This window comes from Medicago sativa, chromosome 4, assembly GCF_051527215.1.
Source record: "Medicago sativa cultivar Bolivia chromosome 4, Bolivia_mono, whole genome shotgun sequence".
NCBI classification, from domain to species: domain Eukaryota; kingdom Viridiplantae; phylum Streptophyta; class Magnoliopsida; order Fabales; family Fabaceae; genus Medicago; species Medicago sativa.
The window spans coordinates 71,946,156-72,085,871 of NC_140752.1; the positions used below are offsets into that span (position 1 = coordinate 71,946,156).

A 139,716-nucleotide genomic window follows, 5' to 3' on the forward strand; every position below is an offset into this window, starting at 1 on the left:
GTTCAAAATTTCTTGAAAAAATCTATAAAAAATTTGTGTATGTTTCTTGACAATTTTGTAATGTTTTTATGCAATTTGTTTACTGAAAATCTTAATAAAAAATATTAGTACATTTTCTTGCTTTATTTCTTGATTTTATGTGAAAAATCTTATAAAAATTGTCTAATTCCTTTTCAAATTCTTGATAATTGTTTGAGGTACATGTTATGTGATTCTTGGAATTTTTAGCTACTATTTGTATATAATTTTGCTGCATGAGTGTGAATCTTGATTAGTTACTTGCTTTGCAAGTTATGTCTATAAATAAATAATGCAAATGTGTCTAAGTTCACTTGAAAATGTAGGGTTCATCATGTGGCTTTAATTCTCATTTTAAAAAAACTGAGTATATACCTTTGAAAAATGCATTGAACTATGAGAGTTATAAGCCATGTGTTTCTTGCATTCCATGGGTGAATTTTAGTCATATTTTGCACTTGTTTTGGTTTTATTTTGTGTTAGTTTCCATGCTTTTGCTATAGTATTTTTCTTGCCTTATTTCTCTTTATATTATCATGTGCTACTAACCATTTTCTTGTGTTTCATGTCTCATAAGCATATTCCATCATTCAATCTTAGCTCCATTTCTTGCACTTTAATTCTCATGCTAAAACTTAGAGATTTTGTAATTTCCTTTATGTTTTAAATTCTCGCAAGACCATAGCATGTATCTAGGCCAATGATGTAAAAGGACAATGGACTCTAATGATGTACACCGACACAAGCACCGACACATGCACACACATCACATAGATATCTTTAGATATATGCTTAGGTTATGCATGTTTAGATGTATGTTTAGGATTGAATGTTTAGATGAATGCCTAGGATTTACACTTAGAAAAAATCATTTTCCAAATAAATATGAACAATATCACTCAAATCATTTTCTAAATAAACCTTGGGATTAAAATCCCATTGTATTTTCCTTTTATTTTCTTAATCAAATTTCAATGAAAATTAATCATACTTGACTTTTTCCGAAAATAACTAATCAAACCCCACTTTTTTCTTAAATCTCATGCCTTTAAGGCCTCTCAATCTCCATTCTTCAAAATTCCAATTTTCAAACTTAAAATCAACCAACAAAAACAAAAAACATTTTTTGGAAGAGAACTACGGTGGATTTGATCCCTTAACAGGGTACGTAGGCAAGGAATCAAAATTCCTTCAATTCAAATAAAATGAAAATTCAAACATCTTCTTCTCCCTCCAATTCTTCACTTAGTAAGCCTTTAGGTGTAAATATCATTTTTCAAATAGCATTTAAAAATAAAGCGCGCGCGTAGAAAGTAAAGACGGTTCCTATAGGTTACTATAGTCGTTATGGGTGCCTAACACCTTCCCGTAGCGAAAACAACTCCCGGACCTCGATTCTCAAGGGTTTTGCTTATTTTTTCCCTTCCCAAGAAAAAATGAGATATCAAAGGTTGAAAAGGTTCAAACGTAATCAATGTTTGACACCCGAAAACCAAGATAAAACACCTGTCAGTAGCAAAACATCAACATAGACTAGCAAGAAGGCATGGACTCCTTGTTTATTATAAATAAACAATGAAGGGTCACTTAAGCTTGTGGAGAAACCAATAGAAATCACAAATTTCTTGAGTGAATCATGCCATGCACGAGGTGCCTGCCTCAAACCATAGATTGCTTTCTTGAGTTTACAAACATGATGAGGAAATTCAGAATGGATGAAACCTAGGGGCTGCTGCATATATACATCTTCAGATAATTTTCCTTGCAAAAAGGCATTGTTAACATCCATTTGATGTAAAGTCCACCCATGTCCGAGTGCTATAGTGAGGACAACTTTAATTGTTTGAGGTTTTACAACCGGAGCAAATGTTTCCTTGAAATCAAGACCCGGAGTTTGGGTGAATCCTTTTGCAACCAACCTAGCTTTATATCGTGCTACACTTCCATCTGGGTTTCTTTTAATTCGGAACAACCATTTGCAGCCTACTAAATTGGTATGTGTTTGTCGTGGTACCAAGGTCCAAGTACCATTATTCATCAGTGCATTAAATTCAGCCGAGCAAGCATCTCTCCAATGTGCAATTTTAAGAGCTTGAGTGATAGTAGATGGTTCAAGATTTTCTTGCAAATCATGTTTAGTGGCTGAAAATATTTTCTTCGGTTTGAAAATATTATGATGAGACCTCGTCACAATAGGATCACGAGAGGCAGGCTTGTTGCACTAAGAATTTGGAACATGATCAGATGTATTGTTGGTAATAGAACCTGCAAGTAAATTAGACATTGGTACTGGTAACTCACTGACTGATGCTGACACAGGAGATGAATCTGAACCAGATGGCTGAACGGGTAGGACAGACTCGTGAATATGTGCCTCAGGTGGAGATGACTGATTTGGTGCATTTACCATAGATGACTCAGAATGTTGATTGGACTCAGAACGGTTTTGCATAGGTTGATCATGAAGAGGTGCCACTGGTACAGAATTTTGAAATTCATTTATGTTGGAATTTTGTCCATGTTGAACATGAATGATGCTATGAATTTCAGAATCAGTAGTTGGAATTAAAGAACTAGGTGATGGTTTGATTATAGATTCATATGGAAACAAATTTTCCACAAAGTTAACATGCCTAGAAACATATATCCTATTTGACAATGGTTCTAGACAAAAATAGGCATGTTGGGACATAGAGTATCCTAGAAATATACATGGTTTAGATCTAGGTTGAAGTTTATTTTTCGTGTATGGTTTTAACCAGGGGAAGCACAAGCATCCAAATGAGAGGAGTTTATGATAGTCTGGTTTAATATTAAACAAGACTTCAAAAGACGATTGCATATGAAGGATTGGTTTTGGCATTCTATTGATGAGGTAAGTTGCAGTAGTGAATGCAAAAGACCATAACTGAGGAGGTAGATTAGCATGGTGCAAGAGAGCACGACCTGTTTCAACAACATGCCTGTGCCTCCTCTCAGCAGTCCCATTTACCTCGGGTGTATGTGGTGGTGTGGTTAAATGAGAAATGCCATTGTTAGCAAGAAAAGATTTTAATTTTATAAATTCTCCACCATTATCAGAGAAAAGCGAGACAATCGGCAAATTGAATTTTTTTTCAACAATGGATTTAAATTGAACAAAGATGGAAAATACATCTGATTTACATTTCATTGGATACAACCATACATATTTGGAAAAATGATCTACAATGATTAAATAATACAAATAACCATCTAAAGATCTAACAGGAGCTGGCCCCCAAACATCAGAATACAAAAGTTCCAAAGGTTTACTACTTGTGAGATGATGATTGGAAAAAGGAAGTTTGTGGCTTTTGGCACAATGACATGAACTGCACTCATGAGATGTTGGAAGCTTTATTGGTAGATGATGACTGTCAATCAGATGCTTTATTATTTTAGACGAAGGATGACCTAACTTATGATGCCATGTAGATGCAGACTGGATGCTTGTATGCAATGCTTGAGGTGAGCTTGATGGAGTGGATGCAATGGACAGATGATATAGATCTTGTTTAAGTGGACCTTGGAGCAGTGCTTGACCCGAATTTAAGTCCTTAACAACAAAACGATTTGGAAAAAATTCAACAGAACAACCGTTAGATTGACATAGTTTTGAAACAGACAACAAGTTGGATTGAATTTTAGGTACACATAAGACTTGTTTACGGTGAAGAGGTTTAACAGATGTTTGAATAATAGAGTTACCAGTATGAGTAATTTTCAAACCTGTTCCATCACCAACAATAACTTGATCTGCTCCAGGATATGAATTAGCTAGAGTGAGCTGCTGCAGATCTTGTGAGATATGATGAGATGCTCCAGTATCCATTATCCAATTAGCATTTTGTGCCGCAGCCTGGTTTTGAGCAATGTTTGCAGTTGGTTTAGTGCCATTTCTTTTTGGAAAGCCCCTGATCCTGTAGCAAATCTTAGCACTATGTCCTGCTTTGTCACAAAACTGACAAACAATTTTGTTTTCACCATTCTGCAGATTAGTAAGAGAGGAGTTGCGATTGTTGTTGTTTCTGTATTGCTGCCCCTTATTCCTTGTGACATCATTAGCAGTTGCTACCACATCAGCAACTTGTTGATCTGCACGATGATGAATGGTTTCGAAATCCATAAGCTTCTCATGCAGTTCAGCAAAGGCAATAGGAGATTCTCTGCTTCTAAGTCCCGCAGATATTTCACGATACTCAACAGGCAAGCCATTGAGAGTGTGAATCACAAGGTCAGTTTCATCAAGGGGATGATCAATGATTGATAGTTCATCCGAGATGGCTTTAATTCCTTGAAGGTATGTAGCCATGGATTGATTTCCTTTTGTGAAATTGGAAATTCGTTGTTTGAGTGCCATTATACGCACACGAGAGCGACTAGCATACATGGTTTTTAGAATCTCCCATGCTTGATTGGAACTTTTGACAGTTCCAAGATGTGTGACCACGGTTGCAGCCACAAATGAGATGATACCATGCAGAATGAGTTGATCTTGTCTAACCCAGTGAGTAAAGGCTGGATTGACAGCTGCAGAATTGGCCTCCAAAATCTTCGAAGGACACGGTTTAGTCCCATCGACATAGCTCATAAGATCATAGCCTGTTAAGAGAGCCATGAACTGAATTCTCCAAGCAGGATAATTGTCTCCATCAAGTTTTATGGAGAGTTGGGAACCAACATTCAAGACGATCAATTTGTCAGCTGGTGATGACACAGTGGGTGTCACTTGGGAATTTTCAACTTCAGAGTTTGATGAAGACATGTTTAGGGATCGTGAAAAAAAAATGCTTTTAAGCTAATTAGCTCTGAATACCATAAAGGAATGATAATAGCTTGATTATTGTTGCCAAAGAGATGGCTATATATAGTTACAAGTTACAACTGAAGCTCCAACTCTTAATGGAGCTGATTCTCTGAGTTTTAGGAACTCATAACAGTGAATGGAGCGTACAGCTGATGTGCTATCAGTAAGGATGCCTATCAGTTGCTGTTAGTAAGGAAACATGTGATACAAATGTTCCTTAATTCTATAACAACCTATATACAAATGTAATTTAATTCTAGAACAACCTATATTATCTATTAATATACATATTAAACACATCTCAAACATGAAAACAAACAGTGTTTCAGTGGTTTGGAGATATTTATTTAATGGGAGGGTTGCGAGTTCAACTTCCCCCTCTCCCGTGCCACTTTTTATTACATAGATAAAGCGGCGGCGGAGGAGGGTGAGTTGGGTGAGGTAACATAGAATAGAAAGGGGAAGGCGGCTCCAATTTATTGACGGAAGGCGCTGAACTTCCCCCTCTCCCGTGCCACTTTTTATTACATAGATACAGCGGCGGCGGAGGAGGGTGAGTTGGGTGAGGTAACATAGAATAGAAAGGGGAAGGCGGCTCCAATTTATTGACGGAAGGGGCTGGCAGCGCCGGCGATGAGGCAGAAAAGAAGGAGTGTGCATGAGGCAGAAAATAAACGTGCATGTTCTATGATAATGATATATTGTTGATGTAATTAAAAAATAAATTTTATTCGTGTAATTTAAAAAGATAAGCATGTTGGTACAATTTGAAATCACAAACGTCTATACATATGATCTTAATCAAAATAAAAAAAAAATTATAAAAAAATATTGTTCATAATTTATACACCTTAGTATAGGATAAACTGCTTGTCATCGGTAATATATTTGATTTTAATTAAAAAAAACTACTGATATTATCAGTTGGGAAAGAAACTATTGATATACAAAAAATTTATAAACAAGTGTACACACAAAACTCATTTAGACACCAAAATAGGAAATACTTCATATTGGGTTTTTTTTTTTTTGACAGAAAATACTTCATCTTGGTGATTACTACTACTTGTATTTATCATTTTAAAAGTTATTTATTTTCGTGCATTTGGAAAATCAATAAATTTAGTTATATTTGATAAAATTATTTATCTTTTCTCTTATCATACTCTTAATTTTTTTTGTCAGTACTTACCATACTCTTAATTGTTTACTCTCACTCTCTCTCTGGCCGTTCCTGAGTGTATAAAATTTTTGTAGCTTAGGGGGGAACTTATAATTTATGATCTATCTAATAAGTATATAGGTTTTTTGAATTCTTAAAATGTGAAAATAATTTGTTTGAAGAAGATAATTTTTATTACGTTAAGAAATAATCTAATAAAAATATGAGACTTTATAAAAAAAAAACTTTGATTTTTTTATTTAATATTAAATTACTCATACAAAATAATTCTTACAAGCATTTCTAGATGCAAAGTCATTAATAATTGGGTCTACATTAATAATATGTTCTATCATATTTGTCTCAATCAATAAAATTACTAGATCATTCAATCTTTTTCGAGACATTAACGATTTCGACTAGATTATCAATATTAGTGATATACTCAACACTATTATCATATTCTGAGTTTCTCACTTAAATGCTTTCAATCATTCACTTCGTTATTTTCTAAAAGACTCTCGTGGCTGCTATTTTGAGACGTGATTAATTTACAACATTATAATACTTTATCCACATATTTAGAGTTAACCAACCATTTTCTTACAAAAGTCTATGCATTACTCAACTTTATGGAAAAATAAGAATATGAGAAATGCCTAGAAAGTCTCTCTATATAAAATGTGAGATTCAATTCTCTAATAGGTCATTTTTCAATTAAAATGTCTCGGGTTTTAACATAAAAAATACCTCAATTTTTATGGATCACATACATCTAAAGGAGGGATGATGTGGTCATCGATGCCTACATCAACATTTGATGCATCAAGAACATTATCGTAGCCATTGATGGGATTGTCATCATTCAAATTTTCATTAGATTGTTTAAGATTGTCTTTTTCTACGGTCAATCCATCATTAGTAGAAGGCTCTTCTACTCGTTTACAAACAAATTAATCTATTTCTCCCTTTTGTGATTATGTTAATTCTAACACTCGTTTTTTCCTTTTCTTTTTTCACTACGAGATGCATGTTTTCGCGGAAGCATTTTATGATCAAATAATGAATCAAAACAAATAGAATAATGGCACCTAGAGCTATCGGTGGAACCCTTCTCTTTTATTTTTAAATTCCAGAAGAAACAAGGGTGTTCATAAATTAAGGGGTGTGCACATCATCTGACATGTCAACATGTGAGTTGGCATTACATGGAGAATCATAACTCAAATATGTTTTTTCATCTGCACTTATTAAATCCAACATATTGCATTCTTAGGAGATAATATAGCTCTATCTTAAAAACATAATGGATCATTCATGTTGTGCAATAGATTTGGATACGTGCTCTGAACAATAGTTGAAAGTGGATCGCCAAAGCTAGGAATCAACAAATCTTGTGGTATCTAGACTGTGATATCCACATCATTAGCTTCTCCAATACTTCCATCACAAATTCTCAAAATCCACTCTGAAAAATTCATTCTTTCTTCAACGTCAAAATATGTGCTTTCAATTAAAAGTCTCATGTTTGTAATCAATGTAAGCACTTCATAGTAACTTGAAAAACAAGAAATTATATTAGAATAAACAACTTATTGTCTTGTTCCTTTAGGTATAACAGGACGAATCTGAAGAAAATCTACACCAAAAATCTACACCAAAATCTACATCAACAACTTTAAAACAATTAATGTTTGTGCAACATAAGTGCTTTTCCCCATATGATTAGCCTTGCATGACGTATTAAATCAACTAATAGGTCTTTTAGAAATATATTACACATCGAGCGCATTCATCAACATTTATAGGAATGACAAACCTTGAGTGTGTAGTTCTTCCACCATGAATTAGCAATGCAGCTATCTCACTTGATGCTACAAATAGAACAATATCACCCATTGACCTTAGTTCTGTAGACATTGCCCTCCAAATGTAAGTCTTGTCAGCTCCTCCATAACCATAAAGAAAAAATAGACCCCGTCTTTTTTCTTCAACCCTTTTCATAATCCGATCATTTACACTACGTTCAATGATCACTGTTGACATCAATTTCCGATGCTCCTCAGCCAAAGTTGACTGTATGCATGCCATAGTTCAACTCATCGTAAATCAATCTATTGTGTGTCTTGGGTAACAATTTCCAATCTATTGTGGGATTTATGAGAAACCACCCACAACACATTAGTTATAGTTGGAGTGATACCTATTTTAAAGGATCAATCAATGTAAGTGTTAACTGCATATAATAAAAACTTGCTCCGCTGGTACGGTACTTATTTTCAAGGATCGAACACAAGTTAATGCGCAGATGATGAAAACAACTGATGTACTTATTTTTAAGGCTATAGTAAACTTCTTAGGACTGTTAATTTATCTATTTTGAAGGCTATAATGACTTTTTAGTGAGTGCTAATTTCTCTATTTTAAGGTCAATCAAATAGAAAAGCATTCAACACCATGGCATGATAGATTCAATATTTCAATATCGTTTTTAAAAATAAATGAAAACAATTAATAAAATTGCACAACATGGCATTATAGATTCAACATTTCAATATTATTTTAAAAAATAAGTGAAAACAATTGATAAAAAATTGCTACTTAAGAGAAAATGTATCTTTATTTTAGAGGAGAGAATGTATCTGTAAGAGAGAAACAATGGTATGCACAATGCAAGTTTAATTGTAGAACCAAATTTGCAATTTGGGGTGAATAATATTAATGCTGATTGTTACAAAGTGGCACACGAGATGCAAGAAATGAATTGATACTAACATACAATAATTTCTTTAGCACCAAAACTTTTTACGTTTGGATTCATTGGGTTTATTAGACCTTCCCAGTTGTTCTTTCCTTCTAATTCGTTCAGCATTTGAGGAATAATATTGGTGAATTAGTAGGTTATTTGGAAAGGAAGAAGATTTTGGTTTTGTGGTTGGTATATATTTTGAAAAGAGAGGTTGGGAATATGAAAGAGAGATGGCTCGTTCGTTGGACATGGAGATATATATATATATATATATATATATATATATATATGAGTTTTCCTAGAAGCCACCCATGAATGTGTCTTTTAGCAACCTACACCTGAAGGTGTGATTTCCACTTTTTAGTTATAATTTTTCTAAAAGACATCTTCATAAAATGTGTCTTCTAGCAAAACCTTATATATATATATATGGGTAATGCTACAACACACCCACCAATTTTGATGAAGGTGTGTTTTAGCATTGAACACCTTCTTGTTTGGACTAAAAAACCACAACCTTCCTTTTTGAAAACAAGTTCAGTTGAAGGACAAATATGTAATTAACAATTCATTATTAATATTTTTTTATTCTTGCTCTTATCTCCCTTTTTGTAAAACAAAAAAGTTCTTCTTCCACAATCAAAGACATACGCAGGTACAGAGAAAGAAAAATTGGGGATTCTCACCAATACCCTTCATCACTATATTTTTGTTGTTTTAATTATCACCAAATTATCTCCATGGATGTTTGTAAGCTTTCCTTAAACATTTTTCTTGAAACAAAAATGAAGCTTAATTTCTTTTATGGAAGAAACTCCAATCGAACATTAAAATAAATATAAAAATATTGAAGAAAAGAACATCAAATTATTATAAGATTTTAATAAGAACTGCATCCACTACAGACAAAAATAAAACATCAGCACTTCACAGGAGTTTGGATTCCGGAATGGAAGAACGGTTGTCATGTTTTCCGAAACAAACACATCTTAAATTTTGTTGTTGACCGAGGTTGATGAAGGACAAAGTTTAAGGATTCTGACGTAGGAGGATGCGAAAGTGGTGATGGCAGCGGCGGTGCGGCGTTGAAGAGCTGGGATGGAACCATTGAGCCAAGAAAGAGATGCTGCGTGATTCTAAGTTGAGTTGGGGAGAGAGCAAGATTAACAAAATATTAATTAATAATGAAGTGTGAATTACATATTTGTCCTTCAACTTTACTTGTTTTTAAAAAGGAAGGTTGTGGTTTTTTGGTCCAAACAAGAAGGTGTTCAATGCTAAAACACACCTTCATCTAAATTGGTGGGTGTGTTGTAGCATTACCATATATATATATAAATGAGAGGACTTTTTTAATGAAAGGGTGAGAGGATGAAATATTGGCCATTGGATTAGTTAGATGGCTGAGATTAAAAACACACTCAAAAGGTCACGTGGCTTTCTCTTTCTTTTTTTTTTTTTTTTTTTGAAACGGCAAATATTATTCACGTCGAGATAATGCAAGGCGCACAACTACTCGCGGATAAAAGGAATAAGTAACATACAAGGGTGCCGCATATATACGGAACACCCAATAGCCCAAAGCTTCAGACAATGAGGCTAAAGTATACTCTCATGAAGAACATATTCTTACATCAAAATACATTTTTTTTAGGGATCTTACATCAAAATACCTATTGGTCCCGTTTGTTTAAGATTATTATTATTTTTTTGATAATTTTTTAGAGGTATTTTTTTAATATTTTAAAAATATTTTATTATAGATTAAAACAAAAGTGATTTTGATATAAAAAATGATGATTTTTTCTTTAGAGATTTTTAAGAAAAGAATGTTGTGTTTGTTTAAAATTATAAAATTAAAGTTTGTATTTTTGTCTCTTTTATTTTATTTGAAACAACTAATGTTTATAAAAAAGATATTATGCTAGCTGTTAATAAATCTCAATTATTAACCATCTCTATGAATGGCTCAAAAAATAATAATAAGTATCTATATGAAAACAAGGAATTTTTACATGCTTACTTCCCTCTATATGTATCAGAACAATAGCGTTCCAGTTTCAAGTCCGTTTATATCACTTTTTGAGATATTATCTGTTTTGAATGTAAATTCTTTAAAGTTTTGTAAAATGTGAATGTTGTTTATAAATTACCTTTGACCATTATTTTTAAAGAACATGACATTTTTTAAGTAGTGGTTCTAACATTTTTGGTTAAGAAAACAACAAAATTGTTGTCTAGAAAATTTTGAAATGGTTTAGAAATTGGGTTCACATCTCCTATAAGAGAAATAAAGTCTCACAACAATACACATATAGTGCAATTCCATTACCATGTGTAGTTGAACTGGCCAACAAAGATTATATTTTCCACTTTTCCAAGATATATATGTCTCCTCCAACTAACTAGCATACAAATATTTCAAAAGCTAATTTCTCACACTGATGCTTATAAATCTCCTCATGACATTCAGAAAGGATCCAAAGATAAATGTTTCTCTAATTTTAAGACAGTGCATAACTTCAATTTTAAAATTTATTCCTTTAAAATAATCGATAAATTGAGTTGGAGTGAGGTTATGCATGGACCATGGTTGTGTAGAATCTGTAGATATATAATGGTTCCATTTACAGAATCACAGCCGGCCACTAAGGACAAATGGAAGTGAGGACCAGTGATTGTTGTGTTTTGAAACCTCGTTATGGCGTGCCTTGGAGTGTCATCATCGTATGGAGACTTGGACCACCATGAACAAAACAGATTCACCGGGACCGCATTCAGTCACAATCCTGCATCCACGCGGTCTCCACTTCAACTACGGTTGGATCAAGATCGGACAATTCATCATTTTTGGTTTGATGTTTGGTGCGTAAAATAGGATTAAGGGAAGCACATTTCGTCCGGAAAAACTTGAAACAATGGACTTTTATCCTCACATAAGTTGATCTTGCTTACAATAATCAAACTAATCAATCTTGTAAAAAAAAATCAAACTAATCAAGCTTTAGAAAAGTATAAAGAAGCTGCATGAATACACTAGTACATATATATGATTCTAAACCGATTTTCAAAATCTTTCTAAGCTGGTTTTTGACACGCGCTCGCAAGTGCACGAGTTTATCATCTTAATAAAAAATTATCTTTTCTCATGGACCTAAGTGCTTAGCTAAATTTGTTTTGAATGTTTGATTTTGTTTTGAAAGTATGCAATTTATAAAATATTGACTTGAAATCATTTGAGTTCATCACAACAAATGAACAATTCCAAATCCCAATCCTTTCCGATGTTGCGGGAAATTATTGCCTAACGATGATGTAGCTCTAAAATACACCCTCCGGTCACTATTATAAGCAAAAATCTACATTTTAGATTCATTCATTTATTGATGCACATGGTCTTTATTATAGACCACATACATCATTCATTTATTGATTCATACATTTTGCTTATATTAGTGACCGGAGGGTGTATCATTTGCTCTCTTTTAGGATATTCATACAGAGGCGGCAACACTGCAAACTCCAACAACACCCTCCTCCTCTCATCCATTGGAAACTACATCTCCATCAACAACCTTCGTAAATTTGATGTATATGAATAACATAGTTTTTTTTTGGCTAAAATATGGTATTAGTCCCTGCAAAATAGGCCAGTTTTGGTTTTAGTCCCTGCAATTTTTTTTTATAGTTTTTGGTCCCTGCAAAAATAGGTCAGTTTTGGTTTTAGTCCCTGCAATTTTTTTTTTATAGTTTTTGGTCCCTGCAAAAATAGGCCAGTTTTGGTTTTAGTCCCTGCAAATTTTTTTTTTTACTTTTTGGTCCCTGCAAATTTTTATTTTTTTTGGAAATAGTCCCTGACCCCAATTATGTGATGATTTGTCACTTTTGTGCATATGTGGCATATGTGCTTACTTAATAAAAAGAATATTATTTTTTATAATTTATATAACAATAATTATTTTTTAATTAAAAAATAATAATAAAACAGATACAATAATTATTTTTTAATTTATAAAAGTGACAAATCATCACATAACTGGGGTCTGAGACTATTTCCAAAAACAAAATTTTTTGCAGGGACCAAAACCTATAAAAAAAATTTGCAGGGACTAAAACCAAAACTGACCTATTTTTGCAGGGACCAAAAACTATAAAAAAAATTTGCAGGGACTAAAACCAAAACTGACCTATTTTGCAGGGACCAATACCATATTTTAGCCTTTTTTTTTTTATTTCATTCATGGTGGTGGCTTAAGGTTTATAAGCCTCATACTTTTTTCAATTTTCATGCTTGGTGGACCAAACCATTAGTTTGTCCAGGTTACTTCGGTGGGATTTAGTATGGGAAAGGAGAGTTGTTTCCCACCATGGGAAAGTTAATTTCATCCATTAGATTAAATGAAGAACACACTCTTATCATACTCCCTCTATACTAGATTATTTTTTTGCACTACCTTCCACCCTCTCTTTCATGTCCCCATTCACCTACAGCCACCACCACCACCACCAAACTAAGGCATTTGCTTCCATCCTTCTTTGTTCTTACGCAGCCATCATCACCGTAAACATTACAAACTCATAAAACACCAACATCAACAACTTGTTAACTCAACTAAAATTATTCATTCCTTGAAACCCCAATATTTTTTTTAAACCCATGACCATTTGTTCACCCAATCCCTCTATTCCTCATTTTATATTAAACCATGATTGATGTGTTCATCTTTAATCCTTCACTGTTATCATCACGCTAATTCCAAACCTATTAATACAATTTTTTTTCTTCCAATTTCCATAATTTTTTACAGAAATGGGTTAAAGTTCAAGATGATTGGAAAAGGTATCCATAGAGAAAGATATAGTTTAATACAACGGTGATGCTAAAATTTACATGATATTACAGTATGATTCCTATCTAATACAGTAATTGATAGAAAGCATTTAGTGTTTTGTGTTCAATCATCTCGACAAGAAATAAAGAAACAAGAACAAAAGTGGTTGTTGTGGTAATTACTTGTTCCAGCAATTACAATGAAGAGTTAATATCAAAATCAGTGGTGCTGTGGTGGTTTATTGGTGTCTGGTTGATGATGGCAAGGTTGAAGACAAAGGGGAAAAAATTTAGTGGAGAGAGACTATGATAAAATCAGTGTCCCTCTTTGATCTAATGGTTAAGATTTAATTTCCCATGATGGGAAACAACTATGCTTTCCCATACTAAATTCCACCGGTTACTTCACCTTGTAATGCAGTAATTTGGTTGCAGCTATTTTTTTGTTTTGCTTTTTGTCTTTTGAAACTTTGTACAATTTCCTGGTTAGGCACATCATGTGCTTGACTTGGTCGTTTTTTTCTCCGATATTTATTTAATTATCTCTTTGGCTTCTTCAATAAAAAAAAGTCACAATTTAATGATATATACTATTTACATAACTTACTTTAACCATATTTTTTAGCTAATATATAAGTATAAATATTACTCTCTCCGTCCCGGAATAACTGACCCATTTTCTAAAAAAAAGTGTCCCAAAATAACTGACTCATTTCAATTTTCAATACAACTTTCATCATTCCCAATACAATATAACACTAAATAATACTACTTTTATCATTCCCAATACAATATATTCCACTTTCCCCTTTATTTATACATTTTTCTTAATATGTGTGAAAAACAAAATTGTGTCAATTAAATTGGGACGGAGGTAGTAACAAATAAGATGTTCGTTTTATATCGATGAATATTTTCAAAATATCAAATTTTATAATTTTTTATCATAAATAATTAAAGATATTAATATTTAATAGTCAAACACCCCTCAAATACATCCTATATGATGGTCCTTCAATCTTCTCGAGCCGTCGCTGCACAACAAAAAACTTGTTTGTTAAAACTTTCTTTTTAAAGGTTGCTGCCTCTATTTTTTTGACTATTGACAATTCAAAGCAAATTATTTCAAATTTAACAAAAGGAGTTATTAAAAAAAAAACTAGCCGCCACTCCTTATCCTTCTAAGAGAAGGCATTACTCTAAATTGTTTTTGTTCTTTTTCTTGTATTTAAATGAAATGGTTTCACATCTATTTATCCTGTTATCTGGTAGTTTCGTCATGTAAGTGTGACGATATTGTTTTTGTTTCTTGTCTTGTTGTAACATAATTTATTTGATTTTTCATATTTGTACGGTGTTAGTTTAACTCAACTCAGATTGACGGACTTGATTGTTTATTGTCAATTACAAATACAAGCAATGACTTTGACTTCGTTACATATCATTAGTATTCCCAACCCTATTTTATTGTCATGTTTGTATGTATTTTGCCATTTTTTCTATAAATATGGTATTGTGAGTTTGTTTACAAATTCATTCACTGAAATTTTAACAACTTTAAAATTTGCATTGATGTAATTTTTATTAATTTGAATGAATAAATATTGTCCGTTTAGTAAAAAAACAGAAAGGTGTTATGGACTATTAAATATTCCATTTTTAAGAAATAAAAAAATTATATTCATTCAGTGAAGATAGAAATTAAATATTCATCAAACATCGTCATCTGGCTACCGAGATTAATAAGTAAACCTACTCCTTCTTTTTAGGATAATTTGTTGGTTGGTGAGGTTAACAAGTAAACCTACTACTTCTTCTAACAATTTGGCATTATGTTATTGTCTGGTTAATTTAATATTGTGTTCATATACATATAACTCTGGCCTATCATAGACCATGCAGTACGCGTGGTGGTGTATGTGCATTAAATTAATGGGTCGTGCTAACCAGTGCCCTCGGGGCACGGGTTAAGCATACCAAAAAAGGAAATTATTACCATAAAAGGAAATTATTTTTGACTTTTTATACATTAATTACACAATTTCAATACATTACTTACTATATAATTTAGGAAACATTTTTCTGACAAAAAAAATATTAATTTAGGAAAAATGACATCCCATATTTCAGTTGTATTTAAACAAACAATCTTTAGATTAATTATGTGCTAGCATAGAATAATAAACCATCTCTCAGAGTATGACTATGAAGAGTGGTGAAGGTAAGGTTGTGTGTGTAACAGGTGCTTCAGGTTACATTGCTTCATGGGTTGTTAAGTTTCTTCTCCAACGTGGTTATACTGTTAGAGCCACTGTTCGTGACCCTAGTCAGTACCTCTTTCTCCTTGTCTAAATTTAAATTTGTTTCATTAATTTTTTGGTGTTTTATTCATTATGAATGAGTGATTTTTTTTTTCCTCCATATATATAGGTAATTCCAATAGGGTTGATCACTTGCTTAAACTTGATGGTGCTAAGGAAAGGTTACTACTCTTTAAGGCAGATTTACTAGAAGAAGGTTCCTTTGATTCTGTTATTCAAGGATGCCATGGTGTCTTTCATACTGCTTCACCCGTTCATTTTGTCGTCACCGACCCTCAGGTCAAGCATTATATGTGTGTGTTAGAGAGAATTTTTGTTAACGTATTTTGGCCATGTCGTATTTTGTAACATGCAAATGAGCTTCTTAGAGTAAAAATATCAAAAAGGAAATTATTAATGTAAAGCTTTTAATTTCTTTGCAAAATAGAGCAGTATAATCATGTTTATTGATTTTTTAATGTTGTGTTTTACTTATTTCAGACGCAATTAATCGATCCTGCGGTGAAGGGAACTCTTAATATTGTGAAGTCATGTGCAAAATCACCGTCTGTAAAACGAGTTGTTTTAACTTCCTCTATTGCCACAGCTTTATATAGTGGAAAACCTCGAACTCCAGAAGTTGAGGTTGATGAGACGTGGTTTTCGAATCAAGATTTCTTATGGCAAAATAAGGTACTGTGTAATGTGCTCTTTTCCATTCACTAGACAATTATTGAGCAATAATTAATGTTGATGTAGTTGTTATAATATTAATAATGCTAATACGAACTTGTATATTTCAGATGTGGTATCAATTTGCAAAGACTTCAGCTGAGGAAGCTGCAACAAAATTTCTAACAGAAAACAACATCGACTACATTGTTATGAATCCAGCCGTGGCAATAGGGCCTCTCTTACAATCAGAGATTAACGAAAGTTCCACTTTAATTCTTGACTTAATAAATGGTACTAACTTCTATTTGCTACTGAAAATTTTACACTAATTTTTTCATCTTTCAAGAGTAAAAAATCCAATAAAAAATGAGTCAATTGCTTGATGCACAGGTTCGGAAACATATATGAATGCTGCTTTTGGATGGATTAATGTGAAGGATATTGCAAATGCACATATTCAAGCATATGAGAATGCTTCAGCTAGTGGAAGATATTGTTTGGTTGAAAGAGTGATACATTTCTCTGAACTTGCTAAGATTTTGCGTGACATGTACCCAACATTACAAATTCCAGACAAGTAAGTTTGATTATTTAATTAATTACCATGCTCTATTTAAAAAAAAGTTTTTTCTTCTAACTTTTCCAACTAATAGTAATAATGTATTATTTTCATTTTGTGAACTATGTTATCAGGTGTGCAGACGATAAGCCTTTGATGCAAACATTTCAAGTTTCCAAAGAAAAGGCAAAGACCTTGGGAGTTGAATTTATTCCCCTGGAAGTGAGCCTGAGAGAGATAGTTGAAAGTTTCAAAGATAAAAAGTTTGCTAACTTCTAATTTGTGATATACATTGATGAAAAAATTAATGATTTCTTTGTAATCACGTTTTGGTTTCACAAACTCTGCATAAGGATGAGTTATTTGTTAATGTCAAATAAGGCTAGGTACTGTGTCAAACCAAGCCGTCTTAAATTTTCTTTTTACACCTCACTTTGCTTTGCAACTACAATTAGGAATGTTTTGTGATCATATTATATTATTGTTTTTTGAATTCATTTGTTTTTTATGATCCATTTCATAGTGGCTAGAATTTAAATAGAGCAACTAATGAAATATTTGAAAGAGAATTTTTCTTTTCCCACCTTCCTCACTTCTCACTCTCGCACTTCAAATTTTTCAAAATATCACCGTTCGAACTGTATAATCGAAAGTACATTTAAATTGGAGAACCAAAATTCTGATGAAGAAAAAAGTTAAATTGGAGGACCAAAAAATGAATTTTTAAAATAAGGGTTCAAATTTTCATTTTTTTTATATTAAAAGTTAAGGAATCAAAAGTGTATTTAAAAGTAAAAAAATAATTATAGCAACACAAAGCTAACTATTTGAATTTTAGTAAAAAAAAAAATTATATTATCGCCGGTTGAGGGTTGGCACAAAAAGATTCCAACAATGATTTTTCTTTTGATGAATGATTGAAACAATCATTTATTTATTTTTCTATACTTATTCATTGTGCTATTTTCTCACTATCTCTCCTCCTATAGCATCTTCAAACTATCACATAACTTTTTTTATACACAATATTTCCCAACAAATTCAATATTCAAATTTTTGTTTTAAGGTCAACGGATAGGCCTAAAAAGTTAGAGACAGAGGATTCGTACCGAAATTTACCCGCTACCTGTTTGTTTAATAATAAAAAGCAAATTAGTTGGTGAGGTCTATTTAACCAAAGTCTTGTTTAGAATAATAAACCATCTATGAGTCTATTATTGATAAGATCATAAGAAATTGAGAAGATGAATAGCAGTGAAGGAAAGGTAGTTTGTGTAACAGGTGCTTCAGGTTATATTGCTTCATGGCTTGTCAAGTTTCTCCTTCAACGTGGTTACACTGTTAGAGCCACTGTTCGTGATCCAAGTTAGTATTTACCAACCAATATTACTTACTTCTTGTCTAATGTTTTGTTTCATGTTTATTTTGTGTTTCATTATGAATGAGTGACTGATTTTACTTGTCCAAAAAAAATGAATTAGTGATTTTATTTTATTATGTATAGGTAATCCTAATAAGGTTGACCATTTACTTAAACTTGATGGTGCTAAAGAAAGGTTGCAACTCTTTAAGGCAGATCTATTAGAAGAAGGTTCATTTGACTATGTTGTTCAGGGTTGTCATGGTGTCTTTCATACTGCTTCACCAGCGCATTTTGTTGTCGACGATCCTCAGGTCACTTTCATAGTGTTTTTATATATACGATTTTTTGTTAACGTACCTTAGCCGTGTATTTTGATTTTTATGAATTTTCTATATATATCGGTGCCGTATCCGTATTGTACTATAGGGCTTATTAGAGTAATAGTGACATTATTAATGAAAAGCTTTTCAATCCCACAGGAAGAACAATTGCATTGTTAAAATTAATTGAAATTTTGCTTATTGTAACATGCATTTCCACATTTGGGTGCTTCTTATTGATGATATGTATTGTTCAATGACACTTTAAATAATGAGATTATTAGTTTTGAGTTTAGACATTATCACAAAAATATGTTTGTCAAGTCTCAAGAAGATAGTATGTATAAATATAGGGTAAAAGTAAGCAAATGATCCCCGCAATATCAAGCGTTTTGATTTCAGTCCCTGTAATTTGTTTTACTTTGATATATATATATATTTCAAATGTTGTAAATATGCAAATTATCTCTTTTTGTTTTTGGTCCTTGTTATTTTGTTTTAGTCCTTGCAAAATTGATTTATATTGGATTTAGTCCTTCTAATACATAGAACATTTTGAGTTTAGTCCCTCAAAATAAGGACTAAAGTGAATTATAAGGACTAATTTCAATATGAACAAAGCACCAAAAACCAAAACAAAAGATTTTATATGTGCAAGGACTAAAACTAAAAGAATATTTTTAGAGGGACTAAAACCGCTTGATATTTATTGGAACCATTTGCATATTTAAGCCATAAATATATTAGCACACATTATATATCTTTGCAATTTGCAAAACAGAGCAGTTCATGTGTTATTGACTTTTGAGTGTTTGGTTTTCATTACTTCAGACACAATTAATTGATCCTGCTGTGAAGGGAAGTCTTAATGTTTTGAAGTCATGTGCAAAATCGCCGTCTGTGAAACGGGTTGTTTTTACTTCTTCTATTGCTACAGCTTTGTATAATGGAACACCTCGAACCCCAGACACCGTAGTTGATGAGACGTGGTTTTCAAATCTAGATCTCTTATGGGAACAAAAGGTGCTCCCCTTTTCCTTGAACTTATTCTCGGTAATGAAATTTGAAGATAGTGCAAGTAGAACATGTTATAGAAAACCGGCACACCACTGTTAGTCTTTCTGTTAGTTATAATAATGCTCATGTGATGCGTATTTTTCTTACTTTGATATTCAGATGTGGTATCAATTTGCAAAGGTTTCAGCTGAGGAAGCCGCAACAAAATTTCTAACAGAAAACGACATTGACTACGTTGTTATGAATCCAGCGGTGACGATAGGGCCTCTCTTGCAACCAGAGCTTAACGGAAGTTCCTCCTTAATTTTTGACTTAATAAATGGTAACTTTTGTTTACTGATAATTAAAATGTAGTTATTTGAAATATTTACACGAATTTTTTCATCAAATTTGTTTTCCGAGTAAAAACATCCAAAAATAATAGACTTCACTTTTAATTCAGCGACTCAATCTCTTGATGCAGGTTCACAAACATTTCTGAATGCTACTTTTGGATGGATCAATGTGAAGGATGTTGCGAACGCGCATATTCATGCATATGAGGATGCTTCAGCTAGTGGAAGATATTGTTTGGCTGAAAGAGTTGCACACATATCTGAACTTGCTATTATTTTGCGTGATATGTACCAGACATTACAAATCCCAGACAAGTAATTTTAATTATTGAATTAATTGCCATGATATATTTAAAAACTTAATTTTTTTTTTTTCTAACTTAATTGTCTAATATTTACATTTTGTGAACTATGTAATCAGGTGTGCAGGCGATAAGCCTTTGATGCAAACATTTCAGATTTCCAAAGAAAAGGCAAAGACCTTGGGAGTTGAATTTATTCCCCTGGAAGTGAGCCTTAGAGAGATAGTAGAAAGTTTCAAAGAAAAAGAATTTGCTAACTTTAATGAGGAAAAATGTTGATAATTGTAATCACGGTTTTGTTGTAACTTTGACTATGCGTTTGTATCATTTTTGAATGTTCTTACCCTCCTCTGACTTAAGCTTGCATGTTTGTAATCACTGAATTATTTATCCAAACACGCCATAAATATCATCCAGCATACACATTAGTATTACACTTTCATCTTCCTTTGGATGAATGTGGCACCTGAGTAATGTATAAAACTTTTTTATGAAATAAAATATCCAATTACATAAACTTGTGACTTTGAGAATTCTGACCTTATTGCATGACAGATCCCAAACCACCAATTTTAAAACACGAAACAATTGAATCATCGTGCGCCTTCTTCGCCCAATTATGTTAGGATATATGTAACTTTTATGTTAGAACTGATTAGCATTCATTCAAGTGCTAAGTTTTCTCAGCATTTGAAGAAATATGGCAATGCAAAGAGAAAACTGCTTTGCCTTTCTGTGCCTCATCAACAATGACGTGTTATTTACAATGTAGGGGGTTGACCTCCAGTGCAGGAGGTGTCCTTCCTTCGCTGGTGACTGGATATTAAGAAGACAGTACATGGATAATAGACGAAATCAATTCAGGATCCAAGAACATCGTTATGCCAAAATGCCACCAGTACGTATATTATTTAATGTATAGTATTGGTCGCTACTGCAAAATGTCCATGGTAATAACACTTCTGGGCCAAACTATCTTTTCTTGGTGGATTTAGAATCCACAGAATCATCTATTCATCAAGTAAAACAGGCTCAAAAAACACTTGAACTCTACATATAAATTATAGTTGCCAATCTATGGTACCAATCCCCTTTTGTTCCAGAAGTTGGTTAGTTCTAGAGAAGTGCCTATTCAGAGAAAATCAAATAAACACAGTAAAGAGTAAGAATGAAAAATTGCTTAGATTGATAAAAGGAAAACTGATCAGGTGATTTTTACATTTAGATCTTATAATGTTGAAGGTCTGAGTTTCAACTTGCGTCAAGAGTCTTTAACAAAGCTTCAGTGCAAGATATAATTCAATAAACTAGTGGAAGTGACAGCTCTGACTCAAGGGCGAGGCTTCAACCGTCTTTGCTTTGAGTCTCCTCCGAAACAAAATATAAGCAAAAACGTACTCGTATTAATTTGACCTAAATTTTGAACGTTCCACAGATTGTATCACAGTTGTTTTCTTCTCTCTCTCATTCTCCAAATCATGCTGCACATATTTTTTTTTCTGATTTAGTATTTCTTCATAACAAATGTCTCATGTGCCGTTCTTTTTCAGACAAACTTAAGCCTCGTCGTGAATGCCTATTTCATATATACACAAAGCAGAAAGTTTGAACATACTTTACAACACTGTTATATTAACACAATAAATATAATGCAAAAACAACCTTACTTGCAGCCAAAGAAACCTCTTTTCACAGTCAACACGGAGGGATGTTCAGCTTTCAGAATGTGATGCTTGGTTTGATCAATTAAGATTGCATGCAAGACACCAAAGTAAGCAGAATAATTTGCTTGTCACCAATGCAACAAATAAACATTCAACAGAATGTGATGCTTGCTTGTCGAACAAGCTGGACTATTATAAGACTACATCACTGATTCCATGTTTTGTTTTTATAGAATCATCCAACGGTAGCACCGAAGTTTCCCCTGAGCAGACTCTACCCACAGCAGAAACACGGTGCCTTCTTTCTTCTCTGAGATAGTCTTGAAGAATCCGTAAATTGTATATTTGGATGTGCATTTGCATTATCTTTATTCTTCCTACCTGAATTGAAAGCTAGTTACAAAATACTAGTATACAAAAAAAATAATGACATGTCCCCAACAGTTGTTTTCAACTTATTTTCAAAAGCTCTCTAAGCTAACTTATACATTAGCATTTATATTAATTAAGCTTTTTATCCAAATGGGACTTAAAGTTGTAAGACATATATTTAAAGATAAATTTAGAAACACCTGTCAAAATACAATTTTTAAACACAAAGAAAACAGCAACAAACAAAAACCATATAACAATTAAATTAATAAAAAAACTCAACTTCTAATCATGTTTAGATGAAAGATAGATGAATCTTGTACTATCTAATCTATCTATCTGTTGATAAGAAAGAAATTCAGAGGGATGATGAATATTAGTGATGAAGGAAAGGTGGTGTGTGTAACAGGTGGTTCAGGTTATATTGCTTCATGGCTTGTTAAGTTTCTTCTCCAACGTGGCTATACTGTTAGAGCCACTATTCGTGATCCAAGTCAGTGCTTCGTTCTCCTTGTCTAAATTTTTTGTTTCAGTTATTTATTTGGTGTTTCAATGCTTATGAATGAGTGATTTTTTTTCATATTTATAGGTAATCCTAATAAGGTTGATCACTTGCTTAAACTTGATGGTGCAAAGGAAAGATTGCAACTATTTAATGCAGATCTATTAGAAGAAGGTTCCTTTGACTCTGCTATTCAGGGTTGTCATGGTGTCTTTCATATCGCTTCTCCGTGTCTTTTCGTTGTCACCGACCCTCAGGTCACCTTCTTTTACATTTGATTAGATGTGGTTTGAACATGTGTTTATAAGTTGAGGTAATCTTTGACTTATAAGTCGGTTTTGTAAATCCTTTAAAAAAAAGGTCGGTTTTGTAAAGTTGAGTCAGGTTCAACCAAAAATTCTAAGACTATGCATTTGAGTTTCTTACTGCTAACAAAAATGACATTATTAATGTTATTTTCCTTATTTCAGACACAGTTAATCGATCCTGCAGTGAAGGGAACTCTAAATGTTCTTAAGTCATGTGCGAAATCACCATCTGTGAAACGCGTTGTTATAACTCTAGATTTCTTGCGGGAACAAAAGGTACTATATATATGTGATATCGAGTTTCCTTCAATCGGGTCTTCTTATGCCTTAGACGCTAATCAAATGAAAAAAGAGACAATATGTATTATGTTCGGTATATCGAAGGTCATAGCAGCCTGTATATAGGATGATAACCAATTAATGTTCTCGTTATTCTGAAAGGGGTCTTCAATAACCTCTATTCGTATTTGAGTCCTTATCAATCCAAATTCTTAATAGATGATTACTGAGCAATGTAGATGTTAATAATGCTTATGTTAATGCTTTATTTTGATAATATATATTCCAGATGTGGTATCAATTTGCAAAGACTGCAGCTGAGGAAGCTGCCACAAAATTTTTAACAGAAAACAACATCGACTACGTTGTTATAAATCCAACAGCGACGATAGGGCCTCTCTTGCAACCAGAGCTCAATGAAAGTTCCGCTTTCATTTTTCACTTAATAAATGGTACTAAACTTTTATTTGCTGCTGAATTTTTATTTCTTACAAATATTTATGTCATCTCTTATTTTCAACACTGGTACTTCATATGTGTTTGGTTCCACGGTGAATTGTTCTACAATTGATCTTACCTACCGCAAAAGGTGACTTTAGTTCAATGCATGCAACTGTTTTGTTTCTTATAATGTGTAACTTACTCTTGCAATAGTTGACTGTAAAGGGAGGAACACCCTTTACAAGTTCTTTTCATACCATATCTCTTTTTAATGTAGGACTTGAGTTTTTTCCAATATAATATCAATCGTGAACTAACATGTTGTTTGGTTGATATATATAGAAGAACTCGTTGTGTTAATCGCCTTTTTTATGAAACTGTGTTTTTTATTTTTCGGTTACAAATCTCAACGGCTTGATGCAGGTTCAAAAACATATAGAAATGCTGCTTTCGGATGGATCAACGTGAAGGATGTTGCAAACGCCCATATTAATGCATATGAAGATGCTTCAGCATGTGGAAGATATTGTTTGGCCGAAAGAGTGATGCATTTCTCTGAACTTGTAAACATTTTGCGTCGTTTGTATCCGACATTAAAAATTCCAGACAAGTAAGTTCTTTTTTTTTGTCAAATAGTCTAGTAGCTAGAATTCACCTTTTAAGGTGAATAAATGGGGTGTCCGAGGTTCGAACCCTCGTCCCCTCCATATAACAATGCATTGTCGGTAACACCTGAGCTATGCTCATGGGGACAGTTTTATACGATTAATTAACAAAATTATTCTCCACATACAATTTAATTATGTTTGCAAATTAGGCTTTCGATCTACAAAACTGTTACGTATTTGGTAAAAAAAAAACTGTTGTTCATTTTACATCTCACCTTTCCTTTCAATGAATAGGTAATAACTCACACATACAAAGTGCTTAGAAAATAGGTAATATGTGTAATAGGGTCCTTTTAGTTTGGACCAGCTATTGTTTTGGTCCAACTTACACCACTAGAATGACCTGTCATAGTAGGTTACAATCCTTTGGAAAGTTTTTCAATACACTAAAGCAAAATACAGTGGAGCAATACCTTTTCCGGTCTGTGTTTTATAATTTCCACTCTAATATTAGTTATCTAATTTTTTAGTAAAAAAAGAAAATCCAGTTACAAAACATGACATTTTTTTATACAATGAAACACGACATTAATATCTAATAAAAATAATAATTAAAAAAATCTAATAAAATTAAAATTTATATTTAACATGAATAAACATGATAAAATTAAGATAATATTATTTTTTCTCTCGGTGTTGACCTGAATAATCTATATCTTGTATAACAATATATTAAGGCAGTACATCTTTTTTTTTTTAGCTGTATTTTTTCTTTCATTTATATCCTTCATTAAAATTATTTATTTATTTTCATAAAATTATTCCAAATTATCAATTAAAAAATTAGTTAAATCTCATTAAAATAAGAACAACCCACAACACCAATAAGAGGAACTATTCGTAATAAAAGGAACAATATTGGACACTGTAAAAAACTTATTTGACTTTATATAAAAAAATGTGTTTTTGTGTGACATTTTCTCTTTTAATTTTACGTTTCACTTAAAAAAAGTTCTTTTATCGTTTTTTATCAATTAAAATGAACACGAAAGTGTCCGGCTTAACGCTAATTAAGATGGTAAAATTACAATTTAAATTTTTCAAGTCTTGAAAGCATGGATTAATTTTAATAAAAGAAATTAAACTAGCAAGAACACAGTTACTGCAAACAGAGAATTCTGAGCCACAATTACAAAGCAAATGTTCTTTCATATGTATAATTATTATCTTTAGATTCATTATGCACTAATATTATCGATTTAAATATAACTCGCGAAAATTTTTTGATTTAAATACAGACAAATGAGTTAACAATGAAGGACAAGAAATATGATTCGGTGCAACCAAGTAGAAGTAGGCAGAGAGAGGAAGCAACTTGCTGGACAAGTTCTCTAGATTATATCTAGACCGTTGGACAGAATTATTTTCAAATCTATGGCTTACATTTAACGGGTTCAAGTTGAACCAATATTTTTAGTGGTCCAAACTAAAAAGATCCTGTGTAATAACTTGAACCTTAATGTCGGTACAACATTTTTAGTTGTACTTACTAGGCTTTATGTACCTTACAACATAGTTAAAATTAATGCGTATTCAGATCCGTATTTACTGAATCTTTGTTTAAACAATGGGTAAATTTATTGGAACGTTGTTCGAATTATGTATTTAAAGATGTTGTTATTCCTTCCATCTTTTCTAACTAATTTTCCATTTTGTGAACTATGTTATCAGGTGTGCAGACGATAAATCTTTTATGCAAACATTTCAAGTTTCCAAAGAAAAGGCAAAGACCTTGGTAACTGATTTTATTCCCCTGGAAATGAGCCTCAAAGAGATCATAGAAAGCTTCAAAGAAAAAAAGGTTGCTAGTATGATATTTCATTGAGGAAAAAATGTTGATAATCTTAATCATGTTTTGGTTTCAGAAACTCTGCAGAAGGATGAGTTATTTATTAATGTGAAATAATGCTTGGTATTGTGTTAAACCAAGCCGTTTTCATTTTGTGAAATAAGGTCTAGCTTATTGCATAAATATTTATGCAAGTGTTCTAAAGAGTTTATAAAAATAGTTTATGATATGTTTATAGGTTGTTTTGATTCTATTTTCGTAAGTCGCTCTAAATGACCTATAGAAACAATTAATTCCCAACTTATTCATAAGAACTTATATGATGAGAGCTTATCATTAAACTCTTAAATAAGTTATTTATCCAAACACACCCTAAATATCGAGCCAGCATACACAATACACTTTTATCTTCCTTTGAGAATGCTGGCCTTATTTCTCTAAGCATAGTACATATTACATGACAGATCCCAAACCATCAATCTTAAAGCATGAAACACCTAAATCATTGCGTGCCTCCTTCACCTGATAATGTTAGGACGTGTAATTTTTATGTTAGAACTGATCAGCATTCATTCATGCGATAAGTTTTCTCAGCAGTTGAAGAAAGATGGCAATGCAAAGGGAAAACTGCTTTGCCATTTTGCTGCCTCGTCAACAATGACGAGTTGTTTCCAATGTCTTGGAACGGCATTCGCTTTGGAACTAGTAATCCACCTCTAGCAGCATGTGTTTTTCTTTCTCCGTTCCTTAAAACCTCACTGTGTTTTCTGTTTTCTGTAACATTACTACTTTTTTCCTTTGAGCTGCAAACTACTATTCGCTTCTCAAACTCTTTCTGTGTATCCAATGGAACCGATGGACATTTCGTCCCCTTAACTACATTTTGTTCATTCTGGAACTTTTTAAAATCAACACAGAGCATGGAAAGTTTTGCTTCAATCTCGTTTTTCTTACTTTCTGATGAAAGAGCTCTTTGTTTCCACTCTTGCACCTGTGTGAAAGAAAATACAAAGTTAATGCAAACAGGAAGCGCCAGAAATAAATGACTCCAACATATAATCCTTAGAAATGGAAACATGAAACACTAGAAGTAAACACAGTCCTAAGAGGTTGTTGAATTTAACAATAAACTTTATCTTACATTATTTTGTAGAGATTGGATTTGAGAATCAGAATGCAAGGCGCAATCTTTCCAGAAATCTCGTGAAGCATGCAGTTCTTCCATCTCTTCCCTCACCTGACCTAGCATCTCCTGCATTTGGGACCATTGTTCTGTCTCAACTCTAACTTGCTCCACTATTCTTCTTACAATAGTCTTGCAATGTCCTGAACACAGGTTCACTTCACATGACAAGTTTTCCTGCATGATTTGTCAATACACAATTTGATTAAGAATTGAATTCGTTCTTTTAATTCGGTTAGCCAAGAAGATTGTGTTTTCATGTGAACAAGGATGACCATCCTGCAATTTTATTTGCTATACAATGACGGTATAAATATTTTTTAAATTGTCAATCAATCATAATCGTATCTGACTTTAATCATATAAACCTTATACAAATGATGATTTGTGATTGGTTGACTGTTCTTAGGCTCATCTTGGGTCATAGCCGACCCCCACATAGTGGAATAAGGCTTGATTGTTGTTGTTGTCATCATCTTGGGTCATGACATTGTCGGTGTAAAATTTATAGTAACACTGCATTAAAATTAATCTCTTGAAAGATACACTAAGAAATTCAAATCAATTCACGTCCATAATTTTTTATTAATGGTGGGATTATTATAGTTGTATTTCATTGGATTATTGTAGTTTATATGATAAAAGACTAATTATTAACAATAATCTACAATCAACTAGTGGAAATGAAATCAAGAATATACCTGATGAGGTACTTGAAATTCAACTCTCTTGGAAGTTGAAGCAGAACTACTAGCAGTGGACAGAAGCAGTGAATTGTACTCTTCCTCCATTCTCTCTAATAATATCCCCTTTGACAATCCCTCCATTTTCCTTCTCAGAATCTCCACCTGCAAAGTTCAATAAAATTCATGAGAAACCAACACTAAAAAGGACAAAATAGCAAAAAGCATTTGTATGGCATGTTCGGACAAAATCAACAACTAGTCTTTGAAGTTCATCACATTCACTTTATCTAAATTACATAGCTCATTGGAGTTGAACTTTCACTCTATAAAATATAACTTATAAACATGGTTTGAATTTACATTATCTTAACAATCAAACAGATAAAAATTTCTAAAGATGGTGGTAAATTTTTTCACTTACATTCAGTTTTCCACTTGCAAGAACACTATTATCAAATCTGCTACTTTTTTTAACTGAAAAGCTAACATTTTCCATCTCTTCAAACTCCCTCAAATATATCCCTTCTGATGGTCCTCCGATCTTCTCGAGCCGTCTCTGCAGAACCGAAACTTGTTTGTCAAAATTTCTGTTATTCCTCCTTCCCTCAAAATCATTAACTGTTGATCTCTTTTGCAACTTCTTAAGCTTCTCTGTCAACTCATGAATTTCTTCATCCAAAACCCTATCAACATTCTTCCCTTCACAAATCTTTATTCTTCCCTGCATTCCACTTTCTAAGTTAAAGATCAAATCATGCAAACCAAACCATCATGTTAAAAACATGCATATAAATGAATCATACATAATTATAGTCTTACACCAGCTACTTGAAACTGAATTAGGCCAACTCATGATACATCAGCTACGACAATAACTTCTGTACTTTCAAAATTTCAACTGACATAAGTACTTATGAGATTGTTTGGAAGAGCTTATAGAAACACCTTATGATATGTCTAGTTTTAAACTTATTTCTGGTTGGACCGGTATATTTGAGCTTGTGCACTGACATAAGCACTGGTGTGACTGTTTGGGAGAACTTATGTAAACAGATGTATCAAATGTCTATGAGTTATTTTTAACTTATTTCCACAAGCTCTCAAGAATAGCTTCTGAAAGCAGCTAGTGCATGACAGAGTTTGCGTTCATTTTATCTTTTGTTATACGCACTTATAACTAACACATCTTTAAAGATAAACTTACACATCTCAAAATGCAATTTTTAAAGCCCAAACAAAAAATGAAAGTTTGAAAAAGAAAAATAAAGAGGAAAGTGAAACTAACAGAAACAAGGGTATGAACTGCAGATCTTAGAGTCCGTTCCATCTTTGAACGAGTCCTTTCCAACTTCTTAACTGCTATCTCTTTCTCCATCCTCAACAAGTTACACTCAGCTCTCAACATTTCCGCTTGAAACTTCCACTTCTCTTCCTCCAACAACGATCCATCACCTCTCTCAATAACAACTCTCTCCCTCCTCTCTTCACAACGATCCAACATCACCATTGGAACATTTATTGGAGCTTCAGCAGGTGCACGTTTCTCTCTGCCAAACAATGTCCCTAACATGTTACTGTTGAGGTCCCTCCGGGGAGCGGAGGAAGATGGGACTCTCCGACGAGGAGGACGGCGAGGAAAGTGTAGGATTCTTGGAGTTGGAGGAGGAGGTGGATGGTGGTGCCATTTGGATTTTCTTGATGATAATGCTGTGGACATTTTCTCATGCAGTGTAAGAAAAAACGAAGAGTGTTTGTAATTATAAGAAGGAAGGGAGGGGTATGAAAGGTATAAGAAGGAGGGTGTATGTAGTAGTAATAAATGGAAGAAGCGGTACTAGGCGTGCAACCTCGTGAAGAGGAAGAACAGAGATTTTGAAATGACAATAATAATAACAACGTTAGACTGTGTGCTTTTTGTGTGACTGTTATTTATTTCCCACCGTCGGGCACTGCCTCTTCATGGGAATTTGAAAAAGACTTCTCTTCTCTGGTTTTTTTTACCTAAAATGCCCTCCTTCCTTTCCCTCACTTTGGCTTACTCATTTGCCATTCATTAATCAAACCATAAATTATGTTTTTAATTTCATTATTATCATGATCATTTGCGAAATCATAAATTTAATTAATCATTTTCACTTTATTTCATTCTATTTTGGTTTACACTACATTACTGTTAGTTTTTAATTATTACTCCCTCTGTCTCGCATTTCCAATTTTACCCTTGATAGTGCTTTGTAATGTGTTGAAAACTTCCAATTTTACCCTTGATAGTGCTTTGTAATGTGTTGAAAACATTGAAATATGTATAGTTATAGTAGATTTAAGAGTAAATTTGAAACAGCAGTATTAAATATAATAATTATAGTAAACTTTGGTTTATATTATCAACAGCGTAGCTTAGACACATGTTAAGTAACTCAATCTAGAATAAATGTATTGTATCAAAAGTTGTGTATCTAATTTCTTAAAAATTTAAAAATTTATTTTTAAACACAATTTTTACTCTACTTTAAATTCCTCGACATATGTCTTGAAATCACAAGTTAGCAAAAATCAATTTTTTAATGAAAAATGTTAAAAGTGTCTTTTGGATACTTGTTAAGATTACATTACATATATAGAAGGAAAAATATTTATAAACACTCAAAACTCATCTACATCTTAAAAGAGATAGAGATAAAGAAATTGATATGATAAATATGATATGTTGCTGATGTAATGAGAAGAGTGAAATAGAGGAATAAAAGTAAAGTGTTGAACGGATTTATGAAATTTAGAAGTGTTTAAATATATGAGTCGCATACATAAAATTTGAGAAGGTAACAATAATAAACTTTGAGAAGAAAGACTTAGTGAACTCAAGTTTTGAAGGGAGTCACACACTCACACATACCAAGATATCTTTGTCATGCTGTTTCACACATGTTGTCAGTCACCCATTAATCAGTGGTCCGTGCCGTTAAAGGCAAAGCATTTGAGATTCTTTATCTTGTTACTACGTACTACTGTCATAGTCTTTGATCTCTTTTAATATCTACGTTAGTTTCTGTTTGAAATTCTAATAAATCGCTACTTAGATTATTGTTTATATCCATTCCCTCGTTTTGTTTAAATGCATGCATTGTTATTTTTAAAAATACGTTAAATATATAAAGTCAAGGTGAAATGAAATACTACAACTACGAATATAATAAGGATATATTTTACGTACCTTTCTATCTTGTTTGTCTCCCTCAAGAACAATAGGACTGAGATTCTCTTGGGTTTCTCATTGTGTCCATTATAATTGATTGGTTAACACTTTTCAAAGAAACCAACCCCATAGTGGCTTAATTGTACGACATAAATGGCTGGAGCAAGTAAGATTTGGACCAACATGCATGTTTAAATATTTACACAGACACGAGATGGAACGTGTATCAAAACCACTGGTGTGCTTAATTACACTTCCGATTTCAACTGCTTCTTTGCTTTTGTTTTTAGCATAAGCTGTATTCTCATGTATGGTTTTGAATTCAGAATTGATTTTGCTTCTTACTCCACTTTAAACGGGAGCTTCAATTTGAATTCTAATAATCATTAATCATACTTACTTATCTTCGGACATAATATTTAGAAAGACTCCTTTCTTTTGAAAACCAAAGGGTTAATAAAAAAAACAAAAACAAAAAAAAAAATTAGAGTGCCAATTTAAGAAAATAATACTCCCTCCGTTTCAAAATGAGTGTCGCTTTAGCCAAAAAAATTTGTTTCAAAATGAGTGTCGCTTTCAGTTTCCAATGCAATAATAACTTTTTCTTTTCAATTGTACCCTCCAATTAATACTCTGCACACTACTTCCAAAGTATTACTTTTAAAACTAACCAATAGTTAATAAGGATAATTTGGTAAAATAACCATTCTCTTTCTCTTAATCATTGCATTTCTTAATATGTGTGTAAACACCTAAAACGACACTCATTTTGAAACGGAGGGAGTACTTAATTTATTATTAATATGGTATAGTGAGTTGACTTGTCTTAATGTGATTAATCTCAAAGATGAGCTTTAAGACGAATATCATTGAAATTCTTAAGTAATTATATTAATAACTAATTCCATTACATATTGATTTTTAAACTAACTAAAATTAAACAAGAACGTTTATTAAAAAAAAAAAAAAGTTAAACAAGAACGTGATTAAAAATCATAAGGAATTACAAACTCTCACTTTTTATAATCACATTACGATGCCACTTTTTTAAATTACTAGTTCTTTAAACTTCTAAACAAATATCGATTTGGTGTGAATTGATTGTATGCATGTGTACACTATCCATGTAGACAACTTAAATCCTTTATTTTTTTTCACATATATTGAAATAAGTAAGTAATGTATTTAAAGATACTACTTTATCTTGTTCAAAAAAATGATCCTACTTTGTGTATAGATGTTACTAAAAATATCTATTTGTGCATAGATGTGTCTAACTCTGGTTTTTTTATCTCCAAAGACAAATTAATAGTATTATTACTAGTATATTTAAAAATAACACTCTCTCCGCCTCACAATATTAGTTGTTTAAGGTTTGTGCACGATTATTAAAAAAATAATTATTTGTGTTGATTTCAATGGTAAAATTAATATCATTTACTGAAATATCCTTATTGATTGTAATTAGTGGAATAGTTAAGTTGGATGAAATTAAATAAATAAGGGTATAATAATGTTGCATTAGCATTCTAAAGTGACAATTATTTTGAGATAGAGAAAAAATGCTAAAAAAACAATTTTGAGACGGAGGGAGTAATAATTATATTTAGTAATAAAATGGTCTTACATTTGAAGACGTAAGTATAGAGACAATTTCCTAAAAGAATGTATAGTGTTGGGAAGATTTTTTTATCTCTAAGGAGAGTTTATAATTAGAAACAGAAGTATGTACGTATAGTGTTTAATCTTGAAAATGAGATGAAAATGATATTAATGTTTATAGAAAGCAACTGGAAATTATTATAATTTGATTTCACAAATCAAAACCATGACTTGTGGGTGGTTTATTGGATTGGTGTAGCAATCCTCATGATCAAGCTTGCATTCAAGCCGTTTTCTGTTTGATATGTAACCGGGTTGATTATCCTTATATACAATATACTATTATACTCTATATTAATTATTTTAGGTTTATAAAAACAAAAGGGTGGAGGGTGCACTATAAAGTATAGCTGAGTTGCTTGAGATATTGTAAGTTTAAAGTAATCCTTTTGATACAAAAGTTAATTTAAAAATGAGAGAATCTTGTACCCAAAAATAAAATATGAAAGAACCATAAATAATGACCATTCTCCATATAAAGGAGTTATTTATGGGATTCGGCCCTCTACTTGCACAATAAAAAAAGGACTTGTATGGGAATTTCAATGAGCATGTGTTAACAAAAAGGAGACCATGTGTTTAATTAACTAGACTAATTATTTCGTTCAGTCAAAAATTAAGATTAATTTATTTCGTTCTTTTGAAGAGTTTCATAATTTTACCGTTACGAATTGTATTGTCTTATTCTCATTGCTGTAAGATTTCAATTTTGTAAACGAAGTTGATTTTGAACAAATTCGAATTTTTGTATTGTAGCCTTCCAAATAGAAGAATTTTTATTATCGCAGAAAATTAGCCTCAACACACCTTCCCAATAGAAGTCAATATGAACCAAATTGTTGAACAGACACTTAAATAGATTTGGTCTGGATGGTGCTTATGCCAATCAAGATATTTTACATAGAATTCCCAATAGAAGTCAATATGAACCAAATTGTTGAACAGACACTTAAATAGATTTGGTCTGGATGGTGCTTATGCCAATCAAGATATTTTACATAGAAAAATGTTACATAGACACCTTTTATTCTCATACACCTTTGTACACCACATACATTAGGATGAGAAATGAGAAGAGAAAAGAGAAAATGTGCTTGTGCGGAGTCCACGTGGCCACGTGTCAGATTTTTGTGTGGATGTCAAGGGGTGTATTGCCACCTAAGGGTGTCTATGTATCATAACTCTTTTACATATCCTTTTTCCCAGATTGGGAGCAACAGACTGAAATTCCAAGGAGAATTAAGGTCCCTAAATGGTTGAACATGTTTATGGAGAAAGTAGAGAATCAACTATTGAACATGTAGTTGAATATATATAAAAAAAATTAGGGGAACTTATTCATGATAAATGGTTGCAAATGAAACTCTCTCCAGTTTCTTAACTAAAAATGTTTTTTCTTGGTTTTCAATGTTAACTCCTAATAATTCTGTTTATGATTGAAACCAATTGGACAGAAAGTACCATGACAAATGTTACATGAGTGACTCTAACTGATTTGCCAATGTCAAAAGAAAATGTAACAAATATGTCGATGATCAACTTACTAGATTTAGACAAATGAGAGGCAATTATTTTACTCTCATCCCAGATATATATACTAACTAATGAGCGCATAAGACAGCCAGAGCTCAGTTCCGATAGAAAATGGGAAGATGTTATGTGAATTACAGATCCTATGAGGGTAAGTTCCCCTTTTGGAATGAAGATTATCACAATGAAAATCTCAAGAAGGTAGGGATGACAGACCATCTTACGTTATTTTTAACATATTTTTCAGTCATTTTAGCAGTGATTTGACCCAAATAAAAGGAGTTTTAGATCAATTGTTTATGGTTTAAGGAACATTTTGTAATGTTTTCATATCGAGTCATGTAATTAAAGTCCTTCCCTAACCCAAGGAATTCTTAGGTGTTTTTGATGTATTTCATTGAAAAATCATGTAATTCAGAAAAGCAAGCCACCTAATGAAGAATTGAGAAGACATGAAATGAAGATTCAAGAAACATTTGAAGACATTACAAGTCGGAGAAAATCTTTCACAAGTCCCAGGACAAGTTTGAATGAAGAAAACATTCAAAAAGACGAAGAAAGCGGCAAAAATACACTCGAAGCATATAACGCGCTCTGGGTGTGCAAAACAGTGCTGAAAAACACTATTTTTAGTGTGCACGTGCATGGCGCGTGCGATTCTGGGAAAATACAACTTCTGCAGGTTTGGGGGAAAAATCATTATTTCAACTCAAACTCAACTGAAAATTTGCCTATGAATATAAGAGTTCTCATTCACAAATTATCATTCAGAACTTGGCGGTTCAAGAGGAAGACAAACGCTATGAGTATCAAATGAGGAGTCTCTCCTCAACCTTAGTTCTTACGTACCTTTTTTAGTTACCATGAGTAACTAAACTTTAATTGGTTAGGGTTCTAAGATGAACTTCTATTTTTTGCTGGATCAATTTAATTCAAGTCTTTTATTCAATTATGATTTGAGATCTATTTAATTTTTATATGCAAAGATTTTAATGCTTTTGCGAATTCTAGGACTGTGACATACCTATAGTCTCTAACTGATCATAGAATTCTATGGAGTTTTTGGCCGAACGTTGCATTATAAAGTTTATTTTGGCTCCTTAGTAAGATAGAGTTAACCTTATCCATTTAATCTACTATGGACAAGTCAGGGTAGGTGGTGAACTTTTAAGATTCATAGACATATGTGGTTCCTTTAGATGAAAATTTATGAATACCTATTTTGTTTATATTTCAATTACCTATGAGAAAGTAAGTCCCCCACCTTAATAACATTACAAAGGCATACGAGACCATGTAGGATTGACGATCATATACCTCGTATCAAGCGTATAACCTTAGGGTGGTCAGCAAGAGCAACTTGGCATATGGAGGGACGTTAAAATCCCACGAATACACCATTTAAATAGAACGTTTGTCTCATAAGTGATAACTGTTTGAGTTAATCCAACAATGAAATATAGGAGATTCGAAGAATCTTAACCATTGCTAAAATATGCAATCAAACCCCTTTTTAATTTTTTGTAATAAACTCAACGGTTTTGCGCAATCAAATCAAATTACAAACTCCCCCATTTTACTTGCTTTTTATTTATTGAAAGTTAGATTATGACATCCATGCATGTTAGAAGTTAGTTTATTTTATAGTCTATAAATTGCAAAATCAAACTTCATACAAAAGAGTTCATTTCTATTTCATAAAACTACGCCTACTAGATAAATACATTCATCCTCACGTGATAATTCATCCTCACGTGATAATACAAAAGAGTTCGTTTGCCTACTTTATGCACGTGAATTATTCATTCTCTTATTCATTTTACTTTGTTCACTTCGTCCACAACGTTTCTTACACCCTATTAGAAAGATTGTATCCTTAAACCTATCAATTACTATTAACGATTTAACTTAAATTGTAGATTGATCTTTCAAGTTTATTTGTTTGAAGGAAATATTTTCATGTGTGTGTTTCTATCAATTACTATTAACAATTTAACTTAAATTGTAGATTGATCTTTCAAGTTTATTTGTTTGAAGGAAATATTTTCATGTGTGTGTTTGCGCGGTCTGTTAAATTCCACAAGCACATTTTAAGGTTTAACTTGTTAATTTTGACCAATTAAATCATTAATAGATGAAGTTAGCAAATTTTATAAGATTAGGCAATGGACCTATCCTTTTGTTTGCTTTCGGCCGCCGACAGCATATACCAACGGCCGCATATTGCCCGTTCTCGTCAAAACAATATTTCTCTTGCTAGTTACACCAAAAAGTGTTTATCTTAGTAATAATCACTTTTCCAAGATAAGTTTTATCTGAGTTGTCCCAAATTGCAACTGGAATGTTACATGTTTGTCCTGCCGTATATAGTATCCGGTTGAACCAAGATGACAACTGGTGTATATAGGCTTTTGCTTCTTAATTTCCTATGCTAAAGGGTTTCATTTCATAGTTCATGTGTATGATTTTTTTTTTTTTTTACCTAAGTTCATCTGTATGATGACCATTTGGGGATCAGTATGTAAATTAAATAAATTAATATGTATATACAGATGACGTTATACATTGTAATCTACACTGGAAGTTATCCACAATTTTATTCAAATGTTACATGTAATGTAATATAGCAATCGAATAAACCATTAATTTAGTTCATAAACTATCATATTTTTTTCCTAACTAGTCTTAAGGTAAATAAATATACTGAGTAATATCTAAATTATATAAAATATATCAATTTAATCATCGCTATGAGATGTTAGATAATAATTGACGGATTTTCATATATTTTTCGAACAAATAAACTTGAAAGATCACTTGACATATTTATATATTTTAAGGACTAAATTGAGAAAATTAAGTTCTGATATTTTAGAGACTAGGGCTTTGTTTGCGAGTTTGAAGGGGAGGAGAGGGGAGGGTTTTGGAAAAAAGGAAGGAGCAAGTGGAAGAAATAGTGGAGATTGGGATGGGAGGGCTTTGGAGGGTTAATTTTTCTTCATAATACAAAACCCTCCTCATTTGGAGAACTAAAAAATTGTATTGGAGGAGGGTTTTGGAATGTTTATATGAATTTTTCAAATTTAATCTATGTTGTTATAATATTCTTAAGATTAAAAATATATGAATCCTAAGTATTAGTTTATCATTCTCTAAAGAAATACTCTTTCAAAAAAATATGAAAGATTTCTCCATTTTTCTCTATATTTCTCACCCCTCAAAGTCATCCCTTCTCCTCCCCTCCAAACTCCCAAACAAAGCCTAAAGGGTATGATTTATAGTTGTTCACTACATAGTAACAAAAATGTTCAATGTTTAATTTAATTAAAAAAAAATAGTCATAGAAAAAATAATAAAAATAAGGTACAATAACTTGTCATTTCTTGTTCCTCCTTCCACATGTGTGTATAAATACACGCACACAACTTATTTCATTGCATTGGTGTGACACAACACAATTGTAGATTTTTTGCATAAACTGTAACCAACCCCGAAAATGGCAACTATTAGCAATTGCTTGACCTTGGCAATATTGGTGGTTTTTGGAACATTAATATACAACACAAATGAAGTTTCAGGTCAATGTGGAGGAAGCCTTCCAGCACTTATATCAGAATGCTCAAAGTTTGTTCAGAAATCAGGTCCAAGAATTCCACCATCACCAGGGTGTTGTGCTGCCATTAGAAGCTTTGATGTCCCATGTGCTTGCAAACTAATCACTAAAGAAGCTGAAAAGTTTGTGAGTGTTCCAAAGGCAATATCTGTTGCAAGGTCTTGTGGAGTGAAGCTTCCAGCAGGAATGCAATGTGGAGGTAAGATATTCTTCTATTCATTTGATTTGAAAATGTTTGTTTTGAATCAATTACGGATAAGTAGTAATGAATCATAAATATTTTGAGAAAGAAAACTGACTAAACTTGTGATGACATTGTTTGTTTCAGCTATTAGAATCCCACCGAAAGCCAGATGAAGTGATCAACGAAGAGAAAACGCAGCTTTTGTGTTGACAATAAAGCACCTTCCATATGTGAAGACACAAATAAATAACTAAATAAATAATTCTCCATATCACATTGTTGTGTGTTCATGGAAGAACCGTGTCTAATGGAGTGTATGGAAATTGTTAGTGCATGTATGATCTAATATCTTTTTTCATATAAGTTGTATGATCTAATATCGAATTTACAAGTTTTATACCATGTGTCAGTGTGTCACTCTCTCCATCATTCTCTTAAATATATAATTATTTTAGCTCTCATACACAAGAATAAAAATAGGCACACGTTCATCTCTGCAACCTCTTCAGTATTGTACTATTGTTGTTTCTCGTCGATTTGCTATTTTTAGCCACTTTGATTATCTTGTTAGTTGAACTTTGTCAGTTTCTATTCTCTCCGTGTATACTGTCTATTTAGTACTTGTCAACTTCCTGTCTTGCCAATCTGTTGTTCTCAGATGTAGTTCTAGTCAGTTTTCTTACATGTACTTTTATAACTTGTCTCATGTTTTTCACTTAGCCATTTATTGCTCCATCAAAGTCATTTTCATCAATTTAAATTTAAATTCTTCTATCAATTTGTTCTTGTATCAATTTCTGTTATTGTCAAAGATTTTAAAAAATAAAAATAAAAACTCCCAGAAGTTTTTTTCCATATACACATGAAATGAAAGTTCGAACGCAAACACATACACAATGAACCAAAATCCATTCCACTCGAATCAATTCCTTTACAATTTCATTAAAATTACCATCGTCGTAAAAAGTAAAAACAAAGCAAGTGCACATGCATCGTGGTAAATAAAAAACTTGTATTCCAGACAAAACAGCTCATATGGTTCCCAGATGCAACACAATATGTAGCTTATCACTACTATTATTACAGTTAGTACTTAGTAGATCCTGATTGATTGACTTTAAAGGAGCAAAAACAAAACTCAGCAACATATCTTACCAAACAGGGTTAATTGAAGAAAAACCTGGAGTTGTGGAAAAACCAAAAATAAATAGAGGGCTTATTTTGTCTTCAGAAAAACTCAAAAAAAAAAATAAAGCGCCAAAAGACTCTAGCTGAAAGCTTGTTTTATACAAAAGTTGATAAAACCAAACATTAATTTAGTCTATCCTCAGGGTTACCGCACAGTAACAGCACCGAGAGTTTGCTCAGTCGCCATTCTCAGTCAACCAAAATGCAACATCACATACTTCTTCAATGGGCGAGTCAATTAAAATTCACCTTTTCCATTTTGGTTTGATGCAACATAATTGCGGATAACTTCTATGGCCAACTGATGAGCACTCTTGTTTTGAAGCTTAGCTAACCCATCCATTGCTTCGTATGTCTCTTTATCAGTAAAAAGCTTCAGGTTGTGGCGTGTTGGTGCTACTACTGGACCCTCCCATTTCTCAATAAATTCTTTAAGCTTCTCAAATCCCTATAAACAGACAATGGTGTCATTTTCGCCAAACATACCTAACACTAACATTCATAATAATCATTTTAAATATTCAAAAGAAAGTTAAAAAGAAGGCTCCAAGATGCAACAAAAAGTATAAAGATCAAAATTTACCAGTCGAGCTGTGAAGTCGCCAAATGACTCTTTAGATTGACGCTTTTGCTTCCAATGATAAAATAATGGCTCCAAAACTGTTTCAAGGTCTTGAAGCTTCACCTTGTCCATGAAACTTCGAGCTAATGACATTTGGTTACTGCTGCCTCCAAGCCAAACCTACATCGGGAGGGAGGAAGGGAGAAAATGAGAGAGATGATCAAGATGGGGTTTAGAATTTTCATAGAACCGTAGGTGGGTTCAACCACTGATTAACGAACCTGATAGCTATTTGGGCCATCACCAACCAGTCCTAGTTCTGCCATATAAGGTCTAGCACAACCATTAGGGCAGCCAGTTATCCTTACAACGACAGATTCGCTATACTTCAGACCAACCTGAATTGGGAAAGGATAATTAGAAAGTTTCCAAATTAGTGATCTCCATCAAATCAATAGTGTCATTTACTTCAGTACTTTACTTTTATCTAGCAGCAATACCTTCTCAAACATGGCACGAATCCGCTTAAGAATACTTGGTATCCCACGTTCAGCTTCAGTAATTGCCAGGGGACATAATGGGAAAGCCGGGCATGCCATTGCCGTTACATTAAGAGGATCTACATATTTTGGTTGCTAATCAAAGCAAAACAGAGTTAGAATAGGCCTAATAATGAGAAGAAAGATATACACCGTAAAACAAGAATAATATTGAAGGGGGAAGAAAGTAATAGACCTAAAATAAAATAAAACAAACAACTAGCATGAAGCCAAGCAAAAGTGGTCTTAAAGAAACCAATGTTCAACCAAATATAATAAAGTGAATTTTTGTTAGAATATGTGAATATCTTGTATATAGTGATCGTATCTAGGAGTAATTTAGGATAACTTGGATTTTTATCTCTTAAAATTGGTTTACATAATTCCTTATTTATAAGCAGCAGTCAAAAGTGAGTGGAAAATATTCCCCAATATCCCCATAAAAAATAGGTCATCGCAAAATCAGATTTACAAACACCTAAAAAATACAAATGGCAATCCCTGAAATAATGGAATAATAGCAAATATAAAGTGGGGCTTGTAAGAATAATTTGTGTGTTCTAAACCCAACACAGTGAAAGGATGAAACTACTAATTATGACCGCTAAATGATACAGTGTAAGGTTAACAAACAATGTCTAGTGTCAACTGAGCATGGACAAGCGGATTCAATTCAATCTTTTATTAACAAATATAGCTTAACATAAACAATCAGGGAAAGGGTATATAATAATCTGTAAGAATTAAGTTGTGAACATCTCACCAGCAGACCAGCCTGAGAAAGAATGGTTGTGATCGGACGTTTCCATGCAGCACGAATATCAGTCAATATGATGTTCTGATTTGGAGTTAACCTAACATTCAAATGATACTTTTCAATAACCTCCCTCAGTGCCGTTTTCATTTTTCCACCAATACGACCATTGTCAACATGAAGCCCGCAGTATAAACCGCCATCACCCTGGAAGATGAAATCCAACAAATGAGCCAACATAATACACAGACATGGAGCTATAGTTTAGCCAAAGGCAGTATCGCCAAAGAATGAGCTACCAGCAGATTACTTGGCCACATATAGAAGATACCAAGTAGTTTTCTCACATAGTCACACATCAAAAATTTATATGCATATTTACAGTTGAATGGGGAAAGCAAAATCTACAATACCTCGAAACATCAGAACTAACTATTAACTTCATTATTTAACTACTCAGCCAGATATTTTGTGTGTTTCAATGTTATGCCTAGCATACCTTTCCAGGTAAAACAAAACTGAAACAAAGTGTACACTTTGCAGGTGAAATGGCATACATGAAGATCCATTCTCATCATATCAGCTATTAAATCCATGAAAAGACATCAAACATGTCAAAAGTTTATCCAAAAACTTTGCAATCAGGCGGAAGTATATGTAACTGCGAATGGTATGCATCAACAAACAATAACAGAGTTACCTGCAAGCAAGCATAAAGACATTGATATTATACACTCGAAAGAGAACTAACCTGCTGATGCCACCCAAGATAACTTTTGAATTCCCATTCTGGCAAACTACGGAAAGGTTCAAACTTCTTGCCATAATATTGCTCAGTTACACTTCTGAACTTCTCTATTCCCCAAGAATTGATCAGATATTTCATTCTACTATACTTGCGGTCATCTCTTCTTCCATTTTCTCGTTGTGTAACAACAATTGCTTTCACCGCATACAAAATATCCTCTTTTGGCACATAACCCAATGGTTCAGCCAAGCGGGGAAAAGTGGCTTCATTCCTATGTGCTCTTCCCATCCCCCCACCAACCTGCAAAAATAATTACAAAATCCCAGTTAGACCAACGGCAGAAAAATATTTTAATCAATTGTTATATAAATAAATTCATCTTACATATATGTTGAATCCTTGAGGCTCCCCATTATCATCAGTAACAACAACGACACCAATATCATTTGTGAGAATATCAACAGAGTTATCAGTCGGCACAGTAACTGCAATTTTAAATTTCCTCGGCAAGAACTGAGTTCCATAAATGGGTTCAGCTGAATCCGGGAAGTTAGTACCATGAGAATTATCATTTCGTGCCTGAATCACCTCAGGCGGTTCGGCTGACATAATTCTCTCCCCATCAACCCAAACATCATAATAGAAACCTGACTGAGGAGTCAAAAGTGCAGCAATATTCTCCGCAGTTTCCTGAGCAAAGAGATAATCTTTCCTCACAATCGGAGCAGCAGGAGCAAGCACATTCCTATTAAGATCACCACACGCCCCTAGACTCGATCCCATATTCCTAATAATAGTCCCCATCACATGTTTAAGATCCTTCTTAACAACACCATGAAGCTGAAATGTTTGTCTAGTAGTCAAACGAAGCGTCCCAATTCCAAACTGATCAGCAAGATCATCCATAGTCAAGTAAAGCTGATTTGAAACTTTACCACAAGGATTCTTCGTCCTTATCATAAACGAGTAAGTCCTCGAACCACGCTCGTCTCTGTTATACTGCTGATAACTACCATGAAACTTAATCAATTGTGTCGCAGCCTCGCTTAAATTAGGTGCATCATTCAACATATCTTCATTGAGAGGATATCTTATGAAATTACTTTGTTCCTTGAATATCTCCACTTTGCTCCTTTTCTCAGTTGCAGTTTCAGTCTTTGCCGGCTACAAAGAAAGAAATTTCAAGTTTTCAACACAACAGCACCAACAATTTAATACTTATGTTGACACTAATAAAATTTTGAAAAAAAATGAGATAACTCAATGTAATCACATGTGTCTGTGTTATGTGTCATGTCGTCTGACACGTGTCAGACACCGAGACACATCTTCGATCAGAAGTGTATAACAAATTCATAAAGTCATCAAAAATGAAATTAAACATTATAGAATCCAAACTGTAGCTAGCACGATATAATTACATAATAATTATTTAAAAATTAAGAAAAGAAATGATGATTATGGAAAGGAAAGTGAACCGTGGAAACAGCGCGAATAAGGGAGGAGGAGCGAGGGATGGAGAGGGCATTGCGGGAGATAGAAGAAGCGGCGGCGGAGGATGAAGAAGAGCGGAAGCCATGGTAGGTAGGGATCTGAAGTTTGGGGTCTCTGAGCGCCGCTGCGGCGAACGACGTCGTCATGAGAGCTTTTGGGTTGCGTTGAAATGAAAAAGGAGCACGGTGTGCGAGTGAGTGCGCTATTAGATGCTGCTACTCAATCACCACAACTTTATAGTAGTGATATCTAGCAGTGGAAATGAAATTTGTATTGTTCGATTCAGTGAAAGGACGAAGGCAAATTTGGTTTTGTTTTTTGTGTATATGCGCAGTCACGTGCTTACCACGGGAACATATTTTAAGTGCTATTGCTATTATTCGCTTCTTCACTGACGTACGCGCTCACGCATCACGCTCCTCCTTTCCCTGTTAAAACTTGAAAACGCTACTTCTTTCAACAACAAAAAAAAAAACTTGAAAACACTACTTTTTAGATTATTTTCGGAGAAGGGTCTACTTTTAATTAAGAAAAATTAAAAATTATTTAATTAAAAATCCCAAAAACAAATTATTAAAATCATCAGTATCAGTGATTGGTATCACACACACCCTAAATGCAAATGGTACGTGCTCTTTACTTACACAGAGCGCGTGTAACAAAAATAATTTAAAAACATATATTGTGCTTTTTGGGGTGGGTGGCGGAGACTAACGAACCTGGACCGAATCTTGGACACGACGATACTATTTAAAACAGCCACTTAAAAATGATTGTTGTTCAAATCTAAAACGATCTAAAATAAAACCGTAAATTGATAGGAAAAAAAAAAACCAAATACTGCAAAAATATTGAATATTTTTGACATGTTTGATGTTGTTTTGTTAAAACTGCTAGGATCGAATTGGATCAGATCATTTTCTCAAAATTGAACCAAACCGTGAAAGTAAATATTAATACTTATTTATTCTTTTATTGATATTATATATTGCATTATTAAGTTGTTAGTTGGTTTTTAATCCTATATATTGTACTAGTTTTGGTGGTGTTTGGATTCGAACTCCAGACCTTGTATATATTATGCATTTGTTCAACTGAGCTAAATAAAAACTCAAACCCTAAATCATTTCACTCACACAGTTAGAGTCTCAGACTTTCAAATGACACTCACTTATCATAGTTCTCTCTTTTCTCCTTTCATGCCTCAGATTCTCAGCCTCTCTCTTCTCCTTCACCATAGTCATCGATTGTCATCATCTCTTTGATGTACAATGCATTACAATATTGCGTTTGGGGCTGCAAAATACTTTTATTTTTATCCAAAAAAAAAATATTCATTACGAGGATGGGACAGAGCGGGAATACCCAAACCCATCGAAAACGGAAATGATATTTGATTTCTCATCCGTGTTGGATATAGGTAGTGTAATGAGTAAATATATAAGAGTATAGTATAGAGAGGGAGAAAGAGTATAGTATAATATAAGAGTATAGTATAGAGAGGGAGAAGGTAAAAGTCATCTCCACCTCTTAGAAATGGTGGTTGGGCCTAACACAACCTCACAAAACCGACCTGTGAGGTGAGGATTGCCCCCATTTATAAACACATTGTCAGACCAACTCCTATCCGATGTGGGACTCTTAACACTACCCCGCCCATTGCCATGCTTAATCAAACCCCAACTTGTACATTTCAATATCATAAAACTACCCATGTGCATTTAAAGAATGTAAAAAAGTATTTCTTTAATAAAAGATAAAGATGTAGTGTCTATATAGTTTGAAAAGTCCAAATTATAAGTTTGAAGAACCGTAATCAATTTGGTTTTGTTTTTCTTACTAGAAGATTAATTAATTTTTTTTTATTGAGAGTCTAGTTTTGAACTTGAACGTAAGTACCTTAGACTCGAAAAAAAGTCACGATATACGTATATTGATCAGCGAAAATTCGAAAAAAAGTCAACAAAATTATTTTTTAAAATGTTTTTTATTTCATTTTTTTTAAATGTTAAAGAATATCTCGTAAATATTGGTTAAACATAAAAAATAAGTAAGCTTTTATAAAAAAAAATAGTGCAATCATTACTTGATAAAAAAACATATTATATTTTCTAAACAAAATTACTATTTATGGATTTTTTAACCAATGTTCAAATGTTGAGAAGTACCGGTTAGCAAGACTTTTTTAAGGAAGTGATTAGCAAGACTTTTTTTAAGGAAATGAAATAATATTTTTTTTTTGAAGAAGGAAATGAAATAATATTAACTACGAAGTTTATACACCAACACAACAAAACTAATTTAAAGGATAGAGTAAAACAATTTCACTAAAATTATATTTTACTTTACATTATATACATTGAAATTATAGATTGTCTAATATAGATTCGATCTATTGATGAATTTTTATACCTTTAGTAAATTTTAATAAAAAAAATTCTAATTTTTTTATTATCATAAAAAAATTATTAATTTTTTTTTTTGTTTTGAAGAAGTTAAAATGAATTATATTACCACCTCAAAAAGCTCTTCCCAGCACAAGGTGCGCGAAGGAAGAAACAAACAGAGTCCAAACTGAATCCAAACAGTATTTACAAGCTACAAGCTATACAAAAACAAAATAAAATGAGCAGAAGAAATAACAATAGGCCTATGTCCAGCATGGTAAACGGACTAAGCCACCACCCATATGATAATTGAAGGGAAGAGAAGCAAATTTCACCTTCAGCCACATGAATGTTTGCGACTTAATCTTGTCGACAACCTGCATAACTGAGCATTCTTCGCCATTAAATAACATGTTATTTCTTTCTTTCCAAATTTCCCAAACTGTAGCAAACCAAATGACCTGTAAAATTGAACACCGCGTCCTAGCGGCACCACCGACAGAACTAAATTGAGAAAAGTGGTCTGCTGCATCAAGTGGTCTGCTGCATCAAAAGGCATAACCGTAGCAATGCCAAGCCACCGAAATAAATAATGCCAAACTGACCCAAAAAAATTACAATGAAATAACAAAAGACACGAAGTCTCCATCGCACCACACCCACCAACACACATCTAAGCATCAAACTTAATAACACGACGACGAAAGAAGTTGTCCTTAGTAGGGAGCCTATCGCAAAATAGTCGCCAAGCAAACATAACAACCTTCAGAGGAACTGATGGGACAAACCGCAAGTGCACGGTTTACCGATGTAGTAATAAAAAGACATCGTTCCAACAGGGAGTTATGAATTCAATTAACTTTAAATAATGATAAGATGAGAGTTTGAGATTAAAGTTTGGATTTTTAATTAAAAGAAACTAACAATAATAAAATAAAAGAGCCTTGAGATTATTGGTTCATCCTAATGACAAGTCCTTCACAAACCAAAACCTTAACTTATAACTTTACGTTAGACCTAATTTCTAAAGACTGTTTTCCCTTTAGCCCCTCACCTTTCCGACCAAGTCCAGTGAGAGTTTACCTCTAGCAACCAAACCTATTTAGCTGATTTGATTACTAGAAGAAGCTTATAAGGATTGAAACTACCCATGTCTCAAGAATTGCAAAGACTATTTAGCTGCCTTTTTCTTGTCTAAATTCACTTATTCCAATATCAAAGCTCCGCGTTCGCATTATGAATTGATATTTGGGATGATGGATTAACAATTATCAAACCCTCCACTTTCATTTCCACAGTTTGATAATTGTTAATTCATGTTAAAACTGTGAATTTAGATTAGAAATTAAGGTTACATGAAATTAGGGTTAAAGCTTGGTTCGATTAGGATTATGTCATTAGACTTATCCAACAATCCCAAGACAAGAGAAGAGTCTACTCACTCACGTTCATTGTAGACATAGAGAAGAAGAAGAAGAAGAACATAAAATAAAATAACAATAAAATAAAGATGAACTTTTATTCAAAGAAACAATTGTCACTTATTATTTCCAAGAACAAAAGATGAATGTTTGTGATGGGAAACTACTCTATTTATAGTTTACATTCGACTTAAAATCTAAGCAACTACATGGGCTTTTTGGTAAAACTAAAACAGAGTAGCTTAAGTCCTAAGCAAAAAGCAGCAAAAGGGCTTCTGGGAGGTGGCACGGGCCGTGCCAAGCTTCTGACTTGGGGAGACTTATTTTTGTCTCCGAATCTTCGTATTTTAGCTCTGAATCAGCTCCAGACTCCTTTCTTTTGCTCCAAGACTCAATCCATCAAATATTCTTTCCTGAAATATAAAAATATGCAATTGAAGTAAAATAGTTCAAAAAGGAAATAATATTGAAATAAAATAAACTTAAATCTATTTAAAACGAAACCAAATATTATAATAAAACTGACTAATTATTGACTCATCAGGAACATCCTTATGCCAAAGAGAAGACACTGACACCACAGAATCAAAATGAGGCTTCAAATTCAAACTTTTGTAAGCACTACGGACAGTAAAAACTGAAGATGGTTCCAAAATCCACAGCCATCTATCTTCCCTGTTAACCTGCATAGTCACATTTTGAAGTAACAGTCTAAGATCCTCCACCAACTCTTCTTCCCACACAAACAACCTCCTCCTCCATCTCCACGCCTCACCCTCATTCCCCCACCCTAACCGACACATATCGAGCACAAACTCCTCCTTAAACATTGACAGCTCAAATAATCTACTAAATCTGACATTAAAAGACACTCCACCAATCCACACATCTGACTAAAAAAAGTGTATGTTTGCCATTCCTAACAGAACGACTAATATGACCGCTAAACCACTCCTCCCTACGCAAGGCAGAAATGTCCCGCCACCACGTAGAGGCATTACGGCCTCCCTCCAATAACCGACCACCTGCAACCCCATAACGGGCCGCCATCACCCTAAACCAAAAACTATTCCTCTCCACCAACAACCACCAACACCATTTTCCTAAAAGAGTGGTATTAAACTCTCTAATTCTCCTTACCCCCAAACCACCAACCTCCTTACTACGACAAACAGAATTCCAATCAACCCAAGTTATTTTCCTGTGGTCAACACTCCCGAAAAAAAAAAAATAGATTCAATAGAGAAGACGATACCTGCCGAAGCCTTGAAAAAGGAAAGAGCATAAACAGACAACGATGACAGAACAGACTTCGGTAAAACCAGAGGGCCCCCCAAGAATAAATGTGTCGAACACCAACCCGACAGTCTAGAGGTTATGCGCTATAATAAGAGGCTCCAAAACCCTGAAATTAAAAATTAAAAATTCATGTATCTTTTAACCATTTTTTAGACATTCCTATTAGGCAAACCCTGAAATTACTAACGTCCTCAGTTAAAAAAAACATTATCTATAAATAAAATCACTAACCGTTGAAAGGGAAATACATAATTTTTTAACTTTTAAACTACTAGACTAAGATTGTCATGTTACAAAATACTCGTAATCTCCTACATAATTTTACAAACACGTAAAATAATTTATATCAAATATTGAGTAAATTTAACAAAATTGCGACCTATTAGAAAAGTGTAGCGGTGTCGTGAATATAATTCTATTGGCAAGAACAATGCATTGTTATATGTAAAGAGGTTTAAACTCCTTACACCCTAATTATTCACCTTAAAAAATGAATTATATTTAATCAATAAACTATTTGATCAAACGAAAAGAAAAGAGTAGCAAAACACGATCCATCGTTTTGTAGGGTATCGGTTATTATTAAAATTGTGAAGGTACATGTGAAAACTTTTTTTTTGATCAAAGCTAAGAAAATAAATTGCGAACCAGGATTAAGGCCTGAACCTTTTTACACAAAAGAAATGAAGGAAGCCTAAGGCTATCCTTTAGAAAAAAAGAACAAAAAGAAAGAAAGAAAGAAAAAAAAAACCAATCCGTAAAATTTTACTTCGTGTCGTTAGCATAGACTTTTCTTTTAAAGGAGAATAGACTATTCTTGTACCAGATTTTAAGATCAATTACTATTTGTGGTTGTAAAACACTATCTGTAATAGATATTTTATGATCAAATACAATTTGTGGTTGTCATCAAGAGAGCCATATGAGTAGGTCAACCCAAACTATTAAGATCAAATATTTATTTATCTATATAAATAAACAAACTATATCAACACTACTCTCTCATAATCATAACTAGGAAGTTCCAAGCACTAGTACTATATCAAAATGGAAGAATCAGCTAGGTGGATGATACACACTTCACTTTTTCTCCTCACATTTATCTTCCTTCTGAAAATCACACTAAAGAAACTATCCAAGCACAAAAACCTCCCTCCTTCTCCACCTTCTTTACCATTCATAGGTCATCTTCATCTCATCAAAGAACCCTTACACCGTAGCCTCCACAAGCTCGCAAATATCTATGGCCACATCTTTTTTCTCCGTGTAGGGACACGCAACATGCTTGTCGTTTCTTCACCTTCTGCTGTAGAAGACTGTTTGTCAAAAAATGATATTACATTTGCAAACCGTACTTCCCATACACTTGCCGGAAAATATCTCACTTACAATAATACGGCGTTAGGGTTTTCTCCCTACGGTGAACTTCATCGCAAACTACGTCGTTTAACGACAACTGAGCTTTTCTCCACCAATCGTCTTGCGATGTTCACGAAAGTTCGAGAAGAAGAAGTGCAATTGTTAGTTAAGCAAATCTTTGAAGGGTGCAAGGGACAATTGTTGTCTAGGGTTGACCTTAAAAGAAAATGTTTAGAACTTTCTTTCAATATTATGTTGAGAGTGATTTCAGGGAAACGATACTATGGTGAGGATGCAGTTGCCTTAGAAGGAAAGGAGTTTCAAATTTTAATGAATGAGTATGTAGAGCTTCTTGGAAATGGAAATTTGAATGATTGTTTTCCAATACTAAAATGGATTGATTTTCAAGGGAAGAAAGAGAAGATGATAAACTTGATGAAAAAGATGGATAGCTTCCTTCAGAGGCTACTTGATGAGAAACGGAAAAATTGGAGCAATGAAGAAAGAAATATGACGTTGATTGATGTTATGCTAGACTTGCAACAAAAGGAACCAGAATTCTACACGCACGAAATAGTGAAAGGCGTTGTTTTGGTGAGTATTACTGTATTATTGATTCATTGATTAATGTTACATGCACACCATTTTCTATACACGTGTCGCTCATGCACACCCATTTTTATACACGCGGCGCTGGATCAGAGTAGTGATAACTTGTGCTCTTAAAAACACAAACTTATGAATTAAATATATAAATAATTTATTGTAATGTGTATATTAAATTTAATCTTTAAATTTTTAATAAATTGAATGCACAAAATTTTGTAAAAATATTTCTTATGAGTTTTTTAACACGGACACAAGTTAACATTATCTATATAATTAATTCAATTAATTAGAGGCTCAATTCAATTCTTAGTCAAAATTGTGGTTGGTTCAACCACATGAATTAATCACAGTTTTTATTCAGCATCCACTCAACTAAATTAAAAATATTTTTGCACGCGATTAACCTTATGTTGCGGGTGAAAGAAGAATGAGTGTCCAATGTCCATATAAAACACTTCTTATTTACTATACTTCATTCGTCCCAAAATGATTGATCTTTTTTTTGAAACAATCAGTCGACTGTTTCGTATAAGTCAATGCACGATTTGACTTTTAACATCTTTAATTACTTCTTAGCAAAAATTATAAAAAGTTGATATCTTAAAAATATTTTCAACATTTTAAAGTAAGGAAGAAAGATAGAGTAAAAATACAATATTAGTATAAAAGAAAGTTGTACTAAATTTGTTGCACATATATCATTTCTCCATTCATAATTGTTGCATGAGTTTTTTTTTTTAAAGTTGGCCATATGCTACAAATGGAAGTCAAGCTACGCCTTGGTTGTAGTAGTTTTTTTTAGAGGGAAAAGTTGTAGTGAAAATTATTAAGGAACAAACATGTTGACTTTATCCGTAAACTTAGCTTAGTTGGTAGGGATATTAGAAATTATATGCAGGGGTTGGGGTTCGAATCATGAACATTCCATTTCTCCACATTAATTCTAGCCATTAGACTACTTAAAAAAAAAAAAAATACATGTTGACTTTATATATAGTACTATCTTATTAATTGAATAATTTGCTTACCCAAAAAAATAATCTAAATGAATCATCTTCTTCTAATCACCGTTTCCTTCTTCCTCTTTTCAAAATATGTACTTTATCTCTCTTTTGATCTTCTCTCTAAAATTTAGAGAAAGAGACATTAATTATAGAAGGGGTAGAAGGAGAGAGGGAATGGAATGAAAAGATTCAAATGAAAAAAATATAGTAATTAACAATTGCTTCAATTAATTTTGCCTAGTTTTTAGATATGAAATTGGTACTACGTAATCTTGAATTAACAATTCACCACATATGTCAAAATAATTATGCAGGTAATACTTGTAGCTGGCTCTGAGCCATCGGCTACAACCATGGAATGGGCACTCTCACTTCTCCTCAACCATCCAGAAACAATGAATAAGGTAAGGGCTGAAATAGACACTTCTGTGGGACAAGATCAACTTATGAATGAATCAGATGCTTCAAAACTAAAATATTTGCAAATGGTAATTATGGAGACACTTCGTTTATACCCTCCGGCTCCACTAATGTTACCACACGAATCCTCCAATGATTGCAATGTTTGTGGTTTTGATATACCAAAAGGGACAATGCTTCTTGTGAATCTTTGGGCCCTACATAGAGACCCTAACTTATGGAAAGATCCAACAAGGTTTGTGCCAGAGAGATTTGAAGAAGGGGACTTAGGTGGTGGTGAAATTTACAATATGATTCCATTTGGTATTGGAAGGAGATCTTGTCCTGGAGCTGCTTTAGCAAAACGTTTTATTGGGCATGCAATAGGATCTTTGATTCAATGTTTTGAGTGGGAGAGAATTGGAGATGAAGAAATTGACATGAATGAGGGAATAGGGCTTACGATGCCCAAAGTTGAACCTTTGGTTGCCATATGCAAGCCACGACAAGTTATGATAGAGGTTATCTCAAATATATAACTTATGTATTATGCAATTTGTGTTGTATGTAACTTAATAAATAAATGAATGTGTGAAAACTAAATAAAAGTATTGTAAAATAAAATAAATAAAAGTGGACACCAAAAACATTTTTGTGTGTGTTAAATTTCTACATAACGTCAGGCTTGGACAAATGAATTTTGTTAGAATGAAGACAACGATAATGTAGTGAATGTATGTTTGAAGTCGTCCTTCTCTTTTTATAAACATTTGTTTGTTTCGTATTTATTAAGAAAAATGTCTAGTGTATTTAAGAGAAATGTTATTTGAGCTAGTTTCTTGTAGGTCACTTGGTTGTATGATTTATTTTTCAACCGTGTGGTCCTTGGTTCGAGGCTTAACATTTTTTTTAAAAAAAGAAGTTATTTGAACATCTAAAAATTACATTATAGATTAATAGTGTTAAACTTTTGGTAAAATAAATTGACACAATTTTCAATACATAATTTCTATTAATAGAATCTTTAACATGTTCCTTAAGAACACATGTTTGCATTTTTTTTTTAAAAAGACATTATACAGCGCGTTTGGTAGAAGAGAAATAAGAAAGAGAGAAAGTGGGGAGAGAGAAGGACAATTTCTCATGTTCGGTTAAGAAGAGAAAGTGGGCAGAGAGATAAAATGATGTGGGACCCACGCCTTTATCACTTCTCTCCATAAGTGGGAAGAAACAGAGCGGAGATGGAATTTTTGTTTAGTTTTCCACTTTTCTCCCTATTATATACAGTAGGCGCAATAGCTACTATTATTTACTTGTTTTCACACCAACAAAAAGAAAATGCTAGTATGCACCAATTTTTTTTTTACTTATTTTCAAGTTATTTTTTGTTGTTGTAGCAGCAGGTCAGGAAACTAGAAGGCAATTAATTTAATGGATTAAAATGAACAACAGGCGTCTTCCTCTTTGTTCGAATTAATTTAATCCAAATGAAACTTTTTTTTTTAAGGACCAAATGAAACTTTTGGAATTCACTAATTAGTTAAATGATAATTTAGTTTAATTGAATGACTATGTAAACAAGAATTAATTTAATAGATTAAATTCAAATATTTTAAATTATTAATTAAGTAAATAATCTATTCAATTTCTATGTAAAAAATGTATTTTAGTTAATTCTTGGTTAAATTAAAATAAAATAAAACTACATTTGTGTTTATATGAAATTAAATTCAGATATAATATTGTATATTAACATTTCTAGTATAAGGATATTTTAGTCTTTTTAAAAACTAAACACACTTCTTTCTCTTCTATTTCTCTTCTTTCTCTCTTATACCAAACAATATCTCAAATCTACTCTATTTCTCATCAACTTCTCTCTTCTCTTACTCTTTCTTACCTCTTTCTCTCTTCACACTTTCTTCTCACAACCAAACATACCCTTAAATGATTGGATTGTGAGTGTGCCTACACAATAACATGCATTAAAATCACCAACTCCACTTAAATTTGAAGGGGTGTAGGAGAAAAATAAAAATAAAATTTTTACAACTTGTATATCTCTATACAAGTTTAATTTTAGAATAAATAAACGTCATGATCAAAGTATAAATAAACATAATGGGAAATGTTAACTTGTGCCCTCAAGGCACAAGTTAATGATTCAAATATGGAAAAAACTTATTGGAATGTGTGCATTTCATTTAATATTTAACTTTTTAATCATTTAAATGCACAAAATTTTATAGGAAGTTTCTTCTTTTAGGTTTCTTAACATGTGCCCTAAGGGCACAAGTTAACACTACCCAAACATAATTGAACGTGAGAAACATGACATGAATGAGTTTGTCCTCGATAAGGCCCCAACCACTCGATATAAATGAACTACAACACCACTCACTCATACATATATAACTTGAATTAGGAAGCTACAAACATTATTGGAATACAAGCAAGATAGTGGTACTGGTGGTAACAAATATTAGAATGGAAGAATCATCTAGTTGGATGATACGTACTTCCCTTTTTCTCCTCACATTTATCTTCCTTTTGAAATTCATACTAAAGAAACTATCCAACCTTAAAAACCTCCCTCCTTCCCCACCTTCTTTACCATTCATAGGTCATCTTCATCTCATCAAAGAACCCTTACATCGAAGCCTCCACAAGCTTGCACAAATCTATGGCCACATCTTCTTTCTCCGCGTGGGCTCACGCAATATGCTTGTCGTTTCTTCACCTTCCGCGATAGAAGAATGTTTGTCGAAAAATGACATTACATTCGCAAATCGTCCCCTCACACTTGTTGGAAAATATCTCAATTACAATAGTACAACGTTGGGTTTTTCTTCCTACGGAGAACTTTGGCGCAAACTACGACGTTTAACAACGTTGGAGCTTTTCTCCACAAAACGTCTTGCAATGTTCGCCAAAGTTCGAGAGGAAGAGGTGCAATTGTTTGTTAAGCAAATCTTCGAAGAGCGTGAAGGACAATTATTGTCAAAGGTGGACCTTAAAACAAAAACTTTAGAGCTTTCTTTCAACATCATGTTGAGAATGATATATGGAAAACGATACTATGGTAAAGATGCTGTTTCCTTAGAAGAAAAGGAGTTTCAAAGTTTAGTGAATGAGTATTTAGAACTTCTTGGAAATGGAAATTTGAATGATTTTTTTCCAATTTTAAAATGGATTGATTTCCAAAGGAAGAAAGAGAAGATGGTGAAGGTGATGAAAAAGATGGATAGCTTCCTTCAAAATCTACTTGATGATAAAAGGAGAAACAGAATCAACGATCAAAGCAATATGACACTAATTGATGTTATGTTGGACATGCAGCAAATGGAGCCTGAATTCTACACCAACGAAATAATTAAAGGCGTTGTTCTGGTGAGGATTATTTAAATTGTACATTCAATTTTCTCAAACATTCATTCAACATATGTTTTTATAATTATCTATCTCTTTGTATCACAACACATTCTCTTATCTCTTTCTCCTCTTTCTCTCTCAAGATATATACATCAAATATGTATCCATAAAAAAAGAGGAGAATATGATTTTTTTTTTTAAGGAAAAGAGGATAATATGATATATATATATATATATATATATATATATATATATATATATATATACTCGTGGGTGCAGACACACTTGAGAAAAAATTGCGATTTTGGTTGTTTCGGTCGAAAAATCTAAATAAATTGATGCTTAGTCGGAATATTACGAAAATTTGCGGATCATCTATATGCATTTTTATAAAGGTGTCTGCAAAAAACCAAATCAAAATTCGATTTCTTGGTTGATGTTTTGATGTTTTAGTTTCTTGAATTTTTGACGCGTTAAAAATTCATATTTAATTTGTCCCTTGTTGGAAAATTCTAATTTTTTTGTGGAAGATGTGAATTTTATGTCCTAAACATGTCTGCAAAAATCATGAAAAAATTTAACCTCTAAGTCACTTTTCCAGACCTTATGTTGGGAAAATTGACATTTGTTTTTTTATAAAACTGAACTGCAGTTGTACCAACGGTAGTTAACTACGGTTACATTTAGCAAACCATAGTTAACTACAATCGAGAGTAAAAATGTATTTTCTATGCGCCTTTTAGCAACTTCTTAGGTAGGAAAGCAATGTTCTTATTAGATTAAGCCAAGAAAATATAGCATCGTATCTTTCAAAACGTTAGAATAATGACAATGGTCGAATATGACAATAACAAAAGCACAATTATACAATGGTTCATCTTTTAAGAAAGTAAGATATAAGTTTTTTTTATTAAGGTTTGAGTATTAGGATATGTGTTTACACTTAAAACATTTATGATAGAGACAATTATTTTTAAGTAATTAAATGGGTCTCACATGTACTCATCATTCATTTATATTTATCATTCATTTATATTTTTTTAATAGTATTATCTAATAAGCACTTAATCCCTCCAACCTAGCATCTCACATAAATTTCTTAAATGAGACTTATTAAAAATTTCTCCCAAATAAACATACTAATAAATACCAAGTCTTCAAATTTGAAACCCCTATTAAAGATGGTCTTAGCGTCTAAAAACATTTCGAATAGGAACACATGTGAAGTAAACCTAAAATAATATTATATTTAGCTAATAATTAGTGTCATTGGCATTTGGTGATTATAAAATATAAAGAAGGGGGCGGCTCCCAAAAGTAAAAACTAGTAAAGTTTAATACTTTGTTTAACATGAATGAAAAAATTAGTGTTGTATAATGCATAAATTTAATTTTTCACCAACTGATAGATAAATCTATTCATATTTCATAAAATTTATATTAGTGAATTTCATTCACTAATATAAATTTATGTATAATGATCTTATATATGATGTAATTCGGACAATTTAAAGTAAAAAACAAATCTATTTTAAATGTGAATCGTTCGATTTTGATTCGACGGTTGAGATGCGTATGACTATGTGTAACTACACTACACTTAATCCAATATTATCACTTTATATATTTCTTAAGACACTTTAATAAGTCTAAATAAAAAAATTATCTTGAGAGTTATGCATGACCTCATTAAATTAACATTTGACATTATATGTTACAATAATGATATAGGTCATGCTTGTAGCTGGCTCAGAGAAACTCCACTTTGGTGCCATAGCTTGTGTGCCATTGGTGTCATAGCTTGTATACCATTGCATCTCCACCACACACACACATCCACAAACATCAATGGCCAGGATTTTCCCAATGGCACACAAGTTATGTCATGGAAGTATTTTCCGGCTCAGAGACTTCAGCTACAACCATGGAATGGACACTCTCACTTCTACTAAACCATCCAGAAACAATAAATAAGGTTAGGGCCGAAATAGACACATGTGTGGGGCAGGATCAACTCATGAATGAATCAAATGTTTCAAAGCTAAAATACTTGCAAAACGTAATTATGGAGACACTTCGTTTATACCCTGTGGCTCCACTAATGATACCACACGAGTCCTCCAATGATTGCAATGTTTGTGGTTTTGATATACCAAAAGGGACAATGCTTCTTGTGAATCTTTGGACCTTACATAGAGACCCTAACTTATGGATAAATCCAACAAAATTCGTGCCAGAGAGATTTGAAGAAGGGGAATTATGCAGTGGTGAAATTTACAATATGCTTCCATTTGGTATTGGAAGGAGATCTTGTCCTGGAGCTGTTTTGGCAAAACGTGTTATGGGACATGCGATAGGATCTTTGGTTCAATGTTTTGAGTGGGAGAGAATTGGGGATGAAGAAATTGACATGAATGAGGGAATAGGGCTTACAATGCCCAAAGTTGAACCTTTGGTTGCCTTATGCAGGCCACGCCAAGCTATGATGAAGGCTCTATCCAATCTATGATTGGTGTACTTATTATTCATTTTGTGGTGTGAAAAATTTAATTGACTGTGATTTGTTTCTTAACAGCGTGGAACTTTTTACACATAAGAGTATTTACAAATTAAACTCTTAAATTAATGGTAAAATATGAAATAAAAAAAAATCAAAACTTGGTATTACTATAGATTGATTTTTTAAAACTGGGATAACATTTCGATAAATTATTTATTCTCATGAATAAAATTTATACACTACTTTTCATTTTTTTATTCAAATGTTTAGAGTGTAATATGTTTTTATTCCTGAGAATAAAACACAATTAGGTTATTTGACCATTGATCAGGGGGAGTATTACATATTACTCAATAAATAAGAATATCGCGTTATACATGTAGAAGTCGAGACTCGAACTCCGAACTTTCTACTTATTCACCTTCAAGACGAGTCTCTAACCGCAAGGCAATTTGATCCAAAGAAAAACACACAACTATCAATACGTTATCAAGAATTTACAGAAGTTCAATAATATTCTTGGTCATATAATTCATAAGAAAGTTAATATCGGTTTCTTCAAAAAAGAAAGTTAATATAGGTCTGAACTCTGTATTTCTTACGCAACTGCATAGACTAATTTATCTAGTTGAGAAAGACCACAAAGGATTAGAAAACTCTCCTTTAAGAAATTTAATTTAACATCGAAGGATGCATTCAAACGCACGACCTCTGAATTAAAAAAGTTATTCGTCTCTATAAACATGAGATTTTTCATTATTAATCCTCTAAATTTTTTCTTAAAAAAATGGTACCCAAAATATTTTTCATCATCAAAGATGGCCTCTAATAATTTTTACATAAAGACAAAAAAAAGCAAATGTTGTATGTTTATAGGATCAAAACTTATATTCTTTCAAAAAAAAAAAAAGGACCGAAACAAAACTTATTTAAAACCTTTTAATTAACAAGTACTCCCTCCGTCCCGGAATAACTGACCAATTTTCTAAAAAAAAGTGTCCCAAAATAACTGACCCATTTCAATTTTCAATACAACTTTCATCATTCTCAATACAATATAACACTAAATAATACTACTTTTATCATTCCTAATACAATATATTCCACTTTCCTCTTTATTTATACACTTTTCTTAATCTGTGTGAAAAACCAAAGTAGGTCAATTAAACCGGGACGGAGGTAGTAACTATTTTGTCAGGAAAAAAAGTATTTAATTATTAATTACTAACTTATTCACAAAGAAACCCTTTATATATAAGCGATTTTGTTGTTCCACTGAAACTCGATACTGAAAGAAAAGAGAAATCGAAGAATTCGAAACACAGAAATCGACATGGAAGAAGAATCAAAGACCATTGCACACCAAATCGGAGGTGTCCACACCGATGTTCTTCGTTTCGGACTCCCCGGAGTCAAGAGTGACATCGTTGGTGCTCACCCTCTCGAATCATCTCTCCAATCTGTAATCCCTCTTTCTTTCTGTTTCAATTTCCTGTTTTAATCTTTCCGTGTTTATCTTTACCCGATCTAATTGTTGTTTTTTCAATCGATTTGTTTAATTTTGATGTTAGCGATTTCCAGGATTTTGAATTTAGGAAAAAAAAAAGGGTTTTGAATAAAATTGATCGAAGAAGACATAAAAAAGTGTTATATGATCTAATTGAATAGGATCTTTGTTTTTTATTTTAAAGTTTGGATTTTTAAGTGTTATGTGTGTTTGTTTTCATTTGGGTGTTGTTTTTAGGTAAGGGGTGTGGAAGAAGCTATGAAAAGGCAATGCAAAGTGAACTTGTATGGAGCTGCTTTTCCACTCAAGGAGGAACTTGACAGGCAAATTCTTTCTAGGTACGGGTATTTCGAGTTTAATTTATCTATTTTTCAAGGCTAGATTCATAAAATGATTTGAAAGTCGATGATATGACACAAAACCTTGTTTGTATTAGTAGTGAGTGTTTGAATTTGTATGGTAGGAATTTCAATCGCAGCTCATATATTGGGGAAATAGGACAAACAATGGCATAAGAATGTCAGCTAAAATTGTGTTTGTTTGTGAATATGCGAAAATAGCTATTGATATGTGAATGTGAGTTAACTAACTTGGTATGGAGCTGTTTTCCTACTGAATGAGGAACTTGAAAGGAAAATACTTTCTGGGTACGAGTATTTGGATGTTTAATAGTCTATTTTTTCAAGAATAGATTCTTAAAATGATATGAAAGTTGAAATTATTAACTTCAGTGATAACATGACATGAAGACATGAAACCTTGTTTTTAACAAGTAGAGAGTGTTAAAATTTGTATTGTAGAAATTGGGGGTGGATGATCGGTTGGTTTCAGTTGAAAAATACAAATCCTTCCATAACCACAGTTGAGATATCTACATCCATCACCGTCCGTTTGGAATGTGGATTGGTCGGGTCGTGGATTGGTTGGGCTTTCAGGTGCACAACTGTTTCTTTACAGTTTTAAATACGACCTATATCTCAGATTTCACAGTGAGAAGAAATATAAAGTATAGAGAAACAAGACTAGCTTAGTTTCAACAAAGAACAAGAAGCATATTTTAACACTATTAAAAAGATAAACTCGGATCTAGCTTACAAAACCATGTAAACTTTGACTTGAGAGAAACTATGTTTTATGCTAAAAAAGTGATACAAAAAATGAGATTGAGTGAGTGAAGCCGATTATGAAGAAATGTGTTCGAATCACCATGCTTAGGTGGCATATTGCAATGAGCAAATTCAAATTTGCTGCTTGTTGTTAAGAGCCAAATCAAAGAGCTTTAGAAGGAAAGCAGTCGAGATGATTGTGTGGCAGTGGCAAGTATTCTGGAAATTTTAAAATTGAATGCTAGCACCTCTACTCTTGAGCTTGAGTCAAATATAAAAGAAAGAAATGGTAAAGTTTTGCTGATGAAAAGAGAAATGTTAAAAGTTATTGTGACTGTGAAATCCCAATGCATGTAGTAATAAATTGACAAATAAATTAACGTGCTATGGAAATATACAATTAATTTTGACTTGAAATGATGAATTATTTCTCCTGTCAATTTGTGAGTCTCAAAGCAAATCTTATGTTTAAAGAGGCATCGGTGTGATTGAGTTACCCTGCTAAGAGTATTTTTTTTTTTTGGAAAGAATAGGATCTGACATGTGAATAGTACCAGAATAGCAGCGCATCCGTTGGATATGGTTTCCCATATGTTAATTTCAGATACTATTCACATGTCAGATCCTATTCTTTCATATGGATATGGTTGTCGCGCATCGGTTGAATATGGTTTCCCATATGTTAATAACAGAGTAAGAATAGCAGCGCCGGTCAAAATCCATATGAATCTTAGTACCCAACAACCCACAAGAGACCATCCATATGTTAATTTCAGTCACCGGGTTTGGTCATATGCTGTTTGCTTATCCACTCCTAGTAGAAATTTCATTCACAGTTCATATTTTGGGTAATGGGAACATAGGACAATGACATAAGAATGCAAGCTAAATCATGTTGGTATGTTAATGTGAAAGCAACTATTGATATGTGAAAGTGAGTTAACTAACAGCGCAATGTTGGCTGGCTGGCTGATTTGATGATTTGCAGAAGTTTGTTGTAGAAATCATTTGCTTGAATATTTTTATTGCTAAGAGAGAGAGTGGTTTGAATTTGATGTAATACCATATTACCATTGTTCCTTGTAGGTTCCAGAGGCCTCCAGGGGTAATTCCTTCTTCAATGCTGGGTTTGGAGACTGTTACAGGAACTCTTGATCACTTTGGTTTTGAAGATTTTCTAAATGGTGATATGATTTTCCTTTCATTATTTTGTTTTTTGGCAGTGTTCATTACTTATTTTAATTTTTTGTCACTATGGATTAGCTGAACTATGCTTAGAGCTATGTGTAGTTGATACGAATAGTCTCTATTGATCTTTGAAACATTCGGTTTCTCTACTTAAGTAGTGCTTCTTGCATGATATATTAAAATTATACTTCATTATTATGAAATCTTGAAACCGTTGCTTCTTTTGCTGAATGAAAATGAAATATTATTAGGGTCATGCAAGACACTAGTTAAGGAAACAAAAAAGGTAAGATTTGCACTGAAAACAACATTTTCTAAAAATTTCTTACTGTTCTTGTTTCCTTAAGGGCACTAGTTAACATTTTCCATATTATAATTATGCTTCATTAACATCTGACATGAACTCTTACTCTATTAATAGTGGTCCCTGCTTGATATAATTGGGGTTACGTTAGAATTGTTTTCCTGTTTGGTTCAACTTTATTATGCATAACTAAGCTTTGGAAAGAGCTTGTGCTCTAAACCTTAAAACATTCAACCTTATATATAGATTATATAGGAGTAAGATGTTTTTGGCTACATGTAACCAAGTTCCTTTTTGTTTTGAGATGATTGTGTCAGACTTCAGATCAGGTATTGAACCGGTATCTATCAGATTGTAGTTGTGTAGATCAATGTTCAGTGAGCTTTATTGTGATTATGATGGGGTGCCTGCAATTATGTTCCATTTGTATCATTATTAAGATTCCAAGGACTTTACATGACACTTTAAATTGATAACCGTGGTTTCAGAGTCTAACATAGAGTAATTTAAACAAAATTTCATAGCTGATTCAGACGTACTGTGAATCTGCATTGATTTTGAAATTTTGCACTGTTACGATTTTACTAAGCATTATTATAATTTCGACATGATACTGTGATATAGATGCATAGTTTGTATCCACTAGCGTTAATATTTTAAGCAGGCAATATTATTTTCAACACACCAAAAAAGTTATATATAGCCTGCTCAAATCATAATTTTTTAGTTTTAGCTATTGGATTGGTTCTGTCGTGAACTAGGGATCCATGATATAGTTAAAGATTGCAATGTTGTATGTTGCTTATTATTTTTGGCTCATTGGCATGTGGCACTTTGTTGTTGTTGGTACTTATCTCTGCACCTTTCTCAACGTTGTTAATGTTGTATGCAGACCCTCGTGAATCAGAGACTTTTCGGCCATTGGACATGCACCACGGAATGGAAGTTCGCCTTGGTCTATCTAAGGGACCAGTGTACCCAAGTATTATATAAACACATTTTGATGTTATTCTAGTACTAAGAGACGAGTGTTTTATCGAAGCTTCTTGTTGTTCATTAGAATTAAAGGGTCCATGGACCATATTTAATTGCACACTTGTGTTTGCCTATGTTTCGGATGCCATATTTAATTGCACACTTGTGTTTGCCTATGTTTCGGATGCTATAAATGTTACGGGGCCATATAAAAACCGCATACCTCTTTTGTAGCACATAATCATGTATTTTAGGCATTTGAATTGAATTTATACGTCTAGCATGTCTTTCAAGCGTATTTGATTGTGAGGTCAAATCCTTGATCCATTCGTTCGAAAAAAACTTTTTCCAGAGCAAAGCACTAATCATTTTTTAACGTATAACTAGATGTGGTAATCAAATTTAAATATGTATTTGGTTGATTTTTTGAGATTGAAGATTTCATTTGGAAGGTTCATATAGGTAAAATTAAATCAATTGTTAGCACTTGTCTCAAAGCATCAGTAGTGAGTAAGTTGTGCAACTCAGGAGGAGGTCTCTCAATAATCTTCATCTTGTCTTCGATTGATTCTCCGAAATTTCCAATCCATAGAGTAGAGATCCTTTATATTTTGAATGGTTCTTGTATGAAGGTGCTAAAGATATGTACGGCAGTACGGGTATTCAAAAATTGAATAACCATTCAGGAATTGGAGTAACTAATTAGACTTCTATATCCCATATTCCAGGGTAGCTCTAAGCCTTTAAGAATAGCTAGAAACTCACCATTAAGGCAGTTTGATGAGCCAATGTTGCCTGCAAATCCTGCAATTCATTGACCTTCTGAAGTTCTGATTAAGCCACCAAAACCAAACCAACCGTTCCTGCCATAACTATTATCATTTGCGCTGAGGAGCTAAGGACGGTATCAATGAGCAGTTTGTACAAAGGTATTTGTTCATTTGCAATACAATAAAAAAATTCTCCATTTTCCAAATCCATCAACCTGCTAGGAAAGTAGAATTGCGCATATTCATAGCTCCATCTTTAACCATGTATGGATATCCGATTCTGCAAAGTTGTGAAATCAAAGTGTGAACCACATGGAGTGAGATATATCGCATTCTTGTAGGCAACGCAGAAAGGACACAACATATATGGGTGTTAAATTTATGGGTCTTGCTAACCAGTGCCCTCGGGGCAATGGTTAAAGAAACTATAAATAGAAAATTTGTTTTGAAAATATAAGTTTTGACTTTTGATTAAGTAATAATTATATCACTTTTTGTAAAAAGTTACTTGTTTTAGTTGCTTCTCCTAAATTTATTTGGTTTTTGTCTTATGTTATATTTATAGGGATTTTATTTGGTTTTAGTCTTACGTTTGATTTATTGTTGTCAACTTATAGGGTCTGTTCCTTCAAAAAAAAAAAAAAAAACTTATAGGGTCTGTAAAACTCGACCACAGTCCACATATTTGGGGACAAAAAAGTTTCCAATGATAACGAATCTCCACTTAAGCAAGTTTCCAACACAAAAGACCCCCTACAACTAAACTTAGCACACAGACCGCAACTTTTCCACCATTTTTTCATATAAAAAAAAAATTATTCCAAATTTTTTAAAAATTTCTGAATATTTTTCTTTTGAAAAATAGATTTCATGAAAAAGGAGAAAGGTAAAATAGGACAGATATCACATCTACATAGTGGGGAGAAAAAGACATTTCATGAATTTTGAGCAAATTTAACTAGCAAAAACATTTGAAGACAACTTTTTATTCTATTTGTCTAAACAAAAATTAGAGTATAAAAATATCGCATGACATCATAGACACATCTCAATTATGTTGGTACCTCAAAATCATGACATATTTAATCACCCTAATAAATTTATCAAAAGTTTGTATTCTATTAATAACAAAGGAAACTTTAAGGACAAACCAAATGATTAAACTTAAGAGATTAATGAACTTTTCTATGACGAATCATTTGAGAGAATTCGAATTGAATTTCTAGTCGAAACAATTTTTAGTCAGACTTTACTTATCTTTTGGCCGAACTCTAGATTATTAGAACACCTTTCCCCTTATGAATCGGAGGGTTAACACCACAAATGAAATGTTAAGGGCAATGGTGCCAAATAACGTCTCTAGCATCAATTTTAGTGACTGATTTTTAGTAATACAAATTTCCTTTACGTCAACCTTCAATTTTGGATTCATCTATCAACCCCTGATATATCTTCAATCTCATGTCCTAAAACATGCAAATATGAGAAACTTACAAGTCAAATAAAGGTAGAAATAGATGTAAATTGAAAGGTAATATTGTCTTTGTTAAAAGAAGATATTAAAGAAAACTTATAGTGAATCCTTACACGTTATTAGTAAAATCTATATTTGAAAATTGCCTTGCAAAGCATATTAAAATAATTCGATTTTTTTTTTGGTTACATAAATAATCCGAAAAGATGATGGAGTATGATGAACTTTGATATAAATTAAGGATATAATTGTGTTTGTAAATTTATGAGTAAACATACTCTTTGATTGTGAATTTTAGTTTAAGACGAAAGGTCCCCATGGAAAAAGATGGCCATAAGCAACAAAACAAATAAGGGTTAATTATGTTTCTAGTCCCTATAAAATAGCGACCTTGTAAGTTTAGTCCTTACTTAATTTTAATAGCATTTTTAGTCCCTAATTTTGTTTTTTTGCCCTGAGTATTAGTCCCTACTCAATTCAAATTTGTTTAATTTATGCTTAAACTCTTAAATTTTTGAACAATTTTTTGCAGACATGTTTAGAACATTACTAAAAGTTCCTTCGCAAAAAATTATCGCAAAATTTGATTTCTACATCCAGATTTTATTACTTTTTATCTTTAACTTTTGTCGTTTTAAAAAATTCATATTTAATTCATTTCATGTCTGAAAATTCTAAATTTTAGTAAACGAACCTTTCATAGTGTTCTAATCTTGTCTCAAAAAAATCGTTCAAAAATTTAAGAGTTTAAGGATAATTAATCAAACTTTATTTTAGCAGGGACTAAAATTATAAGTAAATTTTTTTTTATAGGGACTAAAAATGCTATTAAAATTAAGTAAGGACTAAACTTACAAGGTCGCTATTTTATAGGGACTAGAAACATAATTAACCCAACAAGTTATGTCTAAAATTTGTGTCTTTCTTCTAGGTTTTTTGAATTTGGTTGCGTTGTTTGTTAAAACGAATCCCACTAATATTTTATTTGTCTATCTTTTTATAAATGAAGTCTTTTATTTTCATGGGATATAGAGACGATCTTAACTCACAAGTATATAAAAAATATAAAATGACATTAATTAATTGAATGATGAGTACATATTCAACCAAGCTTCATGGGTACCTATGTTCATCTTATACTCCCTTCGTTTCAAAATGAGTGTCACTTTAGCCAAAAAAATTTGTTTCAAAATGAATGTCACTGTACATTTCCAATACAACTTTAATTTTTTTCTTCCGACTTTACCCTCAACAAATACTCCAACTTTTCTCTCACACAATTTTCAATGCAACTTTAAGTTTGTCTTTTTCTTATAAAGCAAGGACAGTTTAGTAAAAATGTTATGTCTAATAATTATTTCATTCCATTCCTTAATCTTTGTGCAATTGGCTAAAGCGACACTCATTTTGAAACGGAGGGAGTATTAAACAATTTCAATTTACCAAGAGCAGTTAAATAGGATGACACGAGTTTTTTCTAACTTAACCAATGTCTTGGGTTTAGTTAGGAAAAATCGAATCTAGGGTTACATTTTCCCCCTTGTCTTCATCTTCATATTAGATCCATTCAATCCACAATCAAGAACATTTATTCAGGTTGGTTCTTCTTCTTCTTACTCATTCTTCTTCGTCTTCATCATTCTTCTTCTTTTTTACAAACAATGAAAATAGATCATACATAAAACGGTGAGACACACGTGAATTTCACCCAATAGAAGGATGAATGTTAGAGAAAGTGCTAGAAAGAGAGTGTTCCTAACATTTCTCTTTATAAATTATCTTAAGTTGTTCATAAAAATGAGATTAATTTTGTTGTTGCTAAAAACCACTTAAATTATGGTATTTGACCTCAAACAAGTGGTATCCCACAATTCAAGCCTTTGGACTTGTTACAACACTAATTATTGAATTAGAAGAGCAACATATGCTACTTTTCTTATGAGGTTGGATTATATTCCAATAAACGAATTTAACAATCAAACTCAAATTCTTTTTTTAAAAAATAAATAAACTAGATGAGTTTTTCATTATCTCAATTATATCTTTAAACAACTTTTTCTATAATAAAGATTGTTGTTGGTATCATTAAAATAGATAATCGTTGTTAGTTTGATTTATTATAATTTGAAAGCAACAAACATTATATTTTTAGTTTTAATCAAAATCAAAATTTTATAAAAAAAAACACCGTTCATAGTTTTCAAACGTTAACGCAATAAAAAGAGCGGAAAGACGGACACTCAAGTGCCCGTCTTTTCGCTAGTTTATAATAATGTGTTTTTTTTTGTATGTTTTATTTATTTTAAAAAATTCTTGTGTTTTTGTGTGTTGTGAGAGACCAAAATTCACCAATGATTTAAAAATTGTAATTATGTAGATTACGTGTATTTACGAATTTTACATCAATCAATCCTTTCATTGTAGATTTTTTTTTTTTGAAGAAGTTCATTGTAGATTGTTTAAAAATAAAAAATCCTTTCATTGTATTGTACATCAATCCAAAAAAATAAAATTACATCGTATGCCCTTTTTAAATATATAAAAAAAGGAATCACTTAATTATTTTATAACATAAAAAGAAAAGAATCATTCAATTCTTAATTGGTTATTGTTGAAATTTTGATTATAACCGAATCATTAAATTCTCTACTTCAAAAAAAAGAATCAAAGTGATATGTCTCTTTATTTGAAGGAAGCCGTTTAATATTCTCTTTTTTAAGTTTGTAATTTCATAAAGGTCAAATACCATTTTCAGTCTTTTAAGTTACACGATTATAACAAGTTTGTCTTTAAGTTTTTTTGTTATAAATTGGTCCTTTAAGTCATAAAGTATTTGCACTATTATCCTAATTTCATCAAACTTAATCAAAAAGTGTTTATGTGGATGTTTAATGTTAAGTTGGTTTGTCCAAATTCATTGCTCTCAAAACTAGAGCTCATAGGTGTGTTATTCGGTCTTGATTCAAAACAAAATTGACCGATTACTTGATTTATAATATTGTTGATCAAATATCTATATGTAAAATTAGGCTTGAAATTCAAAAACAAGAAGAAGAAATGTGTATAAGTAATCATGTTTGATGTCATAAGCACTTTTGAACCTACCATCTTAATGTTAAATGGTCTATAAACACTTTTTAACGAAGTTGGCTGAAAAGATGGATGACATTGTAAATATTCTATGACTTAAAGGACCAATTTATAACAAAAAATAACTTAAAGGATTAATATGTTATAAACATATAACTTAAAGGATCAAATGAGGTATTTGACCTTTTATAAATTAAAGTATCTTTTATAAATTAAATTATCTTAAACATAAAATGTCTATTTTTTACTCCATTCAATCTTTTTATAAAAGACAAATAAATTAACTAAAGTTGATGTATTTCATCTACATTATAAACTAAAAACAACAAATTTTATTTTCCATAAAAAAAAACAAATTTTATTTTGTTGACGTATTTATTTTTTATAAAAAAGATTAAAAGGTGAGTTATCATTCTCCTAAAAAAAAATTATTCACACATAAGAACTAAATATCAAACTTTTAACCACTTATTTTTTAATATACGAAATTGCTAATTTACATCTATTTAAAAACAGTGATCAAATGTATGAATGCTTGGATTCTCGACTGGTGGAATCCGTATCCGTAACTCAATTAAACTCATTTAAAAAAGTAGTTGTCTTTTGACAAAGAACCATGCAAGCATTTATTGTTTTTATTCAGAGAACTAAGCATTTATTAATTAATTAATTAATATTAAAGATTTTATTTTTTTGGCCATTTTGAGGTATAATCACATTCCATTGCCACCGTTCACCAACTTTTATTCTTCACAAAACAAAACACATTCACTGAAAAAGACACTCAAAACACACAAAATCACATAGAAAATGGAGAGAAAGGTTATGATAGTGTGCTGTGTTGTTGGCTTCTTGGGACTCTTGTCTGCTGCTACTAGCTTTGCTGCTGAAGCAACAAGGATTAAGGTTTCTGTCTTTTTCTTTTTCTTTTTTGTTTTTCTTACCTTGGTTACCTCGAAAACCCATCAAGTAAAGTTTCAATCTTTTGCTATGTTTTTGTGGTTTATTCATTACTGAATGTTAGCTATAGTAAAGGGTATACTTAAATTTTCAATTTTCTCATTTTTTTTTTCATTATGCATTTGTTATATATGTTCTTTCTTTTTGCTTTATAATTGAGGAATTACATTGATCCTTCATTTCTTCTTGTGGTTGATTTCACTCTTAATTTTGAAGATTTTGCTAAACTTATAGTGTATAGTGCATTCTATGTGTTCTTTATTAAGCTTTCCCTTTTACTTGTTGATTGTTGTCTTTGATCTTGAGTGAATTGTTGAATGTCCTTTTCTTTTTCTCAATTTTGGAATAGATAGGCTTTGATATTAAAACATGATGTTGTAGTCTGTTTGGATTTACTTATTTGAGTTTATCTGCCGGTATAAGCATTTGTGAGTCTCTTTGAGAGTGTATAGAAACAACAGCTGTTTTCAGCTTATTTTCATAAGTTTTCCAGGATAGCTGATGAAAACAATTTATAGCTTTGCATTAAAATAGTCTGATGGTATTTGATCTTTTATTGTAGGAATAGCGTTTACATAAAACACTTATATGATGAACGCTTATGTATAAGTGCTTAATTTATCCAAATTGGACATTAGTTGTAAAGATTTTTACATCAATCTTTTGGAGGGAGAGAAAGGAAAAGGAATAATAATTGATAACAATATGTCACTCACATTAATCTTATGCTGATAAATACTTTTTCTTTTGAAGGAAATGCTGATAATAAGTACTTAATAGTATATCATTCCAATTTCCAATATATTGGTTAAAAATCTCTTGAAGGCTTGGTACCTTCTTTTCTTTGTTTAGTTTATTTTGCGCTTTAACATTTTAAGTTCTCTGTGTCAACATTAACCATGAATGAATATGAAAGGTGATATATATAATAACCATTGCTATGACTATGTAACTTCTTCAGGGTTATCAAATTCAGTTTATCAATCCAAATCAGTGCACATATCCTCGAAGTCCAGCTCTACCTCTTGGTCTAACTGCAGCTCTGTCTCTTATGATATCTCAAATTGTCATAAACGTTTCAACTGGGTGCATATGTTGCAGAAAAAGTTCACAGATCCCTGATTCCAATTGGACGGTGGCCCTGGCCTGCTTTGTTTTATCATGGTAATTTTCACTCTGTACTTTTTGTTTGTTATAGTCCTGTTTGGCTATGCTGGTAGAGTCAATCAGATTATCTAGTGAAGCATAATAACTTATTAGTAGACATTGAAGGTTATGATAATAGCTTTTATTCTTTGACTTAAATGTACATTTGCTTTTGGTTGCTGCAACTATAAACATAACCATGTTCATGTTAACATTTTAGTCATTTTATTAAAAATCTATACTGATGAGGTTTACATGAATATGCATGGAAGTATTCTTTATTATAGCACTTTTTTTACTCTATCATTTGGGGTCAACTTGTTTATCCTATCACTGGTTTTTTGAACATGTGATGTGTGTGTGTGGAATTACATTTAGAGCCAGTTTGAATAAACTTCTGATGAAACACTCACGGAAAAAGAAATATTAAAATAATCCAGCAACGAATTCTAAATTTTCCAAAAAATATTAGTATATAGCACATCTCAATTTTTTCAGAAGCTCGCTCATTTAACTTCTCCACAAACACTTGTATGTTCACACGGGCATTTCCGTTGGTGTAAGTATGGCCTTGGCCTTGGACCCTATTTGGATAAACAACTTAATTAAGTGATTGTGTGTTGGATTTCAGAACTTGGTCGTGGTGTTGTGCATAACTAACATCAAAGTCAGACTAGGATTGTAAATTATACTCCTATTATATATCTTCTACTTATGTGATAATGTGATTACAATCTCTATTCAAACAGGTTCACGTATGTAATTGCATTTCTGCTGTTGCTAACCGGTGCTGCATTGAATGATCAACGCGGTGAAGAGAGTGTATACTTTGGCACCTATTACTGTTATGTTGTCAAACCTGGAGTGTTTGCTGGTGGCGCAATTTTATCTCTTGCAAGTGTTGTATTTGGAATTGTCTATTACATCACCTTAATGGAGGGAAAGAACGCTAGAACTCCTTTTGGTGATTCCTCATATCCTAATCAAGGGACCATAGCCATGGGACAGCCACAAATTCCAACTCAAACTAGTCAAGATCCGGTATTTGTGCATGAAGACACCTACATCCGGCGACAGTTCACATGATGGATGAACAACTGTCTGCCCTTGTTAAAAGCTCAGGGCTGTATTACTCAGTTTCCAAAACTTGAATTTAGCACAATGAAGTTTGGAGATTGCTTTAGTCAAAACCTGGTTTATGTGTGTAGTGTTTTTTTAGTTGTGTACATGTATCACCAAAAAATGGTTTACGCGATTATGAATTTCATCGTGTTTATAATTGGACAATCCATATAATTAAGTTTTAAATCATAATCATGTTGCAATCTTTTATATTGCAGAAAATTGCGGTCAAATGCCGCTGATGTGATCTCACTTGTGGTCATGTTGTAGTCGCAGAGACATGAAATTCCTTGATTTTGGAACCTAAATTGTGGTTTGTGACCTTTTTTAACTTAGTTGTGAGATTTGTTTGCTCCATACCTTTCAGCATAAAAAAAGTGCATATTCACATTTCACACATTGTAGTGCACGGTCATTTTTCTATTAAAACTGTTTAGTGTTTTAAAAAAAGTGCATATTTCACATTCCACATCATAGCCGTGTAAATCAATGGAGCATATGTATTTCGTGCCTTTTCTTAAAGTGGAATGTAATTGAGTTAAATACTTAAATGTTGCTTTCACGTTACGTCCAATTTACATTCAAACTTGGTAGTCTATTAAACTAGTATGGTTACAGCTTACAATACAGTAGGGGAAAAAAAAAGGTTGGGCCATACATGACTTTTCTAGCAACTTTAATATATAAAGAAGCAAAAGAAATCTGATAAATACATCCCAAAAGAAAGTTGTCAAAATACCATTTCAATAAACAATAAATTTTTAGATATCGAATTAAATTCAAAACGATTCTATTTATCGACAATTGCTCTTTAGGCACCTAGGAAATCCGAACGGTAGTTAGCTACCGTTTGAAACACTTTTTAAATCGGGTGAAAAGATTTAAAAAGCGACTCAACCGATCTCAAAAGTAACCGCCGTTCGGTGCGTGTCTGAGAGCAATCACTAGCTGCCTAAAGAGCAATCGCCCTGTTTATCAACCATGGACAAACTTAAGCCCACTTTATAGAATATATTCACAAAATTAATGCTTATCAGTGAGAATCATATGAATAAATAGTTCGCTAATAACAAGTACTTAGGAAGGACTATTAAAGTAATGTAATCGACAGTTCCAAATACTACACTTGCAAGAGATAAAATTGCACCACCAGCAAACACACTATAGGTTTGACAACATAACAGTGATAGGTTCTGAAGTATACACTCTCTTCACCACGTTGATCATTCAGTGCAGCACCTGTTAGCAACAGGAGAAATGCGATTACATATGTGAACCTGTTTGAATATAGATTATAATCACAAAGAACCATAAGATATAATAGGAGTATAATTTACAATCCTAGTCTGACTTTGATTTTAGTTATATACACAACACCACACCTGAGTTTTCAAATCCAACACAATGTAGTAATAGCGATGATAGTTATTATATCAGCTTTCATTCTCGATGAATGTTGACACTTAAAATGTTAAAGCGCAAACTAAGCTAAACAAAGAACAGAAGGTACCTAACCTTTAAGAGATTTTCAACCAATATAATGGAGATTAAAATGATATATTATTGAAAACTTATCAGCATTCCCTTCAAAAGAAAAAAGTACTTATGAGCATAAGATTAATGTGAGTGGCATATTGTTATTGCTTATTATTTCTTTTCCTTTCTCTCCCTCCACAAGATTGATGGAAAAATCCTTACAATTGATGTCCTGTTTGGATAAAGTGTTCAATTAAGCACTTGTAAGACATGTTTTTATCATGTGCTTATGTATAAGTTATTTCTACAATAAAAGATAAAATAACATCAAATTGTTTTCATATAAGCTATAAGCTGTTTTCATAAGCTCTCTTGGATAAATTATGGAAATAAGCTGAAAACAACTTATGGACATGTCATGAGTTGTTTCTATAAACTCTCCCAAACAGTCTCACAAATGCTTATGTCAAATAAATTTATTAAAACATGCTCCAGCTTCATGTTCTAATATCAAACCCTATCTATTTCAAAATTGGGAATAAGAAAAGGACATTGAACAAATTACTCAAGAGTAGAGACAATGATCAACAAGTACGAAAGCATACATTTTTTTCTTTCAAATTGTACGAAGCATAAACATACTTTATTTTTCTTTATCGAAGTTGGATAGTGCATGATTCCTAGCTCCTTGATCATCCATAAGTTTCTACAAAGGGTACTTGCTTGAAGATCCAATGCTCTTTTCCTTCGGCGGGAGCAATGCTCTGCATGAATTCCACACTCATATTCTCAACACGGAGAACTTCAAGCTTCTGTAAGTGTTGAATGCCAGTTGGTAACGTCTTGAGTTCAGGGATGACGAATAATTTGAGCTTTTTAAGAGAACACAACACACCTTCGTCAATAAGGATGCAACTCAAGTTATCAAAATTTTGAAGATATTGTTCCCTCAAATTTTTAAACCATCCCTCTTGAAAATGTAACCTTTCAAATTCGTCTTCATAATCACAGTTGGAGACATAGAGGGACAACATGTTTGGCATGCCTTTAAGTGATTTAAATACATCACATGTTAGCTTGGAATACTTAAGTTCTATTGTGAGCTTAACAAGATTTTGAAGTTTTGAATCCACTCAGGCAACTTCTCTAACTTCCCATCAAGTCTGAGATTTCGAAGCATAGGTAGTGGTGAATTCAAATGCATATCAATGACTGTGTCAACTCCGATTGTGCGAACATATAGTTTCTCCATTTGTTGCATCTCATTGATTGAGGAAGATACAACACTCATATATTTACCCCTAACACCGAGCAGGACCAATTCCCTTAGTTGTTTAGCTTTCCTAGCTCTTGTATTAGCTCTACTACTCTTATCATTTTCATTCTCAACTTCATTTATATAAACTTCATGTAGAGTTTGTAGGAATGTCATGCCTCCAAGACCATCCTTCAATTGAATCAAAGATATACTCAAGCCTAGAAAATGGCGTAGCTTTCTAAGCTTGCAAATCTCCTTCGGCATAGCATAGAACATTGTATATGTTAAATCCAAGGTCTCTAGGTTCTCGAGCATGCAAATGGATTTCGGAAGTGTATAACGTCTAATTTCTGGATGTGTGTCTCGAAACCTAAAATACTTCAAGTGGCTCAAACTTCCCAAATCGTTAGGAACTTCAAGCAATCCAACATGATTCAAAACAAGCACCTTCAACCGCCTGTATCTTGTAGGGATTCTCCTTGCAAAGGATTCAAGTAATGTTTTAGGTGGGTGAACAAAAAGTGATCGAAGAAAAGAAAAGATGATCAAGTAATGTTTAATGGATTGAAAACTCACATGTTCGATCACTTTTTGTTCACCCACCTAAAACATTACTTGAATCAAAAACATGCTGAAGACATATCGCCTTTTAACTGATATGTTATAGATGCTGCAGAAATTGAAGAAATGAGAAAATTAGTTAAAGTGTCAATAGTGTTTTGGTGAAAACTCAAGTTTTTTTATTTTCTTATTATCATCATTCAACCACCAAAGAAAAAACTTGGTTTACATAAATTTTACCATTATTACCATATCACTTGTTCCATTATTACTAGCCTGAGTAGGAAGGCAATCAGAATTAGAAGAGCACGTTTCTGCTCCTGGTTCTGCTATTATAAACTCTATTTCATTATTTTGGCAGAGTGGCAATCCTTTTGTCTCCTTAATTTCGTGCCAAAATATCTATGAAGTGGCCTATTCATAGAATTGTGTTTACTTCTTTGAGTAACTTGTTGTGTTACTAGGAGTACCAACTTATAGTACTCGACTACCATTCAGTTAACGACTTCTAATCGTCTGAAATTTAGAATGTGATAATTGAATATCAGCTTGGTTACTTGAGTACCATCTTGTGATAACTACGGAACAAGTCCTATGGGACACTTACTAGCTATAGACTACAAAGTTAATGAAGATAGTTACTTATACGATTATATTAGTAAGCATGCACAAAGACGTATAGCGATCCTGCAACGTTAGCGAGGATGCAAGAGGATTTATAGCATGACATTTCAAACAATCCTAAATGATAATCCATCAAATTGAGCTGGAGTATAATAGTCATTAAAATTGTTGTTATCCTGACACACTTGGCAGATATTTAAGAAAAGCACTCCTTCAAATTTCAAGCAAGAAGTTCCAAGAATTTAGCTTTTCCGTAACAACATCCAATGTATGAAAAGAAAATTTTGAACAAATGAACATCACAAGGGCATTGACACTTATCCTATTCTTGAAACAAAAGTGAGTCTAGATAATCCTAATTTCATATACAAAAGTATAGCATAATGAATTAATATTTTTCCCCACCCATTTTTATGTTTGTCAGCACATAGTAAGATGCATTTAAGCATTGAAGAAATTGCAATTCCTCCCATCATTTAGTTAACTTCCTAATTAATCACTCTAACTACCCAAAATTAAATTAACAAGCTTAATCAAGTGTCAAACAGTTAGTTATGAAAATAGCTACTACTACTATAATAGTGTAACTAACTAGCTAGAAAACAGTTACAAGTCAGTTACAGTTCCCTTTTCTCCCAACCATTTATATGTTTATTGGCACAAAGTAAGATGCAATTAAGTCAGGGTACTCCAATTTAGCTAAATCAATGAAGAGATTACCATTCACCTAACATGAGAGTAGCGCACAAAACCCATCATTTAGATAAGTTGCTCATTAATTATTCTAACTGCCAAAATTAAGTTAACACACTTGATGAAGTGTGAGTTAGTATAGTGTCAACTAAAACAAACTAAATAACTAACTAGAAAACAGTTAGAAATTGGTTACAGTTAGAGTTACTTGTGAAGAAAGTTTCCAATTCAAACATAAACTGAAGCGCCACTATATAATAACGATGGGTATCGCAAATCAATCACAATAACATTTTACATTTTGCATACTCGGTTTTGTGAGAAAGAAAAGAAACCTCTCAACATGACTGATTCACCAAAGAAACCTCAAGATCCTCCATCCGATCCCAAAAATCAACCTCCATCTGATACACAACAACCACCGTCCAATTCACAACAACCAAGAGGTCTAGGTCACAGAATCATGCAACAAAGAAAAGGAAGATGAAGACACCAAATACAAAGACAACGACATCTGTCTGTGTTAAGGAGCAGTTTAAACTCATACAAAGGACTTCAAATCTGAAGTAGTGGTCATTTCATCTAGGTAATACAATATACAAAGTTATAAGCTATATAATAAATTGAATGAGATAGATTCTAATAAGTCACATCTGCTATATAATAAATTGAATGAATATGATTTTAAAGGATTCATCTAAATGTACTCAAATATGATTCTGATAAGCGGTAAGCTCAATGACTATTTTATGGTTTTAATTTAGTAACTGTCAAAGTAGTCGTGATGAGAGCGAAGATGATAAGGAAAAAACTATGATTCTACAGCTTCAACGCATAAAGTTGTAAGAAAAGTAGTTCGTAAAGTTGCAGAAACTGAAAGGAAAGGCTCCAATTTTAATTTTACAATTGATATTGCAACCAACTCAGCCCCTCCACATGTGAAGACTAAAATTGAAGGCAAGCGAAAAATGGATGATTTGGAACTGACTTGGCTTAGAAAAAATCTTTTTTGCAAACCTGAAGAGAAGGATGATAATGATTTTACCTAAACTATCATCCAAGTCAGATGATTGGATATGAAGGTGTTGTTGCTGCTTTTGAAATTCCTACGGTAAGTAATCATTCAACCATAAAATAATTACTTCGATTCAGAGTCTATTGTTGCCTAATTTATTACATGATTCTTGTTTGATAGTGGATGTCAATCACATTCAGACCACCACCATCAATGAATATAAATGATGTTTGTGCCTACATAGCTGCGTATGTTTTTATGCCTGATGTTGATGACTTGAATGGGTAAAACATATCCTAATGCATTTGGATATCATTTTTTTAGTTTTGTTTAACATCAATTTAGTTGATGGTTCTGTCAATTCTCATTATAGGGAAGAAGTAATGATTACATCAAGTCATCAGCTAAACACACCTGTAGTTGAGCGAATCATTACTTCTTCCCTATAATGAGAATTGACAGAACCATCAGCTAAATTGATATTAAACAAAACTAAAAAAATGATATCCAAATGCATTAGGATATGTTTTATTCATTCAAGTCATCAGCATCAGGCATAAAAACATACGCAGCTATGTAGGCACAAACATCATTTATATTCATTGATGATGGTGGTCTGAATGTAATTGACATCCACTATCAAACAAGAATCATGTCATAAATTAGGCAACAATTTCGATTGTCAGACTCTGAATTGAAGTAATTATTTTATGGTTGAATGATTACTTACCGTAGGAATTTCAAAAGCAGCAACAACACCTTCATATCCAATCATCTAACTTGGATGATAGTTTAGGTAAAAAATCATTATCATCCTCCTCTTCAGGTTTCCAAAAAAGATTTTTTCTAACCGAGTCAATTCCTAATCATCCATTTTTCGCTTGCCTTCAATTTTAGTCTTCACATGTGGAGGGGCTGAGTTGGTTCCAATATCAACTATAAAATTAGACTTGGAGCCTTTCCTTTCAGTTTTTGCAACTTTACGAACTACTTTTCTTACAACTTTATGCGTTGAAGCTGTAGAATCATAGTTTTTTCCTTATCATCTTCGCTCTCATCACGACTACTTGGACAGTTACTAAAGTAAAACCATAAAATAGTCATTGAGCTTACAACTTATCAGAATCATATTTGAGTACATTTAGATGAATCCTTTAAAATCATATTCATTCAATTTATTATATAGCAGATGTGACTTATTAGAATCTATCTCATTCAATTTATTATATATCTTATGACTGTGTATATTGTATTACCAGGATGAAATGACCACTTTGTGTGAGTTTCAGTAAACTGCTCCTTAACACAGACAGATGTCGTTGTCTTTGTATTTGGTGTCTTCATCTTCCTTTTCCATAATTGGTGACCTAGCTTTTTCCATAATTGGTGTTCCATGACAACCCTAAAATTTCGAAAATTATAACAACACATAAGTGATAATCAAGCTAAATAACCTAATCCCCAAATTCGAATAGTCTATTTCGAAAATTTTAACAGCGCATAACCTAGTTAATCTAACTGGAAAATTCAACTAAATAAATGGAAAGATGTAAGTGGCATGCTGCATTGCTTGTTATGAACATAACAATGGAATCTTATTAAATTATTAATCCATCAAGGTAATAATTAATTTTAGGACAAGATATACAAATGTAATTTTATCTATTGCTGAGTTTCGGTCTTTTACTCATGTGATAAACCAAACTCGAATCAGATTCTACTGAAATACAACTGGAAGTTGCATATTTGGATGTTAATTCTTGAACAATTAGTTGTTTGATAAGGATCAAGCAAAACAAGTTAAAGCATGAAATATTTAGGCTATAGAAAAGATATAGCCGTGTAACTAAAAAATGAAGTCATAAACAAATAAACCAACAAGAGCTTACAAAAAGATGTTTGAATTACCTTTCTGCGTTGTTGTGAATGAAGCTAATCTTCTAACTGATTTATGGTTCTTCAGACAGCACATGAAACTATATTCTCCGTGTAGTGGTACATGATGGAATATACGTCTGTCCCAATATTTTATTACATAATGTTGTGAACTCATTAAAAATTACACCAATAAAATACTTGATGTATGGAACAAAATAATCAAGCAATCAAAACAACATGGATACCAATTATGTACACAAGCAAAAGTAGAAAACAATGATAGAAAGAAAGAGAGAACACACGAAATTTGTTTATCTAGCCTGGGGGAGAGCAGCTCTCCCTTCCACTGTAATGATGATGATGAGTAACTTTATAAAGAGATATCAAAAGACTACAAGAATTAGTTTACAAACCTAATCAATCTCAACCCTAGTGCTTGTTGCCAAGAGGAAACTCTACAAACTCTACAAACCCTAGTTTTAGTGTTAGCTTATAAACCCTTGTTTTTGCCCCCCTCTCTCAAGGTTTACATACAAGGTCTATAAATATTTATAGAGAAATATAACTCATAAATTTGGAAAGGATATCACGCTGAAGATACGTTTTTTTTTTCCTTAAGCATAAAATATATTTGCAGCAAATATTCCCTTTAAAAATATATTTGCATCAAATCTTCCTTCATACGGTACAAAAATATATTTACTCTTCATAAATATATTTTTATCAACAATCTTCTGGAAGCACACAATATATTTGAAACAAATCAAAAATATTTTTAGCAACAATATTCTTCATCCATCAAATTTTGAATCAATTTCAACACATAAGTGCAATCAAAACAAACAAAATGAGAGAAACAATTAACACTAAAAAGAATGTGCATATCATATTTCAAATATAAAATCATAACAAATATAAAATCAATGTCCTATCTTCAATCATCCTATCAATACATATTTTGTGATTAATGTAAGCTACACGTCTAGCAAAAGGGTCAAAATAACGACCGATCAGTACAACAACTAACTACTATTTACTACAATACAATTAGTGAAAAATAATACGTGTTATGGTACAATTGTGTTCTCAACGGTGACTGTGAGCAAGAATCTTGCCTTGTTTCATATATCAATTCAAGAATTTCACATTGAACAAACGATAACTGAAGATGTTTAGAATCCAAAAGCTTCAGCTAGGTTAGATTAGATTTTGTTCATAAAATGAAATAACTAGTTAAGCTAATCATTTGGCTATAAGACTCAATTTCTATCAACTAATAGCCTGTTTGGATTTGATTTTGAAATCACGCCAGGATGAAATATCGCTTCCCAAGGCAAGAAAAACGTGAAAATAAAGAAGCTAATTTTTGTAGCTTTTGAAAAAACTTGGTTTTTTTTTTCTTTTCATTTTCACCGCTTTAGCAAACATACTATAAACCACGAAACCTCTCTTAAAATCTATCTATTACAGATTTTTGCATACTTTAATGCCAACGTTAATAAAAATATTCGACGACTAAGTGAACTCGTCGTGCTAGAGTTGAACTCAAAAATCTTGAAACTCGTAACAAAATCCCTTCAAATCTTCATCGTACAACAAAAATGAGGGAAGTGCCAATCATTTACAATCCACACTACAAACCCTTACTACCACTATACTCCCTCCGGTCTCAAATGTAAGAAATTTTTCACTTTTTAGATTCATTCAATAAATGATGTATGTGGTCTATATTATAGACCACATACATCATTTATTGAATGAATCTAAAAAGTGAAAAGTTTCTTACATTTGAGACCAGAGGGAGTATCATGGAACATAGTACAACATAATTTCACCCTCTCTACCAAACAGCAATAAGAACAAAATTCAAAATCCCTTTTTATCAAAACAAAAAATCATAACCTAAACTAAACCAACATGGTGAAAAGGAACAATTTTTCCCTCTAAATTAAAAAATTAAAAACATCATAGCCTCAAATAATGAAAAGTACAAAAGGCACCAGCAATGAATTAGGTATACATTTTTTCATGGCACAATAACCACCCAGATGAACAAATGGCAATAAGAATTTGAGAATGAGGGATGAACAAAATCGATGTGATGAAGATAATAAGATTTTGGAGTGAAAGTAACTGATGAATATGAACGGATTTGGACTTCTGCAAATGAAAGGGATTCGAAAGGAACGAAGATGAACAAATTCAGACTTCTGCCGATGAAAGAAATTCGAAAGGAACAGATTCTATCTCAATGCATAAGCTTTATGATTTATAAAATAATAATAATGTTTAATTTTTTATTCAATAAGGGACTCAATTACAATCAATCTTAGCTTATGTTGTGCGAATAATTCGGTTCCGAAGTAGCTGCGAAGAACGAGCAGATGAAACGTTCCTTAGGGTTCGAAACCAAAGGACGGAAATGATTAAAGGTATGGTTGGTGGATTCGAAAGATTTACGAACCCTAAAGAACCATTTTGATGGTCTGAAACTGGTATGATTTGTGAACCCTAAAAAATGTTTATTTTTGGTTTAATCATGGATTAAGTAAATACACAAATGTTCAGTTGGTAATAGAGTTAACTTCATCAGAAAAGTCAATTCTCACGAGTTCACCATAAAATTTTCTTTTTTTCAATTGCATTGTGTAGAAAAAATTTGTCGACGGATACAGTTTTATGTTAATTTCAACAGCAAAATGCACTAGAAAATTTTATTTAATTTGTTCAGTGTATATAGACATAATTCATTGCGTTTCCATGAGTTAGAAAAAATTATGCTTCAATTTTCTTTATGATGAATTCTTTATTAGTGTATCGAATGCTTGAATATGACAAGTAGTAATGTGTTTGTATGTCCCTGATTTGTATAAATCAGAAGGTTAGCACAAAGATATTATTGAAGAAGATTCAAATTGGTTTGAGTACTTTGATTATTTTTTTTCCTTAATTTGTTACACATGTTTTACATTTTTTTCAAATATATTGCGTTGTCAGTGTAACATTTAGCTAATTTTTTAAAAAATTAACTACTTGCCTAGATGAATTACTTTCTTTTTTAGCAAAATATTTAGCTTAAGTGCTCAACTAAAGCATGTTTGTAAAGTTTTTGAAAATGTGTAAAGAAGTTTTTTTTACGAAATGTGTCAACAAGTTCTATGTATTGAACGAGGGCTCTTTCTCTACGGTGTGTTTGGTTTGAAAGAGAAGTTGAGAAGAGAGAAATAGGTAAGAGAGAGTATGAGAAGAGAGAAAAAGGTGAAAAATAGAGTAGATTTGATGTATTGTTTGGTATAAAGAGAAAGAGAGAAGAGAGAAGTATAGTTGTATTTTAAATTAACAATAGTATCCTTTAACTTGTAAAACAAAACAATTTTATATTATTTAATTTTTGTCTTTTACGAGGGTTAAAGTGGAAAACCATAGGCATGAGCACTTTCTCCCCTCTTTCTCGCCATCAATGGAGAGATTGATTTTTATGTGGGACCCATCTACTTTTAGTCTTTCTCTCTTGTATATCTCTTGTTCCAAACATGGTGGCTTTACACTCTCTCCCCTATTTCTCTCTCTCATTGCTCTCTCTCCCCTATCTCTCTTGTTCCAAACACAGTGTAAGGGACTCAAAAGAGAAAACTATGAACCAATTTGATTTGTTGTTTACTTTCTACATGGCTATTTTTATCCCTGGTTTGTATGTTTTTGTGCAACATTATTAATAAAGTGCTCTGATTGTTGTTTCAGGCGTGGTATAATATTCGTAGGACATGGTCACTATCGGCATTGGTTTAGCAGTTTCAAGCTAAACCAAATTCACAAGTTGTGGCGAATTTTTGACCTTATTTCATTGAGGACAATGTTTCATATTGTTTGTCTAAACTTTTACAACACAGTAGTCACTACCATGCATGTGTTTTCCACTAATGATATTGATTTGGTTGAAAGAACTTGTGTAGCAAATAGCACCATTTTTGGTCTAGTGAAATTTTGGTTCTTTAATTGCTAAGGTGCATACTTTGGTGGAAGCTACTAAGCAAGCCTATTAGTCATTGCACAACTAATTGTATTTAGCACTCCTCTTAGTCCAAAAATATATTTAGGTAACTATTAGAAGTGAAGATCATAAATTTTAATCATGCAAGACGACTCATTTGATCAGGACCTAACACCTATGCTTCTATTGGTGCCTTAGAGGAACTCCTTTTTATTGAACCCAAAAAAAAAACTCCACTTCTTTCCCTTTGCCATATTTGTACAAGATTCCCTCAATTCTTCTTCCATTAGGACCATCCCCTTTTGTAAATACACAAGGCATGTCTTCCACTGAATTTGTTCCAATCTCCTTCCCAATATTTTGGGTTTGACAGGGTCTCTTAGATGCATTTTGCATTACCTCGGTTCTCGAAGTTGTTCTTGTCAAATTCTCATCTGTCTTTGGCCCTCCTGAAGAGCCAACGGCAGCCTGGCTGCTTCTTTCCTGTAAGGACTGATTACTAGCCGGGCTTCTTGTTTCGCCACAACTGCTTGATCCTGTGATGCATATCAAAGTTTATAATAAAACTAGCAACAGCGAAATCAGCAAGAAAATAAATTATAAGGAAATAACATGTAAACTATTTGATCGAATCAGTTTTCCAAATTTTTTATTTCTGTTTTCTTTAGTGGGATAACACTTATGGTTGTTTCCATTATATTTTCAGCCAAGTAATGCAATTGCATACAAATTTTATCATTGAAAGTACACACCAAAGTGAACCTATAAAGGAACGTGATATAACACTAGTGATTTTTAATTTCCCTTAGCTCGGTTCTCTTTTTTCAACTTATGTTTTGTTTTATTCTTAAAAAGGTAGCTAGCCCTGAGAATCCTTGGGAATACAGTGGCATGCATTAAACAATAATCGATGAAATTTTGAAAGCAAGTCACATGAAGTCATAAGATAAAAAACTGTCAAAAAAATGCGCGTTCTTGATTATTCCTGCTCATGATTTTCAGCAACTATCGCCAACGCTTCAAGCTAAAAGTTATCCTAACATACAGACACACTCAGTCACTCATATGGAAGTAGTGGATATGAAAGAAACTCAAGTAGAAACATAAACTACAATGTCTTTAAAAGAATGTTTTTCTAAATAAGGCTATTAGTCTATTACCATATGCTAAACCAGAAATATTAGTCCAGAAGTAAAACTCAAAAAAATCTGCCAGTACATACTTTTTTGGCACTATCATGTCGAGAATTCTTTCTCTTTTTGTATTGAAACCAAGTGACATATAGAGAGAGTTTTGATAATGTGTTTCAAAGAAAAGTAGAAGAAAAACAATGAAGTGACTACTCAATATCTAGCACAATAATCACCTTCCCTTTATATAAATGTAAGTTCCATACATCGTCAAACACTACATGGTACCTTTTCTCCTGCAAGTAGTTTCTCATTTCACCAACTAACAACTCTCGTTCCATTTGAGAAATACTCTGAGGAGGATCATCTCCCTTTTGTTTGTAAAAATTTGTCAACATGTCCCTTAGCAATCCTTCTATATTGTATGATTGTGATACTGTGATCCATACACGATAGTCAAAGTGTTCAACGACCTTGTTGTTATCAAAAACTTTCTTAGCTAGAGTAGTTTTTCCCTGCCCTCTCTTTCCTACCACGGAGACGACTGTGCGTTCTGCTCTTCCCTTTACCAGCCAATCAATTAATATTTTTTTTGGCTCTTCAAAGCCTTTCGAAGGTTCAGCAATGTCGCGTTTGTGGAACTGCTTGGTCCTTGTTCCAAAGAAGATTGAATTGGGAAGTCATGATCTTTTCCTCTTGTATCTTTTATTTCACTAGTTTGGGATTTGATGTTTTGAATCTTGTAAGCTATTTGGAGACGAATAATCATAGTTTTGACCAAGTCAGCAGCACCGGCAACACATCCAGGATCAAGAGATTGTTTTTCCTCAAGGAATATATATTCATCAATAACATCTTGTATGTGAAAAGATGCCTCTATCAGCTGCTTGATCCTTCCTTTGATTCCATGACTTATGTTGTCTTCTTCAGCATCAGCCAATCTATCTGCTTTGTTGATGAAGTCTTCAATGCTTTCAAGTTCTTCTTTCATGTCTGCAATTTCTTTTGGTACACCCCTGATCGTGTTTGTTGCTTCCTTTAATAGTGGAAGCAAGTGCTCGCAAGCAAAGCAAAGTGCAGAATCACACATTGACTTTGAGTTTCCCATTTAGTCGTCGTTTAATACTTATTGACTACCTGGACAATAGACATCATTTGTCATGTTTTTTTCTTTTGAAATTGTTGTGTACAATAGCAAGTTGTAGATCTTTTGTTACATGTGAGAGGTCCTACCAACAAGTATTGAAACTCAGAGTATTGTTCCATTTAATACTTATTTACGAGTTAAATCGTGAAGTCCTACCAACAAGTGGATCCTACCATCATTAATCATTTTCGCATTTCATTGTGTCTTTATCTCTCCAAATAGAAGAAATGGAGGAGATCCAAAACGTAGAGGATCTTGACTCAAATTTTACCCTTCAGATTTTTCTATTTAAGAAAAGACTCGATTGGGATGTGTTTCAATACTGTGAGTTGCTGTCAAAAAAAAAAATCACAAACACAGGTGCAATAAATACAAGCAGATTAAGCTCATATTAAGCAGATTAGAAGAACTAAACTTTAAAGAGGCGATTAAGCTCAGTTCGCTTCATTTAAAAAAACTTAAACCTGATCCGACCTTAGTATTTAAAAAAGGAGATTGATAATTTTGATTTTGTGCACGTTTTTTTGGATTTGTTTGTAGATTTTATTTAGATGTAAACAAATTGATACATATCAACTTTTTTTTTACATTAAAATAAGCTTCATTCAAATTGAAATAAGGCAATTACGAGAGAACAATCAAATTGGATATGAGTAGAGACAATCAAATTGAAATAAAATAAGCAAATATCATCTTGAGTTTCCATTTGAAGGAGTGAAGGATCGTCTAATCGAAGTCCAGGATCATGTAATAAAAATAATGTTTGAAGACATTCACTTCGACGACATAAGAGAGCAAACACTTAAATTGAAAAGACAATCACCATTATCAGCATGAACAAAAATAGCGAACAGGAATTGGAATCCTCAAGTTCAACCACTTATGCATCACTGCCCTCCAGAATTGCCTCTGAGAAGGAAATCAAAATTTGTTTGTTCAAAAATAAAGCAAAACTTAAGGTCTAACAATGGATTGCCACATCATATGCAACCATACAAAGCCTATCAGCACAATCATAATGATTTTGAATTCATCCATACCATAAATCTCCAAAATTTGAACTACAGAAGCACAAGCCCAAGCTCTGATGACTTCAATGCATGCCTTACTCGGTAGTTGTAGAGATAATAATGAAGTTTACCATCACCTGGTCCAAACTTCAGTTCCTTCAAGAAGCTTTCATTTTGCATGACGTCCAAAGCGTTGAAAACATCATAATCTTTCTGTTTCGCTACAATGAGAGCATCATTCATCAGCTGAAGCAAAGGGGTAGCTGTTGAAACATTGTAAAATGAGTATGCTGCTTTCAAAGTTGAGTAATTTGGGTTGCCAAGGATACTAGAAGGAAGTGTGTAAAAACTACAAAAGTCAGTGACCTCGTGAGTTTCAGGACTTTCAACCAGATAACTATCGACAACATTCTCCCTAGGAAGAAGCCAATGCTCCACATCATTTTCGTCAAAATCAGGCGCAACAATAAATTGACTCAAATAATTCCTAATTAGCCTTGTAACCGCAGGAACATCATGGATTTCCATCTTTCTAAACCCTGGTGTGACTGTTGATTCTGGTAGCTTGTAAAGTTTGATAGTTCTACTCATTGTCATCCGAGCACCGAGCCGAGAGAAACCGACATCAATTAGTTTCTTGGGATTCAAAGATCTGTGCCAGTATTGGCAAGTTGCTACTGGTGTAGGAAGAATCACTCCTGCTGTGTAGGCAGCCTGCCATATATTCTCCAAGTGCACCCTTCTGGTCACCTCTTTGATCATGACAGGAGCAAGCCTCTTGGTTCGAAGCTTCTTGTGAACACACAAAAAGTTAATTTCTGCCATATTAACAACCTCATCACGGACTCGAATTCGGGCAGGGATACCTGTTATAAAGGCAACCATCTTCTTGGAAGTTTTAACACGAACACCAATATGCCAAGCTGTGAAGTAGCCCGGAGGTTGCAGGGCCCAGCGCAGAAATTCCTTCGAATAGTTAAACCTAAACATGTTCTCATCATCTTCAACATAATTATTAGCAAGAAGGGTATATATCTCATCACACATCTGCTCGTCATGAATGTCACACGTAACCCATTCATAGAGGTTAGGAAGGTTGTATGGTTCCTGTTTTACCTCAGATAAGGGGGTTGGTGGTTCGATAGGACCTTCAGGCAAAGTGGGGTTCCCTATATCCTTGAACTGCCCAACAGGTTGAGTTTCCCAAAATTTATGTCTTTGGTCGATAGATAGAGATTCTTGAACTTTTTGTGCTAGATTATCCAATGCAAGATCACTTTCAGCAGGTGCATTTCCATCTGGGTTGGGATTTTGAGTCTCTTCAGGTGATCCAGAGGAAGGATTGCTATCAACCATTTTAAATGCTTTCTGAAAACAAAAATAAACATTGTCCATAAAATAACATTTGATAAAAGAAAATGAAAATTTCCCTAAACATTAGAAGGCTACAAAAGTAACAAGATGCACTAGAAAAAATTTGTTTTATCAAACACAACAATGCAACTGCAAAAGGTTCAGCCAATCAACTACTGTCCAATTCTATTCACATCATTGAGAATTAACCAATACTGTATCACTGGTTTAATTCATATGCAATGTCAATGTAAATATTTTTAAAACTGTCAAACAATCATATTCATCAGATCATAAAAAATATTTGATTTATAATAACTACTTCTAAAGTGATTGTGACTTGTAGTCTAAAAAAATGTATAGCATTATCATATCAAAATTAAACTCAACATATCATATCATCACTAATGTAACCAAAACTAATGTTTCAAGAGTTGAATATGGGCCACTTGAACAAACGGTGGTGGAGATTCCAATTGTTGACTATCATTAGGGTGCGTTTGATTTGCAAATGCTAAAAAACGGGGGGACTGGACAACAACCTTTTTGTACCCTGTTTGATTTAGAAATTGGTCATGGAATCAGACAAAATAGGTAGCAAGGAACTAGACAAAAACATGAATTCTCGTCCCTCACTAAACCATGGTACAAGGATCTTATAGGGCGTTCATCTGATTAGGTGTGTCCGACACCATGACACACCTAATCCGAGGAGTGTCCATGCTTCATACGCTGGACAAAAATATAAACTCTTGTCCTCACTAAACCATGAGACAACTTTTTGTCCAACATACAAACTATCAAAAATACTAAAATACTCTTCTTATTTCCCACATAAAAAATATTATCTCTCCCTTCGGTACAATTTTCTGTCATGTCTTGTACTGCTATGTCAGCTACTCACTGTTCTGCGAATCAAACGCACCCAACCCACCCTTAGGGCCCGTTTGGATTGGTTTATTTTCGAGCTTATTTAAATAAATATTTATAAGCTTATATGTATTATTCATAAGCATGTCATAGTAGTTTATGAAAAAACAGCTTATGAAGATACAATTTTTGTTAGTGAGAACTTATGAATTAGCATAAAAGCTTATTTATTGGCATAAGCTGAAAAATAAGCGAATCCAGACGGCCCCTAGTCTTGTTAACACACTTTTCAGAGATGCTACTAATAAGCTAACACGATTAATAATTGGAAACAAAACAATACGAGAATCTGACACACTAAGTGGATTCAAATAAAACGAAAATAAAATGAAATCTTTCGTAATTGTGGGGATTTTTTTTTTAAGAGAACACAAACAAGTAGATGCAATAAAATCAGACGTAAGTAGAACGAAATCAAACATAAACAGGTTGTAATTGCAAGGAAATCAAAGGAAATCTGAGTGCAAGCAACTGAAAATTAGATCTGTTAATTTCGAAAAATTGAAACGAAATGAAAAGAATACTTACAGAAGAGAAGCGCGATCTGAAGAGACGTGAAAGTGAGAGATAGGAATGAATTGCGTTTGTGCCTCGATAGTTGTGAGGTTAGTATATTGGTGGCGTGCGAGCGTCTCTCAATTGTCTTGTGCGGGCTTATCACTGCTCTTCTCTAGGCCCATTCACGTCAGTCCAAATTTAAGACGACGTTTTTTAGGTAGAGTAGAGGTTTGAATTATGCTCTTCTCCCATCAAAAATTGCTCGCTCCCAACCAAACTTTCGAAAATATCCATGCGTGGCTTAAGTCACGTAATCTACGTGAGTTAACACACGCATGATTTATAACTAGCGTGAGTTAACTCACGCAGCATTCATAAGTAGTGTGAGTTAACTCACGTAGCGTGACTCAAGTTACATAGGGGTATTATAGTCTTTTCAGTTAGGAATGAGCATTTTTGGTTGGGTAAAGAGCAGAATTCTTGAGGTTTTGGTTTAATTAAATTAAATTAAATTTTAGAGCCGATTTATAGTTTAAGTATCTTGCTAACAAGTGTCCTAAGACACTTGTTAAGGAAATTAAAAGTAGTAGTTTTGCATGGGAAATTATAACTTTTTGACTTTTAAAAAATTGAATTCAACACTTTTTTATCATTTTTCAACAAATATTTATGTTTTTTTAACCAATACCCCAATGACACTGTTTAACATTTCCCATAGTTTAATTGGCATGCTTTGAAGGGGTTAAATTTATGAGTCAACTCATGAACATAATTTTTTAACTAGGAGGTCAAACACTATCTCCTTAAATGTGTGATGGTGATATCAGATGGCTAAAAAAGATTTGTATTTGATGTATGATAAAGTGTTTAGAGAGATTTTTGTGGAAGACAACCTACACTATATATAAAGAGAACATGAGATTTTGGAAAGATTTTTGGTTGAAACAAATTTTCCTTTAATAGTGTTATATTATTGGTATTATTAAAAAAGATAATTTTTTTTGTTATATTATTTTTGTCATTGAAAAAGATAAATATGGTTTAATGAGTTTGTTACATTTGAAGTCACAAGTATCTACTTATAATCTGTCAAAAAAAAAGTATCTATACTTATAATTTTAATTTATATCACAAAATTTATATATAATATCGTTTGTAATTTACACGCAAAATTTCTAAAAATATCGTTGATAATCTACACTCGTCAGCACAATAAAAAGAGCGGAAAAACAGACATGTAAGTACTTGTCTTTTCGCTAGTAAAACATAAAATGGAATATATTATGAATTTTTTTAAAATATTTTTTTTAAGAAGTTAAAATGGAATATATTAGAAAAGCACTTCGTATTCTAGCACATGAAGTGCCAAAAGAACCAGGTAAAATAGTACAGTTACATCAAATAACCAAAGGTCAAGCCGACAACCAAAAAAGAGGAAAACCAAAAATCATTACAAAAGGACTCCCAAACAAGAAAGTGGATTAAGCCACCACGTATGATAACCGAAAGCAAAACTAGTGCGATCTGCTTTCAACCACCAGTGGCATTGCAACTTAATTTTGTCAATGAGATTTTGTATCGAATCCTCCTTATGCTGAAAGACGCGAGCATTTCTTTTGCGTCAAATGACCCACACACGTGAAAGCCAAATTAGATTAAGAGATGTGCGGATACTTCTTGAAAAATCACCTAAATTTCCAAATTGAGATAAATTATTTGAAACTCGAGCAGGATGAACCGTGGTAAAATCGAGCCAGCTAGAAATACTAAACCAAATTTTTTTGAAAAAATCACAAGATAAAAAAAGGTGATCAATATCTCATGTCTACCACAACCGCCCACACAAAGATGGCTGAAGAATTTGCCTTCTAATTAAGTTGTTTGTTGTAGGAATAGGCTTGCGAAATAGATGCCAAACAAGGAGACTGATCTTAAGGAGTTGCTATATTAATTGATTTTTGTGTGACCTAGAATATCGTTCTCTTGGACTCTTCTCAATAGTGAACAACTTTAGAATGTAAAGTGTATAATATCAATAATCAATAATTAAATTTTAAAATACTTTAAAAAAATAACTAGTTTTAAAAAGATCCAATTCTTTAGTTTGTTAGAATTTTAAAAACCCTTATTTTCTCACTTTACACTTTGCTCAACTTTAGAATTAGAATTAGAATATCCAAACCCGTTCCTCTCATAGACACTATCACGTCGCGCATCGTTTTCCCGCTTTCTCTGCTTCTCGTCTCTCTCATTCTCCTTGGTAAGTTCTCCTTTGATTTTTATTTTCGTTTTCATCTACCTTGCACACTGATTTCGTATGCTATTTGCTCTCTCTATTTTTGTGTTAGAAGATCACTTAGTTATATATGTAACTGTTGAACATCTTTTATTCGTGTCATATACACTCCTTTTACACACATTACTTACGACTCAGTTCCTACACAAAAGGATCATCTCTGCATTCCTTTTCTTTTTGCACACTATTGTTTTTTTTATAGAATAATCTCTTTGATTGTCGTATTCATTGCTGATTCGAAAGCGTTTTAGCAAAGAACATGGCATCAAAAAGGGAAAGGGAAACTGGTGATAGGGTAGACGAGGAAGGGCTTGATTCAGGCAAACAACTATTCGGTGGAAGAAGTAGTCGCCAGGCGGAGGTTCGAAAGGACTGTCCTTATCTCGATACTGTTAATAGACAGGTATTTTATTCATCTGGTGCATTGTAGATAAATGATTTGCTAGTTTGCATATGTATTTGACTTTTGTATCATTTTGTGTGCAGGTTCTGGATTTTGACTTCGAGAGGTCTTGTTCTGTCTCTTTGTCAAAATTTAATGTGTATGCATGTTTGGTTTGTGGTAAGTATTACCAAGGGAGAGGGAAAAGGTCTCACGCCTATACGCATAGCTTGGAAGCCGGTCACCATGTTTATATCAATCTCTTGACTGAAAAAGTCTACTGTCTTCCCGATGGCTATGAAATTGATGATCCTTCATTAGATGACATTCGGCACGTCCTGAACCCAAGGTTCGTCTAATTTGTTCATTTGCCATTGTTTGCTGCACACAATTTTTCAAAAATAGAATGTCCGGTGATTTATATATTCTTCATCTTGTGTTCAATGTATGTATCTTTGTATTGTATCTGCTATTGGCCCAAACTGTTTTGTCCTTTTGTGCCCCTACTTCCCCTGAAAAAAGGATATTTTTGTATGATTGTATCCATTCTTTTCAAAATTCAAGCTATAGACCTTCAAATATAGAGTAAGGATTTTCACCCAGGATTGTAGCTGCGGTGGTCACCTAGCTAGCTATACAAAGTTTTGTTAGAATATCGGATTTGAGCCTTTGCTTGATGACTTGGAGACACACATCACACACTCTGGATTGGCATGAAACTGAATCCTCAGCTGTGTTAAGTGTATGTGATCTACTCCATGTTGGGGCCAGAGGCTTAAAGCTGGACAGAACCCTGGGTAACTCCTTGGATTCAGTAGCAGGGATTCTCCGTTGATGTCTGGGCCGCCTTAGAATCCCTTAGGTTCTGAAAAAATGTTTTTTCATGAGGAATAATCATTTTATGCTTGTTTCTTAGGCCATTAGTATTGTTACTTTTCTATTAATTATATACTGATTCGACAATAGCAGTTGTTTTTATAGGTTTTGGTCATTGCATCAAATCTGTCATAATTTTTGCTCAACGAATTCAGTTACCCACTTACTTTATCATCACTTTCAGTCACCCTAAAAGATCAATTTTCCCCCTTAATTCATAATTAAATTGAAACCTTTAAAGATCTAACATTTATTAAGAAATATTTTGGGTTATCATTTACATTTCTTGCTCATTTTACCTTGTCAATATGTCAACTAGTTCTAAAGATTAACTACTAGGATATATCTATGTGCAGGTTTACTGCAAAAGATTTTGAACAACTTGACAAAAACAAGCAGTGGTCTCGGGCACTTGATGGTTCTAGTTACCTTCCAGGAATGGTATATTTCTTCTTTCTCGAGCGAAATGAAATTTTGCTTATTTTTTATTGATATTTTCAAGTTTGATGCTTTATGGCTTATCTATGTCCATCATATCAAAAAAATTCAGGTTGGACTTAATAATATTAAGGAGACTGATTTTGTGAATGTAACAATTCAATCCTTAATGAGAGTTACCCCGTTGAGGAATTTTTTTCTTATCCCTGAAAACTATCAACACTGCAAATCTCAACTTGTTCACCGATTTGGTGAACTCACTAGGAAGATCTGGCATGCACGGAACTTCAAAGGACAGGTTTGTTTCTGATGCAGCCATTGGTTTGTGTGTGCGTGTGTATTAAAACTCTGTATGCTATCTTTAATATGCATATCAACAGGTCAGCCCCCATGAGTTTCTTCAAGCAGTGATGGAAGCTAGTAAAAACCAGTTTCGGATAGGTGCGCAGTCTGACCCAGCTGAGTTCGTGTTATGGCTTCTTGGTACACTGCATGCTGATCTTAAACCTTCAAAAAAGAACATGAGCATCATTTATGAGTGTTTTCAGGTTAATTTTTTCACTAATTTCTTTTTTCTTTTTTATTGATATATTCTAGCTGGTTGCAACTAGTCGCTTCAGTTATGTTTTTCTGTATTAAATTTATTGTGCTTGCAGGGTGAAGTTGAGGTTGTTAAAGTTGTTCCTAACAAAAGGATTGTTGATGAGAAAGAAAATATGGAGGATCAATCAGACGGGGGAGCTGAGCAAGATGCATCCGCCAAAGAAACATTTCTAATGTTAGGACTGGATTTGCCGCCACCTCAGGATGTGATGGAGAAAAATATAATACCCCAGGTACTTCTTCACTCAATGTTATTTTGCTTGTTACATATAGACACGACAAGGAGACTCAAATCCCTGGATACATGGTCAAACCTACCCCAGTTTTGATGGTGAAAATCTATTCACATTTATTGTTCTTTATATATGTTAAATCTAATCTCTTCTCAATAAACAATTGTAATTTTATTCAAAAAAATAAAAAATAAACAATTGTAATTCGATATTACTTTATTTTATTATGGTGTATTAATTATAGTAAATATGACTTTTCAATCAGTGTTGTCAATCGCGAATAGTTGAAAATAGCGGTTTGTTTGAATCTGTTACGCTACAGTGACATAACACCGCTATTTGACAACACTTCTTACAAAATAGCATGTTGTGGAACAATATTGATTTGTTCAAATTCGGCTACACCATTGCGCCGTTATAGCAGCTATTTGACAACACAGTTTTCGTTTATTTTTCCATCTTCTAACCCGTATCAAGGGCGTGGAAGCAAAACCCTGCCCCACCCCGTTTTTAAATGCTGTAGCCAATGTATTTTGGGTTGGGGTGACCCTAGATTGAAGCTTGATTCTTGTTATTTTGTCTATCATATCCTATGGATACATCATACATGCATAAATTGTAAAATTTTGGATATGAACAAAATAAAGAAGTTGTAAATCTAATATATATATATATATATATATATATATATATATATAGGGAGCATATCTTGTGAGAAAGGGGTGTTTTATGTGAGAGTGAGAGGGTTTAATATCAACCCTTAGGTTAAAATGAATGGCTCAGATTAAAATTGAGAATGAGAAACAGCAGTTCACATGACTCACTCTATTTGGGATTTATTCTAAGGCATTCATTTTAATATAGACTTGAGCATAGTCATGACTTACTTGGTTTGTTTAGTTGCATTCATTTAAATTTTTGCAAATACCATGTCAATGTCAATGATTACTTTACTTATAAGCATTAAGCAGTGCTATATCAGCACTGGAAGTTTATAAATTCAAATTGCATTCCATGATATTTTTCCATGGCCATTTGGCATTTTAGTGCAGTCTAAGTAGATAAGTTGTTTGAAAACTCTGCCTCGAAAATGCCATGTGGTAAATGCCTCAAAGAAAAAATGGTAGAATTCCTACTGAAGCAAGGACATTTAGTTCATTTTACAATTCTATGATGAAGTTTATCCTATTTTTTGTTTTTCAGTTTTCGGTTCATTTTAGTTTTGCATATTGAGGTTTTATGTATCTCTCTCTTGCTTGCTGATAAAGTTTGGCTTCTAGGTTCCACTCCTTAACATACTAAAGTTTGACGATGAGACTATTACTGAGGGGGTCCGTCCTCATAGAGCAAGGATGCAGTATCGTGTTACCAGATTGCCTAAGTATATGATTCTTCACATGCGGCGATTTACCAAGAACAATTTTTTTGTGGAAAAGAATCCTACTTTAGGTGAAAACTTATGTTGAAACGAACCTTTTTTTGTTCAATTTTAAATCAGCCTACTTATTTCTAAGTTAACCCTAATTCTATGATTTTTTGTTTGTTTAAGTCAACTTTCCTGTGAAGAACCTGGAATTGAAGGATTACATTCCCTTGCCAACACCAAAAGTAAATGAGAAATTGCGCACTAAATATGATTTGATTGCAAATATTGTTCATGATGGCAAACCTGGCGAAGGATCTTATAGGGCGTTTGTGCAACGAAAATCAGATGAACTATGGTAAATTATATATTTTTTAAATAGTATAAAAATGTATAAATTTGAATGGGTGTTTTAACAATTTTAAGGTCTAACTCCTTGATTTTTTAGGTATGAGATGCAGGATTTGCACGTGTCAGAAACACTCCCTCATTTGGTTGCGCTTTCAGAAACTTACATGCAAATATATGAGCAACAGCAGTGAAAGGTCAGGTTCAAATCCTTTTCTGAGGGCACCGTCACCTGACAGCAAGTGTTCCCGGAGGACTTTGAATATGAGAAATAATTCATGCACAAACACAATTGGTTAATAGGCGGTAGTTTAGATGCTTTTGGGGAAATATAATGTGATTTTTTGCTGAGTGATTCAAATAGTCAAATGTGTTGCATAACTTTTAGGGTCCGTTTGATTTGATGTGGAAGATAGGATAAAAAGCTGGATAAAAATACGATAGGATAGTGATAATAGGATATAAACTTATCATATCAAGTGTTTGGTATACACACGATGAGAAACATGATATCATTATTTTATCTTTTCATATGTTTGTTAACACAAACGCGCACACACACACACATATTATAAGAGGATAAGATGTATATTAATATTATATTTAAACGATAAAATCATCTTTATGAAAGAAATACATTTTTTAAGAAAAAAAAATGTTTTCACTTAGTCACTCCATCACAAAATCACTTTTTCATCCGCAGAGAGCTAACCTAACTCACAAACCTGCAAGCTCCATTACTCCCAAACCTGTAGAAATTTTGCAAGCTTCTCAACATGCTCTAGTGTGCAATCAGCCAAAAAATCAATAACTTCCCTCCCTCCGAACATAAAAACACAGACAGAATGAAACAAAGTCACTACAATTGCAACAAACCCTAAAGAAACGCTGAAACTACTGTCCCACAATAACTAAGCATCCCATGACAACATCATACATTCATACACAAGAGTTTCAATTTACTTCCTCCCCTAATTATTTATCAAACTTGTTGTACTAACACAATACAAGCATACAACGATACTATTGTTTCTAAATCTTGAAAATTTCTCAACTGTCATCAAAACAAAATAAATCAAAAATCAAGAACAACTTTCTATTTCATCCATAAAAGGGAATCAATGCAAAGAGGAGAATCAATTTCATCAAAACCACAAATACATTGAAACGAGGAAAAGACGAAGAAAAAAATATATGATTGGAGACGAGGTTGGAGGCAAAGATAGTTGGAGAGAGCACGATTGCAACGAATGAAAAGGAAGGTTGAAACCAAAGAACTAATAAAGATGAATGTTGAAGGAGAGATTAAAATGTGACGTTTGAAGAGTGAGAGGTTGAAGGTGAGTTGCTGAAAGAGATCTTGAACGTGATTTGTAGAAGAGAGAGGTTAGAATTTCCTTTTCAAGTTTAGGTTTGTGGTTGGTGCCCTTCAAAATGAAACCATCACATGTCCTGAAATTTCCTTATCAGTCAATAAGGTTTGCCAGTTCATGGCCAATCCCTTAGATTCTCATTGGATGGCAGTCAAACGCACATACGCTATTTGAAAGGTACTATACATCTTGGCCTTTGTGCCCCTCTTGCCCTAGTTCACAGACCACCACCTCTCAGAGCCTTCTGTGATATTAACTGGAAATTGACCCTGATGACAGACGCTCAACCTATGGTGCTGCAACTTGTTTTGGTCCAATTTGATTTTTTTGCAGTCATGCAAGCAACCAGTTGTTGCCAGGTCCAGTACTGACGCTGAATATCGCTGCTTAGCTCATGTTAGTGCTAAATTGCTTTGGGTGCATACAATGCTCACTAAGCCTAGTGTTCCCTTCACCTCTTCCTTCCATCTTTCGCGACAGCCAGCTGTTTTCTAACACATAATCCCATTGAGTCAAAAAAAAAACCCATAATCCCATTCTCCATGCAAGGACTAAGCACGTAGAGAAAGTTTGGTTGAATAAAACGAGCAGGAGCACACTTAATTTTATTTTATATAAAATAAAAAGAGATATCAACTTTAACGTTTTTTTTTTTAAGGAATCAACTTTAACATACTATTATAAAATTTTGTCAAATAAAAAAAATATATACTATGGTAAAATATATTTGGAAGCTAAAATCTTTTTATAATTTATAATTTTGTTCCTATTGTAACGAGATATTTCCTATTTTAATGGGATATGATTTTTTTAATTAAATAATTTAAATAATTTTTTTTGGTATAATAATTTAAATAATATTATTAAAGGATAAAATAATAATTAAAATAGTTAAATAAATGATAAAATATAAAAGTAATAAAAAGTTAGCTCAAACTTATGAATTTTTTCTCTCTCTAATACAAGGATATACAATCTCCTAAAAGAAGAAGAAGGTATACAACAAAAAAATGCTTATAATGTGTATGTCATATTTATTTATCAATTTACATAACAACACATCATTAAATATTTCAAATAAAAAAACCATTAAATGGATGTGCAAAATAACTGAATATATTATTAATTAAACTCAATTATCATCGCCGAAAAAACAAATTATGAATGTTATCGTTGTAAATTTGGGGTAGTAGAAGAAATGGGCCTTGTGTAATACAAAAAAGCCCACATAAAATTGGGAAGAAAGCCACCGATGAATCCCTGAGTGCAGAAATTGAGAAGAAGAAGAAGGTTCCAGAAATTGGAGTCCCGCATCGTCTTCCCGCTCTCAACTGCTTCTCATTTCTCTCGTCCACACCGTGCACCTGATTCTCTTTGTAAGTTTCTCTCTTTTCGTGAATCTTCCGAGGAAGAAAACTTTGTTGTTATATATCTAATTTATCAAATTAACACAAATTGTTTTACCATCCTTGTTCAAATGTTGAAGTCGTTTTTTATATAAGCGCTTTTTCTATACCAAAATGTAAAATTAAGTTATAGTGTTTTTGTATATGCTTGCTATAACTTGTTTTTGTAAGCTTTTTTTTTTTTTTTGTTTGAATGACAAATGTTAGTAATTAGTTGTTAGATTAGTTTTTTCTCTTTTGTTTGGGTTTGAACCTACGAGTTCCAACTCTGTATCTCTTAGCTCAAACCAGTTGAGTTACTCAATCCCCTGTTTTTATAAGGTATATTAAACAACTTATGAAAATAAGCTCAAAAAAGCTTTTGAAAATTGTTATAAGTTGTTTTCTTAAGTTCTCTCAAACAGTCTCATAAAACTTATGTTGGTAGTTAAGCTCAAATAAGCCAATCCAAACTGGCCCTAAATCTCATGATAATGCTCTTTATCTATAAATTGTATGATAATACTCCTAGGATTAGGTGTGTCCTGGTGTCGGATACGTATTGTGTCTGACACCGGCACATGATTACATTAATTTATGTCATTTTCTCAAATTATTATCGGTGTCGATGTGTTGTGCCGTGTCTGGCGTCCGTGGCTGAGTTTTTGCTTCATAGCTCTTTATAATGGACAATAAAATGTGACTTTATGACCAAAAAAAATGTGACTCTCAAGAAATTGTTTATTGTTGCAATGTTTCTTGAATCACCAACGTGACCAACTATATTTTTTTTTAACAAGGACTTGAACAACTATGTTAGGCGTATGATATATACACTTTTTGTACTTATTCTTTATGACTTGGTTGTAACCGTAAAAGATGGGTTGCAATTAATTGTTATCCATTTCTTCCACAGCGCCGTTTTTGTCCCTGCTCTTCAGGTTAACCATTTCTTTCCTAAATTGGAACAAACTGTTTGATTATCTTTCACAGTTCACTGAATCATTGGCTCTATATGCCTTTAGTACCCTAGACTTTAGATTCCTGTTGTGTCCATGCCACAGCCATCACACTTTTCTCCAGGGAACCTCTATTTCCACCATTGGTATGTTCCGACCCTGCAACTTCCTTCCACGAGCCTACAGTATACTGAACATGCTCCGCTTTTGTTTTTGTTTGTTGCTTGTTCTTTTATTATTATTTTTGCGTAGTTAATATTAAAATCTTTATGTATACTACACTTGTTGGCTTACTTTGAAAGCGCAACACTGTTTTTGTAGGAGTATCTCTTTGTTTGCTGTAGTTGTAGCTGATTTGAAAGTGTTTTAGCAACAAACATGTCATCAAAAAGGGAAAGGGCAACTGGTGACAGGGTTGAGGAGGAAGGACTTGATTTTGAATCGAAAAGGCAAAGAGTGGACGAGGACTCTTCCCCCTCTCCTCCTCCCGTCAACATTGCAAATCCTCTTTCTGGGTTGGCTAATAACTATGCTGACATTGATGAGGAGGAAGATTACTATCAAATGGCTAAGGCTGCTGTTAATGACAAAAGGAATGGTGGGTCTCAACAGAATGGGCATAAATATGAAGGGGATGATGATAGTGATGAAGAAGAAGATTCAAGTCAACAACTATTTGGTGGAAGAAGTAGTCGCCAGGTGGAGGTCCGGAAAGACTGTCCTTATCTTGATACTGTTAATAGACAGGTATTTTATTCATCTGGTGCATTTTAGATAAATGTTTTGCTAGTTTGCATATGTATGTACTTGACTTTTGTATCATTTTGTTTGCAGGTTTTGGATTTTGACTTTGAGAAGTTCTGTTCTGTCTCTTTGTCAAATTTAAATGTGTATGCGTGTTTGGTTTGTGGTAAGTATTACCAAGGGAGAGGGAAAAAGTCTCATGCCTATACGCATAGTCTGGAAGCTGGACACCATGTTTATATCAATCTCCTGACTGAAAAAGTCTACTGTCTTCCCGATGGCTATGAAATTGATGATCCTTCGTTAGATGACATTCGGCATGTCCTGAACCCAAGGTTGGTCTAATTTGTTCATTTGCCATTGTTTGCTGCACACAATCTTTCAAAAATAGAATGTCTGGGGTCTATTATATTTTTCATCTTTTGTTCAATGTATGTGTCATTGTATCTGCTATTGACCTAGGCAGTTGTGTCCTTTTGTGCCCCTACATCCCCTGAAAAAAGAAATATTTCTATTCATTCATTTCAAAATTTAAGCTACAGACCTTCCAAAGAAATATTATTACTTTTTCTCTTAATTATTTACGGATTAGACAAAAGCTTTTGTTTTCGTAGGTTTTGGTCATTGCGTCAAATGTGTCGTAAATTTTTGCTCAATGAATTCAGTTACCCACTTAGCTTTGTTATGCATTCGATCACATAAAAACCTTCAAAGATAAGTCGGCTATCGTTTACATTTCCTTTTCCTCATTTTACCATGTCAATATGTCGACTTATTCTAAAGATTAACTACTAGGATATATCTATCTGCAGGTTTACTGCGAAAGATGTTGAACAACTTGACAAAAATAAGCAGTGGTCTAGGGCACTTGATGGTTCTAGTTACCTTCCGGGAATGGTATATTTCTTCTTTCTTGAGCAAAATGAAATTTTGCTTATTTTTTATTGGTATTTTCAAGTTTGATGCTTTATGGCTTATCTATATCCATCATATAAAAAAAAATTCAGGTTGGACTCAATAATATCAAGGAGACTGATTTTGTGAATGTAACAATTCAATCCTTAATGAGAGTTACCCCGTTGAGGAATTTTTTCCTTATCCCTGAAAATTATCAACACTGCGAATCTCAACTTGTTCATCGATTTGGTGAACTCACTAGGAAGATCTGGCATGCACGAAACTTTAAAGGACAGGTTTGTTTCTGGAACTGTCATTGGTATATACTATATATATTGTGTTGTGTGTGTGTGTATTTTTTAAAAGTTTGTATGCTAACTTTAACATGCATATCAACAGGTCAGCCCCCATGAGTTTCTTCAAGCAGTGTATATTGTGTTGTGTGTGTGTGTATTTTTTAAAAGTTTGTATGCTAACTTTAGCATGCATATCAACAGGTCAGCCCCCATGAGTTTCTTCAAGCAGTGATGAAAGCCAGTAAAAAACGTTTTCGGATAGGTGCACAGTCTGACCCAGTTGAGTTCGTGTCATGGCTTCTTAATACACTGCATGCTGATCTTAAACCTCCAAAGAAGAACATGAGCATAATATACGAGTGTTTTCAGGTTCTTTTTTTCACTAATTTCCTTTTTCTTTTTTTGTTGATATATTATAGCTGGTTGTAACTAGTCGCTTGAGTTATGTTTTTTGTATTAAATTTACTGTGCTTGCAGGGTGAACTTGAGGTTGTTAAAGATATTCCTAACAAAAATGCCTCCGCCAAGGAAACGTCAAAAATGCCATTTTTAATGTTAGGGTTGGACTTGCCACCGCCACCTCTTTTTAAGGATGTGATGGAGAAAAATATAATACCCCAGGTACTTCACAAAGATCTACACAGCTCTTTGCTTCCCTTTAGACCTTGAAGTTATTAAAACAATTTTATTTTATTGAAACCAAATGAAATAGTCTTGACCATGGTCATGATTTATATGGTTTCTTTTGTTGCCTTCAGTTAAATTTTTGCAAATACCGTGTCAATGTCATACTTTACATATAAGCAGTGCATATCAGTACTACTACTGGGAGTTTATAAATTCAAATTGCAATCCGTAATATTTTTCCATGGCCATTTGACATTTTAGTGCAGTCTAAGTAGTATGTTCTTTGAACCCTGTGCCTCGAAAATACCATGAGGTAAATGCTTCAAAGAAAAATTGGTACAATTCCCCTCTGAAGCAAAGACATTGTGTTCATTTTGCAATTTTATGATGAAGTTCCTCCTATTTTTGTTTTTCTAGTTTCAGTTCATTAAGATGTAGTTCCTCCTATTTTTGTTTGTCTAGTTTCAGTTCATCTTTGTTTTGCATATTGGTGTTTTACGTAGCTCTCTCTTGCTTGCTGATAAGGTTTGGTTTCTAGGTTCCACTCTTTAACATACTAAAGAAGTTTGACGGTGAGACTATCACCGAGGTGGTCCGTCCTCATATAGCTAGGATGCAGTATCGTGTTACCAGATTGCCTAAGTATATGATTCTTCACATGCGGCGATTTACTAAGAACAATTTTTTTGTGGAAAAGAATCCTACTTTAGGTGAGAGCTTATCTTGAAACAAACTGTAATTTATTATAGTTAATATCTGCCTACTTATTTCTAAGTTCACCCTAATTCTCTGAATGTTTCAGTCAACTTTCCTGTGAAGAACCTGGAGTTGAAGGATTACATTCCCTTGCCAACACCAAAAGCAAATGAGAAATTGCGCACTAAATATGATTTGATTGCAAATATTGTTCATGATGGCAAACCTGGTGAAGGATCCTATAGGGCATTTGTGCAAAGAAAATCAGAAGAACTATGGTAAATTATATATTTTTTTAATAGTATAAAAATGTATAAATCTGAATGGGTGTTTAACAATTTTAAGATCTAATTCCTTGATTTTTTAGGTATGAGATGCAGGATTTGCACGTGTCAGAAACACTCCCTCATTTGGTTGCGCTTTCAGAAACTTACATGCAAATATATGAGCAGCAGCAGTGAAAGGCTGGATTCAAATCCTTTTCTGAGAGCACCGTCGCCTGAAAGCAAGTGTTCTGAAGGATTTAGAATATGAGACATAATTCATGGGCAGTCACACAAAATTGGTTAATAGGCAGTAGTAGTTTAGGTGCTTTTGGGGAAATACAATGTGATTGTTGTAGCTTAGTGGCTCATAATAGTCAAAAATTTTGCATGCTTGATATGATAGTTCCCTCGAGTAACTTGTGGAGTGTGAGGTTATCCACTTTGCATATCTTAATGCAAGATTAAATTGCATTGCTCAACACTTACATGCTGTTTGGTTGTTGAATCTCCAAGTTGCATGATGCATAATGTTTCTTTCATCAATGTAGTTTATTACACAATTTTTGTTGACCGCTATGTAAACCTGCAGAAAAGAATTTATTGTTATTATGCTAGTGGATTATCAGACACTTAGCTGGGATTTGTCTTGTCTCCTCGTTTTCTTATCATCGTAACTTTTCACCTGTGTTGTCATTGAAAATTTCGCAAATCTGTTATATTGATGATCTTAGCAGGGTAACTTGTTGTGGCTAACTCTGCTATAGTTTTTTTTGTAGTCACCAACCGCATGGTAACACTGTCAAGAAATGGCTAATTCTGTTATTAATAGATTTCTTTAATAGTAGTTTTGTAGAAAAAGCTCTAATAATTGTTATATAATAAATCGGTTTCTTTGTTTTTATTTTTTAATCAATGTATCTGATGTCATGATAATGATAATAACAAACTCGTCCCTATGTAATATTTTTTTAAAACTACGTATTATTTTCATTATAAATTGTTTTTGATAGAAAAAGAATTGGATAAAATATTTAGTGTGACCCTATTTATGATTAGGCACCTTGTTCTTTATTTTTTAATTTCTTAGCTAATGTTTCAAACTGTGTTTAATATTGTCCATTTGCTTCAATGTTAGTTACATGTTATTCTAGAGGACATTCAAACTGCATTTGAGCAAGAAGGAGGAAAAGGTAAGTGGTATGAACCTAGTCTTGTGTCCTCACCTTCTCGCGTTTTCGAAGGTTAATTTTATCCTATTTTGTCCTGAGCTGCATAAACATCTACATATTATACATACCGTAAGCAAACATTCTATTTCTAAGTTACAAAAGTCGAGAAAATTAAAAGATTTGACAAAGACAAGTAAAATGAATATAATTTTCTTTACATATTCTGCAAATCAATCAGCGCTTTCACTACGTTCCCTCAAAGTGTATTTAAAGGCAAGGAAGAGATCAATGCTTGTTATGATACTTGCAGTTATGGTTGATCAAACGAGCTCAAGGGTGATAGAGAAGAGAGTCATCAACAATCAAGATTATCAAATCTATTTTGCCAAGCAACAGATATAAATGTAGAAATAGCAAGGAGTTCGACAGCTAAAATGGTTGAGTCCGCCACAAAAGCCATACATCCCACTCACCATGATGATTTTTGAATATACCATCAACATTAATCTTTATCACTATAATAGGGGGTGGATGCCAGAGGACACGACCCTTGGAGAAATATTACGACCAAAAGGACTATGAAAATGGTCGATAGAATCACAAGTAGAAGAAATATAATGCTACCGCAAGCCAAGTATAGCAGTGTTTTTTGGTTAGCCCTCCGGTTCTGGTGATTCGAAGTTCAACCGTGAAATAAGTATAGCTTGACTAAGAATTGTTCTATCTAAAATCCGAGTTTAAATTCTATTGAACGATTCGTTCTTCAGGAGGCTCATTAACGCTATCTAAGTATGGCTGTTAAAAATAGAATCGTTACGAACTTATCCAAATTGACAAACAAATTAATACAAAGAAGGTTCCATTAGGAGACATGACATTAGATTTGCTTGTTCCATTTATTGTAAATAACCGTATGAAACTTCTCTGTTATATTAAATTAACCACTCACCGCACACAATTAACAAACAACAAAATATCTAAACGAATTGACCATTAAAATTGTTTTCGATTTTAATTGTCAAATTTGTTTTTCAATGTGCCAAGATTTTTTTTTTTAACTAGTAAAATTTTTATAAAAACACTACCAAGTTTGTACGCGTTAAAAAAGTCGTGATAAAAAATAGTAAAAGACTTCTTATCACTGCCAATTCTTCTAAAAACAAAAAAAATCAAACACACCCACTGAGATTCCGATTAATTATGATTGTTTGTTTTTCTTTAATATTATTAGTGTTTTTTCTTGGTGAACAATGGCATTACAACACCGAAACCAGTTGTTCCACCTAGAATCTGAGTTAATTTCGTAGAGACCAAAATGAAAATGGGATAAAAGTACAAGGATTAATCAGGTATTTTATTCTACTTCTAACCAACCAACAAAGCAATAATCAGGACTATTTCATGGCCTTGCCATCCAGCAAAAGGAATCAACAGACAAAAGTAAGTATCAGAATTAAAATTCTCATTTTTACATGAATGGAGCCGTCCTTGGTGTTTAGCTTAGAACACCAATTTAAAAACTACTTTTGTAATGAATGACTTCAGAGATTACAATGCCAATAGAAAACCAGATGATACTGTCTGTCAAATCAAATTTACTCGCCGACGTCAATGAAGGGTAATCCCCTAGCCACCCAAAAAAATTAAGGAAAAAAAAAAGATCAATACCAATTCCAACTTTCTGACTATTGGCAAGTCAGAACAAGAGAACCGAACTAAAAAGTAGGCAAGAAAGAATGTACATGACGTCCTAGGTCAAAAGTTTCTCAAGACTCTATTTACATAAAACGCTGTCATGCTAAAACTTACCAGCCTCCATGTCTTGAGAAGTAGTCATTATCTAGTGATATTGCAAGAGCTACAGCAACTGCTCTCTCGGCAAGGGTCAGTGGACGTCTGACTTCAAGGTCTTCAATCTGCAGAAAGAACAACCTATCAATTAGTTACCAAAATAGGGAGAGCTTTTCTCTTCTTCTAAAAGATAGGGGATTCTGACCGCATTAGCAAGGCCAATCTTGGAGCTGGGATCAGAATTTCCAAATCGAATCACATACTGACCAGCATCAGTTAGAATCTGCACATTTCATGAAAATCATGCATATCATTACTCAAGCTTGAACTTCAATGCACAAGATAAAACGTCTGAATAAATGAACATGAAATCCTCCTACTCAGCTCAGTAAAATGACTCAGCAACAATGGTTAGACAAGCAGTACAGAAATAGGATATGAGACAGAGAGCTAAAAGTGTAGTACTAAAGAAATAAGAAACAAGAGACAAGAATATCGGGTACACAGCCAATAGAGGGGGCTACCTTTGCTATATAGCCAGGGAATACGGCAGGAGAACTTATTTAAGAACAAATCCGAACTAACCCCAAAGTTTTGAAATTCCCTTTATATGGAGTAAATCATGCGTCAAAACAAATCCTAACCCCTGGATTAGAGTTTGTAAAATTGTTTTTTTTATAGCAGTGTAAAATTGATTTTGAATGATTATAATTTAGCAAAATTGATTTTAGTCAAAAGTGTGTTCGAATATATTGATTTATGTTTGAAAAGTGTTCTAAAATTCTGAATATTGATTAAAATCACTTAAAGATATACAAATATTCATAGGTGTTTAAGTATAGTTTAAGTCGTAATGTAATCATAAATTATGCAAATGTTTTTGCCTTAGTATGTCATATGGGATTTATCTTCACTGCAAAAAGTGACATTATGTTAGCTTGTTTGAGTAACGAAACATGGTTTAACCTTTTCAAAAAACAAAACATGATTTTAATGCAAAATAATTTTTGTACAAACTTGCCAAACACAAACAACTCTAATCCATATTACATTTTCAAACGTTATTCCAGATTCTATCATCACTCATCCAAATATGCTACAAGGCAGCAGTTTGAATGAGACTAACTGTACAGACATAACAAAATTAAGCAAGGTTGCTGCAATACCTTAGACTGTGTCATGGATGCCCACCCTCTCTCTTTTTACCCCCCATATCATAAGAGCAATGGTACTGACTTATCTAAAACAATGTAACCGAACCTTTGAATCCTAATGAAAACCATTGATTAGATCAATCCCCCAGAAGACATCTAAGTATAAAATTACTTAATCCCCACACTGTTAATAACCAGTTAATTTGATAGAATTAACAAATTTGGATTAATTTTGGAGAGCAAAACAATGGAAATCCCGATAATGCAGTTACAAATTTTGAAAAGGAAAATTTATTTTGTATGTTTAGAAAAAAAATTACAATAGCAGAAGAGAATAACAGTAATGAACAACTAGCAAGTATGTTGAAGAAAGAGAATAATGGCAAAAGTTCTTTATATTTATATATAAAATAGAAAAGTGAATGCAAAAATTCAACCTCAAAGCCAAAACCCCTCCAATCACGATCTATTTGGGCAAGCACCTCACCATCAGCATCTTTCAAGGTGAATGTCCAATTCCACAAGCCAGGATTCTCAACCACCGCAAATTGCTGATTCCTGCAAATCTTATTCTATGAGACTTGCATTTCATGCAAGAGACAAACTTATTTAATTTTTTAGTAAAAGTAATCCAAATAAAACCAATAAATAAGGAGCACGCAAAAACATCGGCTCAAGAAAAAAATTATCGCGACATGATAAGAGTTTTAAAGTGGCAAATATAGTACACTGAAATTTTCATATAATATCTCGGCATTTGAATACATTAAAATTTCCCAAATAAAATATTCAGGTCTAAGAGATAAAAAAGGGCAACAAAGCAAGTTACTATGTGTGCAATTAATGGCTTGAATATGTTATTTGTCTCTAATATATATTCATTTTTTTTGTTTCAATCTCTATAGGTTTATTTTTTTTTTCTTCTGGTTTTGAAATGGCTCTTGTAGTTTATTTTGATTCATTTTAGCCCTTAATGTTTTGTTTCAGATCATATAACATACTTTCATTTTTGTTTTAGCTATTATATATGTATTTTTTATGTTTGAGCCTTTTTTCATGCAGACACTAATTGAACACGGTCATAAACCAAATACTATGGAGCTAAAACAGAAACAGAAATTTATTATAAGGGGCTAAAACAGAGGAAGAACTAAAACAAAAAAAAAAAATATTCATACTACTGGGACCAATTCGAAACACAATTAGGGACTAAAGCACATAAAAGAGAGTATATTACATGGACTAGAAAAGTAGAAACATATTATATCTGTAATTAATTAAAATAGCTGCAACTCAAAACATATTATCTTGATATTACCCGAGGTACAAATCATAGATTCTTCTCCAGAGATGCCACCGCCTGTGAACTACTCCAATTTCCTAAAGAGAGGGTTTGACATAATTAAAAGCCAAATTTCTCATAAACAACTTAATGATGCAACAACAATGTAGTGTACAATATTTTATAAAAATGGCATACCTTACCATCAATTTCCGCATAAATTGAGCTTGTTATCCACCAAAAGGGTCTACGGACCTAACAACAGAAAAGAATATTAATATTCTTAACTCAAGCTAAAGTAGAAATTAATTAAAGACAGATGCTCTCCTTATGACACTACTGCAAATCCTGATGATAGCCATGTGTTAAAACAGCAGTACAAAAAACATATTTTTCTCACCCTAAAGAGCTCATTCCCCATAGCATCAGTTATGTGTGCAACAAAAGGCCTCCTTAGACGAAGCAACTGCAAGAAGAAAGGAAAAAATGGAATGAAATAAAAGGAAAAGGGTCAAATCAAGATTTGCAAACCAAGATATACAGCATAAGTCATGAAACCATTGCTGAATTCACCACTGAATAACATACATCGGCCCTTGGCCATTGCAAAAGGTGCCCAAATCTGAATTGCTACTATCCAACTTGTAGATACTTTCCTTCTTTATACCAACTGATCAATATCCTGTGCAAGATTCTACGGGTGCAGGGAAAAAATGGCAGAAAATAACTGTACAATTTTTCCGCGTGTCGCCTAATTTTCTTAGAATAGATGGAAGAGGGCTAACTAATAGATGCCAAGTAGATGACACCCATCTAAAAAGTTGGCAAATAAAATGACCAATTCAAAACCTAGAAAAGACAAAAAAAATCCAATCTATTTAGTTCTAAGACGTGGTTCTAGTCATTTGTGTTGAAGTTTAGAGTGGGTGTTAGTAACCATGTGTTGTAAAGAGATTTTATACTTTGGGATATTGTAATGCACGAAAATTAAACCCACCTCCCCTTAAGTCTATTCAAATGTCACTCACACCCTCTTTAGTTTTGCAAAAACACTTGCCTCCCCTTATTTTAACATCATGAAACTCTGGCTAGAGAAAGAAATAAACAAAAGCTCTAAAGTTATTGTTTTTCGACTTCTCTATCTATCCTCCAAAGAAACAGGGTGGATGTCCCCTAGCTCATTTTTCACGAACTGAGTTTGTGGACAGAGTTTGTTACCAAACATTGTTACTAAAGCAGTTCAGAGATAAATCTCTATACATCATTCTTGAATCTCTAATCAAATTACATGGCTTATATGAAAGGAATTAAAAGGATTATCATGGGCTACAATTTAGAATTTCACCTCTCATGCGAAATGAATTTCATGGCTGATGCAAAAGCCACAGAAGGTTCAAAACAATAAAGTTGATTTTGAAAAAAATTAGGGAAATTAGATCTGCAAGGCGGCAAAAGAAAGGGCCTTGAGATGAAAGTGTGAATGAAAGTGGGGACTGGAGAGTAGTCATGAGATGAAAGAGCATTAACGAAGCAAACGTGGTGTTATGAGGAGAAGAGAGGTGTTTATCCTTTTCAGAAAAAAATTAAGGGAGGTTGATGTTCTTTACATTAAAACTACAGGGGCTATTTGTGGTTTTATAGAAATCTAAGGGAGGTTAGTACAGTAAGCCCAATAATGTTCAATTAAAATAAGGTGTGTCTATCATCACATATAATCAATGGAAATTAATAACTTCATACCGAATCACATCACTAGTGAAATCTAATTTGGGAGTGAAGTATTAAACATAAGATCTATACCGGAAGGTGATTAGCAAATGCCATTTAAGCTGATTCCTGATTCAATACTGTTTCCTACAATTGAGCGAATGCCCATTAGCTTGAGAAGTTTTGGGGACAAGTTTATCTATTGTCTTTCCTGAATCCTTATGACACACTACTAATGAGGGCCCAAGTATTGACTTTTGATCGATATATATATATATATATATATATATATATATATATATATATATATATATATATATATATATATATCTCCCTGTCCTCGTTGTCTCTTGTCATCATCTACTTTTAAAGTATTAGCTTCTCCTTAATTTTTTCTAGGAAAAAGAACAGTACGTGTATGGAGTGATACAAAATGAATAATACAATGAAAACGTTTCTATCTATCAAATAGCAAGCATCTAGTTTTTGTTGGATTGCAAAATGATGGTGAAATGGACAATATTTATAATTTCTTTTCATGACGATCATAAATGAAACCCGTGGCGAAGCTAGCCATTTTTTTTACGAGGGGGCCAAATCTAAAAATATAATAAAATATATTTTGAGTGCTGTCTTGACAAATTTTATCATTAACTAAGCTCACTTTATAATTGCTTAAGAGATCGTAAGTGTCAAAATGAGATGAAATGCATCTATCAAAAAAGTGGATATCTTTTGGATTCCTATTTCTAATAGTTTTTAACAAATAAACTCATTTGTGGTAGCTAAATATATATTATTGGGGTAGCTGATTACAAAATATACCAACTAATTCAAATAAATAAATATTTTTTGAGGTAGCCAACACATGAAGCTTTGCCTCCTCTGAATGAAACATTGTATAGAATAAGCAATCAAAGGTAGTGAAGATTAAATTATTGAATTGAATACCTGTCTGGTAATGAGGTTGCTCTGTTCACGAATTAAACCTACAGGCTGCATCATAACAAGGTCGACCATCATTATTAGGAGCTATGCAAGGACATTATAAGTAGATGGTATTACATAATAGTAAACAGAAGATGAGGATCATCACTGACCGACTGTGGGTAGCATGCATCTACAATGCCATAACGATTTTCCTACAATGCATTATACAACCAGTCACAAAATTAGACATGAAATTATGAACAAAAGTCAAGAATAATAATTATGTTAGAAGATGCAGGAGCTATGTCCCGCACCCTCAGCATACAGATTATTCATCATATGTAATGAGAATGATAATGAACTAGACTATCATACAAGTTGCTTATGCGACAAATATAACTAAAGGAACCAGCCATCAAAGAATAAAGAGGATCACCTGTTCAAATCCCAATACAAGATTTGCCCACTCGATATCTCTGGTAATTAGTAAGTTGGACCTGGCAAGTAGAGGTGCTACCTTGGCCTAACATGATCAATAAGGGGAAAGCAGAACATCTCGATGTTAAATTTCAAACGAAGGATTTAGAATTAGGGTCTTCTTGCTCATGTTTTTTTTAATAAAGAGCCTTATAGCGAAGAAAATATGTATAGAAAAGGATAATTGGATACTATTTTAAAGGAAAAACAAAAACAATATAAAAAGGTTATGCTTTTTCCTTAAGCTAGAAAATATAGCTTCCAAAAAGCTTTTCTTTCCAAACTCTATCCAATTGCAGCCTCATTTCTAATCTACATTACTAGAGGCATCAAGAAGTCAATCAATTTAGATAACCTTCTCAACAAGTGAATATGGAAAATGAAATATTAGAATAACTAAATAAATATAAAAATTCAGTTTCTATATCTCTATTTTTCAAAAGCCCTCTGTTTAACTTATCTATAAACACTCATAACCTTTTAAGGACTTTTATCAAGTGAAGAATCATAAATTTAATTTAACCGAAAAACTCCCACAACCTAGAAGTTAATCTAATCTAGTACTTAATCATGGCTTACAATTAAACTCTAATCATTACTGAGGACACAAATTTCACCTCTTCGGGAGATTCCGGCTTCGAAAATTCGGAAACAGATTGACTTATAGGAGGTTGTTTCAAAACCGGTTTAGGTTTACTGGTGACAGCATCAGCATCAGCATGAACAGGTGAAGCAGAAAACCATCTAGGATCAAGATCAAGACCTCGACATTTGATCGATTTTCTAGCTCTAGGGTTTCGGATTTTGCCATCGGAAACCCAAAGTTTGACGAAAAAGTCCCTGTTCAATTGATGATGCGCTTCGGTTCCGAAAAGCTTAAATTGAAGAGCGTTTGGGTGAGAATCGAGAAGGTTGTTGATGTTGGATTTGGATAGGTAGCGCCAACCATGCTTTAAGCGATTCATTGCAGCGTAGGTTGATGAATCAATGAGGAGGAAGAGAAGAACATGTGAAGTGAAGAAGTGGTTGTGAATGAAATGAAGATGATCGTGTAGTTGGTTAGGAAAACAAATTGATCAAGAGTGTTATGAACACTTCACAGAAATGAGTTCCCCGTTTAAGTGGGACCCGGATAAATATTTTGTGGAAATGGTATTTGAAACCATTTTTGGTTAATTTTTTTCTTTTTTCCTACATTTGTCCCTAAATATAGGAGCATTTTGTCAAAATCACGGGAATTAAAAAAGCTCATAGTATTTTTTACAATTTTATCCTAGAGAGAGAGTTAAATTATGTTTTCAACATGACATTTATCGTTGATCGAAGAAAAATATGCAAAATAAATAAGAATATGTTAGCAAATAAATAATCAATGTAATTGGAAATATTAAATAGGTCTTATAAAAAGGGACATTTTTTTCTCAAAAGGGTCTTATAATTAGGGACAAAAGTAGTAGTTGTTCACGTGTATTTTGAACATCAAATAGAAGTGATCCCATAATTTATTGAACAAGAAGAGGTTGTTCACATTGACTTGAAGTTGTTGTTCCTATCTAAATTCATGAATCAGATGAGTTGTTAATGATGTTGAAATTATTGGTAATGAAGCTCAGAGGTTAATAAGGTTATTAATGATGTTGAGGTTGTTGGCAGTGAAGCTCAAGAAGTCGATGAGAATAACGTTTGATGTTAAAGTTGTTGGTAATGAAGCTTTGTTCATGAATGTAAATAAGGTTGTTCACCAAGCTGAAGGTGTTAATGTTGTTCCAGCTAATATAGTGATGGAAATTACGAATATTTGCCTTCATATTTAAGTGGAGATGATGAGTCATTCATGAATGTTGATATGGATGCTGAACCAAATAAAAAAAATAAAATAAGACATGAACGGAAGGACAAGCACATGTATTAACGTTAAAGAGAATTAGCTGGAAATGATGCTTACGGTAACAATTACTACTACTATTCTCAGGAACTAATGAGCCCTTTTTAGTATTGATGATGAATCTGATGGAAATACAACACAATTTTTTCCTCATTTTAAATCAAATGCAAAGTTTAGTAGGAATGGAATTTGAAACTTTGAATATTTTTAAAGATGCGGTGAAGGATTACACCATATACATGGGATATAAAGAATCTAGATGAAAAATTTCAAACAAGACATTAATTTAGCTTACATTTGGATTCGAGGCCGGATAGCGAATAGGTGAATGAGGCGAAATTTGATAGAGCTATGCCGGAATAGTATGACCACTTTTGAGAGTATCAATTTCTTATCATTACTGCAGGCCGATTAGACCGCTATCAAATATTGCTAAACTACAAGGTGACAATAGAAGAGGGTTCACAATGGAGTTCAAATTTGAGAAATCTTTGTCACTTGAAGATGGACTTGAACCTGTGGTCATGGGAGATGGGGAAAAGGGTTCAAAGCTTGAGGCATTGTGAAAGTTGAAGAATTGCACAAATGAGAGGAACAAATGGGGAAGGAAACTTTGTAATCGGTATCGTGAATAGATATAAGATTGTTGAAAGGTTGGAGAGCCTTAGGAGTAACAAAATGAGTAGACTTTTGGCTCAAGAAGAGACGTTTTGGAGGCAATGTTTAGAAAGCGGTGTTTTTCCATTTATGTGGGGTAGAATAATTCCAAGTTGATTTACATGGTTAGAAATAGGTTCTTTTCCTACTCAAATTATGGCAGCAAATATCGCTCTTATCACAAAAAGGGCAAATCTGAATCTATGCATGACCTTCGCCCTATTTTTTTGTGCAACATCATTTACAAGATTATTTCAAAAGTAAACGGTTTGAAATCCATGAAGTCGAAGTGTATCTCTCAAGAACAATATGCTTTTGTTAAGAATCAGTCCATTAGTAATAATATAATAGTAGCAAACATCCTCCGTGTTCTCTCAAAAAAAAAAAAAAACATCCTCCATATGAGATGCAAAAATATAAAACGAAAAAAGAGCAATATGCTTTTGCCAACCAATCATATTATTTATTTAAACTTTGAAAGATTTCCTCTCCATTTTTTTTTTTAAGTTTTAAAATGATTCGTAAAAAAAATATTAAAATGAAAAAAATTAAAACAATATTGAGAAAAATATAAAAAAGCAAACTCCCTCCATTGCAATCACAGTTGGCACCAATTTATTCCCTCCCTCGTCTTGCTAAAAAGAAACTATTCGCTCATCAAATTTGTTTTCCCTGAAAATCATTTCAATCCATTTTTTCTGAGTTCTTGCTGAATTTCATTCCATTCTTCCAAGACCAGCGAGGTAATTATGAAACTTCAAAATTCTTTATAGTTTTTCCCTTTGCCTTTTATAATTACTCATTTGCTTTTCTTGAATTCTTGTTCTAGAAAAGATGAAGAAACTAAGGCACTGTGAGGAAGAAAACAAAGAAAGTGAAGACAGGCTAAGCGACTTATTGGATTGCCTTCTACTTCGCATTTTGTCGTTTTTGAATGCCAAACACGTCGTTCAAACTTGCATTTTGTCCAAGAGATATGAACATCTCTGGAAACATATCCCAACTCTGATTTTGCAAGCTTCAACATTTCCCACTCTTAAATAATTTTCCAAATTCGTGTCTAAGATTTTGACTCTTCGTGATACCTCGACTGCACTGCTAGCTCTTGATCTTTACCGTCCTGGTTTGATAGAACAGTATCTCCTTAAAAAGATTTTAAAATATGTTCACTCCCATAATACTCTTGAATTAGGAATTTCTGTGTGTGCTGATAGTGCTCTCGTTTTCTCATATGTTTCTTCGTGTCAGTTTCTTACATCTCTTGAGCTTTCAGTTTACCCTAGAGGTCGTTATGACACTAAAAGAACGGTATTTCCAAAATCGTTGAATTTGTCGGTATTAACCAATTTGGATCTCACGAGTTTCGCCTTTAGCAATGATGGAAATGATTATGCAGAGCCCTTTTCAGCCTTTGGCAGGTTGAATAGTTTGGCAATTCGTGATTGTATGGTTAAGCATGCACGGATCCTAAACATATCAAGTGAGACCCTTGTCAATTTTGCTATGCATAATAGGACATCCGACATTGCCAAAATTGAGTTATCTGCTCCGAGTCTTTGTACCTTTACTTTCACCGGCAATCCATGTCAGAAAATAGGTGGAAGCGGTTTTTCTTCTGTAAAACATGTAAATATTGATGTAGACAGTCATTTAGACTGGAAGGAGCCTGCAATGGTTCTATTGAGTTGGCTGCAAGGCCTTGCCAATGTAAATTCATTGACATTCTCTTCAACTACTTTGGCATGTTCCGAGACTTTAATTTTACCTTCTCGTTAAGATTATGTATGTTATTTCATGTATCTGTTTAAAATCAATTGATATGCATAACTGATCTTATTTCACTCTCATTATTCATTGTTTAGATTCTCTCCTTAGTTCCTGATTTACTAAAGGTTAAGCTCCATTCTTTGTGAAACTTGAAGTCGATGAAAATAAAATCGGTACCACCTCCCATACCAGACGGAATAGTTAAATTCTTGCTTCAAAACTCGCCATCCGCAAAAGTTGACATCACAACAAAGTATCCGGGTGCTTGTAAACTTGACCAGGTAGTTATTCTTTTAGTTTATTGCAAGTTGTGCTACATAGGATAGACATTTTCATTGTAGTTAATTTTGAGTTTCCTTTGTTTTAGTTGATTGGTACTTTTCAAATACGCCCACTGCATGGAGTCTCTTTGGAAAACATTTTATTAGATTGAGATTGATAAATGCTTCTTCATAATATCAGTGATTTTCTTGAAGAGTTTATCCAAACTAACATATATTATTCTTTATAGTAGATTTTGGATTTGCTAAGCGATTTTCTATATAAACCATTGGTGATTTGCTTAGTCAATGAACTGATCTTGACGAGAAAAACTGTCGGTAAAAAATATGAAGCAAAGTAAACTTCAAACCACTAAAGAAGCGAAATTTATATTTGCTTTGTTGGGTACTTGGCCTCATGTTGCTTTGCGTGCAAGTCGTGCTAATCCAATTTTAAAATAAAAGCATAATTCAGGCACTCTTGTTGTAATTACTTCTGAGTTTCCCTTTTCTTTGCCGAGTGGTACTTTTGAAATATGCCTACTGCCTGGAGTTTATTTGGAAAACTGTTTATTAGATTGAGATCGATAAACACTTGTTCAAACATGCATGGTAGTCAATAGGTTTTTCAAAATCTAGATGAATTTATGTACAAATACTTAGATGCTTTCATTTAGTTATTTGGTGTTTGTGATAAGGTAAGTCTGGCCATAATTTGTGATTGATCTTTGGCAAAGGAAATAATGAGTTCCCGTCCAAATTTCTTACTGCATAGTTGCATTTTCATAATAATGTAGGTACTTATGCCTGCTGATTTTTGTTTCACATCAAATATTTACCATATGCTCATGGGAAAGAACTACTTTTATTGCAAAATGATTGATTGTTTAGTAACTATCAAATTTTGAATATTGCGTATTCAACTATTGTTCGTTTTCTTTTTTATACCTGTTGTAAACTTTCTTGATATGATTGATTTGGTGGTGACAATTGATAGTGTTACTTTTTCCACCTTTAGGAAGATAAATCATCAAATGAAGATAAGGCGGAGAAGCACCAACCTAACACAAACTCTCAACTTCTAGATAAAGGGCAGTGAAGAGTTCTCATATTGCCTGAAAAGTTACAATGCCTTCTTTGTGAACCTTTCTTTTGGATGTCAGGCAAGTGACTGAAAAAAACCAGTTTGTCTAACTTTACCGACACATGTTGTTTGATTTGACAAGCATTTGGTCTATCACATGAACTCTTCATTTGAGATCCATGAGATTCATCTAGCTGGTAGTCTCCAATTTTAAAGCCAGATTGTAATGTACAAATCTTATACTCTGCCAATTGTGTGCGCGCTTGTCTCTGTATGAACAAGTGTCTTTAATCATTTAGTTTCTATTGGACCTCATTTATTGTTGACCTTTGGTTTTGTCCTATAAATTTGTTTTCTGATCCTGACAATTCAAGGTTTCCTTTAATATAACTTGTACCAAAGAGTACATTGCGTTTATTCTCATTTTGTATGATACAACTTTGTTTCTAATGAATTAAGGAGTCTATATTGCATCTTTATGAGAAGCTACCAAAATATAACGTGATTTGTAATTTGCATCAAACTATCTAAGTATTTGAGGGGATGGGACATTATTTGTTTAATGTGTCACTATAGTCATCAACTAGGACTAAAATATTTAGGGGTGGAATGATCTACCACTATCATGTTTGCGTTTATGGAGTGTCTGCAGCCTGTATCTGATGTCTATAGGTTGGAGGGGACCTGATATTGTGTCCCTTGCTGCTGCAATCAGTGATTCACAGCAAGTGTATAGTAAAAAAGTGAGCACCTCAGTGTTACAGATAGCAAGTCGAATAAAGTTTAAATCGGACGATTGGGTTTTGGGTTACATTGGCAATATAGGTGTTGGGAGGGGTATCAATTTGTGATGAATGGTACTCAGCCACATATATGATAATATAGAGCAAATCTGTCACTTTGAATGGAATGTCTAGAATAAATTGGATTATAGGTTGTTGTCAATTTGAAAATCTCAGCCTGTGATTATAAACTTGTATGCGTTGGTGTTGATCTAAGCCTTGCACACCTTGTGCTTGGTTTAGTTTGTTTAATAAGTTTTTCCTTTTCAAAAAAAAAGAAAGAAAAGAAGCTAGGACTGAATTACTAATAGAAAATATGTAGGTGCGAAAGCTTGAACATAATTTTTGCAGGCACCAAAAACTAAAGTCGATATATTAATGAAGTTTATAAAAATTAATGGATTATTGGCATAAGAGATGGAAGAGCCAGACATTAAGAAACACAACTCATAATGAGGACACTATCACCTTGTGGATTATTGATCATATTGACATTCCATCAAATCCATCTATGCAAAATATATCTGTTAGGGAATTGGATTCAAGCAATTCATTGATGATAATATGAATGGAACCAATCCATCTAACTTTTTTTCTTTGAATCCAATAGATCACATATTTTTTTGAATGAGATCCTAATAAATTATATTTATTTATTTTAGTATAGGGACCTTTAAAAAATATTGATTAAAAAGTTTTTTTTTTTAATATAAAGATGTTTTTTTTTTTTTGAAGAAATATATAAAGATGTTGTTGAAATCAACATAACATGATTCCCCCCACCCCACACTTTTTTATCATTAGAAAAAAAAAATTAGGGATATTATTAGAAAATACGCTAACTCATTTTCTGCCATCTATAACTAATATGAAAATAAATGTCCGTTGAATTTACCATTTTACCCCTAGGAGGGCGTTTTGGTAAATTAATTATTAGAAGGTTTTTTTTTTAGGGTTGGCATTTGAATTTCCATTTTTGCCCCTAACCAATTTTTTTAATTATTTTCTCATTTTTAAATTTTTAATAACTTTTAATTATTTTCCAATTTTTATATTTTTTAACTATTTTTCAATTTTTCCTCCCAAATTCAGTTGCTTCTACATTGCCGTTGTGGGAGATTAAGGTATCGTTTGACCCGACTTTTTTCAAACTTCTCTACATTTTTAAGGAGAAGTTAGACCGAATACAATATCAATTAAGTACTTACCAAAAAAAGTACTTTTTTTGAACGCATAAAATTGAATGGAATGAGCTTTGACCAGAAGCTGTTGAATGTTACTTTAAAAAACTACTTCTCGACAATTTATTTCACAAGCACCTCTTTTCAACTCACGCTGGGAACCTTTTCTTTATTTTTTAATATTATATTTCAATATGTTTTTTTCTTCCATTTAACTTTATTTTTTTTTAACCGTTCCATTAATTTTTTAAGGAGGTTCCATTTAATTTTATTACCTTTTTTTCAAAGGAATTTTATTATCTTTTTATCACTTATATATTTAATTTCAATATCGTTTAATCATCACAATCTCACAAATATTTTTATTCACGCTGTCATTTAATGATCCCAAATATTTTTATCTCCTTTCTTCAACCTCGCGAATATATACACACATTAACGTTTAGAGTAATATTTTATGTCCGTCTGTTTGTTTTTTTGTTACGCTAATGCATATAATTTTTTTAGTGTTGCTTGGTTGAGTGCTACCTCACCAATTTTTTTTTAACTATTTTCCAATTTTTATATTTTTAAAAACTTTTAACTATTTTACAATTTTTTATTTTTAACTATTTAAAACTAAGTTGATGGTTCATGGTTTTTAAGGTTTATATTTTGACATATTACAATGATTCACAATTATCCGTCATTTTACCATCTATCCTTTCAATGTAATCTTCCAGACTGAATATTACTAAGCATATGTGAAGAGACTGAATATTACTCAGCTGATATTACTTTTTTGACGTCAAAGAGATTTTTTATTTTTTAACGGTCAAATTATTAATAACCAAGTTCCTACACAAGACGCTAAAGAGTTTAATGTGTTTCTTTCGTTCATTTTGTGTCATGTAAATATTGGTGTTAATCCCTTTTTAGTAACTCTATGACAGTAGCGCTCACTTTTATAATTTTAACTAATATGTAATTTATGATGTTTTCCTGCTCTTGATAAAGCTTTAATAAATATTTTGATAAAGATTTATAATTTTTGTGCAATATTCATTAATTTGTTCATTTTTCCTTCGGAACAATTTTTTTACAAAATACGTTACTGAACCCCATGCCTTAGACTATGCATCACAAATATTTGGATTATGCGACCTTCATTCTCAAATTTACGAAGAATGGTAATATTCCGTAATTTGAACATCTATTCTTTAAAATAAGTTTTTTAAAAGTGCCTATAATTCACATGAAAGGACTCGATACTAAATTGCAGTTAATATCTGCCTTTGCTGTAGATCATGTGAAATGATTTATATACGTTGAAACTGAAAGGCAAAATGATAAAAATCAAGTAGAGAGGCATTCAACTATCTATCTGATTCAGAAGTTTGTTCACCTGAAAGGGTTGAATACTAAATTGCAGTTAATATCTACCTTTGCTGTAGATCATGTGAAAGGAGTTATATACGTGGTACTAAATTGCAGTTAATATCTGCCTTTGCTAGGGGTGGCAAAAATACCCATGCCCATGGGTACCCGTGGGTAAAATCCGTCACTGGTATGGAGCGGGTAGCTAAACAGGTATCCACGGGTATAATAAATGGGTATTTGACTACCCATTATTATATGGACACAGACACGGATTGGATTGTATCCATACCCACGGGTACCCATACCCGATAATAAATTAAGTAAATTACTAATATATCTTTATATATCATATCTAATTACTTAAAGTTGGTACCTTATTGAAGAAAATTTTACCGCCCACCTAAAAATCCTCAATAATAACCTATTTTTATTTTAAATTTTTTTAATTCATCTTATTAAGTTCACCGTTTCAACTTCATTCACATCATAAAACATATAGATTATATAAGAATCATGAATTTTCTATGAATTATGTATGATTTATGAAATTTTGAGTGGATTATGTATGGATGTTTAAAAGTTGAAGTTTTTTGGTAATTAAAAAAAGTTATTATTTGTACCAAAAAATAAATAAATTCAAAACTCCATGGGTACCCATGGATACCTCAATACCCACGGGTACCCGTATAGTGGGTACCCACGAGGATACGGGGCGGGCACGAGTATCCTATTTATCCAACGGGGCGGGGACAAATATCATATTATCCGTACACATGGGTATCAATTGACATTTGCTGTAGATCATGTGAAAAGATTTATATACGTTGAAGCTAAAACACAAAATGATATAAAGTAGGTAGAGAGGCTTTCAGCTATCTGTCTGATGCAGAAGTTTGTTCACCTGAAAGAACTGGATACTAAATTGCAGTTAATACCTGCCTTTGTTGTAGATCATGTGAAAGGATTTATATATGTTGAAGCTGAAAGTCAAAATGATATAATCAGGTAGCTTTGGTAATAGGGGTTTCATTGGGTTATAGATAGATATCAATTATTACTGGAAAAGTGTTTCTACCGCTGACTAAATATGTTTTCATTTGTTACTCGTGATCAAGCCATTTTGAAGATTTAATTTTGTAATCCGTAATGCAAGAGTACTCTAAATATTATATTATGGTTTATAATTATCTGTCATTTCGCAATCTATCCTTCCAATATAATATTTTGTCAAATACGTTACTGAACCCCCGTGCGAAGCACGGGTTTGTAACTAGTTTATTCAAAAAGTAAAAAAAAAATATCATGCAATTATAATAACATGACAAAAACTTTTAAAAATTTATAAAAATATCAGTAAATATTTAAAAAAACCTAAAAGATTTAGGTGACTTTAAAATAACTACGATAAAAGTCAAATATTTTTAAATTTATGATAATTATGATCAAAGGAATCATGTAAAAACTCTTTATCTCCTAAAAAATATGTAAAAACTCTTTATAATGACATATATATGAGCAAATCAAATTTGTATCTGTTCAATTGAATTAAAGAGTGTAAAACTTTTTTGCACATGTGTTGTAATTTAATTGGATGCATGCATAAGAAAAAGTTACACATGAGTGTATAGAAATTAAATCAAACTTTTTTTAAGATAAATGAATTTTTTTTGAAGATTGAATTAAATCAAACTTAAATTAATTTTAAATATTAATTTAAATAAATAAAATGTATGAATTACTACTACATTGTTTTTGTCAGGCAAAAGACAAATTTAACCACCGACCAAATTCACAGTTTCAAGGACCCAAACCCCAACCCAACTGCAACAGAAGGAAAAAAAAACAGAGAATTGGATTAAAACAATAAATATCCAGTTTACAGTTACACCGTTGATTGATCTGAGCCACAACCACCCTCCGTCACTCCTCATTCGGGTGAAACCGGAGAATGGATTGCGGTGTTGGATCCATTGTATGGGTTCGCCGGCGAAACGGCTCGTGGTGGCCGGGTCAAATTATCGGACCCGATGATTACTCCACTTCCCATCTCACTTCTCCTCGTTCTGGAACTCCGGTTAAGCTTCTCGGCAGAGATGACGCTAGCGTGTAACTCTCTCTCTCTCTCTCTCTCTCTCTCTCTCTCTCTCTCTCTCTCTCCAGTTGTAAACTTAACTACTATGTTTTTCATGTGTTTCTTACATTATACTCATTAATTAATTACGTCTTTGCAACTAAGTTAGTTATCATAATCCGTGTACAATTCTATAATCTGATCATGTGTTTGGAGAGGTTAGGATCATAATCATAATTAGTTAGTTTCATTGTTTCTATGTTTTCTGACTTTATGTACATTGTATATGAAATGTAATAATCACCAATGTGTGTGTTTTAGCATTATTAATTAACAAATTTTTTTTTAATTGTTATTGATTTATATGTTATTTGGTGGTTTATAATTTATTTTGCAGAGATTGGTACAATTTGGAGAAATCAAAGCGTGTGAAGGCTTTTCGATGTGGCGAGTTTGATGATTATATTGAAAAAATTGAAGCCTCCCATGAGATGCCGTTGAAGAAAAGAGAGAAGTATGCCCGGCGTGAAGATGCTATTCTTCATGCTCTTGAACTTGAGAGGGAATTGGTGAAAAAGCAAACGAAATTGGCTAATGCTTCTGATCGAACCAATTGTAGATTGTCTTGTTCGGTTAAAAAGGGTGTGGTAGCGTTGCCGATGGAAACCCAGGGAAATGATGATGGTGATGATGAAAAACATGTAAATTTGAAATCATATATGACTTGTGAAAATGAAATTGCTGGAGGTTGTTTTCCTTTGGAGGTAACAAGGGATGTGGAAGTAGATCTCTCTGAAGCGACTCCTCAGACAAGAGGCTTGCAGGATGTTGGACTCAAAATTGCCCCCTTGAAAACGATCCTTTCATCTCCCGTGGATCCGCATGTTTCTCAGAAAATCTTAATCAACGAGGGTGTTCGGGCTCTTGCAAGTGATAGTCTCTGCACGAGAAGAACACACCAGGCAAATGGTAAAGTCTTTAGGCACAAGAAAATTAGCAGATGAGAAAATGAGTTAGCAATATTTAATAGACATAAAAAAAGTAACCCTATTTCATTGGTGAAAATCAGTAATATGTTTTACGGTATAATCTGAATATGCTTCTTTTTACAGGAGCTAGGCAAATGGCATACTGTACAAAGAGGAGCAGTCCTTTTTATTTTCCGGCCGAGTCTAGTGATTCTCTTGATTACAAAGAGAGACCGACCCTTCTTGAGATGCCATCTCCAAACGGAGGGAAGTTCCCTTATCGCGGTTCTTTGGTTGGAGAGACTGAATCAACTTTCATGGATGATGCTGAATCCGGCCCTTCAGAAACAGACTCCACTGAGTCTACTGTTTCTGATTCAGATTCTTCTGATGCAGAACCAGACATGGATGTAAAGATGGCTATACTTGCAGGTTAGGCTTCTGTCATACTTCTGCTATCCCCATCTCAATAGTATGCACTAGAAATTGGATACAATACAACTTAAAAGATTAATAGAAAATAACACGCCTCTTGTTGATTCCAGTGCTTCATTCTGCAAGTGGCTTTCATTTTGTGAATTTACCTTTCTTAAACTTTATTATGTATCCTGGCTTCTTGCTTTGAAAATTGCTGTTAGCTATTTTTGCAGCATGGTTGTATGAATATTTAATTTAATTAAATGAATCATGTGCGAGCGACTCACTCAGCCTATCTGTTCTTCATTCTGCATTACTGCATCATTAATTACTTGATTTAATAATTTCTAACTTCAAATAATACCTCTATCCTGGCAAATGGCTTAGAACTAGCGAGGTACAAGATGAAGAACCTTGTCCCTCCCAAGATCTCCATCTCTGCATGTTATTTTCACGTCAAAATTTATTATATGAGCATTGAGCAATATGATTTGTGAAGGCCCATGGTGTTATATTCAGAAGGAAAACATAAGGAATTGTCGCCATCGTGCATATTTTAGTTTTGACCAGTTTTCATGAATTGTAATTGGGGAGTCACTTCCAATTTTTATGTGGGCATCCAAGGGATACATACTCCAGTCATGGCTTCATTATAGATAAAGGATTCAATTATTGTGTTGGACTATTTGTTTTTTTTTTCTTTTACATCATCCATTATAGTTCTTTGAATATTACTGTAACTGCAGAAACTGGCTGGGAATTTGAAGAACATGAAAGCACTAGCAGTGAGGAGCCCGATGATTTAGCAGTGACCAGTGACATGCCTCACCTCTATCCTCGTGAACTGATAACATGTCATGAAGCCGTGTCTAAATGGCAACTGAAAGGGAAAAGAAATAATCGGAATCTCTTAAAGAGGTCATATGGTGCCCCTGCCGGAAAAGGTATTATATATGAAGCAGAAGGGGACTTCGAAGAAGGAAGAACTAATTTAAGTCACAAGAGTTTGCATTGCTACCAAAATGGTTTTAGTGATGCACTTTATGAGGATGATCAAATGTTTGAATTGGAAGATGAAGATTCTCTCACTCCTAGACCTGTATCAAAATTTCAAAATAAAATTCATCGTAGTGCTGATTGGAATGACTTGGCCTGGGATGAAAATGTTGCTTCAGAAGAATATTGGGATATGAAGGAATATACTCCAACATATGGTGATCGTTATCATGTTGGTAGGAGGATGAGGTCGATGCTGATTAACGTAGATGTCAAGGTTCAAGCAGGATATCGGAAGGAGCCTGTGCCCATTATTTCTCTTATGAGTAAGTTAGATGGGAAGGCAATAATAGGGCACCCAATCCAGGTTGAGGTCCTTAAGGATGGTTTTTCAGATACTTTCTTTTCTGCAATTGACAACTTCAGTGATGACGGGATTGGTATTGAGGGAAGTAGTGTGCTTCCACAAGCAAGGAGGACTGCAAGGAGAACAGCAAATTTTCGTGTCCCCCGCCCCCATGTATTGTCATCAACTGGTGCTGAAGCTGCTGTTGACTTTCCCTCATTAGATCAAGAACAAAACTTTGATCATGAAAAACGAAACACAGAAAGTTCCAGTCATAATGCAAGCCTTCAAGAGAAGAGTGGCGACAAAAAGTTCTTTGAAAATGTGCCAAAGAAGTTGAGCTTGTCATCTAACCAGAAGATTAGAACTCTGTCCGCATTATCTGCTGTACATAGTCTTAGAAATCCATTGCATGATATCAGTAGCTATCAAACAGGTAGATTAATCAAACCAGAAGAAAACTCTGGGCCCACCACAATAGCTTGCATACCGGTCCAGCTAGTGCATAGTAGATTGCTTGAAAAGATTAGTAGGCCTCCATTAAAAATTACTAGTAATGCAGCTTTGCTTAATACTGGTGTGGAGAGAAATTCTTAGGATACATGTATATTGTTATATGGAGAAAAAAATCATCTTGGAGTGATGGCACAATTTATTGAGGATTTCTTGTTTCCAAGTGTACGGAAATCCTATTAAATTTATTGCCTGCATTTTAAGGAATAATATGCTGTATAGTTTCCCTATTCATCCTGTACCTATTGAATATACATACAAAATTATTATGCAGCCGTTGTAAAAATTTGACATCATAGTTATTTATTTCTCTCAAAAAAAAAGTTATTGATTTAGTCATAGATATTTAAATACATACAATTTTAGAATCCATGCGACCGTCTATTCCATGTTATTATTACTTGATACTAAGCATCCAAATCTGCTAAGGTTTAAAAGTGTGTTTGTATGAGGGAATATTTTGAGGTAATGTAATTTTTTGGAGAATTTAATTGAATTAATCTATTTAATTTCATTGTTTGGATGATCAATTTGGAGAGTTTTCACATTGTTGGGAATTTTTTAAATATTTTGTCCAAAATAATTAGAGAATGTGAATTTTAGGAATTTGAAATTTCTTCCTTACTTTATAAAATGTGAATGTAAAATTTATTCTTATAAATTTTCCAAATTAATCCATATTTCGCAAACTGATCCCCATATTTTTCAAAATTTCAGATTAACCCCTGTAAATTTTTAAATTGACCACTACGATTTCAAAAAATTCAAATTTGGCCACTAAAAAATTTTAAAAATTACAAATCCCTTCCTATTTTTCATATTTCATATTTGACCCAATTTTTTTTTAAAGTTTATAAAAGTAGCCCAAAGTCTTAACAATGAATTTTTTTTATTACTCTATCCAAATAAAACATTTATAAATGTAACGTATTTGATTGAATCATTTATATTGATTTTTTTTTAATTGAATCATTTGAATTGATTAGAACTTTAATTTTCTAAAATTTTCAACTCATCTAAATACACTGAGTTTTTTAGCAAGTTGGTAGTTGCTGTTTTGTTTAAAAAAACTTTCCCACTTGTCATTTCTATTTTTGTGTTTATTTGAAATAAATGTTATATACCTATAGTTTATACAATGTATTATTTTATTTTATTTTTGTCTCAGAGGTTTCAGCTTAGTAAGAGTTTGATATTTTAACTTCAGTAATATATTTCATTTTAACTTAAGTTGTTTTGTCAAAAAAGATATAATTTTTTTTTTGTATAATAGATAGATGCGAAAATTTAAATACTTTAATCTTTTACAATATAAAAACAAAAGAAAAAATTTAAATACTTTAATCTTTTACAATATAAAAACAAAAGAAAATAAAGAGTCTAAATTCAATCTATATGCATTTTATTAACGCTCTATGATTTTTGAAGTATGTTATAAATCTAATATGATGAAAGTTCAACCAAAACTATACTTTTTTCTATAAATAAAAAGCATAATTCTCTCATTTACATGACAAAAAGCGGATTTCTTTCAAAAATGACAAAGTGCGGATTTAACCTCAAAATTATATTGCTGATGGGATCATAACTTATTTTTTGTAGTATGTAGTTATATTTTATCTTTTGGTGCAAAAAATAACTGTAAATTGTGTTTGACTGACGTGCATATTTTAGTTGTGTTCAACATGCATAATTTTGTGGACCACAATTTAATGTTAAGTAAGATATTTGACCCGCTATTGAGTCTATGCTTCACAATATAATTTTAATTTTAAATTAATAAGTAGTAAGGTATGTGCTCTATCAAAAAAAGAAAAACGTCGTAAGATATGTGACGCGCTATTGAACTTATCTTCATTATTAATTACAAATAGAAAGCTTAACAAACTTTGAATTGATATTAAAAAAGACTTTGAATTGATCATCATTTTGAGTATTAATTTTTCAAAGTTAGTCAAGATCTTTGGTGTATATATATACACAAACACACACATAACCAGTCCATATATCCACAAACCCAAAGCAAGAACTAGAGCCATATATATGATGAGCCCTCTGATCAGAATCGCGTTAGCAATAAACTTATTTTCTAGTTCCTATACCTTAAGAAAGCTCATCAAATACTCAACAAATCTTCATACTCTTCTCAAGTGGATATTCAACTTATTTTCCAACTATCTATGCTATCCCTTATGCAAGATCCAAGGTTCTTATCATCATCAGCAAGTATGCAGATATATGTGCCGATCCCAAGAAGAAGAAGTAGATTGTGCTGTGTGTCTCTACACAATGAAAGACAAGGAAGAGATTAGAGTCCTAAAGTGTGAACATGTCTTCCACAAAGATTGTTTGGATACTTGGTTTAGCTTCAAATACAACAATACAACTTGTCCTCTTTGCAGAGTTTCAGTTGGTCCAATAAGAGACCTTGATGCTAAAGTTACTATACATGATGCTGATTTTCAGATACCATGGCTGCGGTGACCCTATAGCAGTTATTTTAGTTTTTACGGATTCTCTCTCAAATTATACGTCATTTTAGAAAGAAAAAAGTTATTTTAAATTATAAGTTGTATTATAATATCAATATAAAATAATTTTGTTCTTCCTAAATAATCTTTGTCTATTGTTATCTTTTTACTACTTTTTTTTTAACTCATCTTCCTCCAAGTCCAAGTATATTTTCATTCTTATTTCAATAACATCGCACCATATTTTGAGGTATTGTTTGTTTTGAAGGTAAACCCTTCACAATTTTATTATATATAAAAGACACTCATTGAATTGAGAAATGTGAACATTATATATATAAACTATCATTGACCTAAAAAAAAAAACATGTATTACCATTCCCTTAAAAAAAAAATACCTAATAGCATTATTCATTTATTTTGGTAATGCCAACACAGTCATTCTTTGACTTGTATTCTCTAGAGAACTTTTCTCCCCATGCAACCTCCGGTAGGTAATACCAACAGAAGTTCAATATTCATTTTCAGTTTTAAAGAAAAGCAACGGCAACGGTGGTTATGAAAATTTGATTGGTGTTATTGTCATTAAAGATAAATTACTCCAAATTCATGGAGAAAATAACGTAGAAAAAACCTAATAAACTATGTCAAATGTAAATTTGAGGGGACTACAAATTACAAAAGGAGAAAATATAAATTGCCAAAATCGAAATATAAATGAAAGTTAAATTTGTACGATCTCAAAAATTAAAATGTTTCTTAAGCCTATACAAAAAATATAGAAAGCGTCCTGTAAAAAAAAAAGTAGCAAGTAACAATTCCAATAAATAACGAGATACATTTGCTTCTCTAAAAAAAATTAGATACGCTTCCTTATTCATAAACCTAAGTAAAATTGTCCTCGTAAGCTTAGCTCAGTTGGTAGAGACAGTGTATAAAATATGCAAGGTCTGGGGTTCAAACCCTGGCCACCACAAAAAAAAAAAAAAAGAACCTAAGTAATCTGGGGTTCAAACCCTGGCCACCACAAAAAAAAAAAAAAAAGAACCTAAGTAAAATTATATTTACAAGTCCCGTTTTGTTTGGGACAATATTTACAAGTCCCGTTTTGTTTGGGACATGCATTGTTGTATGTAGGGGTCGCGATTCGAACCCCGAACACCCCACTTATTCACCTTAAAAAAGATGAATTCTAGCCACTAACAACTTGACAAAAAAAATTATATTTACATATACACATAAGTAAAAACGGTATAAAAGGGCATGTTTAAATAGCTCAGTCGATAAGAACAATGCATAATATATGCAATATCCTGGTTCAAACTCCGACCACCACAAAAAAAGTATGAAAGGATGCATAATTAAATAATATATATAGATGAAATAATTAAATAATATGTATTTTATGAGTGGGTCCGGTCCGATTTTATGAGTGAACAACTATTTGATTGACAACTTTTAAAACAACCATAATTTTTAAAAAAAAAAAATAGGCATTGTCATAAAAACCAAAACAATAGATAGAAAGTAAAAACATGATTTGAGTATAAAAAAAGAAAATTGTCACAAAAGTTATAAAAAATGCTTGTACAAATATTATTTCTCTATATATAAATAAAATATATGGTATTTTCTTCTTAAAAATGAAAATGCAAAATATATATAACTATAATTTTAATTAAAAATAATTTTTTATAAGAAATTATTCATAATTTATACGCACAATAAAACAAAACAGACATACAGGTACGACTCTGTTTTCGTCTGAACGCTGATTTCTCATAAATAAGTTGTTTTTGACAATGGATCAATAATTCAATCAAGATTAGACCTTGAAAATATATACTCCATCCGTTCCGGAATATCTGACCCATTAACTAAAAAAAAGTGTCCCAAAATAACTGAGTTATTTCAATTTTCAATACAACTTTCATCATTCCTAATACAATATAACTCTAATTAATATTACTTTAATTATTCCCAATTCAATATATTTCATTTCCCCTTTATTTATACATTTTTCTTAATCTGTATGAAAAACCAAACTGGCTCAGATATATCAGGACGGAGGGAGTAAACCACATTGTACCTTGTATTATTATGAATCAAATTATTAGGAGCTCTCTCAAAAACCAAAAGATTGTTGTTGAATTGAACGTACACGTGTTAATACACCACGCCTCTTCTATACACCACATAGTACACGTGTCAATTAGCAAAATATCTTTGCCATCCCACGTGTTTCTGAATTTCAGTTGAGTAACCTACTCACTTCAAAGAAAAAGAAGAAAACTACTCACTTCTATCCCAATTATAAACAACGCTTTATTTTGTACATTAACCGATGTATTTGATCAATAATATTATTAACAAATGCATTAACTATTTAAAAAATCTAAAGGCTAGCTTGATATACATGATAACAATGATAAAACTATCATATCTTAATTAAGTTCATTATTTGGTGCACTAACAAAAAGTATAAATTAAGCGTATTTTTAATCATATACTCCTCATCTTTTATTGTTTTTATCTTAGTTTTTGACGGATTATGCTATCAAAAGCGTGTTTTATACTTCTGCCAAAACCCTTTTGCTTATAATTGAGACTTGAAGAAGTATTATTTTTGGATTCTTTTAATTTTTTGAGACTACAAATTCAAATTGTTTAACATCAGTTAAAATGATATATATCTATTAGATATCTCTTAGAGGCATTGATATGACATGCTAATGACCTTTTGACTTATCTAAATTGATGTCATGCTATGCAAAATCTTAATCGCAACCATGAGAACGAGGCTTGCTTAGAAAGGTAAGAAGAGATAACTCCCTCCCTAAGTGCATGACAATCCAAGTGAAAGGTAAGACCAATTTCAAAGTGGAGGCCCCTAACAAAATCAAGATGGTGAAGACGATCCCCATAGGGATCAACCAGACTCTCTTAATATACGTTGAACACAAAATCCTCCTCGACAGGGATCGACCAAACTTCTTTAATAGATGGAGCACTAAAATATCCCTCAATAGGGATCAACCATGCTCCCTTAGTAGGTTGAGCACTAAATCCCCCTCAATAGAGATCGACCATACTCCCTTAAAAAGTCGAGCAATGAAGAAATCCCCCTTTGAGGGTGAACAATAACGAGTGATTCACTCTTTAGAGATAATATCCATAAGACCCTCTCGTTGAGCTGAACAACTAGCAACCACTCTTATGAGTGAATGTTCAAAAACTTCCCTTAATCAATGACACACTCTTCATAGTTAACATCAAAGATATTTGATGATGGAGGAGCACATAGCGGTTAAGACTCAACACAAAAAACTATTTGCTCCCCTAAAATAAATATTAGGGAATAAAACTAATTGGTCGGATAGACACAAATTAGCTTGATTTTTTTTGAAAAAATTTCTTGATCTTTCTCCCTAATTAGCTTGTTTGAATTCTCCAATTGATCGATCATCACCTGCTTGTGATCAACCACCTCTTTCTCCAGTATCGTTTTTCTATCACTCTTCTCCTTCTCAAACTTTGCATGATCCTCCTGCTCGTCCTTCGGGGTTTTCTAATTCTCCTTCAACCTGGCTTGAAACTTCTATAGCTCGCAGTTGGCAAGTCCAAACTTCTTCCGAGCACCGACTAACTCCTCTAGGCACTTTAACTTCACATTCCCTATGACACCAAATTATTGAGGGATGATTTTCCAATGAGGGAAGACCAAAGCTCGTTTTGAACCATCCGCCTTCTCGAAATCCTACTTGTTTAACTAAGTTATGTCCTCCTTGAAATCAAAATGACGAGAGATGATGCCCGTCTCGTCAAAGTGTGAATCCAACATTAGTACAAAATGCACCATATTTTAAAAAGAAAACATCATCATAAGGAATAACCTAGCTGAATTTCAATTAGGCTTACATAAGAAAAAATGTTGATGGAAGTAGGGATCACTTTGATTTTGTTTTTTTTTTTTTTTTGTTTTTAAGGATCACTTTGATTTTAATCCTTGTAATTTTTTTCCCAAAATGATCATGCAATTTTAAAGTACTTTTAATCTGGTGTTTCGTCTTATTATTTTTCTTCTGAAGCGGACTGGTGATATGTCATGATTGACTAGATACACCTCACCAATTGCTTAATTAACTATTTTAATCATATCTCTCATTTTTTTTATTAATTTATGTAAAAAAAAGTACAATTTAAAATAGAAAATAGGGATTAGCGTTCATGAGAAGGGGAACTTGTGAATTTTTCTTATGGAAGAGTCATTCATGGGTTAAGGTTGAAGACAAATTAGGTTATTTATAAAATTGTTTATCTTAATAAAACTTTAAAAAAATATAAATATACTTTAGACTATTTTTTTGCATGAGGAATGCAACACTCACTTTTGAATACTCTCTCTAGCATTTACTCTTTTATTGGATGAAATTAATACATGTTCCACCATTTTGCGTTGGTTCTATTTCAAAGTATAGTCCTACAATGATTTAAAACATTAAGAGAGTGAATATTAGAGAGAGTGTACAAATTAGCCCACTGAAATTGATACCAGAGAGAATCGAACATGAGACCTCGATGAGAAGTACACTCCCAAATCCCAAGTCAATACCACCAAAACAACCCAAATGGGTTTGACTATATAAGTATGTTTGGTGACTCGTATTTTTTCACTATTAATCAAATATTCAACGCTTTTAATAAAAAATTATTATTAATCAAAGGCTTAAATGTGTCTTTGGTCCTTGCATTTTCACCATTTTTTTGTTTCAGTCCCTACACTTTTTTTTGTTTGGTTTTAGTCCCTGCAGTTTGTAAAAAAATTGCTATTGGTCCTTCCGTTAAACTGCTGTTAAAAAACAAACGGAGCGCCACGTGGACCAGTTATTGCACGCCACGTGGCACACTAAAAACAAAATTTTAAAATTAAAATAAATCAATAAAGAAATAGTTTTTAATTAGTTTTATTATTAATAAATTAGAAATAAAAAGAATAAAGAAAAGGGACATATCCGAATGAGAAACACGATACAAAGAGAAAGGGGGTGGGAATGAATTGTAGGGAATCAAATTTAACTACAAATCGATTCCATCTTGCGATTTTCTTCTCGTTTCCGTTGTGGTATCAGTTCGTTTTGAGTTGTGCATTCGTTGGATTGAGTTGATTTTGAGTTATCTTCTCTGTGTTTTGAGCTGCCATGATTCTACTTCAGTGTAATCTCCTCCACCTCGTTCTGCAAAATCGAATCATATTTGGCTTCGAGGTTCTCTATTTGAGGCATGAGAGACATGATTTTGAAATTCTGCGATGTTATTTTACAATCAACCAGAGAACACCTCTGTTCCATGGCTCTGATATTTGCAAGCTTTGGAGCTAGAATCCCAGATTTGTGCGTTTGCAATTCTTTCTCGGCCTCAAAATTGATATACGAATCTTAAAATTGGATGCTCAAATCAGAACGTAAAGGGAGTGGAGATAAATTGAAGGGTTCTTGTGGATGAATTTCAATGTTTTTTTATATAATTATTCTCAATTAAAAATATTATTAAAAGATTGTTGAGATTTTGTCATTTAGTGTGCCACATGGCGTGCAATAACTGGTCCACGTGGCATTCCGTTTGCTTTTTTAACAGTAGTTTAACAGAAGGACCAATAACAATTTTTTTATAAACTGCAGGGACTAAAACCAAACAAAAAAAAGTGTAGGGACTGAAACCAAAAAATGGTAAAAATGCAAGGACCAAAGACATATTTAAGTCTTAATCAAAACATCATGATGCAAGAATAAATTACTTAATTTTTATCGGAGGCGATGATTGAAAACGGAGAATGCTAACATTTTTTTAGGGATTTAAAAAATTATGTAATTATTACTTTGACAATATCATGACTTGTATCCTTAAAACAAAATTTCCTTATATCAATTTATCAAGCAATACTTTTATGACACTTAGTAGCATGATTCATTCACGAGATTGTTTAACTAAACATTATTCACTATATTCATAAAACATATAAATGGGAAATTAAAGGGTTAATATATATAGAACATAATATTAGCGGTTTATGAGTTACCCCTTTAGAAAAATTGTTTAAATTCCAACCCTGTAATTCAAAGATTCTTTAGTTTTTGACCTTTATGAATTTTGACCGTACAAAATCGATCATACAGCAGGGGATAAAACGAAATTCGCTCAAATTACAGGGTCGAAAGTATGGGCGTTCGCGATGCAGTTTGGTTCGGTTTTGAGCATAAAAATCATCCTAACCGCGAGATAAAAAAAACATGCAGTTCGATTTGGTTCAGTTGACTTTTAAAAAGTAATCCGAACCAAAACAAACCAAACCAATGTGGCTTGTATTGGTTCGGTTGGTGCACTTTTTTTTCGACAATACAACTTTTTCGTTTCCAACATTAAAATTAAGTTAAAAACCTAAAACACACCATATTTCCAACAATGTTTTATATTTCATCCAACATTACAAATTCATTTTGACTCAACAACATAGAACAAATTAAAAGTTCAAGTAGCACATAAATACATTTTTGAAATAAAAAGTAAAGAAGAAAACAAGAAAAAAAAATATATGTCATTTTATAAAAGTTTTCATTGAACTTCTATGTAAAAGTTTTCATTGAACTTCTATGAGTATTGGTTTAAATTACATATGTTTAATTAATGTTTTTGTTATCTTGTGGTTTGGTTCGATTGGTTGGTAAGATAAAAACCATAAATTGAACCAAACTATGCGGTTGAGTAAACAAATGGACCAAGACTTGAACCCGTGACCTTTCAATCACATGACAACAACTTTACCAGTTGCGCCATGGTTACCCCTCATAATATAATCTTTTTTTCTTGAAGGAAAATAATATAATCTTGATTTTCTCAAAGGAAAAAACTATAATCTTGATTTACATTCCTTCAAAAACAAAATAATTTTTTTTTAGAGAAAATAACAAAATAATATTGACATTGTCTTGGTGGTGTCCAAGGTAAAAACTTTGAAACTTGCATATATTATACATTGTCCTTATCAACTGAGCTAAACTTGATGAAAGTTTTAGTGTTTAGCCATGGATCACTAGATACAAATTATAGCATATCAACAATAACAAAGAAAGAACAAGAAATTGTGTACCGTTGAATTAGGTTGATAAAGGAAAACCGTAGACAACACCGATAACTATGAGAAGGGTAACTACCCTCATTCCGTCTAGCTCTAGGTTTCCACAATGATGTTCATAATAATTAACCGTCTGATGGGATGACGTTTAAATAGCTAAACGGCTAAGGGCAGGGACCTCTCATTGGGCTTAGCTAAATGGTCCAACCCATCACGGTCCATTTAGAAACAATAGCCCAATCACACATATTCATCAACTAATTAGTGCTTAACACAATAGACCATAATTTATATTATATGATTAACTTATAATAATTGATTATTGTCAATCCACAATTGATTAATTATATAATTAATCCAACAGTCTCCCACTTGGATGACAATACTCAATCACTAAAGAATATAAAATTCATTTTAAAACTTTTATTTATGGTCAAAGCACTAATCATTCAAAAGAGAAGTAAGCTTTAATGATGCAGAAATTGAATCCGATAGGGAAAACAAATCATACAGATCAAAGACTCACTTTTCTAACAAATGATGAATTTATAGTGACACGTTTGAATTAAAAGAATATGTCACTAAAGAATAGCCCAAACATTTTAAAAATGCTATAACAAACTCCCACTAACCCAAAATAACATAGACTTGATCAAATCATTATGAGTTACAATACTCATATATATAAGTCTGTGGTTAGTGGTTCTGCCAATGAGTTTTCAATATTACAGAAGTTCTATATCCACATAGGTACACGAATAGTAATTACTTATAGGGATAGCCTATTAAGAGTGTAATTACATATAGTCAAAATCAATAAATGTTCTACGACATTCAATTAATCCAAGTTTTACAAAAAATATGACTATGAAAATCCATAAAAGGAAAATAGGAAATTCAATAATCCCCAAATTGGATTAACATAGACACTTAGTTTAAAGAAAAAAATGGATTAATGTGGTCACTAGAATGTCAATAACAAAAGAACATCTATGATTATCTCAAATTATAAGTACCACAAGAACACAATATCATACTCGATAGGAGTATTGATATTATACATTGTACTTACTATTTATGACCTCAAAAATGTGGAATGTTGGTAAAACAGAAGCACAATGTTTATTTGCATGCCAAAAAGTTATTGTGCATATTCCAACAAAATTGACTTAAGCATCCAATTATGATGCTCATTGAGATTGATAGAATTTTAATATATATCTCAATAGAATGAGACTAAAATTTAAAGTCTCATAAGTTATGCCATATTTTATAGTGTGCACAAGAGTATATGGCGATAACGAGAATAATATTGTGTACACATTTCTCTTGATCTCACATATATATAAACAAAAGTGAGATTTCTCATTTCAGCTCATAATATATAATGTTGTGTACACACTCCTACTAATCCCACATATATATAAACAAGAGTAAGTGAGATTCTCATTAGTGATCACTGATATAAAAATATTATAATAATGTAATATTCAACAGTGAGATACTTAATTGCTAGTGCAAAATTATTAACATAAGTGGTTATATAATTTTAACTAACAAAGTTTCATGAACTCAACCACATATTTTGCACATAAGCATATCAGAATTATTAACACAAGTGGTAACTCAAGGATAATATAAAACCCCTCAAATACATATTTTATCAATGACAGATATCATCAAGAATTGGGTTTCGTAGTTAACCACATATTCTGCATTTATAATTAAGGAGAATGTAAATTTTCATTTAAGAAAATTATAACACAAAATCTCCTTTTTCACAATTAAAATTCCAAAGAATTTTATAAATATACTAACCTTTATATGACATAGTATGATGATTATATAAAAGGTTTATCATCACATGAGTGAGATAAGTCTCTATTATTATAAAATAGGATATGAGACTCTATTCACAATTTTAATAACTCACTCAAAACTCAAATGTTACAATTATACTTCAACACATTTGAAAAAATATCAGGTTACACGCAGCGGAAATACACAAGACATATATTTTATTATTACTGAGGATATAAAAGAAAATAGTCATAAGCTTCCATAAGTATTAAAGAATAGCAATAGCATAATTAATATCCTTAATATAAGTCTCTACAATAATTTCATATCTAAAGTTATGAAACAAATAAATATATTTGTTTATGAGATATAGTTAGTTGACATGTAGAATTTTTCTTACTTGTTGAAGAATGATAGTTAAACTATCTTACCCACAAAAGGATGATTATGTTAAGTAATGTCATACCGATAGGGTATGTCCATCACGTTACACAATACATAGCAATGATTCTCCCACTTGATAGAGAATAGACAATGATAGCTGAATTAAAAAGGTTTGAAAGATATTTTAAATAAAATATTCAACTATTTCTCTATCACAAAATGATATGTTAAGTAACGTCACACCGATAGGGTATGTCCGTCACTCACATAACAAAGGGATAATAGCAATCCAAAATATTTATATATATAAAAAAAAACACATATAGTTATAAATTTAATTCAAAATATAATAATATTGGATTGCAAAATTTATACAATTTTCTACATGTCTTTTAACAAAGTAACTTACTTATATTAATCTCATTCAAGGATCTTAACGATAATAAGTAAGAACTATATCATCACAATGTACCATTCTTATGTCTTACAAAATTTAAACATTGATAGAGTATTCTAATTATAATTGACATAAGTATAAACATTTTAGGTACATTGAATAATAACAATTATGTTAATAACAACACACCGATAGGGTATGACTGTTACCAATATAATGCTAATCTATTTAACAAAATTTGCATAATTGTACCCACGATAGGTGAGATTACAATTATACAAATAAATAATGTTTATGCTTAAGAGAATATGATACAATAATATCATGTATAAACAATTGTACTTAATTTACTCAACTTTGGTCATATTCAAATGATAGAAAAATGTGCTTAACAATATTTTAAATTAGCACATCATAAATATGACTTTAGAATTTCTTTTATATGAAGTAGTATAATAACAAAAGTTATTATTTGGAATAGAACTGTGTCAAATATTTTTCTAATTTATCCATAATTGAACTCTTAGAATAAAATTTTTCAATACTCCCACTATAAATTAGAAAGAACATAAATACAAAATGGAGCATTATAGTAAGAAAAATAGTATATAACAACAGAGTTCTGTTTAGAATATTCTGGAAAAAAGGATTTCATTTCTATATAGGATATCAAAAATGCACAACAAAAGAGAAGAAGAACTAAATTTCTTCATAAGTGCAATAATAAGCAACAAGTCACAAGAGGATAAAATTAAATAACAACTTACCTCGTAGAGTGTGACATTCATCCTTATACTTAGAGCCAATGATCTTTGATGACTTAAAGAGAATATCTTATAATATAATCATCTCAAAATATTCATCAATAGAGAATATGCAATTGTAAATAAGCATATGTGAGACTCTAATTATAAATCAATATGATTTATATAAGAATTCAGATGTAAGGATGATACATATTTCAAAAATTGCCTCAATTCTTAATAAGTTGTTTTGATAATAGTTAACGAATAAACAACAAAGATACGTACAAATTTTAATTCATAATTAGAATTTTAGCATAAAAAAATGCAACAATGCATTTTTCACTATATATAAAATATATAGTTTAATATTATTGTGATCCAAACATTTAATTGCGACAAGACACATAATTATATAGTTAATGGTGTTTGTCACAAAATTTAGAGTAATAAACTACGGGTCTAGATTAGAGAGTATAGTAGAAAGCATAATGTATATTAAAGAGAAATATGCCAATTTTAGATTCAATTAATATAAATGACATATATATACAACTCACTATACTCATTTTGAAAACAAAATATTATGAAGACCCTTTAAAACAATTTGTGACAAAAAAATCAAACACAAGTGTCTTAGTTTAAACATGTCGTCAAAAGAATAATCAAATAGTAAACTTTGGATCTTTATGCTAAGACAATATGAATTAAAGAATATCTTATATTAGAATGTTTAAAATGCCAAGAATATTTAAAATCGTAAAATTTAAATTAATTATACTTGGCATTAAAATTAATAAAATTGAGCCTTCTATAAATTCACAATAGTAACATTTTAAT

At 32.6% G+C, this 139,716-nt stretch overlaps 14 protein-coding genes and 4 pseudogenes across 19 annotated transcripts; 12 read left to right on the plus strand and 6 right to left on the minus strand.

Moving 5' to 3' along the window:
* Positions 1-7,411: 7,411 nt before the first annotated feature.
* On the minus strand, positions 7,412-8,099 carry LOC146931524 (uncharacterized). The gene is made up of 2 exons (XM_085707668.1): positions 7,828-8,099; positions 7,412-7,565 (listed from the first exon to the last, which is right to left on the minus strand). The coding sequence occupies exons 1-2, from the start codon at positions 8,097-8,099 to the stop codon at positions 7,412-7,414; spliced, it is 426 nt and encodes a 141-aa protein (XP_085563794.1).
* Positions 8,100-15,752: 7,653 nt separating this feature from the next.
* LOC146931525 (cinnamoyl-CoA reductase CAD2-like) lies at positions 15,753-17,615 on the plus strand. The gene is made up of 6 exons (XM_085703031.1): positions 15,753-15,914; positions 16,019-16,188; positions 16,390-16,581; positions 16,692-16,854; positions 16,954-17,140; positions 17,257-17,615. The coding sequence occupies exons 1-6, from the start codon at positions 15,788-15,790 to the stop codon at positions 17,399-17,401; spliced, it is 984 nt and encodes a 327-aa protein (XP_085559157.1). The 5' UTR covers positions 15,753-15,787; the 3' UTR covers positions 17,402-17,615.
* Positions 17,616-18,320: 705 nt separating this feature from the next.
* LOC146931526 (cinnamoyl-CoA reductase CAD2-like) lies at positions 18,321-20,515 on the plus strand (annotated as a pseudogene). The gene is made up of 5 exons (XR_015006752.1): positions 18,321-18,487; positions 18,627-18,796; positions 19,637-19,828; positions 19,982-20,144; positions 20,286-20,515. The product of XR_015006752.1 is annotated as a cinnamoyl-CoA reductase CAD2-like (transcript).
* A 2,349-nt stretch (positions 20,516-22,864) lies between these two features.
* Positions 22,865-26,591, plus strand: LOC146931527 (cinnamoyl-CoA reductase CAD2-like). The gene is made up of 6 exons (XM_085707669.1): positions 22,865-22,988; positions 23,085-23,254; positions 23,468-23,581; positions 23,874-24,036; positions 24,368-24,635; positions 26,365-26,591. Exons 1-6 carry the CDS (start codon positions 22,865-22,867, stop codon positions 26,516-26,518), a joined length of 993 nt encoding a protein of 330 aa, XP_085563795.1. The 3' UTR covers positions 26,519-26,591.
* Positions 26,592-26,783: 192 nt separating this feature from the next.
* Positions 26,784-30,309, minus strand: LOC146931528 (myosin-like protein). The gene is made up of 5 exons (XM_085703030.1): positions 29,637-30,309; positions 28,773-29,072; positions 28,367-28,513; positions 27,624-27,842; positions 26,784-27,473 (listed from the first exon to the last, which is right to left on the minus strand). Exons 1-5 carry the CDS (start codon positions 30,066-30,068, stop codon positions 27,045-27,047), a joined length of 1,527 nt encoding a protein of 508 aa, XP_085559156.1. The 5' UTR covers positions 30,069-30,309; the 3' UTR covers positions 26,784-27,044.
* A 7,697-nt stretch (positions 30,310-38,006) lies between these two features.
* Positions 38,007-39,931, plus strand: LOC146931529 (uncharacterized). The gene is made up of 2 exons (XM_085703033.1): positions 38,007-38,548; positions 38,678-39,931. The coding sequence occupies exons 1-2, from the start codon at positions 38,233-38,235 to the stop codon at positions 38,704-38,706; spliced, it is 345 nt and encodes a 114-aa protein (XP_085559159.1). The 5' UTR covers positions 38,007-38,232; the 3' UTR covers positions 38,707-39,931.
* On the minus strand, positions 39,529-44,022 carry SIR (sulfite reductase). The gene is made up of 8 exons (XM_085703032.1): positions 43,803-44,022; positions 42,709-43,488; positions 42,328-42,624; positions 41,586-41,783; positions 40,784-40,918; positions 40,565-40,681; positions 40,305-40,463; positions 39,529-40,169 (listed from the first exon to the last, which is right to left on the minus strand). The coding sequence occupies exons 1-8, from the start codon at positions 43,962-43,964 to the stop codon at positions 39,960-39,962; spliced, it is 2,058 nt and encodes a 685-aa protein (XP_085559158.1). The 5' UTR covers positions 43,965-44,022; the 3' UTR covers positions 39,529-39,959.
* Positions 44,023-49,929: 5,907 nt separating this feature from the next.
* On the plus strand, positions 49,930-52,968 carry LOC146931531 (cytochrome P450 81Q32-like). The gene is made up of 2 exons (XM_085703035.1): positions 49,930-50,878; positions 52,212-52,968. Exons 1-2 carry the CDS (start codon positions 49,973-49,975, stop codon positions 52,833-52,835), a joined length of 1,530 nt encoding a protein of 509 aa, XP_085559161.1. The 5' UTR covers positions 49,930-49,972; the 3' UTR covers positions 52,836-52,968.
* Positions 52,969-54,662: 1,694 nt separating this feature from the next.
* LOC146931532 (cytochrome P450 81Q32-like) lies at positions 54,663-58,234 on the plus strand. Its single transcript, XM_085703036.1, has 3 exons — positions 54,663-55,686; positions 57,400-57,414; positions 57,569-58,234. Exons 1-3 carry the CDS (start codon positions 54,784-54,786, stop codon positions 58,175-58,177), a joined length of 1,527 nt encoding a protein of 508 aa, XP_085559162.1. The 5' UTR covers positions 54,663-54,783; the 3' UTR covers positions 58,178-58,234.
* A 1,218-nt stretch (positions 58,235-59,452) lies between these two features.
* Positions 59,453-63,463, plus strand: LOC146931533 (cyclin-B1-2-like). Its single transcript, XM_085703037.1, has 4 exons — positions 59,453-59,630; positions 59,913-60,013; positions 61,868-61,965; positions 63,166-63,463. The coding sequence occupies exons 1-4, from the start codon at positions 59,502-59,504 to the stop codon at positions 63,264-63,266; spliced, it is 429 nt and encodes a 142-aa protein (XP_085559163.1). The 5' UTR covers positions 59,453-59,501; the 3' UTR covers positions 63,267-63,463.
* A 5,656-nt stretch (positions 63,464-69,119) lies between these two features.
* Positions 69,120-72,002, plus strand: LOC146931534 (transmembrane protein, putative (DUF1218)). The gene is made up of 3 exons (XM_085703018.1): positions 69,120-69,488; positions 70,504-70,706; positions 71,438-72,002. Exons 1-3 carry the CDS (start codon positions 69,393-69,395, stop codon positions 71,772-71,774), a joined length of 636 nt encoding a protein of 211 aa, XP_085559144.1. The 5' UTR covers positions 69,120-69,392; the 3' UTR covers positions 71,775-72,002.
* Positions 72,003-83,354: 11,352 nt separating this feature from the next.
* On the minus strand, positions 83,355-86,753 carry LOC146931535 (disease resistance protein RPM1-like; annotated as a pseudogene). The gene is made up of 3 exons (XR_015006754.1): positions 86,624-86,753; positions 84,725-85,573; positions 83,355-83,842 (listed from the first exon to the last, which is right to left on the minus strand). The product of XR_015006754.1 is annotated as a disease resistance protein RPM1-like (transcript).
* Positions 86,252-89,462, minus strand: LOC146931536 (glycylpeptide N-tetradecanoyltransferase 1 pseudogene; annotated as a pseudogene). Its single transcript, XR_015006753.1, has 2 exons — positions 89,405-89,462; positions 86,252-87,961 (listed from the first exon to the last, which is right to left on the minus strand). The product of XR_015006753.1 is annotated as a glycylpeptide N-tetradecanoyltransferase 1 pseudogene (transcript).
* A 2,093-nt stretch (positions 89,463-91,555) lies between these two features.
* Positions 91,556-96,442, plus strand: LOC146931537 (uncharacterized). The gene is made up of 10 exons (XM_085703040.1): positions 91,556-91,634; positions 91,914-92,073; positions 92,157-92,401; positions 93,285-93,369; positions 93,479-93,664; positions 93,747-93,914; positions 94,023-94,202; positions 95,483-95,651; positions 95,752-95,923; positions 96,014-96,442. The coding sequence occupies exons 2-10, from the start codon at positions 91,930-91,932 to the stop codon at positions 96,105-96,107; spliced, it is 1,443 nt and encodes a 480-aa protein (XP_085559166.1). The 5' UTR covers positions 91,556-91,634; positions 91,914-91,929; the 3' UTR covers positions 96,108-96,442.
* Positions 96,443-98,548: 2,106 nt separating this feature from the next.
* Positions 98,549-103,796, plus strand: LOC146931538 (uncharacterized). 2 transcript variants are annotated; one of them, XM_085703038.1, is made up of 10 exons: positions 98,549-98,662; positions 99,952-100,377; positions 100,465-100,709; positions 101,187-101,271; positions 101,382-101,567; positions 101,769-101,936; positions 102,045-102,188; positions 102,733-102,904; positions 102,997-103,168; positions 103,258-103,796. In XM_085703038.1, the coding sequence occupies exons 2-10, from the start codon at positions 100,009-100,011 to the stop codon at positions 103,349-103,351; spliced, it is 1,635 nt and encodes a 544-aa protein (XP_085559164.1). In that variant the 5' UTR covers positions 98,549-98,662; positions 99,952-100,008; the 3' UTR covers positions 103,352-103,796. The 2 variants fall into 2 exon arrangements, with proteins under 2 accessions (XP_085559164.1, XP_085559165.1); XM_085703039.1 differs by having other exon boundaries at positions 99,975-100,377.
* Positions 103,797-105,652: 1,856 nt separating this feature from the next.
* LOC146931539 (scramblase-like protein) lies at positions 105,653-112,727 on the minus strand. The gene is made up of 11 exons (XM_085703041.1): positions 112,284-112,727; positions 111,626-111,712; positions 111,360-111,401; positions 111,211-111,255; positions 108,953-109,018; positions 108,751-108,807; positions 108,589-108,650; positions 107,708-107,828; positions 106,322-106,399; positions 106,135-106,241; positions 105,653-105,951 (listed from the first exon to the last, which is right to left on the minus strand). Exons 1-11 carry the CDS (start codon positions 112,629-112,631, stop codon positions 105,921-105,923), a joined length of 1,044 nt encoding a protein of 347 aa, XP_085559167.1. The 5' UTR covers positions 112,632-112,727; the 3' UTR covers positions 105,653-105,920.
* A 1,876-nt stretch (positions 112,728-114,603) lies between these two features.
* On the plus strand, positions 114,604-118,387 carry LOC146931540 (putative F-box/FBD/LRR-repeat protein At1g78760; annotated as a pseudogene). The gene is made up of 2 exons (XR_015008377.1): positions 114,604-115,948; positions 116,071-118,387. The product of XR_015008377.1 is annotated as a putative F-box/FBD/LRR-repeat protein At1g78760 (transcript).
* Positions 118,388-122,398: 4,011 nt separating this feature from the next.
* LOC146931541 (uncharacterized protein At1g51745-like) lies at positions 122,399-126,238 on the plus strand. The gene is made up of 4 exons (XM_085703042.1): positions 122,399-122,747; positions 123,110-123,681; positions 123,825-124,112; positions 124,844-126,238. The coding sequence occupies exons 1-4, from the start codon at positions 122,590-122,592 to the stop codon at positions 126,034-126,036; spliced, it is 2,211 nt and encodes a 736-aa protein (XP_085559168.1). The 5' UTR covers positions 122,399-122,589; the 3' UTR covers positions 126,037-126,238.
* The last annotated feature ends 13,478 nt before the right edge of the window (positions 126,239-139,716 follow it).

Bases quoted from the DNA above. Each gene is read 5' to 3' on its own strand.
- LOC146931524 (XM_085707668.1), bottom strand. From the start codon at position 8,099: ATGGCATGCATACAGTCAACTTTGGCTGAGGAGCATCGGAAATTGATG. The intron at 7,566-7,827 runs GTTTGTCATTCC...TTGTTTTTCAAG, and splicing joins GGAAGAACTACACACTCAAG to TTACTATGAAGTGCTTACAT.
- LOC146931525 (XM_085703031.1), top strand. From the start codon at position 15,788: ATGACTATGAAGAGTGGTGAAGGTAAGGTTGTGTGTGTAACAGGTGCT. The intron at 15,915-16,018 runs GTCAGTACCTCT...CCATATATATAG, and splicing joins AGCCACTGTTCGTGACCCTA to GTAATTCCAATAGGGTTGAT. The intron at 16,189-16,389 runs GTCAAGCATTAT...TACTTATTTCAG, and splicing joins TTGTCGTCACCGACCCTCAG to ACGCAATTAATCGATCCTGC.
- LOC146931527 (XM_085707669.1), top strand. From the start codon at position 22,865: ATGAATATTAGTGATGAAGGAAAGGTGGTGTGTGTAACAGGTGGTTCA. The intron at 23,255-23,467 runs GTCACCTTCTTT...TCCTTATTTCAG, and splicing joins TCGTTGTCACCGACCCTCAG to ACACAGTTAATCGATCCTGC. The intron at 24,037-24,367 runs GTACTAAACTTT...TGATATATATAG, and splicing joins CATTTTTCACTTAATAAATG to AAGAACTCGTTGTGTTAATC.
- LOC146931528 (XM_085703030.1), bottom strand. From the start codon at position 30,068: ATGTCCACAGCATTATCATCAAGAAAATCCAAATGGCACCACCATCCA. The intron at 29,073-29,636 runs GTTAGTTTCACT...AGTGGAATGCAG, and splicing joins CAGTTCATACCCTTGTTTCT to GGAAGAATAAAGATTTGTGA. The intron at 27,843-28,366 runs GTATATTCTTGA...CAAATCATGCAG, and splicing joins AATTTCAAGTACCTCATCAG to GAAAACTTGTCATGTGAAGT.
- LOC146931529 (XM_085703033.1), top strand. From the start codon at position 38,233: ATGGCAACTATTAGCAATTGCTTGACCTTGGCAATATTGGTGGTTTTT. The intron at 38,549-38,677 runs GTAAGATATTCT...TGTTTGTTTCAG, and splicing joins AGCAGGAATGCAATGTGGAG to CTATTAGAATCCCACCGAAA.
- SIR (XM_085703032.1), bottom strand. From the start codon at position 43,964: ATGACGACGTCGTTCGCCGCAGCGGCGCTCAGAGACCCCAAACTTCAG. The intron at 40,919-41,585 runs GTGAGATGTTCA...TGCTTTGATTAG, and splicing joins TTTCTCAGGCTGGTCTGCTG to CAACCAAAATATGTAGATCC. The intron at 40,170-40,304 runs GTAAATTTTGAT...GTCTGTTTATAG, and splicing joins GCGACTTCACAGCTCGACTG to GGATTTGAGAAGCTTAAAGA.
- LOC146931531 (XM_085703035.1), top strand. From the start codon at position 49,973: ATGGAAGAATCAGCTAGGTGGATGATACACACTTCACTTTTTCTCCTC. The intron at 50,879-52,211 runs GTGAGTATTACT...ATAATTATGCAG, and splicing joins TAGTGAAAGGCGTTGTTTTG to GTAATACTTGTAGCTGGCTC.
- LOC146931532 (XM_085703036.1), top strand. From the start codon at position 54,784: ATGGAAGAATCATCTAGTTGGATGATACGTACTTCCCTTTTTCTCCTC.
- LOC146931533 (XM_085703037.1), top strand. From the start codon at position 59,502: ATGGAAGAAGAATCAAAGACCATTGCACACCAAATCGGAGGTGTCCAC. The intron at 60,014-61,867 runs GTACGGGTATTT...TGTTCCTTGTAG, and splicing joins GACAGGCAAATTCTTTCTAG to GTTCCAGAGGCCTCCAGGGG. The intron at 61,966-63,165 runs GTGATATGATTT...TGTTGTATGCAG, and splicing joins TTTTGAAGATTTTCTAAATG to ACCCTCGTGAATCAGAGACT.
- LOC146931534 (XM_085703018.1), top strand. From the start codon at position 69,393: ATGGAGAGAAAGGTTATGATAGTGTGCTGTGTTGTTGGCTTCTTGGGA. The intron at 69,489-70,503 runs GTTTCTGTCTTT...TAACTTCTTCAG, and splicing joins CTGAAGCAACAAGGATTAAG to GGTTATCAAATTCAGTTTAT. The intron at 70,707-71,437 runs GTAATTTTCACT...CTATTCAAACAG, and splicing joins GCCTGCTTTGTTTTATCATG to GTTCACGTATGTAATTGCAT.
- LOC146931537 (XM_085703040.1), top strand. From the start codon at position 91,930: ATGGCATCAAAAAGGGAAAGGGAAACTGGTGATAGGGTAGACGAGGAA. The intron at 93,370-93,478 runs GTATATTTCTTC...AAAAAAATTCAG, and splicing joins CTAGTTACCTTCCAGGAATG to GTTGGACTTAATAATATTAA. The intron at 95,924-96,013 runs GTAAATTATATA...TTGATTTTTTAG, and splicing joins CGAAAATCAGATGAACTATG to GTATGAGATGCAGGATTTGC.
- LOC146931538 (XM_085703038.1), top strand. From the start codon at position 100,009: ATGTCATCAAAAAGGGAAAGGGCAACTGGTGACAGGGTTGAGGAGGAA. The intron at 101,272-101,381 runs GTATATTTCTTC...AAAAAAATTCAG, and splicing joins CTAGTTACCTTCCGGGAATG to GTTGGACTCAATAATATCAA. The intron at 103,169-103,257 runs GTAAATTATATA...TTGATTTTTTAG, and splicing joins AGAAAATCAGAAGAACTATG to GTATGAGATGCAGGATTTGC.
- LOC146931539 (XM_085703041.1), bottom strand. From the start codon at position 112,631: ATGAATCGCTTAAAGCATGGTTGGCGCTACCTATCCAAATCCAACATC. The intron at 106,400-107,707 runs GTTGAATTTTTG...TGAAATGTGCAG, and splicing joins GGAGGGGTTTTGGCTTTGAG to ATTCTAACTGATGCTGGTCA. The intron at 105,952-106,134 runs GTAAGTTTTAGC...TTGGGTGGCTAG, and splicing joins TTCTCAAGACATGGAGGCTG to GGGATTACCCTTCATTGACG.
- LOC146931541 (XM_085703042.1), top strand. From the start codon at position 122,590: ATGGATTGCGGTGTTGGATCCATTGTATGGGTTCGCCGGCGAAACGGC. The intron at 122,748-123,109 runs GTAACTCTCTCT...TTTATTTTGCAG, and splicing joins GGCAGAGATGACGCTAGCGT to AGATTGGTACAATTTGGAGA. The intron at 123,682-123,824 runs GTAAAGTCTTTA...TTCTTTTTACAG, and splicing joins AAGAACACACCAGGCAAATG to GAGCTAGGCAAATGGCATAC.